General features: G+C 36.9%; 1 protein-coding gene across 1 annotated transcript; it reads right to left on the bottom strand.

Moving 5' to 3' along the window:
• Positions 1–26,779: 26,779 nt before the first annotated feature.
• On the bottom strand, positions 26,780–121,348 carry PKIA (cAMP-dependent protein kinase inhibitor alpha). The gene is made up of 4 exons (XM_021688182.1): positions 121,295–121,348; positions 96,820–96,837; positions 32,705–32,882; positions 26,780–29,625 (listed from the first exon to the last, which is right to left on the bottom strand). The coding sequence occupies exons 3-4, from the start codon at positions 32,853–32,855 to the stop codon at positions 29,546–29,548; spliced, it is 231 nt and encodes a 76-aa protein (XP_021543857.1). The 5' UTR covers positions 32,856–32,882; positions 96,820–96,837; positions 121,295–121,348; the 3' UTR covers positions 26,780–29,545.
• Positions 121,349–144,179: the final 22,831 nt, after the last annotated feature.

Below are 144,179 nucleotides of genomic sequence, written 5' to 3'. Positions count from 1 at the left end.
AGCAATATGTTAAGACATTTTTTTCCAGAAGAAATTAGATATTACAGTTGCTCTTCTCAAAGAAGCTTACAAGTTAGAACATGTATGTGTATACAAATACACAAAGGAATAAACACATGCTAACAGTGGGAAGAGGAGGGTTTGAGTAGGCTGTCTTTTTCCTAATATGCTTTAGACTGTCAAAGCAAGATATACTTACTACAAAAATATGAATTGTTCATGAGTAAGTAATAGATCATAAACTAGATATCATGTTAGTTTCCTATTACCAAAATTCCTGGTGTTCTATGGCGTGTTTAAGTGTTCTCCCTGCATTTCTTGTTGTAGGGCCTGTAATGGAAACTCAGTGGGGGAACTGAGTTGAAGAAACAATTGGTAACAGTTGCTGCTAAATATAAACCTGATGCTTATGCAGCCATCATACCAAGGATAGGGGTAGCAGTTTAATTCCTTTCTGTGCAGCGTGTACAAAAATATTTCTAACAGAATGGGGCACCTGGGTGTCTCAAGTCAGTTAAGGTTAAGGTTCTGACTCTTGATTTCAGCTCAGGTCATGATCTCAGGATCCTGGGACCGAGCCCTGCATGGAGCTGCACGCTCACTGCAAAGTCTGCTTGAGATTCTCTCACCCTCTTCCCCTCCCCCATGCTTGCTCACTCTAAATAAATAAATAAATCTTAATACATATATATACATATATATATATTTCTAACAGAATGAATATGAACATAATAGACCATTCATAATTGATAGCTTTGGAAAAAAGAGATAATTCTATGCATCTTAATCCCCTCCTAGATGAAAGGGGTAAAGAGCCTTCAACATTCAAGGACCAAGTGCAGAGACCTTTAATCCATATCGGTCCCTCCCCGCTTCCTGACTCTAAATTATCCATTTTTAACACATTTATTCTCTTCAAGTTGTCCTTGATATTTCATTTTACTGTAATTCTATCTGTATAACTTTAGGGGCTGGAGAGTATACCCCATAATTTGCCTAGTGACACTCACTGGATGGCTTTTTTTATTCTCAAATTTTGTAGTCCACAAAACTTGCAAAATATTTAATCTGTGACAATTCCAGAGCAATGTGACAGGGTATGTTAAACCACAACTGAAATCAAAATAATTGCCTCAAACCTTTAATATTATTTTATCCCATATCCTCAGGATAGTAAATCTTTTGAGGCAACTGGAGATAGGAGTTTATTTCCTGGGGAAAATATTCTCTGTGGATTTGTAACAGAAGCTTTGTTACTAATTCTGATGTTATTCTCAATCATATTTTTTGTTATTTTTTTATAAAATAAATGTGGTCATTCTCAACCAAGGTTAGGAAAGAATAATAATTCTGTTATTCTTTAAATTAAACTGCTTTCTAAACAAATAGCCTATCCTAATAGGCAAACTGGGACAGAAAGAGGCCATTTGGTGGTTTGCTTAACAGACAAAGGCAACTGCAGGACAGCCAGAAGACAAATTTAAATTCTGTTAAGAATAGCAGCAAGTATTTTGGTTCTCAGCAGTATAGCACCACTTGTGGTTTCCTTGAGCACATGAAATAAGGCAGCTCAAGCCTATGGATTTTTTGGGTGAATGGAAACAACTCCCCTCTGTCCTTGTTCTTTACTGGAATGTTGACATGTGCAGTGCTTGAAAATTCAGATCATTTATGAGAATGAGCCAGAGTTTACCCTGGCACTTGAAAAGGAGAAACTATTTCAATAGTACAGCAGTGTCCATTTTTTCGTTAGCAGAACATGTATGTAATAATATTCAGAAATGCAGGATTTGCTGGTTATATTGCCTTTGGGGTAATACAAGTACAGTACGGTAGATGAAGAGATGAGAAATCTTGGTTAGCTGTTACATTTCTTAGACTTGGCAGAAGTAGTAGACAAAAACAATCATTGGAATACCACCCCTTTTACTAAAATTCTAGAACGTAAAACATTTACGAATCTTAGATTAAAATTTTTCATAAATTTCACTAGTACTCCGCAAATTTAAACCTTTCTAAGTCACTATGTATGTGGTTTGGTTTTCAAGTGCTTATGGGTTCTATTTGTGTTGGCTCCCATGAGCACAAATGCTACCCAATAAAAAATCAAGTGGAAAATGGAGGTATAATTGGCAGTTACAATAAGAATAAAAATTTGAGGGGGCACCTGGGTGGCTCAGTCGGTTAGGCGTCTGCCTTCGGCTCGGGTCATGATCCCGGGGTCCTGGGATCGAGCCCCGCATTGGGCTCTCTGCTCGGCGGGAGGCCTGCTTTTCTCTCTCCCACTCCCCCTGCTTGTATCCCCTCTCTCGCTGTCTCTCTCTCTGTCAAATAAATAAAATATTTTGAGAACTGGGGAGTGGGTTTATGTTCAGTCAAGTTAGTGTTAGGGTTAGTGGTGATCATTAAGAATTGTATATTCTATAATCAGAGTCACTCCCAAAGATAGCCAAAAGAAAGAACCAACAAACTGCATGTCCCAGGCAGGCAAAGAGCCAAACTCAGTTATGCAAATGAGAAAAGCAAGAAGACAATAGATACCTTTGGGAGAGAAAAGATCAATGGATTTGGAAAGGAAGAGACAACATGAAATTTTATTTTCCTCTTTCAACTGGCCACTACAGACAGATTTGGCAGAGCTGATTCTGGTAAGAGTGTTCGCCCTCTGCTGGTTTTGGTATTTACCAGAATTTTCCGCTGGCTCTATAAGGGAATAACAGCAGTTTACCAGAAAATCCCTCATTTTGATAACTTTGAAAGGGGCCCATATGGAGGCCCTCCTTTGAAGGTAGATATGGGGGTGTCTCTAAGGCCATTAACTTGACAGACTTTTGTTTATGGTTGTCTTTTTAGAGTGGAAAGACAGCTTAGAGAATGAGTACTTAATGGAGGAAAAAGAGAAGAGGTAGGAGTTAAATCAATTTTACAGTCTTGTTTTAGGTACCTCTTACATTTTTAATTTCTCAATAACCTTTTGTAATGACTCTTTTAATGAGAACTATTTTGGAATTTTAAAAACGTTTTGGAGATTCCTGCTTGCCCATTAAAACAGGTATCACATTCTGTTTAGTTTGGCAACTCCTGGTGTTTTTTGTTTGTTCCTTTGTTTTGTTTTGTTTTTAGAGGGGGCGGGCAGAGGGAGAGGAAGAGAGAGAATCCCAAGCAGGCCCTTCTCCCAGTGTGGAGCCCAACATGGTGCTGAATCTCACAACCCCAAGATCATGACCTGAGTCGAAATCAAGAATCGGATACACAACCGATTGAGCCACCCAGACGCACCAGGGAATTCCTGTTTTTAAATGGACTTCTTAAATTGTATCAAACTGGAACATTTTCCATAATGGACATTATATCTCTAGGCTGTAATTCCCCTGATGGCTGACAACAGTTTGGTAGAACCCTGGCTACAAATGGAGTTAACCCACATTTTTGTCCAGCCATATCTAGCCACAAATGGGGTACAACTCACATTTCTGTCTGGCCTTATTTTGGGACCCCTGACCTGACAGTTACCAAGCCAAGATCCTCAAAACACAAAACAAGCTTAAGATTTTGCTGTTTTTGCTAGATATCTGCAACTTCCTGGACATAAAATAAGCTGGTGTGCTGAAGGTGGCATATGTGACTCTTTAGAATTTAAGGATCCCATTAGCTAGGTCTTTGGGTTTTTCAGAACCAAAATAATAGCTAAAAGGGACATGCCGCTGGGTTGGGCATTGTGTGGGTTTTACAGTGTACCTCACTTCATGGAAGTTTTCTTGAGTTTGGTGGGTAACCTAGTGTCAATCTAACCTGTTCCAAGACTAACATCCTATCACAGGAGTCCTCTGGAGGTGGTGAGTGCTCTAACAGCCTTTAAATGCTCTACCCATGCCTACCAATTTTTGAGGCTTTTTGGCCTCCAAGATCCCCCTGCCCCAGCAGTAGCCTTTATTTACATAAAAACAAAACAAAGAAACATGCAACTCAGTGTATCGGCAGTAACCAGGAGATGTTACTGAGTCCTGGCCATGAGAAGACCTTGTGTGCACCATCACCAATTCCTGTGGAAACTTGCTGAGGTTTTTTACCCAGGGAATTGTGGTCTGAAAGGCTAGGAACTTGGCTCTGGGCATATCCTTCTGTCAGCTCAGTCGGGCTCCAGGCAAAACTACCAGCTCAGTTTGCTCTGGGCAGAACCACCTGCCAACTCAAGCTGACCTGCATGTAAAGGAAAGCCAATTAGATAGGGAACTCAAATTCACAAAGAGTGGAACTCAGAACCCAGAGGAGTTTACCCACAGCCCTCAGAAATGGCACGGAAGACCATGAAGTCAGGGTTCCAGGGTACCGTGTCTGTTTCTCGTTGTCCCCAAATGCTACTGGACGTTCACTTCAGATCCCATCACTGCCACCAAATCTGTTAAATAACAAAAAATCCAACTGAGTAAATTTTAAAGATCTAATTGGTTTTATTTTTTTTAAAGATTTTATTTATTTATTTGAGAGAGAGAGTGAGAGAGAGAAAGAGCACAAGACGGGGGAGCGGGAGAGGGAGAAGCAGACTCCCTGCTGAGCAGGTAGCCCTATACGGGACTCGATCCCGGGACTCTAGGATCATGACCTGAGCCGAAGGCAGTCGCTTAACCAACTGAGCCACCCAGGCACCCTCTAACTGGTTTTATTAATGAATTCATGAACCATCAGCACCTTCTCTAGCAAATAGGAGCTCCAAAGGGCTACAGAAAAGGAAGGGTTTTTAAAGGTAGAGAAGGAAGAGAAAAAAGGAAATTATTAGCAAAGAATCCATTGTTTTAGGCAAAGTTACCCTTCTAAGGGGAATGGAGAGGGTCTATCAGTAAATTTCTTGGTGCTGACCAGAAAATTCTCATGTTCACTGGTTAAAGTTTACATTTGTGGGGGATTGAAACTACCTTCAGTTTAGGTATTAAGTCTTGGTTTACTGACTTGGGGTCTTAACCTAAGAGATGCCATTTTGGGCCTGTGGTTTTCTTTTTAACAAGCTAAAACTATCTTTGCAGGCTATACCATCATATCATTAAAAACCAAGAAGTATCACGGAAAAAGTGCAGCAATTAATTCAATATATAATAATCAGTGGCCTTCATACATATAAACAAAATTTAATGAAGAAAAGATCCTATACACTATAGTAAAAACAAAAATCAACAAACCACTCCCCACCAAAAAAATCTCAAAACTTGGCATGAACCCAAAAAGAAATGCCCAGGGCGCCTGGGTGGCTCAGTTGGTTAAGCGACTGCCTTCGGCTCAGGTCATGATCCTGGAGTCCCGGGATCGAGTCCCATATCGGGCTCCTTGCTCAGCAGGGGGTCTGCTTCTCCCTCTGACCCTCCCCCCTCTCATGTGCTCTCTCTCTCTCATTCTCTCTCTCAAATAAATAAATAAAATCTTTAAAAAAAAAAAAAAAAAGAAATGCCCAAACCTACTTAGCAAAAGCTATAAACTACTCTTCAAAGACACAAAAGTAGGATTAAGTGAATGGAAAACAAATCATGTTCTTGAAGAGAAAAACTGAGTATCAAAATGATGTCAACAAGTTAATGTATTAATTTTACATGATTCCAATGAAAATACAATCAGAATTTTTTTCTGGAGCTTAAATTTTGATTGTAAAGTTAACTTGGAAAAACAAATAAGCAACAAGTAGTCAGGAAGAAAATTGGGGGAACAGGTGCAATGGTGTATATGATAGACTGCTGGCCTTAGCAGATGTTAAAGCATATTATAAGATCACTATAATTAAAAGGGTATAGGATGTGAATATAAGATGTGGTATAGGTAGACACAATGGAATACTACTCAGCCATCCAAAAGAAAAAACAATGAAATCTTGCCATTTGCACTGATGTAGATGGAACTAGAGGGTATTATGCTAAGTGAAATAAGTCAATCAGAGAAAGACAATTATCATATGATCTCACGCATATGTGGAATTTAAGAAACAAAGCAGAGGATCATAGGGGAAGAGAGAAAAAAATTAAACAAGATGAAATCAGAGAGGGAGACAAACCATAAGAGACTCTTAATCAAAGGAAACAAACTGAAAGTTGCTGGAGGGGAGGGGGTTGGCGGGGAATGAGGTAACTGGGTGATGGGCATTAAGGAGGGCACATGATGTAATGAGCACTGTGTATAATATAAGACTGATGAATCACTGACATCCACCTCTGAAAACAATAATACATTATGTGTTAATTGGATTTAAATTAAAAAATAGGTAAAAAAAATTTGCATAAAACAAGTAAAAAAAAAAATAAAAGGGTACAGGATTCTTCCTTGTATAGACATACTAAAAATAGAAGACAATATAAAATCCAGAAATAGACTCAATTGTATATGAATATTTAATATATGGTAATGGTGGCATTCCAAATGTATGAAGTATTATCTTTAAATGATAGACTTTTTAATAAGTAGTGTTGGATACCTGGGAAGCTACAAGAAAGAAGATAAAATTTGATTTGTTCTATCATGATACATTCCAAATGTGCTAGATATTTAAATATTAAAAAAGTGAAATCACAAAAGAACCATAAAAAGCATTAATTCATCTACAAATTGGGAATGGGAAAAACTCTATGACTCAACATTCAGAAGTAATAGTGAAAAGGATTGATACATTTTCCTACATAAAGTGGAAAATATCTTTGTGTGGTAAAAACACCAAAATAAAAATGTTTTAAATGACACTGGGAAAATATTATACATTAAATATGTTTAACTTAGATCATAAACAAAATATTAACACATCTAATACATAAAAAGATTCTCAAAAGAATAAAGTAAAAGACCAACAAATACTATAGAAAAATGGGCAAGGAATCTATATACTTCTATTTTTTTTAAGATTTTATTTATTTATTCATGAGAAACAGAGAGAGAGAGAGGCAGAGGGAGAAGCAGGCTCCCCACTGAGCAGGGAGCCTGATGCAGGACTCGATCCCAGGACCCCGAGATCATGACCTGAGCTGAAGGCAGACACTTAACCGACTGAGCCACCCAGGTGCCCGGAATCTATATACTTCTAAGAAGAGAAAGTACAAGTGGCATATATCACTTAATGAAACACAAATTAAATCTGTACTGGGATACCATTTCTCATCTAAAATACTCTGTTTGCAGTCTGAGGGAAAATAGGCACTCGAACATTGCTGGTGGAAATGCAAAATATTTCACTCCTATTGAGGCGAATTTGTCATTATCAGGCAACATTACATATGCATTTACATTCAGATCCAGAAATCCTATTTATAGGAATCTATCTCTAAGAGGCATTGGAAAAAAAAAACACAAAAAGATGTATCCACAGTGATATTTATTGCTGTACTATTTGTAAGAGCAAAATATAGGAAACAATGCAGATGTCCATCAATGGAGGGCTGGTTCATAAATTGAATGATTTATACAAACAAAAGGGACTCTGCAGATATAAAAAAGAAGGAAGAATATTTTTATATGCTGCTATGAAGTGATCTTCAACAAGTACTGTCAAGTGGAAAAAGCAAGGTGGAAAAAAAAAGGTGTTTAAGTGTCCAAATAAAAATATGCATTTAGGGGTGCCTGAGTGGCTCAGTGGGTTAGGCATCTGCCTTCGGCTCAGGTCATGAACCCAGGGCCCTGGGATCGAGCCCCACATCGGGCTTCTTGCTCAGCGGAGAGCCTGCTTCTCCCTCTGCCTCTGCCACTCTGCCTATTTGTGCTCTCTATCTCTCTGTCAAATAAATAAAATCTTTTAAAAAAATGCATTTATTTAGAGTAAAATTTTAAAAATACTAAAAAAAATCTATCTATCTATCTATCATCTATCTATCTATCATCTATCTATCTATCTATAGGTTACCTAAGGGAAAGAGAGAAAATTGTATGAAGGGCACAAAGTTAGAGTCTTGATTTCTTTAAATGTTCTTCTTTGTTTTAGAAACATGTAAACAAAATGAAATCAATATTAAAATTAAAACAACATAAATAAATGAACCTAACTGTGTATGTAGTTGATGACATAATTACACAGAGAGAGAAATAATTTCAAGTTATTTTATAAGACATTAACAGTACATTCATAGAGGGGCACCTGGGTGGCTCAGTTGGTTGGGCGACTGCCTTCGGCTCAGGTCATGGTCCTGGAGTCCCGGGATCGAGTCCCACATCAGGATCCCTGCTCAGCGGGGAGTCTGCTTCTTCCTCTCATGCTCTCTGTCTCACAAATAAATAAAATCTTAAAAAAACAAAACAAACAAACAAAAAAACAGTACATTCATAGAAGCAATATGCAAAGGATAAAAAGTACAATCCTACGTTTTCAATAATCATATTATGTCTGTATGATTCTGTGTGTATACATACACCTGTATATATTCTAAATATATGAATAACAAATTATTTGCTTTGACATATTATATATAAAATATCATTAAGAAAGAAAAATTTGGGGGCGCCTGGGTGGCTCAGTAGGTTAGGCGTCTGCCTTCAGCTCAGGTCATGATCCCAGGGTGCTCTCCACTCAGCAGTAAGTCCGCTTCTCCCTCTCTCTGTGTGATCTCTCTCACTTTTGCTCTCTCTCAAATAAATAAATAAAATCTTTAAAAGAAAAAAGAAAAATTTTAGTATAAAAATACAAATATCAAAGAAATTAAGTAAACACTATAATTCTAAATTTGAAATGTGAATACCAATATGAATTTATGATATACTATCTTTGTTTAGTTATTTCTTGCCTCTTTTCACTGAAACCCCTATGAAATTATGCCTAACCCAGTAGTAGTGAGCATCCCTAGCCATTTCGCACTCCGATTGTGGTCTTTAAATAGAGAAATGGCTAATTCAAGATCTATAGCACAAAAGGGGAAGCCTGCAACACCTTGTCAATGCAAAACAAAAATTTAACAAAGATGATGGAATCTTGGTAAAAAGAATTCTGAAGCCACTAAGGAAGAATAGGAAATGCACTGTGTGAAGACATATTCCAATACTTATATATTTATAATGTCATTTAATTATAAAAGGATATAGAAAAGAAAAATTTCCTGGTCACTTGTACATGGGAGACCAGCTGACATAGTTTGTTTGAAATACTCTCAGTTCAGTCTGATGTCCCATTGTAAAAATGAGGCAGAACTGTCCAGAATGTTGTCTATCTTGGTCAAAGATCATGTGATTTTGAGAAGAATATGTATTCTGTTGTTGGATGAAGTAGTCTATAGATGTCAATTACATCCAGTTGTTTGATGATGTTGTTGAGTTCCAATATGTCCTTACTGATTTTTTGACTACTGGATCTGTTCATTTCTGATAGAGGGGAGAAGTCTCAAACAATGAGAGTGGATTCACCTATTTCTCCTTTCAGTTCTGTTAGTTTTTGCCTTTCATAGTTTGATGACCTGTTGTTAGGATCATACATATTAAGAATTTTAGGTCTTCTTGGAAAATTGATCTCATTATGATTATGTAATGCCCTTCTTTATCCCTGATAACTTTCTTTGATTTGAAATCTGCTCTGTCCAAAATTAATACAAATACAGTTGACCCTTGAACAACACAGGTTTGAACTGTGCAGGTCCACTTTTATACAGATTTTTTGACAGTACAGTTTGTAAATGTATTTTCTCTTTATGGTTTTTTTAATAACATTTTCTTTCGCTTTATTGTAAGAATAAAATATATGTGTATATGTAAATATATATTTTATATCTATTATATTATTATATTATTATTATATAATATAATATATTAATTATGTATTAATATATATGATATATTATTATATATAAGTATATATATGTGTGTATATACATGTATATATATTAATATATGTGATATGTTATTATATATAAGGATATGTGTGTATATACGTGTATATAATACATATAATATATACATGTAATATATATTTATGTAATACACATAGCATACCGAATATGTTTTAATTGACTATTATGTTATTGGTAAGGCTTCCGATCAACACTAGGCTATTAGTTGTTAAGTTTTGGGGGAGTTGAAAGTTACATGTGGATATATATAAATACATATTTTATATCTATTATATATTATTATAATATAATAATATATTATATATTATATTATATTAATTATATATTAATATATGTGATATATAATTATATATAAGTATATATATGTGTGTATATACGTGTATATAATACATATAATGTATACATGTAATATATATGTATATAATACACATAGCATACTGAATATGTTTTAATTGACTGTTTATGTTATTGGTAAGGCTTCCAATCAACTAGGCTATTAGTTGTTCAGTTTTGGGGGAGTTAAAAGTTACATGTGGATTTTTGACTGTGTGGGCAGTCAGTGCCCTTAACCTCCACATTGTTCAAGGGTCAACTGTATTTCTGCTTTCTTTTGATTAGTGTTAGTATGGTATATTTTTCTCCATTCATTTACTTTTAAGCTATATATGTCTTTATATGTAATGTGGGTTTCTTATAAACAACAAATATCTGGGTCTTGATTCTTGATTTACTCTGAAAATCTCTATTATTTGGTCCATTTAGAGCATTAACATCCAAAGTGATAATTGATTTAATTGAATTAATAACTATTATTACTGTTTTCTATTTCTTGCCCTTATTCTCTGTTTCTATTTTGTCTTCCACACTTTTTCTGCCTTTTGTTGTGGTGGTTTTTTTTTTTAAAGATTTTATTTATTTGACAGAGAGAGAGACAGCGAGAGAGGGAACACCAGCAGGGGGAGCGTGAGAGGGGAAGCAGGCTTCCCGTGGAGCAGGGAACCCAATGCGGGGCTTGATCCCAGGACCCTGTGATCACGACCTGAGTTGAAGGCAGAGGCCTAACGACTGAGCCACCCAGGCGCCCCTGCCTTTTGTTGTTTTTAATTGACCTTTTCATCTGATTCCATTTACTCCTTTCTTGGCATATCAGTTTCTTCTTCATTTTTTTTTCTCTTTTTACCTTTTTTAGTGGTTGGCCTAGAGTTTGCAATATACATTTACAACTGATCCAAGTCCACTTTAAAATAACACTATGTCACTTCCTGGGGAGTGTGAGTATATTATAACAAATAATTCTAATTCCTCTTTCTTGTCCCTTGTATCATTGTTGCCAAATCAAATACATTGTTGCTATTTTTTATTTTAAACAGGATGTTATCTGTTAGATTGATTAAAAATAAGAAAAATAAGGACCCTTAGGTGGCTCAGTCCCTGGGATGGAGCTCTGCCTCAGGCTCCATGCTTGGCAGGAATCTGCTTGAGGATTCTCTCTCTCCTTCTGCCCCTCCTCCCACTTAGGTGCTCACTCTCTCTCTTTCCCTCTCTCTCTCAAATAAATAAGTCTTTAAAAAAAAAGAATAAGAAAAATAAAGTTTTTATTTTACCTTCACTTATTCCTTCTTTGATGCTCTTTCTTTCTTTGTGTAGAACCCAGTTTCTGATCTTTATCATTTTCCTTCTCTCTGAAGAACTTTTAACATTTCTTGCAAGACATGTCTATGGCAACAAATTACCCCATTTTTATTTGTGTGAGAAAGTCTTTATTTCCCTTTCCTCTTTGAAGGTTAATTTCAGTTATTTTTGTCAGGTTTCTCCTTGGTAAAGTTATTCTTTTGCTTTCCCCTTTCCATGTCATGAATAAATGAATGTTTGTCCTTGGTAGTCAAATATATTATTGCTTTTAATAAATTCATTATTTCTTCAATTTTTTTTAAAGATTTTATTTGTTTATTTGACAGAGACACAGCGAGAGAGGGAACAGAAGCAGCGGGAGTGGGAGAGGGAGAAGCAGGCTTCCTGCGGAGCAGGGAGCCTGACACGGGGCTCGATCCCAGGACCCTGGGATCATGACCTGAGCCGAAGGCAGACGCTTAACGACTGAGCCACCCAGGCGCCCCTATTTCTTCAATTATTTAAGAGGGCATTTTTCTATGATAATACAGCTCTTATATTCTCAAACAATAGTAAAAAATGTTCAGTGATTTTCTTCAGTTAACTTTATTATGTTTATTAGTTGCATTAAAATAATATATATTCAATCTTTTCCCTTCTGCAGAACAACACTAATCAAAGGAACATTGTGAGATATGTGGAATAACTCATAAATATTTTCTGTATCACTTTCCCACCTAAATCCTCATATTACAATCAAAAGTCTTCTAAGTACTTAGTCTTGAGTTAATTCATCTAACAATCTCAAAATTACAGATTTTATCAAATTAATCTTAGTCACTAAGATTGTTGAAACATGGGACTTCTTTTCAAAAATCATTCTGTATCATAAGCTTATAAGTGCTTAAGTTAAATATTTATTAGTGACATGACATATAACATATTTTACTATTATTTCTACTGAGTTAACCCTTTGGAAACTGACTCAGATTTTGATAAATCATAGTTTTAAAAATTGCCTTAGTAAATTATTATTTTGACAAAACCTGCATTTCTGATACATGGTTTTAGTAAGCAATTCTATATTCCTGTCAAAGCATGTTTGATACTTCCCAAAAGGTTTTATTCTATTGCCAAGTAAAGGTACCTAAAAAAGAAGCATATATTTCTATGGCCATATCAGATTGACACAAGAGACCTTACATCAGGAGGTGTATCAGGAGGTAACAAATATTATGAAGAATATTCTGTTTGGAATAGAGAACCCAGAAGTGGACCCTCAACTCTATGGTCAACTAATCTTCGACAAAGCAGGAAAGAATGTCCAATGGAAAAAAGACAGTCTCTTCAACAAATGGTGTTGGGAAAATTGGACAGCCACATGCAGAAGAATGAAACTGGACCATCTCCCTACACCACACACAAAAGTAGACTCAAAATGGGTGAAAGACCTAAATGTGAGACAGGAGTCCATCAAAATCCTAGAGGAGAACACAGGCAGCAACCTCTTCAGCCTCAGCCACAGCAACTTCTTCCTAGAAACATCACCAAAGGCAAGGGAAGCAAGGGCAAAAATGAACTATTGGGACTTCATCAAGATAAAAAGCTTTTGCAGAGCAAAGGAAACAGTCAACAAAACCAAAAGACAACTGACAGAATGGGAGAAGATATTTGCAAATGACATATCAGATAAAGGGCTAGTATCTAAAATCTATAAAGAACTTACCAAACTCAACACCCAAGAACAAATAATCCAATCAAGAAATGGGCAGAGGACATGAACAGACATTTTTCCAAAGAAGACATCCAAATGGCCAACAGACACATGAAAACGTGCTCAACATTACTCAGCATCAGGGAAATCCAAATCAAAACCTCAGTGAGATACCACCTCACACCAGTCAGAATGGCTAAAATTACAAGTCAGGAAACAACAGATGTTGGCGAGGATGCAGAGAAAGGGGAAACCTCCTACACTGTTGGTGGGAATGCAAGCTGGTGCAGCCACTCTGGAAAACAATATGGAGGTTCCTCAAAAAGTTGAAAATAGAGCTACCATACGACCCAGCAATTGCACTACTGGGTATTTACCCCAAAGATACAAATGTAGTGATACGAAGGGGCGCATGCACCCCAATGTTTATAGCAACAATGTCCACAATAGCCAAACTATGGAAAGAGCCCAGATGTCCATCAACAGATGAATGAATAAAGAAGATGTAGTGTATATATATATATATATATATATATATATATATATATATATATACAAGTATATATATATACTCTCAGTTTGTTTCTCAGAGTCCATAGTCTCTCATGGTTCGTCTCCCACTCCGATTCCTCCCCCCCGCCTCATTTTTCCCTTCGGGCTATCTTCTTTTTTTAAAATTTTATTATGTTATGCTAATCACCATACATTACATCATTAGTTTTTGATGTAGTGTTCCATGATTCATTGTTTGCATATAACACCCAGTGCTCCATTGAGTACGTGCCCTCTTTAATACCCATCACCAGGCTAACCCATCCCCCCAACCCCCTCCCCTCTAGAACCCTCAGTTTGTTTCTCAGAGTCCATAGTCTCTCATGGTTCATCTCCCCGTCCGATTTCCCCCCCTTCATTTTTCCCTTCCTGCTATCTTCTTTTTTTTAATATATAATGTATTATTTGTTTCAGAGGTACAGGTCTGTGATTCAACAGTCTTACACAATTCACAGCGCTCACCACAGCACATGCCCTCCCCAATGTCCATCACCCAGCCACCCCATCCCTCCCACCCCCCACCACTCCAGCAACCCTCAGTTTGTTTCCTGTGATTAAGAATTCCTCATATCAGTGAGATCATAATGATACATGTCTTTCTCTGATTGACTTATTTCACTTAGCATAATACCCTCTAGTTCCATCCACGTCGATGCAAATGGCAAGATTTTGGTTTTTTTGATGGCTGCATAATATTCCATTGTATATATATATGTATACATATATATGCACTTGTATATATATGTGTGTATATATATATATATATATATATATATATATATACTTGTATTCTTAATAAAAATAAAATAAAATAAAATTTTCAAAAAGAATATTCTGTTTGGCTAAAGGTAATAAAGGCATATTGCACTGTAACCTTAGGACCTTGAGGCTTAAGGGAAGATATTTGTAATAAACATATTAGAATTACCAGCTAAACTTTTTAATTTTATCACAACTGGTTTTAATGAGGACTCTTTGGAGTTTATGTGCATATATTTATGGCTTACAAGCCAATTGAGTCTAAAAGGGAACTGTTGGGTTCCATAGTGTCCTTGGAAAGCACTGATGTTGGCTGCTGTTTCTGCTTTTCCCCTTCTTGATACCAAGCTGACCCACCATTGCTTTCCAGAGTGAACAGCTTTCTAAAAAAAAGTTCTGAAACAAAATCGCTGTTTTAAGAGACACAGGGTATTTTTTGCTTTTAGGACTGCATATGGCCATCAGGAGGCAGATATCTATTACTTATTATTTATAGATATTTACAGAAATACAAAGTAGAAAATAGAAGTATAGAAAAATGTAGAAACATAAAAAAGTATAAAGGTATATTTTTATTTTTCACTTGAGATATGTACAAGAAAAGACTGGTTTAACTATTGCTAAATAACTTGGTTTTCCTATCTGATAGAGAAATGTGCCTTAACACAAAAATATTTATTCAAGGACCATTATAGTAAATATATGATTAACCAGAATATCTATTACATAGAATTTGCTTAGTATTAAGAGGAAATGCTTTTTATTTTAAAATTATTATTTATAGCAATAAAATTTTAAAAGTCTGCTTTTCTGATTGAGTAAATAGACTGATAAGCTTCATAACCCCTGTATATACTGGTTGAGATTATGAGGGCTTTGGGACCTTTTTTTCTTTGTTGGTCAATAAGAAAATACTTTAGTATGTATGAATAATGTGTGAGTGTTAAATCAATCATGTAATTATAACTATATGGTGGATATAGATACTTATTTAAAAATAACTTTCATGACCTATCTAACTAGTAGAAGAGAAATCTCTTAGTATAGGAAGTGGGATAGAAGAAAGTGTCTATAGATGAAAAGGGAGAATTTTCTGGACAGTGTCTCATTACCCTTCAAAGGATCTCATGAATAATGGGAAAACCTTGAGATATCCTGGACTAAAGTTAACTAGATTAAAAATGAGAAACCTTCCTTTAGTAAGCCAATCAATCTATACCTTCTGTTTTTCCTCTCTTTGGTCTCTTTGGTGTTTACCAGACTGCCTAATCTCAATTTTATCAAGGGGCACAAAGAGAATGGGCTTTTGTCTGTCCTTGAATCAGAAGCCTAAAAAGAAAACAGCTCTCAGAGGTACCAGTAAGAGATAACAGAGGAAATCAGTATCATCAAATGACTAAGCCTGTCCAGTGGTCCCCCCGTCCTGGTGCCAATCCCTCATGGCTTTGCATTTTATTTTGTTATGAGAACTTATGTCTCCTTCTACTATGTATTGACATTGTAAAAATGCAAAGGTAACAGTTGTAAGAAAAAATCAGAGATGAACTTGAATTGACCCTAAGACAGTCCTGAAGTAGTTTCCCTGTCTCTCTTTCCTCTTGATGGGAATTTTGCTCTTCACAATTTGGCTTTCCTACAATAGACTAGAGGAAATGCTCTAAGTATTTCATTGCTAGGATCCAACTAAGCCAGGCTTTACCAGTCTGTGAGCTTTACATGGCTGGAGATCATTCCTGTGGTTGTTTCCTATGGAGATTCCTAATCATTGTTTAGTTATCATCCTGAAAGTACCTGCCACATAGAAGGAACTCATTCATATTTGTTCAATAAATGAATAAGTTAAACCTCTGTGCCATTAGGTGGCACTACTCATTTAGAGGTTAAAGGGGGTGCCTGGGTGGCTCAGTTGGTTAAGCATCCGACTCTTGATTTTGGCTCAGGTCATGATCTCAGGGTCGTGAGATTGAGTCCCGCATCAGGCTCCGTGCTCAGCGCAGTCTGCTTGTCCCTCTCCCACCCCAGCTTGAGTGTGCTCTCGCTCCCTCTTTCTCTATAAGTAAATAAATAAAATCTTTAAAGAAAAAAAGAGGTAAAAGCCATTTGACTATGCTCTCTGAGTAATCTAAGACTGCATATCTCATATAACAACCCAACAACAATAACATTAATAGCTAACATCTATACTAAGTGCCCAGCACTGTTCTCAGTACTTTATGTGTATTAACTAATCTCAACCTTTTTTTTTTAGACTTTATTTATTTATTTGACAGAGAGAGAGATAGCGAGAAGGGGAACACAAGCAGGGGGAGTGGGAGAGGGAGAAGCAGGTTTCCCGCTGAGCAGGGAGCACGATGCAGGGCTCGATCCCAGGACCCTGGGATCATGACCTGAGCCAAAGGCAGATGCTTAACTGACTGAGCCACCCAGGCGCCCCTAATCTCAACCTTTAACCTTTTAACATTCTTCTTAATATTATTCACAGAGATGCTATTATTATTTCCTTTTACAGACAAGAAACTGATACCCAGCATAGTTGAGTAAATTGGGAGCAATCATACATTGAATTAGTAAGGAATCTTGATTTGGAGACAATTTTATTAAATTCAGTCTCTCCTAAATATATTTTCCAAGTGTTTCCTAAAATTATCAATCATTTGGTGTTTCAGTGAATGGACAGATGAAAAATTAAGGTGTCTCTCTGATATTTGGCAAGTTTGTGCAAAACTTGTAGTGGTGGCAGTTGGTGGCACTGGGTATCCTCTACCCTCTCTCCTAGAGTTGATAAATGGCTTAGAGGAAATCTATAGTAATAGAGGTGAAAATTGCCCTTGCTGCCAGTGTTATGCCTTTTTCCCCTTCATTTTGTCTTATGCTTCTCTTCCTCCCCAATACCTAGGGTTTATTTCCATATTTCCAGCACACTTCAGATTGATCTTAGAAGCCTCGATATGGGACTTCTTTCCTTTTTCTCTTTTTCCCATATAAAGTTAGGTAGGGCTGAGTAGAGTGCAGAAAGTGTGAGGCAGAGGGCTTAAGGGAGAAAGCTAGATTTGGGAGGATGGAGACTGGAAAGCGATTGAGTATTCTTGACGGTTGTAAGAATTATGAAGCAATAAAATGGAGGAAAGTAGTGGTATGTGAGCAGGAGGAGAGGAACATGGAAACACAGTGAAAGTGAAGAAGTTCAAATGGGAAACTCTTGGAATGAGGCAAGTGGGCCGAGAAGAATGGAGTCAAGGAAGAAGACAACTGTGTTAGGATGTTGTCAGATTGAACTATGAAGGGAGAGAACAGATGGTCATGTTTTGCTATTTTCAGCTGCAAATGCTGTCTTTGCAAGTCAGACTCATTCAAAATATTCTTGTATGGGCTGGAAGTACAGCAAGGCAGTGTTCTGAGAGCAGGGGAAAAAAAAAACAATACTGTGAAGCAATTGTAATTCTGACAAATGGCAGGCTGAATATTGCTGGATATTTAATGCTTTAAGAAGTTGTTTACTTAGGACTTACTGTAGCATGGAATTCACAGATTCAATCCACTTTTATATTTGCTCAGGTTGGCTTGAGTTAGGAAATGTTTTAATTGTGTGTGCGTGTGTGTGTTTCTGATTAAGCCCATGAGGGAACACCTGTTGCAGACACAGTTTAACTTTTCTTAGAAATGCACTTTAAATCACTTGGATCTGGGGCAGGTAAAAGACCAGCAGAGAGAAAAAAATGTTCCAAAGAATTGAATTTATAAGACCAGAGGCTCTGTGTGGTAATGAGAGGGCCTGGAGCGGAAGGTTGGGCAATTAAGTACAAAGGAAAAGGGCATTAACTTGGGACTTATATTAAAGCCTGTTCAGCAGGAAATTGAAATCTCTATTACTGGCTTCACAAAACCGTTGTCCATGTGATCTGTTGCTCATGAGGGAGGTAAAACTCGGGTGAGAAAATAGGTGGATTGTGCACGAAGGAGGGAAGAAGTCCAAATCTTTGGGATCATGCAACTAAGAAGGGCTGAATGAAGACAGAGCCAGGGGTTCAAGACTGAGTGGAGATTGGACCTGCGTGGACCAGGAGATATAGTAGTTTGAAGGACCTGTGTTTCCTTGGGTAGAGATCCTCTAGAAGACAGATGGGTTGGCATAGAGTTTATTGTTTCTGGGGCTACAAATTGACCTGAGAAACCTGAGCATAGGACCCTGCAGAAGAGCAACCTGCAGTGAGCATTAATGTATTAGGTGACAGTTTTGGGCTGAACTCCAGGGCCTGCTCTGTAAGAACAGATGGATATTCACCATTTTATCAGTCTCAGGGGATGTAGCCCTTTGCAGGGGTGGTGACTAGAAGAGAACCTGATGAGGACTTCTAGGATATTGGAATACCTAGATCTTTGATCTGGATGATGGTTACCTGCGTGTGTTCATTTTATGGAAATACATAAAACCGCACACTTATGAGCACTTTTTAATATTTATTATACTTCAACAAAGTTAAAAAATAGTTGATGCCATACCCTGCAATAAAACCAAAATCCATAGAAATGAGGCCAAGTTCTTAATATGATTAAAATTTCCCGGTGATTCTAACAGGAAGCCAAAGTTGAGAATCATTGAGAAAGAAGTAAACCGAAACATGCACACTCTACACCCCCTTGCCCCAAAAGTGAATCCCTTCTCTGCTTAATTCTTGGAAAACAGAATAAGGCATACAGTTTGTGCCCTATGATATGTGCCCTTTGGTATGGATGTACCAAATGGTAGCCAGACCATTTGAAATGTAGGTAGCCTGAATTGAGATATCAGTATAAAACAGACACTGGATTTTGAAGAATTGGTACCAAAAAGAGAATATGTTATTAATTTTTATATTGATTATATATTGTCAATCTTTTCGATATGTTGGGTTATTTACTGCTTTCTTATTTTGACGTGGCTACTAGAAAATGTAAAAATGCATGTTTGGCATGTAAAGTTGTTCTATTGGACAGCTCTGGTGTAGTTGATGGAGTGTGGGAAATTGTCATCAGAGAAGCTGAACATAGGTTTCCGTCCTGGCTTTGCAACACAAAAACTGCACAACCTTGGACAAGCCACTTAACTTCTCTGCACCTTAGGTTGGTTATTTGTAAGGAGAGAAGTATATTCATATATTAGAGTAATTGTGAGAAATAGAGGCAATTTAATCAAGTGTCCAATACATATTCAGAACCTGATAGCTATTATGTCCCTGAGAAAAGGTCACCTATTGGGGCGCCTGGGTGGCTTAGCCGTTAAGCGTCTGCCTTCGGCTCAGGTCATGGTCCCAGAGTCCTGGGATCGAGCCCCGCGTCGGGCTCCCTGCTCAGCAAGAAGCCTGCTTCTCCCTCTCCCACTCCCCCTGCTTGTGTTCCTTCTCTCGCTGTGTCTCTCTCTGTCAAATAAATAAATAAAATCTTAAAAAAAAAAAGAGAGAGAGAAAGAAAAGGTCACCTACCTATGGTGCTATATAAAAAGACCTCTTTCTTTTGTACTTATATCACATGTCAGCAGAGAAGTATGGTGCCTTTAATAAAACTGAGGAGTGTGTCAGGGCACGAGCGGAAAGCATGGATGAAGGACAGCAGCAGCTGCTTTGCCAGGCAGGATCCTGTCTGTGCCTCTTGTATGCATCTCGGCAACTTCTTGCTTTTCCTCTGACATTTGGTTTTTTCAGCCACTGGATTCTTAACCTTGGAATACATCCTACTTTCATCTCCAAGCCCTTAGCCTATCTTCAAAAACTTAACTCCCACTTTCAGAATTCTTTCGATTCTATGTTAGGCTCCTTGGCATGTATGCCCTCTGTATCTCAGATCTTTGTGCCTGAGACATGCTCTGATGCCCACACTCTTCCCTCTGAGTGACCTCATGGAGCTGGTTTGTCAGCCACACCCCAGTGTCTCACCTCAGACTTAACACATATACTGTGCTCTAGCAAACTGGGATTATTTAAAAAATATATGACCCCATGTTTTCCTACCTGTGTACCTCAGTTTATATCATTTTTTTTCTATGTAGAATGTCTAATCTCTTTTTCTTCAATGAAATAAATATTTCAGGGAATCATTCCATCACATCCTTCTCCATGATCTTTCCTGTTGAGAGACATTTCTCCCCCAGCATATGCACGGGATATTCCATGTTCATCTGTTATTGCTCATCATATTCAGACATTTATTATAAATATATATGTACTTGTCTTGCCATTACTATTAAATGAGTATACTTTAATAAACCTTAGGGTCTCATGTGGCCCTGTCTTTGCATGGAGTCACATTAAAAAAAAGTCTCTCCTAAAAACCAGAGATAATTGAAAAGTATTCTCAATCTTTACATATATCTCTTAGAAAGTCTAGTTCACAGCCTATAGAAATGCTTTTTATCCTAATTTTCTTTGACTGTTTCTTCATTGAAACCTCTTGTCAACCCTCCGGAACTTTCTTTTAGAAACCCCAGTTTCATTGCTTTTCTAATTTTCTCCCTAATTCTTAGCTTTTTATTATGCAAGTTGACTTTAATGAGTTAGCTTAAAATTTTTTTTGTCTACTTCAACCATTACTTGATTAATTTTCGGCAAAGAACAACCCTTGTATTAATTCTTCATGAAAAAAATCTTTTTCCTCTTACCACTCTAACCTGTGTCTAGATCTGTTCTTCCAATTCTGTGTTACAAAGTCCTGGGAATCAGCTGAGCAAAAAGTAAATTCTCATTACACAGTGGGATTGAAGGAAAATTCCTTATAATAAAGGGTTGGAGTGTCATTGGGAAAAGGCTGGGAATACTGACAGAAGAAACTTATGCTCGCTGTCACATATTCCAGTTTCTATTAGTCAAAGATTTTGTGTTTTTTTTTTTTAATTTTACTCCTTACTGCACCTAACACAGCAACTTAAAATTACTAAATGCCCAACAAATATTTCCTAAATAAAATTGATGATTTACTAGATTTTGCTTAAGACCATCCAGGAAGGCAGGTTCTGTTTGTTGTCACTCCCTAGCTATAGCTATTTTTACATAATTTTTTGCCCTTAAAATTCATGGTTACATATTGTTTTATGGATTTTAAAGAACATGTGGGATAAAAGAAAACTTAAAAATTCAACAAGCGAGTCATAATAGTCACACCATCCTACTCAAGGGAAATGTGTAAAATTAATCATGGTAGCCAAAGTGCAAACATGTGTTCTGTTAGGAGTAACCTACATCATTTCCTTGGCCACTCTTATTTCTTAGTTTCAGAGTCAAAAAGTACACAATGCTTCTTTAGTAGTCCTGCCAGATTGCCAGTGTTAATTTGATTACTACTATTTTTCTGTGTTTTTGAAAAGATAGAATATTCAGGAAAAAGACCTTAAGGTTTTGTACATCTATATCAGTGTCCTTTCCTTCTTGAGTGTATAGACATGTCTCTTGGTCCCTTTGTATTATTTTCTCCTTCTTTTCTGTGAATTCCTGCCATTTTGAAGTTCATCATATTCTATCAGAACTCTCATTTCTTTAGCCTATTAGAGTACATTAGATTTTATTTCTTTGAAGCATATTCTTAGAAACTTCAGTGTCCCCTTGTTTAAAGACCAAAAGTCTGCTTAGAGATCTTGCTCTCTGACTAATGTGTTGCTTAGGCTAGGAGACTATGATATAATCTCTCTCTCTCTCTCTCTCTCTCTCTCTCTCTTTTTTTTTTGTCTATTCTCAATTCTGGCAAATTGAAGGGGATTTGTACTACAGAATGCCAAATACCTTTACCAGGTCACTGTTTAGCTGGATGGCTTACTCTAATTTGTTCATTTATTTATACATTATCCTATTGGACATTTCATCTCTGTATGTCATATCAAATCTGTGTGTGTGTGTAAATGTGCAGCATACAGTTTGAGAATCAATTTTAAAAATAGTTACATTAATGGGGCACCTGGGTGGCTCAGTCGGTTAAACATCTGACTCTTGATTTTGGCTCAGGTCATGATCTATCTCAGGGTTGTGAGATGGAGCCAGCTCAGGCTCCCTGCTGGGCGTGGAACCTGCTTAAGATTCTCTCTCTCCTTCTGCCCCTCCCCATTCTCTCTTTTTAAAAAATAAAATTAAATTAAAAAATAAATAAAAATAGACTATTTCATAAACTAGAAGAAAATTAAGCTTTTACCTTCTGTAAGGCAATATTATACAGGCTTTACTATTTTCAACTATCAACTTTATCTCTGTATTGCATTTTTCCCTAATCAATCTGTGTGTAAATTTTGTTAACTACCTTGTGAGCTTCAGCAGGTCAGACATTCATTTATAAATTTATTGAATATTAATAGACAATGAGGAGACAGATGAACAAAACAGGGCTTTTTCCCTGAAAGAGCTCATATTCTAGTTGGAGAGATACACATGTAAACAAATAGCTATGATCTAACAAGATACATTTGCAGATCAAGTGTTAGGGGATCAAGGAGTATAGAATAGCTAATTACCTAGGGTGGGGCTTGGGAATGAGGATGCAAGTCAAAAAGGCTCTAAAGGGTAAAATGGGACACAATCTGAAAGGACCAATGAGAACTTGCTGTCAAGCATGAAGAACATCTTAGGAACAGGAAAACAGCTAACACAGAACAAGGAGTTATATAAAAACAAAATGTGGCACTTATACCAAAAAGTTTTTTGTCTGGCTAAATTTAAGGATTTTTTAAAATTAGGGGAGTGAAACAATCAGACTTATGTATTAGAAAGAGACATCTGGTTGAGAGAATGCCAGACAAGGCAGGTCCTGATGAGCAGATTATTGCATTATATTAGATAAGTGATGATTTAAAGGGTTGTAATGCAGACAAAAAGAAGTGGGAAGTTTCAAGAAGTAAGTAATAATTAGAATTGATGGACTGAAAAACAAATTGGAGGAACAAGAGTTAAGAGAACTGTAAGAATTTTGATTTAAGTTTGCTGAGAAACCAGTGCTTCCATTATATGAGATCTGCAGCATATGAAGAAAAGCAGTTTTGGGAATGGATTTAGTGTTGGAATGTTGAATTTTAAGATGTTTTGGGGAAATCCATATGGAGCTGTCCAATAAGTCACATGGTCAGGAATGACCTCTGGGATTCATCAGAATAAAAGTGGTGATTGATGATGTTGGCCTAGAAGAGGTCGTGTGAACACTGGGATTAGAGAAGAGTGAAGATAGAATCCCAGGGAACCACAGTATGTAGTGGGGAGGTAGAGAAGGAGGTATTTGTCAAGGAAAGTGAGGAGTTGCCAGAAAAAAGGAACAAAGGATTGAATACATACATACATACTCCTGGGGGTGGGGGATAGGGTAGGAAAGTAAAGGAAGTATCTCAAAAAAGATTCCATGGTGAACAGGATTAAATGCCATAAGATAGGCTTGTAAAACATACATAAACTATCCAATATATTTGACCACTGGAATTGATATACTCACTTAGGTCTAATTCAGAGAACTAGAGTGGTCTGGGTACAAAGAAGTTGAGTGGTTTTGCTTGTACATGGCTGCTTTGAGGGAAACTAGTTATACTGCTGGCAGTCATCCTGGAGTATAATGGAATACAGAACCCTAAAACATCACAAGCTACTCTTGCCCATCTCTGGATGTCCAGGCTCCAGGTTAGTGCCTACATATGTGCAACCATCCCTATAAAGAAATGAGCACTAGAGGACCTGGGGATGTAGCAAACGTTACGGGGAGAATGTGGTGGAAGAGAAAAGGCACATCCATATACGATGGAAGATGTGAACCTGGAGAATCTATGGGATACATAGATTCCATCCTTAATTATGCAGCTACACCCTGGCAAACTATCAATTAGAATTACAGCACCATTAAATTTTATTTTAAGAGAAGCTTGAGTCCTCTGGAACATCATCATTTTTAATTTCCACATTGACTGGGGTTTTAGTGACAATACTAGGAGTCCAGAAACTACTAAAGATGGTGGTGATGAGAAAAATTTAATTGGAAGTCAAACTGCAAAAGGATGAGAAATGAGGAGAAACATGAAAACAAAAGCAAAGATTACTACTGTGAGAAATACAAGTAGTGAAGTTAAGAGTGGAACTGAGAACTTGAGTACATTTGTAGAAAAGGGTAAAGTCAGTAAAGAAAAAAGGATAATTAACAGACCTCCTGAAAGAAAATGGTTTAAAAATGTCAAAGATGACTTGGGAGACCTGGGTGGCTCAGTCGGTTAGGCGTCTGCCTTCAGTTCAGGTCATGATCCCAGGGTCCTGGGATGGAACCTTGTGTCAGGTGCCTGTTTCTACCTCTCCCTCTGCCCCTCTCCCCTGCTCATGCACTATCTCTCTCTCTCTCAAATAAATAAATAAAATCTTTTAAAAAAATTAAAATGTCAGATGAAAACGTCCATCTTAGACAGTAGTGGGAAGCTTCTTCTATCCTTCGGGGTATGATGCAAAAAGCTGAACAGTACTCATGTCTAAAATGCAGTTGCAAACAATGAATAAGCATTGTTAGAAACTTTTTACAGTCATTGTGAAGACAAGTAGAGTGAAATCAGATGGTTTGATGGGTTTTCATTGGGCAGAGATGGCAAAAAGACAAGAAAGTGAGAAAATAAGGAGCACTGAGGAGGTTAACGGTGGATTTCAGACTGGGAGGAGAGTTGCTACAGAAACATCCATCTTGATATAAACAGAAAGTAGATGTGGTGCAAACTAGAAAGTTAACCAGTTATAGTCAGAAAGTTTTGTTGATTTTGACTTTATAGTGAGAGATGGCCAGGATCCTAAATCCCCACATTGTGGCCTAGATAGAGGCAACAAATATACAAAAAAGAAGAAACACCAGAGACAATACAAACTTGTTTTGCACTGGCTAGCATTTTGTTCCAAATCCCTGTGTAGTGTTTCATCCTTATGACCAAAAAACATGAACTTAAAGATCTACATCCTCTTTTACCCCGTCTGCTTAAGACCTTGCCTGAACTCAGGGTGTAATTCGACGCTTACTTTCTCCTGGGTTCCACCTTGGATTCTGCTTGGTCTTTCCTGCCTTTATTTGATAAAAATAATATAATGAAAAGAGAGCAACACCAAAATAAAAGAAGTTAAACTCTCTGCTTTTTTCTATCCCAAGATGTTATTCCTTAATAGAGTAAAACCATGGGTCTCTGTGAACACTCCATTTTGTTATTGACTCATTTTAAAGCTTTTTAGTGGCATAAACAGAGCTGGTGCATCTGGAAACTGCATTTTTTCTAAATCAGTGGTTCTCAGGTTGTGAGTGTGAAGGTGGGAGCAGGAAAAGATGCCAAAGTTGCACAGGGAGTGTTTTCAAGGGGCAACTGTGTTTGTGTATGTGTGTGTGAGAGCAAGAGAGAGAATGTATATGGGTGGAGGAAGGAGTGTTGTAAAATTTTCAGGGGATTCTGATAAACATTGGTCTTTCTTCTGATTGAAAATCACTGCCCTGCAGATGAGCAAGTAAGAACCATAACAGCGTAGTGTTTGTGGGGCTTACGATTAATTTAAGAGTTGACTCTGGTAGATGATGAAGTCCAGGAAGTGGGCTACTAGAGTGGAATGGAGGTGAAAATTATTGGAATAAAGGCCCCGAAAAGGTGAGGCCAGAATGCTGGTATGTCCACCACAGAATGGCTGAGGCTTTGAATTTCTCCTTTCTCACTCGAAGCACTTTCTCAAGCACCAAATACATAGTGTATGTTCAATAAATACTTTTAATAGACTGTGTACATTTCAGAAAAAATGTATTACTTTTAATATCAATTATGTGAGCATGCAACATTACTAAATACAGAAGTCATACAAGCTCACAAATAACTTCAGAGACTGCCACTCTTTAATTAAAGAACAATTTGGGGCCTATTAAGACATCATAAGTCATAGATGCTTTTCTCTTTTTACTTGATAACTATACATTGTCTTCCTATTGCTACAAGCTTTACTCAGAAGCTAAGCTACCTGGCAGTTACATTTCTTTACCCATTATTGCTTCTCTGAAGAGAAAGAGCAACATCATTCATCTTATAAAATGGTACATTTTCACTGTGTCTGAGTAAAACTCAACTGTATGGCATTTACAGTGGGCAGTTCCTTGGGATGTTGCCTCAAAATTGAAGACTGCCTGTTATATATTGGAAAAACATTTCTATGAATTATGAGAATATGTTGGCATAGGATGTTTACAATTGATAAAAGGTAAATTTGACAAGTTCATATTTATTGCAAATGAGTAAAACTGAAATTTTCATATTTCTAGTTAATTAAACAAAATGAGTAGCATGGAACATAAAAAAAATCTGAACCATGCCAAATTTATAGACTTCATGACAGAAAAATATTTGGGGGAAAGTATAACACAAAAAAAATAAATTCTAATTGAATTTCTTTTTTCTTCAAAGTGTACTTTCTATGATCTGGTCACATCTGTGTCATTACTTATCTAGGTAACCTTGAGAAAGACAATTCCCCGTTCTGAGACTCAGTTTCCCTCTATAAAATATGGAGGTTGAACCAGTTCATGTCTAAATGTTCCCTTACAGATAAAGATGCTCTATAATTGGCTTTAATTTTATGGCCATGTGCAGTAGAAAGCTCCTTGGAAACAGACAAAGATAGGTTCAAATCTTAATTTCATCATTTATTAGCTTTTTAAACTTGGAAAAGTTATACCTTATTGAGCCTTAATTTCTTAATCTGTGAAATGGGATAACACTACCTCTTTAATCAAATTCTCTGAGGAGAAACAATTAAATGGGAGAAAAAGTGCTGGGAAGTGATTAGCATAATGTCATTGGTTAGTGGGCATTCAATGCATAGTCTCAAACCTAACGCCTTAGTTTTCTACCTTTTCCTTTTGTCCTTAAAAATTCAGTTCCATGTATATTATTGACTTGCAAGTAAAAGATATTACAATACAATTTGGAAGACACTGTGAACTTTTGCTGAGCAATATTGTAGGATGTGGACATTTTGGAAAGTAGATTTTTATCTTCTAGCTTGGGAATGCCTCTGGGTTTGAATATAGCAGACAAAGTAGCAGTAAGAGGTCAAAATAATTCAAAAGCTCCATATGACTTTCCAATTTAGCACTATTATATATTCAAAGACAAGCATGACACCACATGCATTAATAATAGTATATCACATAGGAATATAAGCTCTCCACATACACTCAGCACTAGTCCTAAACTTTACAAAATCACATGTAATCAGTTTGGAATTCCACAACTTTAAGGATGGAGAGAACTTTACCTAGATTCACAAGAAAGCTATGAGGATAGTAAATGAGGATATTGAAAAAGTGATTTTATGGGTTGGATATTTTAAATGGACTACCAGAGATTGTCTAAAAAAGCCTCAGGAACCTCTCTTCCCACTTGTGAGTCTATTAATAAGTGGGTTTATTTGAATTTTAATGGGGCATTTGGGACCCTAACTGGTTAGAATGAAGTACTCTAATACTTACTATTTTCTGAGAGACTTACACTATTAATATTTTTTCTAGTAACATATGATTGAGGACCGAATGATACCCTTGCCCTTATCCTACTCATTTGGAAAGTATTGTAAGGGGGGATGAGGGAAGACTGACCTTTCTTAGGGCTGAGTTCCCAATATATCCATGGAGATTATCTGTGGAAATGCTGTTTAACCTACCTCGAATGGGACTGTATCTAAGACCTCGAGGATAATTTAAGTGGGCCCTTTATTGTAAAGGGTCTTCCTGTTATCTGCTATTTGTCCAGTAACCCATGAGCCATTGGCATATTACCGGTTCCTTATTTATTACTACTGATAAATGATTTTATAATACTGACCAGTGGGATTACACAGCTCACAGAAACTTTCCATATAAGAACCATGACGTCAAAACACAGCAGAGGCTATCAACTGTATTAATGAGGATTTTGTTAGCTTCTAATGATAATTGTTATTGTATCAGAATGCAATTCACACTAATTATTAGTAAAAGTTTACAAACATTAAAAAGTGCATAATAACATTTGTATCTGATAGGGCTGAAAAAAGACATGAAAAAACACAATGCAAGGGCTTTACTTTTGTGATTGGTGTCCACATGATTGCAAGATAATTTTTTCCATCTGTTACAGCTCCATCCAGATAAGCTGTCCTCCAAATTTAAATAGTAGCATATAGCATTGAGTAATTTGATTCCATAAGAACAAAATGTTTCCTGTTCTTAATATTATCTTATCTTTCCCACCATCCTGATTCTCCAAAATCCTCATAATTAAAAATTTTAAAAAATATATTAATTGGGGAAAGTTCTCCAATTGAAAATAAAACAAAATTTGCATATTTAATTCTGGTCTGTGCAGACAACAAACAGACTGAATTTCAAGTAAAATTCACATTAGCGGATATTTTCAAATGCCTCTATATTAAAGCAAAAAAGTCTTGATGAATTAGACTTAATTCATCAACAGTGAATCAAGGGGAAAGATTAAGTTAAAAAAAAGTGTGATCTATCCTGTGTACACCACCACACTGTGGAGAAGGAAAAAGGCAGCCCTTTTAAAAATGAGTGGTATAAAAATTCACAGTCACATACATCATTTTTGTTTCTCATAAGCGATCAAAGAAGGGGGCAGTGCTGAGCGTCTATTTTGTACAATACAAAACAGTGTAAATAACACAGCAGGAACACACAGATACATAATGCTAAAAACAGTGCTTTCTGGATGGTTCTTTTACTGGGTGAATACTTAGACCAGAGATATTTAAACTCTGGGGTTCAACCAACCCTTTGCAATTAGACACAATTAAATCCTCTGACATTGTGAGGGGCCAGATGCTACAGGAAGAATCATCTAGGTCAGTGCTACTCTCTACAAGCATTTTATCATATGGTCAAGTGAAAGGATCCATATAAAAATGACATCCAAACACAAGCCACATGATTTCAACCATTGCTAATGACAGAGGTAGAGAAAAGTCTGTCTGCAGCCACTGCCTCTGCCCCCATTTTTAACATGATAATGAGCAGATTCCTACAATGCAGCACAGCTATTTTCTTCCCCCCGTTTTCACTCTTGGAAACAAATGCATTCCAGCCAGGCCTGGAGATTTGAGACATTGTCAGATGTTGCTGAAGTTATCAAAGTGGGGTGTTAGCTTTCAGATTTTGCTGCTTCCCCCTGGGCTTCCCCACTTTGTTCTGTGGAAGTTCGTTGTGCATCTTCTTCACCTTCTGTAAGAGACAGTAAAAAAAGGATAAAGGCAAAATAAAAAACTATTGCCTATATTTACTGACTCTTGACATATAATATTGGAAATTTCAGAAATACTCAAAAAGTCTGAAATTCTCATAGAGACAAGTGTATTTTTTTGGTAATCAATTCCTCAATTAGTGTTTCAAGGGCTGGCTAATTCTGGTTCTATGAACTTGGGACAGCATGGCTCAAAACCAAAATAACAATTTTACAATGGTTAGTGATAATTTATGCTAGGAGATCTCAAGGCCAGGTCATGGCACTTATAGTTTCACAGGTTGCAGAAATCAGAAGTGATTTTAGGCAGAAATAAAAAATGGGAAGCAAGTTTACCATTTCACTCCTATCTTATTTTAAGAAATATTTAAAAATTGCATTTTATATTACTTATAGTGCTTGTTGATAATCCACCTGATTTTTTAGAGGTTTAGTTAATTTAAATTAAAAGCAACAGTAGAAGATGAAAGGACATTATGTTAGCTCATCGGTCTCTTGCCAGATAGTTATGATGGCCTCTGGTCTGCCCTTAAAGAACATATGCACAATGCTAATAAAACCACTCATAACTGCATACTCAGCAGCAATCTCAGCTTGTGACATAGCAAACACTGAAATTAAACAACGCTTTCTTCCCATATTAGGTCTCTTTATCTACAGTTCAATACTTGCAAGCTGTAGGCCAATCCTTGATTCAAAGATTCATATATCTGCATGTATTAGTTCATTATTAAGCAACTGATATGGCTTAGTGGACAAAATATTTTTGGGTGTTCAATAATGTAAACTATATTAATGTTTGCTGAGTGTTTGTTACCAAAATTCAAATGGATAGAGGTGAGTGGGCTGTTCCGTTCTTTAAATGAAAATGTTGAAAGGCAATTTCTCCTTTACTCTTAACAATTATACACAAAACATTTCACCAGATACCATACTTTAGGGAAATTAAAAGCAGTTCTACATAAATATATATATATATATATTCTGCTCCTAAAGGAGTTCTCAGGGTATGACTATACACACACACACACACACACACATATAATGCTCATAAACTATTTTCGTTATTACCGCAATGAACAACCTCCCAAGATGTGTAGATGGCCTGAATCGGAGATGTGTAGATTCGCATGCAACAAAAACTTGATAAATAAGAAAAGCTCTTGATAATCAAAAGAATGAAGTCAAATTAGGGCAGATACAAGACAGTAGAATATTTAAGGATGAAACTGACTGTTTAAAGATAAGATGAGGAATTTGACTCCCGTGAGGCTTGGGACTTTCTAGGTGTCTGGTAACAATTCTCACGGCTTAGCTTAATGCTGCAATTGCTGAGCCGTTGCTAAAGAGATGCTTGTTAACAAGTCAAGGTAAACATGGGACAGCAACATTGTTGAGTATAAACTAAAAAGAAGCTGAAACATGAGTTACAGAGGAAGTCCTTCACAATACTCAGCTATTGATATTTCATTTGTCATTATATATTTGTCAGTATTGCAGTTACTATTTTTAGTTCTTTGTACTTAGAATAATAAAAAAGTTACTATTGTTTATATTTTGCCTGGCTCTGGACTTTAGGTTTTGAAGACAAAAATTTTCAGGAGCCTGGAGAATGGCAATTAAAATGTAGAAATGTTTAGAAAAGAAGGCATCTGGTGGCATAAAGATATTTTAATTATTTTAAATTGTTTAATAATACCGTTTGTATAAAATATAAAATTATTTTCTTATATTTATTAATATAAAATATCAATTTCAATTGTTATATAATAATATAATATATTCTCTTGTATAAGATAGGTCTTGATGCTGATGAGTCTTAAGTTCAGTGAAGACAAAAAAAGAAATGGAACTGTTCTATCAATAATATTAGGGGTGTCTAAAATTAATGCAGATTATTTAAAATAGAATATTAATATATAAATAAAAATATAAATCTTATAAAAGAAATTAGCAAACTCTCAAAGACTACAGAAAAAACTTTACTTACGTCATGCCACCAAACTGCAATAATTCCCTAAACCCCTTCTGAGAGCTGCTTTGATAAGTAACTTCTGGTAATAAATAATAGGGAAACAACAAAAGCTAAAATATACACAAGTATGTATATTTCAAGGTGGCGGTGTTAAAGTTTTATTTTCAATTTGAATTTGAAAAGACCAATCTAGGACCTGCTGACCTTTAGCCACTGAATAAAGTACTATCCCTAGTACGTTAGGGTAATATTGTTAAGCTGTTTCATTAACCTATACTCTTGACTCAGTTTTCCAATAACTGGAAAGCTTTGCCATAAAAATTTTCATAGCAAAGAAGTACTGAGTGGTTACCATGAGCCAGAAACTGGAAAGTGCTTTTCATGTACACGACACTGTGGTTCCTTAATCGTGAACTCCTTTTTTTACTTTTAAAGGTTATTTTTATACCAGATTTGTTAGGGAAATACATCCAGTTTTAAATCTTGCAAAAGTATGGATGAAAGAACTATTGGGATTTATTTAAATACTCAGAAGTACTTTGATATTACAAACTTGTTTTACTTTTTCACTGGTACTTGGGTAAGAAGAGTGCAAAGCCCAATAATAACAAATTTTCCACAAAACCATTCTATCATGAAAAGAAAACTGAAAGACCTTTTTTCCTAAGACATTGATGTAACAAACTGTTTTACTTCCATTTTCAATAGAGACCTAGAGACCCTTTTCCTTCGAAATGGTTATTGAAATGTTATAGGTGGCCAATATTACTGAAGGTAGGAGCTCCAACTTTGTTAAATATTCTTTGTAGAAATTTCAGAGCTTTTATGGAGATTAGAATTTTTTAAAAACCCATGTGCTTTATTGATTGCATTAGTAAAATAAAATTAAGAATTCTGCATTTGAGTGGAAAACCCTATAAAGAGAAGTCACTGAAAATGGAGTAGTCCCTGACTTTTATCTTGCCTTAGACTGTTCTAACTCTACTAAATTACTTTCAAAGGTGGTTTTTCATGTTTTAATCCTCCTCAGTGAAATGCTACAAATAATCCCATGTTCACAGAGAGATGTGTGTCAAACAACTCACCTGTCTTGTTGATATCAAGACCTGCTAATTTCAAGGCTAATTCATTGCTGTTGCCACTTGCAGAGGAAACCAGGATATCATGTATTGCATTTCTTCTACCTGTTCTTCCTGAAGCAATGAAATCTGCATATGTAGTTTCCACATCAGTCATTGCTAACAAATATCCACATAGCAGGGACTACAAAACAAAGAAAAACTAATAGGTAAATATAATGTTGGTCAATGGTAACATTTAACAAAGACACTTGTTAAATTACTGGCCTACAATATGAATGTGAAATAATTGTCTTGCTTACGTGTTTGCAAAACAAGTAATGCTTTAATCTTTGATCAAAGGTCAGCAAATTTTTTCTGTAAAGGCCTGGCAGTAAATAAATTAGCCTTTGAGGGCTATATGGTCTCTATTCCAATTACTCAATTTTGTGGTTGTAGTGCAAAAGTAGTCCAAGTAAAATATGTTAAATAAATGTAATAAACTGTATTTGGAAAAATAATAATAGGACCAGATTTGACCTGAATACTATAATTTGTGGAAACCTGGTTAGGTCATAAAATTCTCCTTCTCTAATATCATTTTAGTCAGTCTTCAACTGCAGAGATAAGAACTTGAGAGCAGTAGCCTACCAAGGTTGGGGGTGGAATGGAAGTGGTCCATCCTAGAGATAAGCAGAATGCAAGTACATTGTCTGCAGAGTCCAAGAACAATAATGAAATTGGACCAAAATTCAGTTTGCTTTTTATTATCACCATGTACCAGCAATTCTTTTTTTAATTTAATTTAATTTATTTATTTGAGAGAGAGAGGGAGCGCACGAACATGAGTTGGAGGCAGAGGCAGAGGGAGAGGGAGAGGGAGAAGCAGACTCCCCGCTGGCAGGGACCCTGACGTAGGGGCCGATCCCAGGACCCTGAGATCATGACCTGAGCCAAAGGCAGACACTTAACCAACTGAGGCACGCAGGTGCCCCCCCAGCAATTCTAAGCAATGTCAGTGACCAAATAACTGCTCCCAGTCCAGGAGGATGGTTCCCTGTGGCCCCTTTGTTAAGTCATTGCTTGAGAGGAATAACAATCCTTCTTGACTCAATCTTTGAAATAAAATGTTCACGTTTAAAAAGGAGTCAATTAGGAGTGCCTGTGTGGCTCAGTTGGTTAAGTCAGACTCTTGATTTCAGCTTAAGTCATGATCTCAAGGTTGTGAGATCAAGCTCTGTGTTGGGCTCCATGCTGGGCATGGATCTTGCTTTAGAGTCTCTCGCTCCTCTCCCTCTGTCCCCCACCAAAGGAGCCAATGAAAGTGAGTTTTCAAAAAAATATATTTTCAAGGTAAAATATGATATATGTATTAACAAAAGACCACCAAATACAAATACTTGGTTTTTTCTATGTTTAAATTTATGTCCTTCCTGGGGCACCTGGGTGGCTTAGTCGTTAACGTCTGCCTTGGGCTCAGGTCATGATCCCAGGGTTCTGGGATTGAGCCCTGCATCAGTCTCCCTGCTCAGCAGGAAGCCTGCTTCTCCCTCTCCCACTCCCCCTGCTTGTGTTCCTTCTCTTGCTTTGTCTCTCCCTGTCAAATAAATAAATAAAATCTTAAAAAAAAATAAAATAAATTTATGTCCTTCCCTAAAAGTCAAAAGAAGGATGGTAAGATAAGAAACAATAAATTTCTGTTGCATTAATTTGTTTAAACAGAACTTTAAAATAATTTCCCTCCTATTCCTAAATATTCCAATTACATTTTATTATAGTTTAAGATTAAAAACATATCAGTAATCAAGAGAAAGGAATCTTTTCAAAGTATAAGAAATATGGGGGAAGCAAAAATGGTGGAACCCATACATCATCATGGGCATGCACACTTGCACTCTGAAATAACTTGATGCCATCTACACTGCAATTTAGGATGGCAGTCAGTAGTGCATCCTTTTAGGCTGAGTTCCCCCAATGCATATTGATGAGAGAGCTATTAATTCAATCTGGAGAAAACTTTTATATTTTCTCTTCTTTAAGAGGAAGCTGAAACAGGAATGAGGGAGGAATAGCATAATACACTTCTGAAATAGGAAATATATGTATATACATGCTTACTGTGACTATATTATGGGTAACATTGGTTTCCATTCACTCAACTATATCATTATTTTTTAAGGGATAGGATTTAATGGCTATTATTTTATTTAAAATTTCAAAATGCTCTTCAGAAGATTCTGGGTTTAGTCATGGAGTGACTTTTGGAAAATCACTTGACCTCCTGGTCTTCCATTTTCTAATAAGTAAGGGGAGAGCTGAAAGGCATGATGATTAATGGCACTTCAAGTGAAGATGTAGAAATAATGATCACTTAAAACGATCTCATTTCTAAAATTCTGAATTTGGAGATTCCTTTCATGGCCATAACCACCTATTCTTTTTTTCCCCTCTTCCTCTTAATGAATCTGTTCTTCGCACTGGTTATATTTTTAATTCCTTTAACCCTTTTTTAGCTTCCTCCAGGTTCAGTCTGGATCAATCGCCAACATTTTCATGTAACTTCTTTTTGGCATCAAGAAGGCCCTTTGACCTACTGTCACCTTGATCTTCCTAAGCCTCACCTAGGAAAACAGCATGGTGCACTTTCTCTGATCTCATTAACTGGGTAGCTGAGTGTTACCAGAAAAAGTCACAAAATTGTGCCAATTGGCTCAACTAGAAATTTTTTACTCTATTATTAGTATACACAATGAGTTGTTCAGAAATTCTTTTGTTCACCTCTAGTTGACTCTTCCTTATGCTTTTCTCTGTGGGAAGGATTCCAAATGCTTTACAGGCCACACAACCAGATACCACCTGCCTTAAGAGATGTCTTTGCATCTTCCTTCTCTGAGAAGATATAGGACATCTGCTTCAAACTCTCTTAAATTTCTTCCTCTCTCAAACACATTTCTCTGTAAAACACTATTCTCTCTTTCCTAGATGAACTAGTTTCTTTCTTTCTAAGGCATGCTATTGATTCTATTTCCTGTCGCCTCCTATAGGACCTTGCTCCATTCATTATTTGTTTTCCTCGGTAATTTGAGTCTTCTTTCTCCTCTGCATTTCTCCCATAAGCCTGTAAGCATGTTCAAGTCCTCTTACTAAAAAAAACAAAAAAACAAAACCAGAAAACAACAACAAAAAACCCAATCATTTAACCAAATATTCTTTCCTCAACCTTCATACATCTTTACACAACCATCTCTTTCCTTTATTAAATTTCTCAGAAAGGGTCAGCTACTTTTATTTTCTCACTTTCCTTGAACAAATCTTTAAAATATCTGTATTCCATTGGCTTTTATGTAGTATGTTTTATGGAGATTACATTCTTATGGATCACTAAAATGATTTGTATTAACATTAAGTTACTGCTTAATTATTACATTTCTTGTGAGTGCCCATCCTGGTTTGATCTCTCTACAATACATGCCATTGGCAATTACATTCTTCTTAAAACTCTCCCCTAGCACATACTGCAAGCTACAGAGGCAAGATTATTACAGGTAGTATTATAGATATTATAGCTATCTGTATTTGAACCTAGACTTTCCATTTAGTTGTTATGCTATATCTAGTATTTCTGTACTCATTGTTTCATCTATAAATTGTCATAAATATACTTAGTTCTCAAGGTAGCTATGAGAATTTATTTGGATTACATATCCAAAGAGCCTAATACAATGTTAAGCACATGGTAGGTGCTGATAAAAAACAAAACAAAACAAAACACCACAGCTATCACCTTACCATCCTGGTTCCACCCTATTTGACTTTTGTATTCTTCACAGATTTCTCTTCCTAGGGAACATTTTGTAGGAATTTAGGGTCAGTCCTTGACCTTTTTTTCTTCTTTCCTGTCTAACTTGAAAAACTAATCTAATCCATGGCTTCTAATTCCTCACAATGGATAATGCAAAGTATGCATCTCCTCTTTAGACTGTTTTTTTTGTTTGTTTGTTTTTTTATTTTAAAGATTTTATTTATTTATTTATTTGAGAGAGAGAGAGAAACAGCATGAGAGGGGAGAGGGTCAGAGGGAGAAGCAGGCTCCCCGCTGAGCCGGGAGCCCGATGTGGGACTCCATCCCAGGACTCCGGGACCATGACCTGAGCCGAAGGCAGTCGTTTAACCAACTGAGCCACCCAGGCGCTCCTGTTTAGACTGTTTTAACAGGCGCCTCACACACAAGGGCAACTGCTTGCTAAATAGATATCTTCATCTGGTTTTGCATAAGCATTTCAAATTCAATAAAACAAAATAAGATGACAATAAAACATAGAATAAACTGGCCTTACTAATACACTATGTTGAAGCATACTTTTGCTTATTTCTCTCACTTGATAGCCATGTCTAATCACTTGCCAGGTCATGTTGATTTTTATTTGATGTCACTCATATTTGCTCCCTGTAAAACACAGGACAAGCTCTTCCCAGGATTATTGCTGAGTTTTTCCACAATCTGGAAAGAACCCACTTTTGTTGCTTTAACTTCAATCCCTAGCTCTCATACTTGGTATGTTGCAGAATAATGCACAATATTTTTCCAGAGCTCCTCTGCTGCTTTATTGCTGAAGTCTGTGATTCTCCCTGGAATGCCTTCCTCTAACAAACTTGCTTGTTGAAATGACTTGCTTGTTGAAATGGATTTAGACCTCAGAATTCAGCCAAATGCCATCTTCTCTTTGTCTTCTTTTCCCTGTCTTTTCAGCTCCCACTTGGGCCTTGATTTGTGCCTGTTATAGGGCACTTAAATTCTAACTATCATTTTAGTACCTCTCCTTCTAGACTGAACATAAGCTCTGACAAGACAGGAACTACATTTTCATGTTTTAGTTACATACAATTCCTAGTAGAGTCCTTTGCATACCGTCAGTGCTAAATAAAAGTATGTTGAATAAAACTAAACAATGAAGAAAAAATATATTACATCCTTCATCAGTAGCCACAGAGAACTTCCCTCTTCCCTGTTTATACTAAATTACCAAATCCTAAAAATTAAGAAATTTTTACAGGTGAGGAATCTGAGGACTAGACAATTCTATGATCTGCCCATCTTCACACATTTAATTAAGTGTCTGGAATGAAGGTCTACGAAGTTTCACTTCATTTTTCTACTTTACCAGCTTGCCTGTCTGCAAGTAAGTTGTAAGTTTGAATAAAGGTTTTGACCTTGGAGTAATTCAGTGTTACTAGTTATAAAGATATTTTCATTATCTATTCTACCACCATTAACCAACACAGTATCAAATTTCTATGTTACTTTGACGATTTAGAATTGGACATGCATACCAACCTAATAAATATTATCTCATAAAAGTTAAGGAAAGGTGGAGTTACAAGAATAAGTTTATCTCACAATCACTGTTACTGTCTCTCACTCTCAGTCTCTTTATGGCTTTTTAAAACACAAGCTTTTTTTTTTTTCAAAGCACAACTGCTATCATTTCTCATCTGATAGCAATGCTATGGAGTAGGCAAAAATATCCTTCTTTTCTTTTTTTTTTTTTTAAGATTTTATTTATTTATTTGACAGAGAGAGACACAGCAAGAGAGGGAACACAAGCAGGGGTAGCGGGAGAGGGAGAAGCAGGCCTCCTGCTGAGCAGGGAGCCCTATGCGGGGCTCAATCCCAGGACCCCAGGATCATGACCCAAGCCGAAGGCAGATGCTCAACGACTGAGCCACCCAGGCGCCCCATCCTTATTTTCAGATGAAGAAAATAAATCTCAGAGATACTAAGTGACTTCTAAATAACACACAGAACTATGACTTACCCAGGTCTATGGGTTTTGCATAGAAAGCATTGTATTTTGCAAAAGAAGTTTTCCCTTTTTTGCCATTATCATTTTTATACATAGACTGTCATAATGATACATGTGACTGGGGGGGTTTAATATCTAATTCACTTTGCTTTTAATAGTTTTAAGGAGATTTGAAATATCAAGAATGAGACAGATAAAAGTGGTGACATTTTCCATGAGAAGATATGAATTAAAAGAATGTGTGCTGTGTTATGATTTGTATATCTGGGAATGTTAAAAGATCCTGGCAGTAATTGTACTTATAAAGAGGGGAGCCAACAACTTAATTTGAATTTTCACTTAGTGTTCTCTTAAGTAACAAGCACACGGAATAAGAAAGAAGGTTTTGACAGATGTAAGTGTATATTGTGTTCACCTTTAAAATATGTATATATGGTTTTCAATTGGCTTGAAAGACACTAATGGCATTTGTGAGAAGAGCTCATTCCTATAAACTTCTCTCCTTAAGTACTTATAAAACATAGTTACTAGATTGCTGTGCTAAGTACTGGGCATTCAATTATGGTCCATTATAATTATCATTATAATAATAGTTATCATAAAAGTAGTATTTCATTTTTATTACATTTTTTTCTCTGAACAATAGAGATTTTTGTTTCTAAATTTTTCACTAAAAAGAAAAATAGCTGACAAATAGCACACATGTAAACACATGAATGAGAATACAATTACATTTTTAAACAAAATATATAGATGCTATGAACTCTTTTTTTCCCCCTCACTTTCCATGATTATAGTTCTTTTAGTGAATTCCCATTAGGTGCTGAAAAAGAGTCATTTTTCATGTATGGCAGCTATGTTATTTTTTCTTTCAGTTAAACATTTAGACACAGCTCTTCAGTTTAGTGATATGACTACCAGAGACCAGAAATATCTTTGACACCAAATACACCATTGTATAATGACTTTGTAATTTTGCTTAGATATTCTGGAGATGCTATTGCCAAATGATTATGTCTAATAGATACTCACCAAAAAATGATAAAAGTTTCAAAAAAAAATCTAATGTCAGCAGCTGGTAGAGGTTTAATAGAGTAGCAATTAGCACACATTCTGGCCTTATAAAAATAATTAGAATAAAACCTATAAAATTTACCAAAAGTGGGCTCCACTAAAGTTTCTTGTTTCTGTTGCTATAATTAGAATTTTGTAGATAAAGCAAAATGGTAGTACTGTATATAAACAAGATAGAATGGTATTATTTTTTTTGTATCCAGTTATAGAAAACAACCAAATTATACTAATAGTCTGATTAGAGAGAAAGAAACACATTTTATTATTTAAGTACTGTACCATTTGAAGTTAGATTAAATTTTAAACCATAAATTTCCAAATATTGATATCTAAAAAGCCAATCAAAATTAATGACTAAGGAACAAGCTTGCTGTTTTTTTCCCCCTTTTTAAAAAAATCTCACTTTCTCACTCTTTAACAAAAGAAACAGTATATTGGTATTCTAAAAATTCTTCATTTGTATAATGGATTTCTAAACTGAGATTCATGTTGGTCTTTCCCTTGTTTATACTCATTACCTTTTTAAATATCTTATATACAAATTATTTGAGAGACTAAACCAAAAGATTTTACCCTTGTAGATTTCACAGATTTGAATAGATTGCAAGAGGCTAGGAAAAGTATGTACTTACATCTCCTATCTTAAATAAGTTGAAGCATTCCACATAGATGTGTATCTTAAAAGAAGTTGGGCGTATGAAGCTGCTAAAATGATTTTTATAGTGACATTGAGTCATGAGCCAAATGGTGACTGGATAACATGCTAATTTTACTCCTGTAAATGGGGACACATGAAATGAGACTCACAGACTTGGAAGAAAGAATGAAGAGAATGCCATCAGCAGGCACTGAAGTCTTCTCTTTAGTATGAATGGTATGATTTCTTTTAAGTTTAAAAGAGAAGGAAAATTCTTCCTGTCCTATATTACAAATGCAATTATATAACTTCTCAAAAGTGTGTTAAAAGCTTCTGAGTAGTTTACTATGTGCTTAGGGCTTGGTCTACATTAGTGTTTCTGGAGCATTTTGGTCTCAGATGTCCATTACATTCTCAAAAAGTATTGAAAACACTAGTGAGCTTTTGTTTATGTAGTTATAGCTGCTAATATTTATCATATGAGAAATTAAAACTGAAATATTTAAAAATATTTATTAATCCACTTAAAAATATAAATAATAAACCTATTACATGTTTCCATAAATAATATATTTTTAATGAAATGAAATATATTTCTAAAGCAAAAAAAAATAGTGACAAGAATGATATTGTTTTACATTTTGCAATTCTCTGGCTTAATTTTGTAAATGTCTGGCTTTATAAAAGACATCTGGTTTCTCATATCTGCTTCTGCATTCAATCTGTCTCAATATGCTGTTTTAGTTGAAGTATATGAGGAAAATCTGGACTCACACAGATTTTTTAGTTGGAAATGTCAGGAGAGTTTTAATAGCCTTTTCAGATGATTGTGGATTTTTTTTTTTTTTTTCAATGTGGAATCTACAACCATATCAATATGCTTTCCATACTGTTTTATTAAAATCTATTGTCTGTCTTGCACTTTAAATGGATCTTTTGCTTATGCATATATATATATATGCATACATATATGCATACATATGTGTGTGTGTGCGCGCGCGCGTGGGTGCGCGCGTGCGCGTGCTTAGTATCAAGCGTTGGTCATTTGGAAGATATTGCTCACGGGGTTATGCAAAAATTCCAAATGGTACTGTACTATACAATATCACATATGTTAGTAACACCACCTATCTCATCAGAAAAGTCTTTAAGGATTGGGAAACTGACAAGTTCACAGGGGCTGATAATAAGTTTTCCAAAATTGTAACTTTTGTTTGAAAGCTCAGATTTAATCATTGCCTATAGATGCGGTTGGGTTTTGCTTCCCTTGAAGTGACAAGCTCATTTTGTTCATTTTTAAGAAAATCTCTGCCAAATATCCAAGTTTGAAAAAAACCACAGTTTGCCTGTCAGTTGTTCTTTCAAGTAAAAATGGTGACTTATGAAAAAGTGGCTAGTTCAGCTCTCAACCCCGGTAGTCACCCAAGTAGTTTTACTGGAGACAACTATCCACTTTGGTACCTGGCAGAAGTGCTTCATGTGACTTCCTAGTTCATCACAAAGAGGTTAAACATATCTGTCCTCAGGGGACAAGATTTGACACAATTAACATTTGTTACTGCTTCATCAAGTGTATCTGTAGGCAAATCTAGCATTTTAAAAATATTAACTGTGAGTGTGTGATGGTGAAGAATACCAGGGTTACAGTAGTTTGGTGTAGCTGACTTGATAAGTGCTGAGGTGCTAGCAGTTTTTCCCACCAGGCTTCTGCACCATTCGTGCAAATGTCAGCCAAGTAAAAAAGGCAAATATCATCAGTATTATTATGAAAATTATTTTGAACTTGTGAACCCAATGAAAGTATCTCAGAGACTGACTGAGTTTGGGGGACCTGCAGGAGTCCAGGGACCAAATTTTGAGAATTGTTGATATCATAGTAACAGGAAACTGTCTGATCAACACTACAGACTGTAAAAGGAAACTCTTTGGTAAATAATTTAACTAAGCAAATTTTTGATTCCTAAAATATTCTGGAAATATCAGCTGCTCTATTTCCAGGCTAAGTACTATCCATCTTTTCTCTTCTTTTCCTGTTATAATTTCTTCTTGTTTATGTAATTCAAGCTTAAGAATCTAGTAGCTTATTTAAAAAAACAACCCCTTAATCTCACAAATCAGAGGGCTTCACACTAAGTGTCAAGCTCAGAGCAAAGTTCTAGAACTTGAAGCTACCTCAATTCCCTTTTTCCTTGAATTGAGCTATATTCTAGTTGCACTTTGGAGTTAATGACAGCAAAGAAGAAATAAAAACCACAACCCTGGGGCGCCTGGGTGGCTCAGTTGGTTAAGCAACTGCCTTCGGCTCAGGTCATGATCCTGGAGTCCCGGGATCGAGTCCCGCATCGGGCTCCCTGCTCGGCAGGGAGTCTGCTTCTCCCTCTGACCCTCCTCCCTCTCATGCTCTCTGTCTCCCATTCTCTCTCTCAGATAAATAAATAAAAAATCTTTAAAAAAAAAAACCCACAACCCTATTAATAGCCACAATTTAAAAAATCCTACAAAAGTTTCTTCTGTTAAGGTATAATTATAATTCCTGCACCAGGTGATGACATTGCATGCTCTAGAGTATTATTTAGTGTAACAAGAACAGGTATTGCACTTCTGAAGAGTTTGGATAGTGTCCCATCAAAAGCATTCTTTTAAAAAGCAATCTCATATACTGAGTTATATCACACAGAGAGATGGCAATTTTTATTAACTAGGTGAAGTCAAATCTTTTTTTATTCTGAATCCAGGGCATTGACCTTTCTATCACAAAAACATTGCTAGAATCAATTCTGCCGAATGTGAGAAAAAAAGTAGAATGTCTTTTTGATGTTTTTTTTTTTTTTAAGATTTTATTTATTTATTTGACAGAGAGAGACACAGCAAGAGAGGGAACACAAGCAGGGGGAGTGGGAGAGGGAGAAGCAAGCTTCCCACCGAGCAGGGAGCTCAATGCGGGGCCTGATCCCAGGACCCTAGGATCATGACCTGAGCCGAAGCAGATGCTTAATGACTGAGCCACCCAGGCGCCCCTGATGGTTTTTACAATAAGATTTTGACTAATACTATTAGACATGGTATCCCATCGGGCTTGGTCGAAGGAAGTACTTCACTTTCTCCCTGATATTCAGTGTATATTAAAAATTCTCAGGTTCAAAAAAGTTTCAATATTTGATACTAATGACTATTCTTCTCAATCTTTTCTTTATTCATCAATTCATCTCTGATCCCACTGATGTGATAATTGTGACCCTTATGTCTTCATTCAAGGTTTTATATATAGATATCTACCTAGATATATATCTCTATCAATCTATCTATCATCTATCATCTATCTATCTATCTATCATCTATCTATCATCTATCTGCATATATATTTCCTTTTTTTTGACATGGGCACATTTTCACATTGGTTTTATAAACTCATAATCTAGTCATTTGTATCATTACATAAATTCTCTGAAACTTCCTTTAGCTCAGATTCAAATCTTTTTTTCCTTTCCACAATGCTTAACAACAAATCAAAACTTTGTAATGAGAAATTCAAGCCTAAAAATGTTATAAAGCCAGAAGTACAGGCTATATTCCTTTAGGAAATAATTTCACTGTCTAATTAGGCAACAAATGACCTCAAAGCTACTCATAAATCCCTTTGCTCATTTCTAGCTGACCTCTTTACCATTTCTAACAGCAATTTCTTTATTTTTCTGTGCTCCTTCAGTCTTATTTATATTTCATATTCTTTCAAATTCTTATTCTCCACAGAAAATCTTGCCTAATGACTTTATGAAGAAGATCAAGGTCATCCTACATAATTTTCTTCAATTGCTCTTTCTTTATCCTCACATCAAAATTGTCCATCTCTTTATTCAAGAGTCCTTTTGCCCAACATTCATACCTGACTGGTGCTTTTGATTCTATCTTCTCTCCCATTATTGTTCCTTCAGTTCTGCCCTCTGCTTCTTTTTCCTATTTCTCCAATGCCTATAAAATTGCTTACATTTTCCCTGTTATAAAGTAGATTTCATCTTTTAACTCTGTGTGTTTACTTAAAGACACCTGTTTTACTTTCATTTACTCCCAAACTTATAGGAAAAGATGTAGATGGTAATTTTTCTTGCTTCCTCTATTTTTTATTTTCTTTGCAATTTGACTTACATATTTATTAATTTACCAGAACTGCTTTCTCAAAGAAAAACCATTACAGATTAATCACAAAATTCAAGGTTTTTCACAATAATCACATATATAAAATTGTATACAGCATTTTACATTGCTATTTCTCTCTTCTTAAAATGTTTGTCTCCTTTCGCTACCAAAGTTACTGCTCTTAATTTCCCCATAATCTTTCTCTTGTATTTATCCTTGCTCTTTCCTCTGCTTATCTCTTAAACAATATTTATTCTTTTTGTTGTTGTTCTTTATGTTCTGTTTGATAATCTCTTCTACCCCCATAGTCTTAACTGCCACCTGTATATAGAGGACTATCAAATTAATAATTTGGGGGCTTGATATTTTTCTGAAGTATAGGCTGAGAAAAATTTTTTTAAGAATTTATTTATTTATTTATTGCGCACATAGGCGTGAGCAGGGAGAGGGAAGGGGGGAGAGAATCTGAAGCAGACTCCTTGTTGAGCCTGTAGCCCAACGTAGGGTTGGATCTCACCACCGGGAGATCATTACCCGAGTCAGACACTTAACCCACTGAGCCACCCAGGTGCCCCTAGCTCAGAATTTTTATTGCCTACTGAATATTCCACCATGATTGTCCTCAAAAACTCAAATTTGGAAAGTTCAAAACAGAATCTCTTTGCTGTATCTCCACCTCCACCCCCAAACTATTCATTATTCTCATTATTTTAATGTATATTACTATTTCCTCAGGTACCTATGATAGAAATCTTAGAATTGTCTTCAATTACTCCATTCCAATAACCTCATTGTTTTATTTCTATCTATTCAATGTCCATTTTATTTATTTATTTATTTATTTATTTGATTTTATTATGTTATGTTAGTCACCATACAATACATCATTGGTTTTTGATGTGGTGATCCACGATCCATTGTTTTCATATAACACCCAGTGCTCCATGCAGTACGTACCCTCTTTAATACCCCTCACCGGCCTAACCCATCCCGCCACTCCCCTCCCCTCTAAATCCCCGTTTGTTTCTCAGAGTCCATAGTCTCTCATGGTTCATCTCTCCCTCCGATTTCCCCCCCCCTTTCATTTTTCCCTTTCTTCTCCTAATGTCCTCCATGCTATTCCTTATGTTCCACAAATAAGTGAAACCATATGATAATTGACTTTCTCTGCTTGACTTGTTTCACTTAGCATAATCTCCTACAGTCCCATCCATGTTGATGGAAAAGTTGGGTATTCATCCTTTCTGATGGCTGAGTAATATTCCATTGTATATATGGACCACATCTTCTTTATCCATTCATCTGTTGAAGGGCATCTCGGCTCTTTCCACAGTTTGGCTATTGCAGACATTGCTGCTATGAACATTGGGGTGCATATGGCCCTTCTTTTCACTACATCTGTGTCTTTGGGGTAAATACCCAGGAGTGCAATTGCTGGGTCACAGGGTAGCTCTATTTTTAAATTTTTGAGGAACCTCCACACTGTTTTCCAAAGTGGCTGTACCAACTTGCATTCCCACCAACAGTGTAAGAGGGTTCCCCTTTCTCCACAACCTCTCCAACATTTGTTGTTTCTTTCCCTGTCCATTTTTGCCATTCTAACTGGTGTAAGGTGGTATCTCAATATGGTTTTGATTTGGGTTTCCCTGATGGCTAATGATGATGAACATTTTTTCATGTGTCTGTTAGCCATTTGTATGTTTTCTTCAGAGAAGTGTCAATGTCCCTTTTATATTCTTCATTTCCATTTTTCCTCTGGTCACTGGTTTCATCATCTCTTTCTTGACTACTGCAGTTACATGCTAACTACTTACTTAACTAAATGTATTGTTCTCCAACTTACCCTTTACACTATCACCAGAATTAACTTTATAAAACATAAAGCACTTAAAAATCTTCAGTGGCTCCTGGAAACCCACCAAACATAGTTCAATTTTTTTTGCATGGCCTTCTAGAATTGGAAACCAACTTACTTTACTAGTATCTTTCCCTAAACTATCCCTCTCATGCATACTAAGGATCATTCATAGCTAACACTTGCAATATATGTTGTATTCAACTGGTTTTCTAATGCTGTTTTCTCATCCTAGAATGCCCTTCTCTCCCAATGACAACAAAATCCTACTCATCTCTCAAGCCGAATTTATAAACCACACCCTCTTCCCATCTCCAGATATAATGAATAACTTTATTAGAGTGTTCATTTAATTTGGCACTGTGCAAGAACTATTTTCCTCTTGTTCTTCTCTTACATTTTCCTTGAGATTTGGGTCTTTAATTTTTTAGTCCTTTACAGAGGTTGGCACAGGATTTTTTATGTTGTTTGCACATCTATAAAAAGCATTTTGTAGATTGGTTTTCAATTATCTTACTCAAACTCCTTATTGGTTAAGTAAATTTGTCAAGGTTATACCATTGTTAATACTAAAGGTAGTCTGAGAAAGTGTGTTTCCTTATTTTTATTCAGTTCTTTTCCTTTCTTGAAGACTTTTCATCAATTTAGGGAGGTAACCTATAATCATTTCCTCTAATATACTTTTTCTTCTATATATTCGTAATTATAACAGGATTTTTTTTTTAAATAACAGCAACAAAAAGCACTCTAGAATTCCTAGTAATCTATCCTATTTTCACTGTACTGAGGGCTACCTCTTTCTAGGGTGTTTTTTGTTTTTTTTAATAAACTATATATGATTAAGTAGCAAATTAATGCATGGAATGATTTGTTCTGTCCTTCTCTTATTAGAGCTTTTTACATCACTTATTTAATATTTCAAGGGGTTTATAAATCATTTATTAGCTAATCTTTGCAACATCCCTGCTGAGACAGTTAGCTGAAGAAGTACTGCTGGCTGGCAAGTGATAAGTAATATTACTTGCACTTTACAGATGAAGAAACTAAAGCAGAGAGAGGTTAATTGACTTGAACATGTCTTAACACAGTCTGTGGTAGTACTGATGTTAGAATGGGAGCCTGGGGTTATTCACATCAAAATTACAAAAGCATTAAAAGCCTGGGGCTGGTGCTGTTCTTTGTTATATAATACTTTCTAAATCCTTTGTCTTATCTTCTTTTCTGGGTCTGTATGAGTCTAAGGAGGACAGATGCTTTTAAAATCTATACCTTCTCATTGAACTAAGACTATTTTTTTCTATATCAGGTAAATATTTAGCTTTTGAAAGGATGTTAGAACACTGACACATTTCAAAATAATTCATTATTAACTTTTCCATCTTTAAAATAATAATGAATGCTCAAATCAAGCTCAGTAGTAGTGTCTGGTCTGCTCCAAGTTGTAACAATAACCATAAGAATAATGAAACAGTTATTGTTTAAGAGTGCTTTATCAATAATAACAAAATATTGACTATATGCCAGATTCCACACTAAACAGTTTATGAGAATTATATAATTTAAATTTCTCAACAATTCTATCAAATAGGTATTCTCATTATCTCACTTTTAAAGATGAAATAATAAGAATTTGGAAACATTAAGTCATGAAACTAGTAGGTGATTTAACCACTTATAAAACCAGCTGCCATTTTCCAACATTTGTTTTGGAGCATACTAAACTTCATTTTCTTTTGATTGTTTGTCAGCAATATTTCTTTTTAAGTATGTAAGAAGTTCACATACTGTTTTAAGACATTATACGGTGATATTTTATTGACATCCCTACAGTACCTAGCTTTTTAATATTACATCTGATATACAACATAATTGACACCACCATCTCTTTCCTCCTTGATTTCTGTATTTGTTCTAGAAATATGTTGCATTCCAACTCCCACAGATCTGGTCTACTCATCCAGGTGATGGTCCCCATCTTTAGATGCCTCAGTCAGGGCTGTTCAGTCTCTGACAGTAAAAGCACACTCACCAGGGACTAGGAGTTTGACAACGACTTACTAAATTAACACCTAAAAAAAAATGGTTTCAAAATATGAAAAAAAAATCTGCAAAACTGAGATAAAAACTTGTTTAATTTTTTCAAACACTAAGAGTTGTATAACTCATCAGCTGCTACGTTGCTCAACTCTCATAGAGTTATCTATAAATTACATTGACTATGTGATATGGATCCATTTTTAATACATCTGATAAGATGTCATGTAAAGCTTCCAAAAGCGCAGTTGCCTAGGACTGAGGAAGGTTTAAAAATGATCCTGCTCACAATGAACTAGAAGTAACTTCAGTAGGAGGCTGAGGCAGAGATGTTGGGCCTACAGAGTGAAAGTGCAGGCATACATTGGAGAGAGCTGTCTGGTATAGGAGGGCCAGGAATTTGTGACCTATCAAGTGGGGAACATGAAGGTAGAGCGCCCTTCAGTGAGAATCCTGGGGTTGCTTCTAGATCTCTAACTTGGATGAATGATAAGATGGCATTTTTGGTGAATGCTAAAGGAAAAGCAGCAGAAAAAAGTCTAATAAAAGGCACTTTAACATTTCACAATGTCACATTTAAGGTAAATCTGGCATTCTTTTCTTTTCTCAGTGAATGAAAATGCATTAATTGAAAACACACATTCACACACATGCTAATATCTGCTCTTCTGCAATCAAGTATTTTCTGCATAATGTCTAAATATCTATTCCAGTTGAAATAGTGCTTAAGCACTCCAATATGCCTCTTTTCAGCCAAAAAGAAAAACAGTTGCTATGATTATGTTTTCACATATTTTAACATATGTATTATCATTGCCAATTATCTGCTTTGCAGATACGAGTTTTCTATGTAATATTTAATATCCCCCTTTATTGAAAATAAGGGGCACCTCGGTGGCTCAGTTGGTTAAGTATCTGCCTCCGGCTCAGGTTCTGATCCCGGGGTCCTGGGATTGAGCCCCCTGTCAGGCTCCCTGCTCAGCAGGGAATCAGCTTCTCCCTTTCCCTCTGCCCCTGCCCCCCACCTGTGCTCTCTCTGTCTCAAATAAATAAAATCTTTTTAAAAAAATGAGAAAAAAGAAAATGTCATTGTTCAGTATTATAATGTTTTTCATGTTTATTGTAGGTCCGAATATTAGAATTACTGATTAATCTCTTTATTCGATGTTTCTTCAGCACAATGTTTAATACTCTCTTTCTCCACCATCATTATATTTTAAGATTTTCCATACATCACTTTATATGGGATTTTCAGATTTTTCAGGCTTTTTGAAGTCAGTAGGATAGGCTCCAGAGAGAAAAAGGAATGCTGAAGAATGGCAACATAAATTAAATAAATACTTTAAGAAATTAAAAATGTATTATTCTAGCCATTGAGAAATATATATGAATATTTACATAAAATATAGTAGCTATATAAATAAATTTTAAAATGAGATAATTACAAAGCAACTATATTAAAATATGAATTTTAAAATGTGGTAAAATCACTATTAATAAGAAGCTTTTTATAAGGTGAAAAGACAAATAAGTGCCTTTTTGTCTAGGAGACAAGTTGTTATTCTGAAAAACCTCAGGACATTTTGTAGATTGTCAAAATCGCTTTGCTATCAATATCGAGCATCTCTATTATCAACTCTATTATCAGTATTGGAAATTATCATTATGACACAATTTCATTACTATGAACATTTAAGAAACATTTAAGTGGTAAACATTGATTTTAATAAATAGAAAAACAACTTATATGATGAAGTTCCAATAAACTGAGAAATTAAAAGATCTCAAAATAGAGATATTTCATTGACCAAAGTATAAACTACTTGAGGGTGGAGAGTTTGTATTTTTCTTGTTTGTCCTCCAAATTTCAGAAAAGGGTTATAAGTACAGTGCAGGGTACTAAATAAATATTTAACAAATAACATTTTTTGAGTTCATTACCTTTGTGGTACAGATTAGGATTTCTTTTGTACTGACATAACCAGAAGATTTTTATTTCAGCACTATGAATTATTAATGTCTTTATTTAATTTCCATAATGTCTGTGTCAACCAAACTTATTTGAGTGATAATTAGAAGACCGCATGCTTATCCTATCTTCTAGGCTTTCGTTTTTGCATATCGCTTCATTAATTCACACTGACTTTTGGGATTTTTATAGCATAACTAAGGAGTATAAAAATACATAAAAGCATTTGCCAAAGAACTCTAAATAAAACAGGTCTCAGAAGACAAATACCATATGATTTCACTCATATGTGGAATCTGAAAAACAAAACAAATAAGCAAACAAAAAGCAGAATCAGACCTATAAATACAGAGAACAAACTGATGGTTGTGGGGGTGGGTGGGCAAAATGGGTGAAGGGGAGTGGGAGATATAGGCTTCCAGCTATAGAATGAGTAAGTCACAGGAACAAAACGCACAGCATAGGGAATATAGTCAATGATATTGTAATAGCTTTGTATGGTGACAGATGGTAGCTACATTTGTGGTGAGTAGAGCATAATCTGTACAGATACTGAATCACAATGCTGTACACCTGAAACTAATGTAACACTGTATTATCAACTATACTTAAATTAAAAAAAAACAGATCTCAGATATGAAATTAGAGCCATGCTTACTTATACTCCCATCTAAGTGCTTCAGCTGAAGCAAGACCTTCAATCCCGCTGCACGTATAAATCACCTAGGATGGCTTTTAAACTTACCAATGCCTGGCCCCACTATCATATCTAGATGACAATAATAATTTTTTGACTGAAAACTTTATTTCATTGTTTGCAAAGTCAGCACAGCAGTTGATAGGAAATGTGTTTATGTGTGTTTATGCACATACACACAATCCCTAGTGCTTTTAAAATTATGGGACAGGGTTAATCATAAATATTCAGCTAAATTCCATTTATCAGCTTATTAAAGTGCAAGAAAGCAGGGAAATAATTCAAAGACAAGTCTTTTTGTTTTTATTTAAAAAAAAAGTAGAAATCTTTAGGAAATTAATACAAAATGGTGGAACACAAAATATCTTGTTTTGTTTACTCCCTAGTCTATGGCAATGCAAACAAGAGAAGTAATCTGGAATTTAAATTAAGTCAGGCTGTATTGTATTAAGTATAGCCAGTAGCCAAACATGAACTTGCCATTAATTTTTTCCAAACAACTCACATTTTTGTTCTCTTCCTTCTCTCTCCATCTCCCTTTAAGTTATGTCAACTGTACTCTTCACCATGTTGCCCTAACACTTACCTCCTCTACTAGAATGTGTTTCTGTACTTATTACTATTCAATAATTCAACAGTAAAAAATCATAAATGCAGGCAGAGGCATTTCAAGAAGGAAAGAAAATGTCCTTACATATTTTTAACAGAAAAATAGCAGTTCAAAATAAGTTATAAAACAGCAAAAAGGGGCGCCTGGGTGGCTCAGTCGGTTAAGCGACTGCCTTCGGCTCAGGTCATGATCCTGGAGTCCCGGGATCGAGTCCCGCATCGGGCTCCCTGCTCGGCGGGGAGCCTGCTTCTCCCTCTGACCCTCCCCCCTCTCATGTGCTCTTTCTCTCTCTCTCATTCTCTCTGTCTCAAATAAATAAATAAAATCTTTTAAAAAAATAAATAAAAAAATAAAACAGCAAAAATTTTAAAATTTAGTAATAGCTAAATTTTGCAGTTAGTTATCATCCCTCTTAAAGAAGCAAGAAGGGTAAGGCATAGAAGGAATGTGTTGTTGAGGGCAATGAAAATAAGCAGGTATTACAAGCTACTCCATGCCATCCATGTTCAATGGCTTTAGGAGACAGAGGTTTGAGTGCCATCATTATTACTTGTTTTACCATTTGATGCTAGGCAAAATAGAGTTTCTTGGGCCTCAGTTTTCATGCCTTCAAAATATGGGTTCCCAAACTAAGAAAATACTTCAGAGCTTTTTTAGGCCTAAAAGTCACTGAACTTAGTGTCCATGTGCCCTTTACAAAGGCCAAGTTTTCACAAAAGATAGCATATTTCTAAAAGCTTTTAGAGAAAGAAAAAGCTATATTTAGAGAGTCTGTTCAGTGTCCACAGGTGTTCTTAAGTCTTACTACTATTTTTAGCCAGGTGTAGAACAGTAGGACAACACATTTGCTTTAACTAATAACTGCCCAGATTTCTTGGAGTTAAAGATAAGTTTTTCATTATTCCCAATGTTGACTTAGGAAATTGTTGAAAACAAGAACTGTTTTAATTTATTTACTGAATTGCCTCACTGTTATATGGCCTGACCCGAAATGTGATTTTCAAGGTTGCATTTTGGTTTGGACATGCAGTCTTTATCCTTCTCTTTCATTATAGACCTCTTACAGGATAAACATGTGCAACCATTTTGAGTTCCCGAGTGTGAATGTTCCTTACAGTTTTTTGTTTTGTTGTTTTGTTTATGAATTTCAGGCTGATTTACTCCAATTTGAATGCAGGTAGGAAGTTATAAATTTCTCAAGAACCTATTTTCATTCTTATGAATCCTGTTGATTTTATTTTAATACAAAGAAGACTTTACCAGATTCAAAGACATTTGATAGAGTTAAAAAAAAAAAACAAAACAAAAACAGCATTAGGAAAAAACCCAAAAACCTCAAATGGAAAATGATACAACTGGCAGAAGTTTATGATGTTAGTAAGAGATACCAGCACAAATAGACTGAGAAGCAGACTACCATTATAAACTTTTAACTATACTAGGCTAGGAGGAGGATTAACTATGCTAATCCAAGAGGATTACCTGAATTCGGTAGTTCTGCTTTTTGTTATATATGGTTAAAACACATCTTGCACATGTGTACCAGGAAACATTAAAATAAGTGTTCATGTAAGTGCTGTTCAAAATATGTCCACAACAACCCAAATATCATCAACAGAGTAATAAACACATTTTCTTATATTTACAGTGAAATATTATATAGTAGTAAAAATTAATGAACACTAACACAACATGGATGAACCTTAGAAACATAATGTTGAGTGAAAAAAAGCAAGCACAGAAGACTACATAAAATATGAAATCAAGGGTGCCTGGGTGGCTCAGTTGTTAAGCGTCTACCTTCGGCTCAGGTCATGATCTTGGGGTCCTGGGATGGAGCCCCGCATCGGGCTCGCTGCTCTGCGGGGAGCCTGCTTCTCCCTCCCTCACTCCCCCTGCTTGTGTTCCCTCTCTCACTGTGTCTCTCTGTCAAATAAATAAATAAAATCTTTAAAAAGTATATGAAATCAATTTTATAAAAGTCAATAATAAGCAAAATCACATATATAGTTTAAAAAAATACATAAAAATTAAGAGAATGTTGAACATAAAACCAAGGTTAGTTATTTCTTTGATGAAAGCAGGAAGGTATGATCAGAGTAGAGCACAATGATTCAGCAGTTTAGATTCTAGTTCTTAGTTCTAGTGGTGTGTTTATAGTTTATTTTATTATTATATCCCATAACCTAATATATTTGAATATATTTTGTGTGTGTATTAAGTATATATAATAGTATTTTTAAAGTTAAAATCCCCTACATACCAAAGATAACCCCTAGTCATTAATTATAGAGAAGGGAGTCCGTTTTGACACACATATATATTTACTCTTTAATCTTTTAAAGTTGAAATCATTCAACTATGAAAGTTTTCCCTCTTCATATGAAGACTTTATTTTCCATAAAGAGGCCTCCTACTTTGGGACAATTTGCTGTCTTTATTTAAGTGATAACTAGTCCTGTGGCTGCCTAGGAAATTTAAAAACAACTGATAACTACAACTTCCTGCCCCAAGAGAATTCAGAAAAAGGATGGAGTGGTGGAGGTAATCCCATACATGATTGATAAATACAAAGACAAAAATGTTACGAAGCTATTTCCCCATCTAGCAACTTAGTTTTTATTAATAAGTATACTGGAATATCAGACATTAATAAAGAACAAAATAATCAAATATGAATGGATTTCCTCTTATTTTGCAGTGAGATCCAGGGTGCTATTTTAGATTGTTACTTCATCTTCATATCTAAGAGAGAGAGAGACAGAGAAACAGAGAGACACAGACTTGTATGTGTGTGTGTGCTTGGTTTTATGGAAGCTGCATTATGCAAAAATTTACATTTCTTTCTTTTTATTTATTTATTTATTTATTTATTTATTTGAGACAGAGAGAATGAGAGAGAGAGAGCACATGAGAGGGGGGAGGGTCAGAGGGAGAAGCAGGTTCCTTGCTGAGCAGGGAGCCCGATGCAGGACTCGATCCAGGGACTCTAGGATCATGACCTGAGCCGAAGGCAGTCGCTTAACCAACTGAGCCACCCAGGTGCCCTACATTTCTTTCTTTAATTAAACTGCTTTGGTTGTCCCTTGGGAATGCAAAAGATAGCAACAGCAGATTACAGAGAAATAGCTGATGCAGTACTATGGCTATACCTGTGGAAAAGTATAAATAACTTTAGAATTTAATGATTCTGAAATTGCCCTTATGTTGTCATTATAAAAATGCTCCAAAAATCATGTTTTGCAAATAATATGGCACAGAAGTTTATCAGGGGATTTTCTATCCATATGTGAGTCATTTAATAGTATGGCTAATGTAGGTACTATGCCTAAATGTAAGGGGATGATATGTAAATGATTAAAACTTGATAGATTCTCTACAAAGCTGTAATAATCAAAACAGTATGGTACTAGCACAAAAACAGACATATAGGTCAGTGGAACAGAACAGAGAGCCCAGAAATAAACCCACACTTATTTGGTCAATTAATCTTTGACAAAGAAAGCAAGAATATGCAATGGGAAAAAGACTGTCTCTTCAATAAATGGTGCTGGGAATTGGACAGCTACACGTAGAAGAATGAAACTGGACCACTGTCTCATACCATATACAAATATAAACTCAAAATGGATTATAGACCTAAATGTGAGACCTGAAACCCTAAGAATCCTAGAAGAGAACACAAGCAGTAATTTCTCTGACAGCTGCAGCAACAGTTTTCTAGATATGTCTCCTAAGGCAAGGGAACAAAAGCAAAAATAAACTATTGGAACTACATCAAAATTAAAAGCTTTTGCACAGCAAAGGAAACCATCACCAAAACAAATAGGCAACCTATGGAATGGGAGAAGATATTTGCAAATGATATATCCAACAAGGGGTTAATATCCAAAATATATAAAGAAATTATACAACTCAATACCAAAAAAACAACAATCCAATAAAAAAAATGGGCAGAGGACTAAATAGACATTTTTTCAAAGAAGACATACAGATAGCCAACTAACACATGAAAAGATGTTCAACAATCATAATCATCAGGGAAGTGTAAATCAAAACCACAATGAGCTATCACCTTACACCTGTCAAAATAGCTAAAATCAAAGACAAGAAATCCCAAGTGTCGGTGAGGATGTGGAGAAAAATGAACCCTTGTGCACTGTTGGTGGAAATGTAAATTGGTACAGCCATTGTGGAAAACAGTATGGAGTTTCCTCAAAAAATTAAAAATACAAATACCATATGATCCAATAATTCCACTACTGGGTATTTACCCAAAGAAAACAAAAACACTAATTTGAAAAGATGTGCATCCTATGTTTACTGCATCGTTTTTTCCAATAACCAATTATGGAAACAATCTAAGTATCCATGACTAGACAAATGAATAAGAAAGATGTGGTGCACACACACAAAGGAATATTACACAATTATCAAAAAGGATGAGATCATGCCATTTGTTAACTTCTTTCATTCATTCATCCATAAGTCATTCCCCAGGGGTCTTATATTGAGTACTGAATAGGGATCAAGTGGTGTGCTAAATACTGAGTATATAACTGCAGATGAAATGGATAGGCCCTGATTTTGATGTCACTACTGCCTTTTGTCTTACCAAATAATGAGACATCTTTATTCTTTTTGCCTTAAGTTTTTATCTCAAATTTTGCTAATGAAAAATAAAATTGTTGGTGGGATTTTGACATGCATAGGTAAATAAGGTCCGCTTTCCCATGCCCCATTTTCCTCCCTTTTAACTCTCTGTGTGCACTCACTTTTTGCCAAGACCAAAAATAGATGTGCCCCAACAAGAATCAAGCTGATTTCTTCACAACACTGACTGGAGCTACTTCTCACTTAAAAGACAACTTGATGTCATCATGGCTATTAATTTTAATAAGCAACTAGAAGATCATGAAGATAACCTAGAAAATGATTTGTGTTAGGAGAAAGTAACAAAAAGATTAATCTGCTGCTCCACATGTCTAACCTCCTAGGATTAAGCCAGTCACCAAGATCACTACATGTACTAGGCAACAAAGAGCTAAAAATGGAAAAAAACATCATATTGTTATTGTATTCATTTTCCTCCAAGGTACTCGCTGATGAACACCACAACTGCCAAGGGAATTGCAAACAGCTTCCTTGTAGGTTATATAGCTATCTTTTTCCAAGTAGTTATATCCAGCCATCAGCACACTTTATTTAAGGTGGTTGAATGTGTGAGATTAAGTGTTCCTACCTGACTGGAAACCTTCTTGTCCTTAATTCATTGGCTATATTTGATTTTTTTTTTTCGTGATCACACCTTCAGACTTCTACCAGAAACTGCTCTTTTGGGAAAGCCAGGCCTTCCAGAAAGTCAAGAAACTGAAATGGAGACAGCAAGAGAAAGGGACATTGTCTATATTTATAAATCTCAATTTTAAAATTTTAAGTAAATGTCCAAACCTACGTCTCCTAAACAGTATAATAACTTAAGGGAAATCCACAGTTTATAAATTTGAATACTCACAAGTGAACGTACTATGACAAGAGTACAGGTTGCATTTTGGGCCTTCAAGCCAAGCCAAGCCAAAAAAAAGCCATTATCCTTTGTCCATTACAACACAAAAGGCAAAAAAAAGTAAGTTTTCCTATCTTTTTGTTTAAAATTTACTTCCTTTCTTCAGTCTTCATCTAGATCTTTAGTAAATTATTAATTTGACTAAACTTAATTTTTCATAAAATAAACATAGAAACTTAACAAATATATTTCACAGAGACCCTTAATATGTAATATCCATTGCACACATGCACCATGAGCTTGTCTTTTCAAGCACTGATGCACACAAAAGTGTCTGTGTCTCAGGGGAAGCACACACGTGTCTCTTTGTGATGGGGTGGTAGGGAGAGAATAGATCTGTTGACTGCTGGTCAATGATTTAGAGAAACAGATATTAAGGTAAAAGGAAAGACTGCAAGTAAAGAAATAAAAGTCCTGAAGCTGCGCTTCCAAAATAATAGCAGTTTTCTGAGTAGCTGAGGAAGCAGTCTCCTCAAATTATAGTCACACCTGTTACAGGCCATCTGCTCATAAATTCCACAGCATCATTAATGGAAAACAAATGGCACTATATTACCTTCCCTTTATCCATTGGCCATTCTCATATAAATTATTTTTCTCTTCAAAGTCATGTTCTTTCCTATATGTTTACATTAGGATCTAGGAAGAGTGACACACAATGTGCCATGCCTTGGTACTTTTACAGGGTTGGCTCTGCAAGGAGCACTGGATTATTAAGAGACTATATACATTGTTGAAATTGTTTTAGGTTGAGTTCCCTTAGAATCAGAACCTGAGAAGAGAATTTGAATGCAAACTGTTTCTCTGGGAGGTAGTCCCAGGAAACTCAGAAGTGGAGTGGAAACTGAGAATAGAGGCATGGAAGGAGGCCACTAGTGGTGCATTACTATACAGATTCCTCTGGGGAGACTACTATCAGTCCTTCGGGGGAGTTCCGTGAGACTACGGAGCATGACTCAGAGTTATCCCAATAATGGGTGAGAAACTTGAAGTACTTATCTTCCAACCCCCGTCTGTCATAGTTGAAAGCCACACCCAGATACATTAACTCTTGGACACTCCTGGCCTGCCCTAAGGTAGATAATTACAGGTAACAGCATGATTCTGTCAGTCTATACATAATGATGAGTGCTGAGGGAGATATGACAGGAGCACTGACAGCATCTGATACAGTGGGGACGGTGGGTATTAATGACTAGCTTGCAAGTCCAAGTGGAAAAAAAAAAAAGTCCTTGGGTTAATGGTTTTACTTTGAGGAATTTAAGCACTGATGTATCAGTAACAATTTCCTTTATTAAATCTTTACTAAGTCTAAGATCCTAATGAGGTGGGAAACAAAGGCAGAAGAAAAATTATTAAATTTCCTTACTACTACAGCCCATTGACAAGTCCTTGAAACAGGCAGAAAGACATTCCTCTAGGAACTCAGCTGTTGACACTTTGCTAAGGGCAAAAGACAATCCTAGCCCGCCCCCCCAAGCCCACCCCTAAGATCCTGTAAGCCTATTTTAACATATAAAAATTCTTTTGGAAACTTCCTTTATCTCTATGCCCCAAGATACATTTTGGCAATCATCCTCCAAGCATATGGCCCACCGATATACATCTGAAGAGTCTCATGACTCAGGTTTTATTAGACAGTAATAAGTGACCTTTTCCCAACAATAGCTAGACCCCTCAAGGTGCTGGAAACCTTGCCTCCAAAATTCCTTAGAGACTTAGGCTATCCCTAACCCCCTCCCAACTTGAAAGTATATAATGGGCCATTTCTCATGACCCTGGTGCAGCTCTTTCTGCCTACGGGTCCTGTCCCCGTGCTTTAATAAAATCACCTTTTTGCACCAAAGACATCTCAAGAATTCTTGGCCATCGGCTTTGAACCCTAACATTCTTTTCTGTCCTACATCACTAAGTCCCCAATCTTTTTGGGAAACTGCGTATCTTTGATAGATTTAAAAAGAAAAGTGAATGATTAAGATTTCGAGTTGACCATTCATTCATTCAACAAATATTTACTGAACACCTAAGGTATGCCATGGGTTTACTAGGCACCAGGGTTACCGTTATTAAAGCATTATCTTACTATCTGGAATTCAATGTATTGGGACATTCAGATAAGGAAATCCATAATTATAATACAAGTTATTACAGGGTTTATGGAGAGACACAGCAGGACCTTAATTCATGCTGTGGATAGTGGTATGTGAGGAGTTATCAGAGGGTTTTCGGTAGAAGGCAATACTTGTGATGGATATGTAACATGAATAAGTGAAATTTTGAAGCAAAGAAAAGAGAAATTCATGGTAGCAAGAAAAAGAATATCTAAGGATCAGACCAGAAAAAAGTTCCATACAGAATCAGTATAAAGAGTGCTCAGTGGAGTATAAGAAAAGAAGACAATAGAGAAAGTGTTAGAAGCCAGATCATGAATGGCCCATGTACATATACTAAATGCCATGGTCTGAATGTTTGTTGCTCCCCAAATTCATATGTTAAAATCCTAATTCCCAGATGTAATGGTATTCATAGGTGGGAACTTTGGGAGGTGATTAGGTCACGAGGGTGGAGACCTTTTTTTTTTTTTTTTTAAAGATTTTATTTATTTATTTGACAGAGAGACACAGTGAGAGAGGGAACACAAGCAGGGGGAGTGGGAGAGAGAGAACCAGACTCCCCGCAGAGCAGGGAGCCCGATGTGGGGCTCCATCCCAGGACCCTGGGATCATGACCTGAGCCGAAGGCAGACGCTTAACAACTGAGCCACCCAGGTGCCCGGGTGGAGACCTCTTGAATGGGATTTGTGATTTTGTAAAAGAGACCCCACGGGGCTCCCTAACACCTTCTGCCAATTGAGGATACAATGACAAATCTGTGACCCAGAAAAGGGACATCACCCAACCATGTTGGCACCTGATTGAACTTCCAGCCTCCAGAACTGTGAGAAAAATATTTGTTGTTCATGAGCCACCCAGTCTGTAGTATTTTGTGATAGCAGTACAAACAGACTGCGACAGTTAGAATGTGAGATTTTATCCTAAAATGGGAATCCACTGAAGGATTTTTTTTTTAATATTTTAAGTAATCTCTACACCCAACATGAGGCTCCAACTCACAACCCTGAGATCAAGAGTCTAATTGCTTTACCGAGTCAGCCAGTGCCCACCCCCCTGCCCCGCCCCACTGAAGGATTTTAACTGGAAAGTTAAAAGAAAAGTTGATTCCCATAACATGATCAGGTGTTTTTATAAGAAAAATCTCCTTGTTTCAGTTTTAGAAAGATCACTCTGGAGACACTGTGGCTGGATTGCTGGGGAAGGGTGATGGCATACAGAAAAATTAATTAGCAGTCCATTAATATAAGTCAAAAAAGAAAGTAAATACAAAATTTGTGAATTTGTGACTGACAGTTCTTTCAGCACTTGAAAAATGTTATGCCAGTGTTCAGGCTCCAAGTTTCAGATTAGAAATACGTTGCCATTGGAACTGTTGTTTCTCTATAAGTAATACATTGTTTCTCCTTGTCTGCTTTCAAGATTCTTTTGTCTTTATTTTTTATAAGTTTAATTATGATGTGTCTAGGCATGGGTGTCTTAGTGTTTACCCTCTTGGGATTTCTCAGGTTCTTAAATCTGCAAGTTTATGTCTTTTATTTTTTATTTTTATTTTTTTTAATTTTTATTTATTTGACAGAGAAAGAGACAGCGAGAGAGGGAACACAAGTAGGGGGAGTGCGACAGGGAGAAGGCAATACTTGCGATGGATATTAAATCCCGCTGAGCAGGGAGCCCGATGCAGGGCTCCATCCCAGGACCCTGGGATCATGACCCGAGCTGAAAGCAGATGCTTAACTACTGAGCCACCCAGGCGCCCCAAGTTTATGTCTTTTAAAAATTTGTGGACTTCTTAGTCATTATTTCTTTGACTACTCTGTCAGTCTTACTAGTGTCTTTTCATTCTGGGACTTTGGTGATATGAATGCTAGCTCCTTTGTTATTGTTCCGCAGGTTCTTGAGATAATTTTCCTTCATCACCTCCATCTTCCTGTCTATTTTTCTCTATTTTTCAGATTTGATGAATTCTATTGATCTATCCTCAAGTTCATGATTCTATGCTTTGTCATCTCCATTCTACTCTTGAGCCAGTCTAATGAAATTTTTATTGTGGTTATTGTTGTTTCAGTTCTATCATTTTCATTTGTTTTTATTTTTATAACTTGTAGTTCTTTGCTTACATTTTCTATTTCTCCCATTTATTTCAAGGAATACATAATTGCTTATTGAAGCATTTACATGATAGCTTAAAATCCTTGTTAGATAATTCCAACATCTGTTTTATCTTGATGTTGGTGCATGTTTTTGGTCTTTTCTCATTCATTTTGTGATTTCCTGGTTCTTGGGATGATGAGTAATTTTCAATTGTATTTGAATATTTTGAGTATTATATGACTGAACCCTATTTAATCTTATTATTATTGTTTTAAGCAGGAAGACCCCTATATTGTGGTGTGGCATGAGGACTGGGGATGGAAAGAAGTATATACAGCTTTCCATTGGGCCCTGATGACAATATCCTAGCAGAAGTGGGCACTGACTCACATTGTTTCACTGCAGACAGATGGGATAGAAATTCAGCTCTCCTCTTGCCCTGCTGATACCTGCCCCCAAAAGTGGGACCATTCATATCATCTTGTTGCCTATAAGTGGGACTGGAGGTTCAGCTCCCCAGCAGATTCCCTGACGTTAGGGGAGGTGGAAGTGAAGTGTTAATTTTCCTTCTTCACACCATTTCATTCCATTTCGTTGATGCTGGTTGTGGATAGAGGCTCAGCTCTCTGCTGACACCAGGGTGGGAAGAAAAGAATTGCCCACTAGCCCTGCTTTGTGCTACCTCATTCTATCTTATTGCTTCAGGATAGATACAGGTATTCAGCACCCTACTGGGTCTCACTGACACCAGGTATCAGGGGAAAGCAGAGTGCCTACTAGTTCCAATTTGCAATGTTCTGTTATTATTGATTTCAAGTAGAGGTGGAGGCTAAGCTCCCAAACTGGACCCTAAGACTGTGTAAGGGCAGTTGAGTGTTAATTAGCCCCATCTTACATCAATTTGCTGATGGATAGGTGTGGAGGCTCAGCTCACTGATGGACCACACTGAAATAACCCTGGTAGGAGAATCAGAGTGCTGCCTGCTTTTGGAGGGCAGGAGTTGGATGGTGTGGAAGATCAGTTCTTCACTTGGTCCCACTGAAACCAGGGGGTATAGGTGGTAGGTGCAATTTTTCCATTGGATTTTGGCTTGGGCACAATATGTATTGCCAAAATGGTTTTCTGTTGTTAGCAACACTTTTCCTCATACTTTGGCTGGGGAGACCGGATTTTCCTTGAAGCTTTTTTTGTCTCTTGTTCTGTTGGTGGTTATGGATTGGAGGCCCCTGCAGTGCACTCTGCAGGATAAATGAGAAGCAGTAGGAAACAGGAAGTCATCACCATATCATTCCTCAAGTCCCAAGGTTCTTAGTAAATCTGCCTTCTTATTTCCATCATTCAGTGTCTTCCTATTCTTGTTTCTTATGTTATGTTCAGGGTTTTAGTTTTAAGTGTGAGGACCTGGGAGAAATGAGCTACTCTATCTTGTTGGAAGCAGATGTCTGGAAGTCTATTGGTGTTGGAAGTGCAAATTTTCACACTTTCAGGGGAGCCTGGGTGGCTCAATTGGTTAAGTGTCCAACTCTTAATTTTGACTCAGGTCTTGATCTCAGGGATTGAGCTCTGCGTCAGGCTCCATGCTCAGCAGGGAGTCTCCTTGAGATGCTCTTTCCCTCCCCCTCTGCACCCCTACCCTGCTAACTCTATTTCTAAAAATAGATAAATCTTTTTTTTTTTAGAAGTACTGATTTTTACACTTTTAAAAGTCAAGTATTTTGTTGGATTTGAAATTAAAAAATAAGCAAGGAATGAGGCAAGAATGACTTATATGATAATAGATCAGAGTTGGAAACTTCAGTATACATTCATAATTAGATTAATATTGACACACATGGTTATATACAGAAATGTTTATAGATATGTGTATATACATGGTTAGTACAACACATATGTCTCTTTGCTCAGTCAGCTAAAAAGATCTAGAAACAATGACACCCCAGCAGCAATGAGCATAATACCTTTCACCCAGATCTTAGTGTCTAATACCATTCTCCAATAAAAGGATCTAGGAAAAATGACTGATGCTAGGGCTGAGACTGTAAATATACAAGATGAGCCTAGACTATCTTTCAGAAAAAAAGGAAATACTAAAAAATACAGACCTATATGGATCAGGACATATCAAAGTAGAAGAACCAATTGAAAGAGTTCAGATTGGTCACAATTAGAACAATTTGAGCAACAAAGTAAATAAAGTAGTATTACATTATAACCCAAAATATAAAATAAAAGTCCGTGAGTTCTTGCTGATAAAATAATTGAATAGATAATTAAATGGGGAAGAACAGACAAATCTCCAATGCTGAATTCCAAATAGCTTATATAGATACTCTACCTTAAGCATAACTCCCCATTCCTTAGTTGTGGGCCAAGCATAATGACTTTCTTCCAAAGTGTACAGTATGGAATTGGGAAAAAGAGTAACTTTATAATAGTAACTGAAAAAACCCTACCTCAGCCAGGTGATCAAGGTCACCCTCAGCAGTCATAAATCATGTTGATACCATGTACACTTGATGTGATCTGACAAAATGGCCCTTCTACTCTGCGGTCTTTACCCCCAAACACATAATCCCAATCTTATCATGAGAAATGCATCAAACAAATTCCACTAGGGGTATTGTACAAAAATCTGATTTATACCACTTAAAATTGTCAAGGTCATCAAAACCAGGAAAGTCTGAGAAACTATCAAAATCAAGAGGAGCCTAAGGAGATATGGCAACTAAATGTAATGTATTATCCTGGATAGAATCTTGGAACAGAAAAAGGACATTAGGTAAAAACTAAAGAAATCAGGGGCGCCTGGGTGGCTCAGTCGTTAAGCGTCTGCCTTTGGCTCAGGTCATGATCCCAGGGTCCTGGGATCGAGACCTGCATCGGGCTCCCTGCTCCACAGGAAGCCTGCTTCTCCCTCTCCCTCTCCCACTCCCCCTGCTTGTGTTCCCTCTCTCGCTGTGTCTCTGTCAAATAAATAAAAATAAAATCTTAAAAAAAAACAACTAAAGAAATCAGACTGAAGTACAGACTTTAGTAAATGATAATGTATTGATATTTGCTAATTAACTGTAACAAATGTAACATAATAATATAAGTTGTTAGTAATAAAGGAGAATGGGTGTAGTGTATATGGAAACACTATACTATCTTCTCAAATTTTCTGTAAAATTAAAACTGTTGTAAAAATAAGTCTATGAAAAAAGTTGTTTTCTTGTTTTATAATTATGTGACTGTATTTCTTAATAAATATGTAAATTTGCTTTACTTTCATTGATTTTGGGGTTAAAGAAAAAAAACTATCTCTGAAAGGATCTGTAATTCCAATTCAATAAGCAATGATTCTTGGTATTATCTTCTGGAAGAAGCACGGCATAAATCAAAGCAAATTGTCTTTAAATGCTGAATTCTTTTCAGTGCTTCACCTTTTATATGACTAATGTGTACCATGGGCATGATTCCACTTCAGAGGGCAGTGGAATTGCCTCTGAAGTTACAATCATAAACACTGATTGTAGGCAGTCTAAAGTACAGTGAAATATTAATGGAAGATATCATAACTTTGGTTAATGTATTTTGTTTTCAAAATGATATATTATTATTTCAGTCTATAAAGCCTTCGCTGTTATATATTTCCTACCCACCTTTTCCCAAAACAACGTAAGAAAATGATACTATCATTTGATTGTATGTTCATCAATTTAAATTGAAGTTTGTTGGCACTTGTAGCTGCCAGTGATACTGACATGGGTGGTACTTCTGTAAATCCATTCCGTGGCAAAATATGACCTTCACAAGGGAAATCTTTGACACAGTAGGTCCCTAAAAGTCATATGACATATAGTTTTGTAGCTAGATTACCAAACGTTTTACTTAGAGGCAAAATAGAATGTAGAAAAGGCCATCAGAAATGCTCCATAAATTTAGAGTACATAATGTCATTTAATATGATTGTACCTCAGCATTCTCTCTTTAATATGGCAAATCCCACATTATTTTTATTGGTGCCAAATACAAAAATCATCAAGGAATTTTATGCTTAACTTTTAAAAATAGTTAAAGTAAATTATTTAACAAGTTCTCCTTTGGGTGTGTGTGTTTTTTTAAGATTTATTTATTTATTTTAGAGAGAGAGAGTGAGCACAAGCGGGGGGGGAGGGGCAAAGGGAGAGGGGGAGACAATCCTCAAGCAGACTCCCTGCTGAGTATAGAGCCCAACGCAGGACTCGATCCCAGGACCCCGAGATCATGACCTGAGCTGAAATCAAGAGTTGGATGCTCAACCAAGCCACCCAGGTGCCCCTCTCTTTTGCATTTTTCAAAACAGAGCAGTTCTTTTTAGTCTGACCCTGGACACAAAAGTGAGTTGGCTATGTTTTTTCCCATGGATCCTTTTCTCACCTGTTCCACTGTGTCATGTGTTCTACCTTCTCAAGAAATAGCATTTAATCATTCATCCATGCACTCATCTAATCATTCAATTATTTATTAAATTAATTTTTATTGAACACCTACATAAAGCAAAAAAAAAAAAAAGGAAGAAAACTAATCTGGGTTGCATTGAAAAGTAATGAACTCAGTTAAAATCTTTGCTGATAACAAGAGTTACTCAATTCACTGGAAACTGCATTTTCATTATGGAGACTCAGGGGAAAGCAAGACCTATGTAATAAAAAAGGTAATAAAAATCAGCCATATATGCAGTGCCTGCTTTGTATCTGACTCTGTAAAAGAAACTCTAAAATGATTAGGGTTGAAAAAAAATGATTAGGGATGTTTTGAAGATTGTCTGTTATAACTGGAATCTCCATTTTACAGATAAAGGCTCACAGATTAGGTTATTCACCTAAAATGAAATGGCCCAGTAACAGCAGAATTGAATTATAACTTCAGACTTTATAATGCCAGAGCCTGTGCTCCTAAGTATAATACATGTATGTGTGTGTGTGTGTGCGTGTGTGTGTGTGTGTGTGTATGTGTGAGACAGAGAGACAGAGACAGAGACAGAGACAGAGAGAAGGAGAGACTGAGAAAGAGTTTAATAGGGAATTTCTGAGAAATGACAAGAGTACTGCCAAATATCCATCAACCAATAATTTAGGAACTCCTAACTATGCAAATAATTGTTAATCATAAGGCTGAATTAGGGATCTCTCACTTTTGAACTAAGAAATTAAAAGATTTCCAGAAGTTGAGTCCAAATTTACATTACATAAGATACTTATTACAGAGAGTCAAAGTATAATTCAGTAACTGAAGAGCTCTGAAAATACTGGAAGCATTCATATCAGTGCGGTTTCATAATGTGGATAATAGAGGATTTAAGAAATTGGCAGATGTACCTGTAGACTCATTTGTTATCATTTCTGTGAATATAAGTGAATAAAAATGAGAAAAGTGGAAATGAGTGACTAGCAATTTTAAGTAGTCTTCTTAATGTCCATACTAGGAAAAACTAAGCACACACAAAAAATGGATCTTGAAATATTTTTAAAGCACTTACAAGTGCATCAGGTCTTTTTATATCAAATACCTTGGAGATATGAACTATAAAATAAATCTAGTTTTTGATGACAGAATTGTTGACTTTTTTGAAGCTATGTAATGTAACACGCTGCGATAACCAGGAAGTCTTAAGAAAAAGGTAGAAAACCACTACTCCTCTTAAAAAGCAAAATTATAAAAAGAACCATGTTAAAAAATATTTTGAAACAAATAGAAAATTCCCATACTGTTACAGAACTTTTAAATCTTTATTTGGTTTAATTTATAATAAATATTCACATGTTTACATAGTTGTCACAAGGCAGACACAATTTTGAAATCAGTTTTCTTCATTCTTTCATTATTAAACATCCTAGTTTGCTGCATTGTCTTGTAATTATAATAACTATAATTTTCTACAAAGGAGATAAAATTAACTAAAACATTCCCCTATTGTTGACTATTAAAGATGTTTCAAATTTTGTTATTAGAAATGACACGACATGGGGCGCCTGGGTGGCTCAGTCGTTGGGCGTCTGACTTCAGTTCAGGTCATGATCCCGGGGTCCTGGGATTGAGCTCCGCATCGGGCTCCCTGCTCCTTGGGAAGCCTGCTTCTCCCTCTCCCACTCCCCCTGTTTGTGTTCCCTCTCTCACTGTCTCTCTCTCTGTCAAATAAATAAAATCTTCAAAAAAAAAGAAATGACATGACAATGAACACCTTTATTTATATAATAATTTTCTAAATACAAATTATTTTTAGAGTGTTTCCAGAATTAGAATTAATGTGTAAAACCTATAACATTTTTACCTTGCTAGACGTTACCAAATTACTTTCCAGAAGATCAAATCATATTGCTAAGAACTTTGCCAACATAAGATATTATATAAAATTTTTGATTTTGCTAAATTAATAAACCAAATCCTCATATTCCATTTCTTTGACTTTTTTGATAACTACTGAGGTTGAACATCACATATGTATTTAAAATACTATTTGTGGGCACCTGAGTGGCTCAGTCGGTAAAGCGTCTGCCTTCGGCTCAGGTAATGATCCCATGGCCCTGGGATGAGCCCTGCTCAGGCTCCCTGCTCAGCAGGGAGTCTGTTTCTCCCTCTCCCTCTGCCTCCCTCTACCTCTGCCTGCCACACCCCTGCTTGTGCTCTATCTCTCTCTGTCAAACAAATAAATAAAATCTTTAAAAAAATACCAATTATATTTTTCCTTGACTGTCATCGCTAACATTGTTGTCTCTTTATAACTTATAACCAGGTAGCTAGAGAAAAAAAATCACATGGCAGGGCAAATTGGTATTCCAATAAGCTAAAGATTACTAATTTCAAATGTTTTTTTTTTAAGATTTTATTTATTTATTTGACAGAGAGAGAGACAGTGAGAGAGGGAACACAAGCAGGGGGAGTGGGAGAGGGAGAAGCAGGCTTCCCGCGGAGCAGGGAGCCCGATGCGGGACTCGATCCCAGGACCTGGAATCATGACCTGAGCCGAAGGCAGACGCTTAACGACTGAGCCACCCAGGCGCCCCTTAATTAATAACTTGTAAAGAACCAGAAAGCAATGGAATATTTTTTACTGAATGCAATCTTCTAAGTCATATATCGGTAACTAAGTATGATTGATTCTTACTGAATGAAATTATTTCTCATTTCTCTGTTCTTTTGAAAGAGAAATATTCTTGTTCTAGTGTTTCACATTTTTTTTTCATTCATTCGCATATTTACTCATTTATTAAGCACACATTTCCTCAGCACTTTCCATGCCCCAGTCTGTTGAAAGCCTCAGAGGATTCAGTGGTTAAGGACAAAACACAAAGTCCTTGGTCTTAAGCAAATGCCCCAGAGGTGGGGGAAGCAGAGTAAATATGTAAACAAATTTCATATAGTGACTGGATAATGGGATAGAGAGGCACAGAGGAGGCATGTCTCTGATCAAAACAATAGTGGCAACATTTGAATTGAGACATTAATGATGGGAAATGGTCCAGGTAAATGAATCAGCTAGTGCAGAGCTGTGAGGCAAATGTGCCTGGAACCAGGTGAAGGTTGGGGAAAGATGTAGCAAGTGGCCAGAGCATATGGTGACCATAAGCCTCACTCAATCTTTTATATTTTAGGCTCTTCACAGTAGATAGTCTTTAGAGGTGAGGCGTAGGCCAATGATAATCATCTGATTTGTGTTTTTTAAAAGATTACCTTGACTTTGAGTCTCCTACAAAAAAAATTACTGTGCCTCTGTGAAGTGTGGATAATAAATTTTAAAAAGCCCCAATGATCTCATAAATGGTTCATTAATTGTCCTCATTAGTCTCAACTAGATTGTATTAATATAAGCTTGGTGACCCAACAGTCCTGGGGCATGTTAGATTAGGGAAACCCAACTATTTTCAAATGGTGTGATTTAAAAAATTCTCAAACTTGCTGGGGTTCAGGAATATTATTTTATTGATGGGGGCTGGATGAGAGGTTTAGAATAAGAAAAGAGCACATGATAGTTGGCTTCTTTCTGTGGGAGAAGTGATGGGGGGGGCTACTACTCTGCATTGATGCATCACTTAAATTTCAGAACTAGTTCAATCTCATAAGTATTTGCTAAAATCTATTCTATGTTAGGCACCTAGCTGAGACTGGGAATACAAAGTGAATAATAATAAGAGTAGCTATTACTAATAAGAGCTAGGCACTGTGCTAATTAATGCCTAACATGTACCATCTCATTTTATATTAATTTATGCATTAACTCTATGCAGTAGGTGCATTTATTATCCCATCTTCCAGATGAGAAATCTGGTGCTTTTAAGGTGCTTCAAGGTTAAACAGCTATTCATGGGTGTAGGCACTATTTGGACTCAGAAGATCACCAATTCTCTTAACCATGATGCTGTATTGTCTGCAAGGACCTACTAGAAAAGTTCAAAATTAGACATATATGGGTAAAACTAACCCCAACACTGCCTGGCACAAACTAGCTGCTTGACAAGATTTGTGTTTATGTAAGATTCTCTTGGAGAGAAGACTGTGAGAGAGGATCACAAAAACATGCTCTCTGTACTAAGGGGCAACAAAAGTGAGAAAGAATTAGCCTAGGGCACTGGGGTAGGCTAACAGTATGATGTTGAGGACCAAGAGGCAGTGTTTCTCTCTTTTTTTTATTCATAATTATTAAATTATATCTGCTTCACAATATCAGAAAGAAGTCACAGTGTAGTAGACAGTTTGTAGACACATCTTACCTTGAATCCTGACAGATGTATATAGTACAGTACTGGCACCTAAGTATAATTTTTAAAAAAAACTTTCATTTTTCTTTTTTTTTTTAAAGATTTATTTTATTTATTTTAGAGAGAGAGAGTGTGAGCACAAGTGGGGGGAGGCAGAGGGAGCCGGAGAATCCTCCAGCAGACTCCTGGCTGAGCAGGGAGCTGGAAGCAGGGCTTGATCCCAGGACCCAGGATGGAGGCCTGGGCGGAAATCAAGAGTTGGCTGCTTAACTGACTGAGCCACCCAGGCGCTCCAAAAAAAAAAAAAACCTTTCATTTTTTTCTTTAGCCTTAAAGCAAAATAGTTTTCTGATATGTATAATTTAGGAAAATCTTCAGAGAAAATATTTAAAGCATACTATCTGAGAGGAAAGTGATTTTCAAAAGATCTTTCAGTAGAAGCAACTCCAAACCCACCGATCATTTAGTGATATATCATCCCTCATGTTGTTTCTTTTTCTTTTTTTTTTTTTTAGAAACATATCTTTACTTAGTGTCTGTTTCTCCCGTTAGGACTTCATCTTTATTTTTTTTAAGATTTTATTTATTTATTTGACAGAGAGACACAGCGAGAGAGGGAACACAAGCAGGGGGAGTGGGAGAGGGAGAAGCAGGCTCCCCGCTGAGCAGAGAGCCCATGTGGGAACTGGATCCCAGGACCCTGGGAGCATGACCCAAGCCAAAGGCAGAAGGCAGACGCTTACCCGACTGAGTCACCCAGGTGCCCCCCTCGTGTTGTTTCTTTATGCATTTTTCTGGAAGAAGGCTCATCAGAGTTCATTAATTCTCAGTGATAAAGATCCACACTGAGGGCAGAAAAGAGCTTTGCTTTGGAATTAGATCACTTTAGGTTTTCCTACTTACTAGAATTAGGTAACACTCTTAATCTTTCTGAGCCTGTTTCCGGTCTGCAAACAGGGATAACACTATTACAGAGGGATGCGTTTAAATTAAATGATGCACATAACCTTCCAGATTATAAGAACATGCCTAATAAATGTTAAGTGATGTGCAAATATTCTGCTTCCTTGAAATGTATGAAACCTGTTTTCATGCTCTTCACACTATTTCTTAGCTAATGGTCTAAATATCAAGGTAATGTTTAGTTAAAAGTGATTTTTGTTCTGCCACTGTCCATTTCTATTTCCAACATATTCTCCTTGATGAATCAAATCTCCATATCAGTAATACTTATCACATAAGCTATTACTGTTCATATTTTAAGATATTTCAATGTGAGATAAGTTATTACTCAAAGGGATGGCTAAGCTGGCTTTGCCAAGAATTCAATGAGATATTAATACATCTTATTCAGAACTAACTTTCAAAGAAGAGGAGAGCAATGATTCAAGATGTGAAGAGAAAAAACATTTTTTTTTTTTTTACGAAATGTTATTTTTCTTTTGCTTTGGTGGAGAAAAAAGTTTATAGGTAACATAATATAGTTATATTTATAATATAGTTATATATAATATAGTCAATTTATAGCTTATAGTCTAACATTTTGTGGTTGGTTTAAAAGAAAGTGTCAAATTTACAATAATAAATCAGTCTTCTTTAATCAGTAATGCAGATTTACAAATATTCTTTTCTGAGAGTAACAAAAGGAAGCACTGTTTTTCCTTCAAGTCCACAGACTCTGTTAGTTGTAAACACTAGTAACTCTCAAATGCAAACAGAATCAGTATTCCACATGTGGCAATCAGGAAACAACCTGTGTACCAACTATCTTAACAAAAGGCATGCAAACACACTAAATGAGTAGTGAAAGTCAAAATGATGCCAAACGTGTATGAAAACAGAGCATACAGAATTGTAAATTATTTGGGGAGATTAATTATAATATTCCTTCAGAAAGATTTGTGTGAGTTATTATTTAAACACGGAACATAGGGGCAGGCGCATGGGTGGCTCAGTCAGTTAAGCGATGGGCTCTTGATTTCGGCTCAGGACATGATCTCAGGATCGTGGGACCGAGCCCCACGTCGGGCTCAGCACTAGACATGGAGCCTGCTTAAGATTCTCTCTCTCTCCCTCTGGCTCTCCCCACTCCCTCTCTAGTAAAGAAACAAACAAACAAATAAATAAATGGAGATCACAGTCAGATGATCTAGGTTATCAAGCTGATACTATAATACTACCAAAAATTTGCATGTGATAATATGTTATAGGAATAAATAAAATTTTATAGGAAGAACTAATTAAATGAATTAGAAATTTCATTTTATACTCTGACATAAATATATATATATCAAGTTGGGTTTTCTTGACTAGATGAACAATAACTATAGATAAAAGGAAATTGTGTTTGTTGTTGCTGTTCTTTTTCCAGAGTGTAAAACACTTTTTCTTTCCTTTCCTTCTTTCCTTCCTTAAATTCAATTAATTAACATATAATGTATTATTAGTTTCAGAGGTAAAGTTCATTGATTCATCAGTCTTATATAATATCCAGTGCTCATTACATCCTGTGCCCTCCTTAATGTCCATCACCCAGTTACCCTATTCCCCCACCCCCTCGCCTTCAGCAACCCTCTGTTTCCGATGGTTAAGAGTCTCTTATGTTTGTCTCCCTCTCTGATTTAGTCTTGTTTTATTTTTCCCTCTGTCCCCCTATAACCATCTGTTTTGTTTCTTAAATTCCACATATGAGTGAGATCATATGTTAATTCTTTCTCTGATTGACTTATTTTGCTTAGCATAATACCCTCTAGTTCCATCCATGTCATTGCAAATGGCAAGATTTCACTTTTTTTGGATGGCTGAGTAGTATACCATTGTACATATATACCACATCTCCTTTTTTTAAAGATTTTATTTATTTATTTGACAGAGAGAGAGAGAGAGCACGCACAAGCAGGAGGAGTGGGAGAGGGAAAAGCAGGGTCCCTGCTGAGCAAAGAGCCCAATGCAGGGCTAGATCTCAGGACCCTAAGATCATGATCTGAGATTATGCTTAACTGACTGAGCTACCCAGGCGCCTCTATATACCACATCTTCTTTATCCATTCACCTGTCAAGGGTGCTCTGGGCTCTTTCCATAGTTTGGCTATTGTGGACATTGCTGCTATAAACATTGGGGTGCAGGTGTCCCTTCAGATCACTACATTTGCATCTTTGGGGTAAATAGCTAGTAGTGCAATTGTTGGGTCATAGCGTGGCTCTATTTCCACGGAGTGTAAAACACTTTAAAAAGGAGAGTGGGGATATGAAGATGTATTTATGGACTTGGGAAGATAGCTCCATGGACTCTACCTCTGTAATATAAACATTTATTCTAGATCTCAAAGAGAATTTGGATCAGTTATTTCAACACACCCACAAAACAGTCATGTTCAAACACGAAGAGATGAAGAGATACCAGTTTATATTTTTTTCAAACTGCAAGAAGAAACCTCCTTTCAGTTTTCATCAGAACCCCAGTTTTCCCGTTACTAGGGTCCACAGTTCTTAAGCAAAACAGTACAGCACTTACATTAGTGCTTTCTCCTGCTATGAATAGCTTCCCAGTCTTCTCATCAGTGCTCATCCCTTCTCTTAATATGTTGGTCAAAATTCAGCCATCAACCCAGGAAATTTGTTCCCAGTTTCACTGCTGGTACCTGATCATGTTATTTCAATCACTTTAGCATGTTTATACTACCTACTTCAGCGGGTAGGTAATATATGTGATATGTGAGATTTAAATAAAAGAATGCCCATAAAGTACTTAATGCTCAGCTTCAAGCACAATATGAATATTCAGTAGCTGCTGGCTAGCATTATTATTATAGCATTTACATTAAAACTAATCTGTACTAGTTGCTTTTTGATCCCCCAAATGGGGTAAAGGAAATAAATGGACATGTATTGATTATCTACAGTGAGAGGCAGTGCAGGGTATATAGAATTAGTGGTTCTCAAGTTGAAATTGACCTGGATTTCAATTCCTTCTCTGTCACTTATTTAGACTTCTCTACGCCTCAGTTAAATGGAGATAATAGATATTTCAGGGACATTGTAAGAATTAAAAATAATTGTAGGGCTCAGTCAGTAGAGCATGTAACTCTTGATCTTGGGGTTCTGAGTTCAAGCCCCACGTTGGGTGTAGAGATTACTTAAAAATAAAATCTTAAAATAATAATTATTATAATAGTGTTTGGATCCAGAAGAAGTATTCATTACCTCATTTAATGTAAATTATTAGATAATATTTTGATTGAGTTTTGAGAATCTGATAACAGCTCTGTATCCCTTCCCTTAAATATAAACAAATAAATAATTCTTCACATCATTTTGCATGTAATTCCAAGGCTTTGTTAATATAAAAACCAATCAAAACCTTTAGTTGGCACAAACAACTCAGAAAAACTGTTACGGGGAAAGAACTATAGTTGTTCTTAAAACAGAGACTATCATCCTGGAGAAAGACAAGCAACATTTAAATGTCAAAATTTGGGTCAAAACTCTGAGCTTGCAGAATGGTATCTCCACCAGGTCATGATTTGACCAGGATTGAAATTCCTGCCCTGACTGTCCTCAACCCAGGCTTGAAAACCTGGCAGATAATCAAGTGCAACCTGTAGCTGAACAGCCTCAGTCACTTGTCTATAAAATGGATACATTAATACTATTCTGACAATAGCATTATGAAGATTAAGTAAGAAAGCACAAGTAAGCTCTCCTAGCACCTGTGGGCCAAGAAATAAACGTTCCAGCTTTCATTTTTCTTTTTCCTTCTTGCTTTACTCCTTTCCTTCCTTGCCCTGAGTTCTCATTTTGTTTCATGTTCCACAATGGTGAAGTCATCATAATGCTTTTACTCCAATAATGTCATATAATTTCTAGCATAATAAACAAAGAAAGCATAAGAAACGTGATTGAGGTAAATAGTACCATTACTACTTCATTTTATTAACCTCATTTGTCTAGAAATACTAGTTGTTCATCATCCATGGGCACAAACTGGATGTGTATCAAATATAATAAAGCTCTGGAAAATTATCTCCAGTGCCATTTGGGGTTCCATTTATATACTATATAGCTTTCTTAAAACTAAACTATCATTTCTAATCCTCTTGTTTTTATACCCTAAAACATGGCTTCCAATTAATGGTTATATTGGCATTACATTCATTCCTCTTTGCTTTTTCTCTGATTATAACAGGTACTGCTGGACAAGTTAATGACATGGGGTTTCTGAATACAAGGAAGGTCAAAGAGGAAAACAGAATGAGTGAGGTAAGATATTCACATATAGAACTAGTGGAGCTTTAGCAATAACAAAACCAGTGAAATTACAGATAATTAATCAGGAGTCAGGAAAACTTTGTGATGTGTTGCCATTAATTGGACAACTAGAGTTAACAGTCTCACAAACATTAAAGAGCAAAGAGTGGAAAATCTGTCTTTCCTGTCAGCTTCTTTTGCTTGTTATCAGAGCAATTATCTCCTAGTTTGTAAAACAGTAACAATTTATGTTCGAGGGGCGCCTGGGTGGCTCAGTCCCATTAAGCATCTGCCTTCAGCTCAGGTCATGATCCCAGGGTCATGGGATCGAGCCCCAACCCCCAGCCCCCACCCCAGCATTGGGCTCCTTGCTCAGTGGGAAGCCTGCTTCTCCCTCTCCCACTCCCCCTGCTTATGTTCCCTCTCTCGCTGTGTCTCTCTCTGTCAAATAAATAAAATCTTTTAAAAAATTAAAAAATAACAACAATAACAAAAAACAATTTATCGTTCGATTTAAATGTTATCAGTGTAAGATATGGAGATATATGAAACCTATAATACTTTATTCATAAATTTAGTATTACAGCATCATATATTCCACAGTAAAAATGATTTAGGAGAAATGTAGAATTCATGCAAAGGACAATAATTTTTAAACTTAAGAAAAATTTTTAAAAGATCACTGACTATGTCTTGGCATACTTTCCTTTGCAGAATATGTTAGAGCCAGCACTTTTTTTTTATTAAGAGCTCCTGTACTATAGAGAAAGCCTCTATTCATATTCATAATCATCAGGCAAATCAAGGAGCTGATTTGCTTAGAATTAGTAACTCCTTTTTTCTTCACTTCCTTTATTTTTTTTAAAGATTTTATTTATTTATTTGTTTGACAGAGAGAGAGACAGTGAGAGAAGGAACACAAGCAGGGGGAGTGGGAGAGGGATTTGCAGGCTTCCTTCCTGCTGAGCGGGGAGACCGATGCGGGGCTCGATCCCAGGACCCTGGGATCATGACCCGAGGTGAGGTGAAGGCCGATGCTTAACAACTGAGCCACCCAGGCTCTTAACGAAGAAAGGAACATCTGACAAGAAAAAATAAAATCCTTCTTTTGTTAAAAAAGATGGAATGTTAGAAAATTAATTTATTTTTCACAAATAATGACCACTACTAAATATTGACCCATGTATATTAAACAGTCTTCTTTTGCTATCCGATTCTAAATATGAAATGCATCCATGTTCAGTAATCATTTCAAAGCAAATGTGTTTTGGGTTTTTTTTTTTTTTTTTGTTTATGAAAAAACAAAAATGGTTCTTAAGTTAATTTTTTTTTATTTTAATTACTGCTAAATATAAAATAAAATTTAGAGGTCTTTTCACTTTTTCATTTTAACGTTGTAAGGAGACAAAGAAAACTGTGCTTTCTATCATATTATAGTTTTGCTCAACCCCTGATGCCAAAATCCTTGACAGGTAGTATTATCTATCTGTGTCCTTTCAGAACCTCCTTACATACCAGTCCCATTAAAAAAAAAAAAAATCAATAGCCTTAGGAGACCTTTCAAGGAAGTCATTGCTATTGATTCATTTCTCAAATACGATCCAATTTAGCAATAAAATGTGTCGAACTTTATAGCTTCTTCTCAGTGCATTAACTTTGGATGTCTTTTCCTAGATGACAGAGATAGCTTCTATACAAACACACATGGATAGGGGCGCCTGGGTGGCTCAGTCGTTGGGCATCTGCCTTCGGCTCAGGTCATGATCCCAGGGTCCTAGGATCGAGCCCCACATCAGGCTCCCTGCTCAGCAGGAAGCCTGCTTCTCCCTCTCCCCCTGCTTGTGTTCCCTCTCTCTCTGTGTCGCTCTCTGTCAAATAAATAAATAAAATCTTAAAAAAAAAAAAAAAGAAACACACATGGATACACACATCTGTATTTCCATCTGTAATTCCACACTGAATTTTCCTTGCCATTCACCAACACCAAGGCCAGTTTATCAAACTCCTTTTCCCTGCTAGCTAGTTTATGTTCAGGAAACAGGGAGCAATTTTTGTGTACTCTTTAAGTTAATCTACATCTTATTTATGAACTACGAAGAAATTATTTTTATTTACTGGCGTCTTGATCCTTATACAATTACTTCTAATTATATATGGCTTGCAGGACTAGCTTTATGATTGGAGATATACAAGAAAGATCCAATGCCTAAAAATGCTTAACAGATGCTTGACAGTCAATGCGCACCCCTTTACCACCACACTTCATCCCTTTAGCTTAAATCTTCCTTCTCCATTGAAATTCAAATACCCATTGTACCTTAAGATCTTAGTCATTTTTTCCTTAGCCAGAATGATCCAAAAGCAAATTTTGATGATGTGTAGGAGGGAAGAGAACTCGAGGGCATAAGGTTTCTGCAGAGGGTATTAGGTAACAGAGGGGACAGAATGGTAGACTCACAGGGGAAAGACTCAGAAAGTGGAGCTTGATGAAACTTAAGCAAACACTGTAGTTTTGCCTCAGGTCTATTCTCATTAGTTAGACAAGGAGGGTTTGAAGGGGACTACTACTCCTGCATAAGAGTTTGCTTGAAAAGCAATGCTTATAAAATGCTGTGTGCCCCTGTATATTACAGAATGTATAATATAATTCAAACTGCAAGAAACAGGCACATTCCCACATGGCCTTGGCCATGCACCATTTTGTAGCCTGCCTACTTTGAGCATCAGAAAGTGCCTTGTAGAAATCTGGTTGATCTTATTTTAAACTTCTCACTTCCCAAAAGACACAGCACAAAAAGACTGTAAAATTATTCATTGACAAGAACCAAATGTTTACTACTGTAATATATTGTGTACAATTTATTGACTGTTTCTCCTACATATATATTTATGTAGTCCATAATCTAAAATTTTCAATAGGTATAACTACAATATGATTCTGGTGTCAACCATAAAATCCTCTCTTACAAAGCTGGTGAAATTCTTTGCTACAAAAAATACGTCTCTATCTTATATTATTGTTTCTGTATTGGTGGTATCCATATTTCCCAGTAGGTTACTTTTCAACCTAGTAAACTTCTTCCAAGTCACTTCCTTGAATCATGGATGGAATACAAATTGCAGAGAATTCTCCATTTTTGTTTATAATTTTACAAATTTCAACTGAAGGTGCAAAGTCTTCATTGATGATTTCTGTAGCTTTCTCTCCTCCTAAACTTGTCAATATTAAGTTTCCGGATTTAAATATGTGATACTTTTCTAATGTGTTCTCTGTTATAAGTTCTCTATTCCTTTAGAACTAATAGTAGAAGTGGTATTTTCATGGGAAGAAAAGAGTAGCATCTCTACTACTTTGCTTTCAATAGTTTGGGACTACATCCTCAGTTGCATAATAGAAAACCTGCCCTGGCATCAACTGGTGGGATTAAAAACCACTGTTTCACTTCCTTGTAATTAAAATATTTACATCAACTTCTCTTTGTTTTGAAAATGGCACATAGGACCCAGTGTGGGTGTGGCCCATGAATCTTCTGTGACTCATATCTTAGACTTGTTGCTTCCAACTTCTTTATAAATAAATTTACCAATTACTGGGGGCCAGGTTTGGTTACTGCTGTTGGTTCTCAACAGTTTAATATTATGAAGCATCTCTTGAAATTATTTCTTTGCTATGTCTGTAAAGGAACTCTCCCATATCCGCCCCCCTACCCCCGCAACTCTTGTATTCTGCTGCCTATTTAAACTTAGTATCTGTATGTAAATAGTCCACCGCGTTTCTTTTGTTGATGCACTGGCTATTTTCCAAGATTTTGTTGTTGACCTTGTCTGACTGTTTAAGGATGACCTTTTGGTGATGTTATAAAACTTCTTAAGAAAAGTAGACAGATATGCTCATCTAGCCCTCTTCTAAAAACTGAAAAAAAGCCAGTTGTTTTAAAACAGAATGGCTTGGTATAGAGGGCTGCGGCATATTTCACCTGCACCTGCATGTTTTAAGCTTCCAGAACTAAAAATTAGCTCTGCAACATATAATCACACACAAAGAAAAAGCAAAAAGGAAATCAGTAATGAAAATTTTCTGCTAGATATGTGAACAGTATTGATGGATAGGCCTGCTACTTTTAATATTCTCATAGAGACCAATTAACCAAATTCAATAAAACAACCACTTCTTCCATGAGAAGAATTAATGGACACGGACATCAGGAGTATTAGACCTGGCAAGAATTTTGGAGGTCTCCTTTTATAGAGGAGGAAGATGAGGTCTAGAATGGTTAAGTGACTTGTTGAAAGCAAGGACAGGACTAGGATCAGAGTTGGGATTTTCTGCCTCCCCATTCAGGAGACCTGAGCTTATTCTTTGACTGAATTTGCTGAGTGTTTATGCACTTACATCAAGAAAGCCCACGTATACCAGATTTGTTTTCATTGTTATTAGCAGAAGCAAGTCAGTAATTTTACAGGTAGTATAGTATAAAATTAGCCCAGTCAGTCAAACTAGTCAAAAATTAGTCAATTTAATATTCCAAAAGAGACAGTGCTTTGTAGGTTCTTTTTTAAAAAACTGAAAATGAGAATTAGATAATGTATGTTTGCATATGTGTGTATGTTCAAATTTAAAAGATAAGAATATAATTTTTGAGTTTTTTATTGTCTAGTTATATATGATGACAAAAAAATAGAACACTTGTAGTTTAATCAAATATACTTGGAGTGTTTACTTATTTTTGAAGCACCTTTATATATCTCTATAGTTTTAATGATAATTAATGGGACAGCATTAAAATATTATGTATTTTCAAGCTAACCCTGATAAAAAATATTTTTTAAGTATCCTAAATTATGTGAAGACTAGAAGTGCTATTGCTGTATCTACTCTACAGAAAGTAGTTGATGTTTAGCCTTGAAATAATGCTGCACCAATATCAGGAAACAATTCTTAGATTAAAAAACTCATTCTCCGGAGCCATGACGTATTATCTTTTCACAAAAATTTAGTTCAAAGAATTTGCCTTTTTAAGGTTTCAATCACTTTTCAACATTGTTTCCATGCATTTTCTTGTTAAGGTTGCCTGATCCTGTTGCTAAGCAACCTTGCATTCTTATTGGGGCATGATGATGTAGTAATAATTATTTTAAATATATCCATTTGTATATAGTTTATTTAAGAATATCCTGATACTTTTGTCTAAGAGGCTTTTGTGTAAGAGGCTGTGTAAGAGGATTCTTCATTGCAATTCAAAGTTCTATAGGAATATAAGTGATAGAATAGCGTTTTCCAGAAGACTTGGAAGAATGCCAACAGTACACTGGAAAAGCACTAGATCTTACTTCCTACCAGTATGCTTTTTTCTAGAAAAGGGTAAAATCAGTGAGATGACAAGTTAAGGGATTCACCAAAGGATTTCAAAGAAACAAAAAGAAGATGTTCCTTTTACTGAGTAGCTTAAATTATTGTTTTCCTTCTTACCCCAAATTCCGAATAAAAACTGTAAATCCATATTATTTTGAAAAATAAGTTCCATATAAGCCTGACATGGGTATAATTGAATTTGATCAGACTTTCAGATCAAACTGAATTGTTAATTAAATTCCCTTCGTCTGTTTGCTTTTGTCCCAGACCTCCCTCTTCAGTTCAGTAATATCCAGATGGGACTGGCATCAGTAGCCTTACTATTTCCTGCCTGATATGTAGGGAGATATAAGGGGACTACCAGCACATCTCTAGCACATAGTGAGATTTAATATATAGCATTCCCAATGTGTATCTGAAAAAAACAAAAAAGGTTGTTCCTTTAAACAATCTTTTTCAGTAATAATAGAATCAAAGAAACAAAGATATTCTGTTACTGAAGAATCATGGAGAACGTCCTAAGTACAAGAGAAGAACTCCAGTAATGCCAACCCAATAATGCAGAGCTGATAGAGCTGCCAAGAGACAGTCTCCTGTAGTGAAACCACCTTCGCAAGTTCGGAAGGTACCCCAAACATCATTTGTTTTCTTTATAACCTTCCCTGTCTCTAGCATTTAATGATACATCTAATACTGTATTAATTCTATTTCTATTTTGGGGATGATCCCTTCTTAAGGATATGATCTAATATACAAAGTTTAGAGTATTGATTATTTGCCCCTTCTTCTAAAACTTTAAACTATTACAATTTAAGTTTATAATTATATGGCCACTCTAGATGTCAGTCTCCTTACTTATAAAGTGGGGCTTGCAATGCTTTCCTTTCCTTTCAAAGGATTAAATCTGATATGCTAGGGGCGCCTGGGTGGCTCAGTCGTTAAGTGTCTGCCTTCGGCTCAGTCATGATCCCGGAGTCCTGGGATGGAGCCCCGCATCGGCCTCCTTGCTCATCGGGAAGTCTGCTCTCCCTCTCCCACTCCCCCTGCTTGTGTTCCCTCTCTTGCTGTCTCTGTCAGGTGAATGGATAAAATCTTAAAAAAAAAAAAAAATCTGGTATGCTAGCATGGTATCTACCATATAGAGAACATTCAATGTGAACTCCCTTTCCTATTATTATCTTCACTGTGTGTGGCCCACTTCTAGTTTTCTAAGATTTATTGGAAGAGTTCATACCTTCTAGGAATACATGGTCTCTGATCATATTCCCTTACCAAACTAAAGGCTCTTAATTCTTTTATAATTCCCACATTCTTATTTTCCAGCTCAGCTACCTTTTCCTGAAATTTTCAGATTTTGGTTTAATTTAGCAGGTGTCAACTGAGGTACTATAAAGTGGGGGGCATTACAATAGGTCCTGAGATTACAAATGTAAACAGGATCCCTGTCCTCTGAAGTTTGTAGTCTAGTGTCAACAGTAATAAAGAGATAAAAAATTGCAATTAGACCTGATAAATTCTGATATTGGCCAGACTGTGCCCCTGTGAGAACACATAAGTGAACCATCTAAATCAGATTAGGGAGAATGGGAGATTAACAGAGCTTCCTCTTCTTACAGGCTTTTGTCTAGAGTTGGCAAACAGATCTGTATCTGCGTTCCAGGTTTAGGTTGACCAACCAACCAGCCTTACGTTCCTCTCAGCACGACTAACTTTAGGCAGTTTTCTTCCCGACTACAGGCCCCTACCTCTCCTTACTTCAAGCATTTGCATTAGAAAACTTGCAACTGGAAATTCTTTCTCTGTCCCTTTGAGATGTAAATCTCTTCCAACCTCTTGATAGTTTTACAACCAAGGAGTATCTTTCTCAGTGACCTGGGAGCCAAGTGTTTGAAACATAAACAAGAAAGATAGCACCCCCATTCTCTGTGGGATGGTAAGAGTCTACCTCAATAAGTGCCAGTTAGAAAACACAGATGGCGTATTTGCCACTGACCAATCTCCCTGCTTGGTGTCTTCCAGTACTAGTCCACTAGTTCGCCCCAGCACTGAAAAACTCTCCTGCCTTTTGTTTCAGCAGCGTTGAGTCCAATATCTCCCCTATTGCAGTAGTCTTGAATAAATTTTCCCTTGCCTGTTTAATTCTGCCCCTTGATAGGATGCATCTAGGTTTTGTACAAGGAGGAAAAGCTGATTTTTACCCAGTAATCTACTTACTGATGTCTAGCACTTAGTCAATCTTTGTAATTGCTGATTAAAATAAGCCCATCATGTCAATCAATGTCTAGAGGGCTCTAAACTCTCGCCAGTAATAAATGAAGCCCCAGAGGTCACTACCTTCTACTGTAACCAGAATTATTTTCCCAAAAATTATTTCTTTACACCTATGCACAAGATGTGCCTTTGCTTCAAAGAGACTGTGAGTAAGCTAAAATATTCACACTTCCTAGTAGCTGTATACTCATTCTTTTGGTATTTCAATGACTCAAAGGATCGGAATCATGAGCAAACTTGGGAGCGATTCATCATTCACCATCAATAAATTACTCAGCAAGGACTCTACCTGCTGTACTCTCCATGAAACTCACTATAGGATCAACTGAGGCACTGACCTCTCATACATGACTGAGAGAGTTTCAGATAATTGATGGTTTTAGCCAAAGTTTTGAATTTTAAAATGGATGGAAATTTCTAAATCAATCATAATAATTATAAATCATCTTCAACAAAGACTGCATAATTAAATTTTCTAACAATTGCTGTAGAAATTAAGCTTAAATTTAAATTTAATTTTAAAGTAAATAAAAATATTTACTGCATTTTGATACCTTTTTATCATTATAAAATTTATAAAAACCAAAATTTTTTCCTAATGTGCACATTGCTATACCAGCTTTTTCTCTTTCCAAAAAAAATGTTACAAATTCAGTTTAAGGGCATACCATACAACATACGGTACCTTAGAATTAAAGAAATATGGGAGAATGATTCTGATTACCTCCCCATGCTACGTGAAAATTAATTACTCCAAACTTTCTTGAACAGTTTTTTTTTTTTTTTTAAGATTTATTTATTTATTTGAGAGAGAGTGTGTGTGTGAGCAGGGGGAGGGGCAGAGGAAGAGGGAGAGATAGTCCCAAGTGGACTCTGCACTAAGCACAGAGCCTGACTCAGGGCTCAGGTCCCATGACTCTGAGATCACAACCTGAGCTGAAACCAAGAGTCAGTCACTTAACTGATTGAGCCAGCCAGGGGCCCCTCTTGGACAGTTTTTTTAAAAGATGCCAGTGTGGGGCGCCTGGGTGGTTTCAGTCGTTCGTTAAGCATCTGCCTTCAGCTCAGGTCATGATCCCAGGGTCCTGGGATCAAGCCACAAATTGGGCTCTCTGCTCCGCAGGAAGCCTGCTTCTCCCTCTCCCGCTCTCCCTGCTTGTGTTCCCTCTCTCTCTGTGTCTCTCTCTGTCAAATAAATAAATAAAATCTTAAAAAAAAAAAGATGCCAGTCATCTAACTCACACAAACACCCCTAAACATGTATCTTTCTTGTTGGGGAAAAGGCTTGGTGTAAATAAGTGGTAATTAAAGTTAGTGTGTTAATTTATGTTGTTATAATTTACAATACAGTAGAAATGTAGTTTTAATATAAAGATGTATATATTTTTCAAATATATGGGACTTTTACTACATTAATAAGTTGAGTATATCTTATAATCATACCTTTGCTTTTATAATATGTTGTGATGCAGAATCTTCGGTGGGAAACATATCCCGTGAATTATAATAGTACCATTAGTGGAAAATACAATATTATTTTAATATATAATAGCATGAAACTAGGACAGATTTTCAGCAAAAGAAGGGAGTTGCATATATTTGGCCTTTATTGTCAGGCCTATTTCTCCTTGGTAATTGCCCAGTCTTTATGTACACGTTACAGTGCAGTTCTCTTACGGAAACCCAGCATTCTTTGCTCTGTAATCTTTTCTACCTACAAAATACTTGGCAAACATAGCTATTAGCTCGATGTGAAGTGGTTGTATATATCAAAATTTCTTCACAAGCTCACTTAACCAAGGTACCAAATAATTTATCCAGAATCCAAATCAAATCAGTTGGAGAGCTAAGTGTACAAAAAAATCCCGTAACACCCTAGACTCCAATGAGGTGCAGTTTTTATTAATTTTATATCACTTAGCAAGCTCAGGTTGTGTCTTTATTTTTTTTTTAATTTTTAATTTATTTGAGATAGAGAGAAAGAGATAGCATGAGCTGGAGGGAGAGAGAGAGGGAGAAAGAATCTCAAGCAGACTCCACGCTGAGGGCAGAGCCCAAAATGGAGCGCAATCCCAAAACTGGGAGATCATGACCTGAGCCGACACTGAGAGTTGGCCATTTACCCACTGAGCCACCCAGGTGCCTCCAGATTGGGTCTTTACGTTGAGTTTCTTTAACTAACAAATGCTTAAGAACATACTTTAAATGCCATTACACCACGAGACCAGGATAGGAAATGCATTAGGAATATAGCCAAAGGGAAAAAAAAATCACTCACATATGCCCTGTTTTCTGCTGAAGGGAGAATCTCGGCTCCATAACAAGGTTATTAATATGTTACATATTTCTGATAGAAAGTTCTTATCTTTTGAGAAGGAGCATTAAACATATTTATGCAGTTTAATCCTTCTTGAGATACACCTTTAGAAATAATACTTTGTTACTTTGTTATAATTGTTTGAGAAACTTCAGCTATTTCATAGCTATTGCTCTCAGTATTCAGGTAAGATATTTATGAAAACATTTTATTAATAATTTTATGAAGATATTTAACAACAATTTAGTATTAGAATTTTAGAAAAGAAAATAGGCCAATAAAGGTGGTTTTATTCTCTTGGTTTAAACTATAGAAATGAAAATTCTGAAGTTAAGTAAATTGGACAAAGTATGTTGCTGTTTAGGAAGTTAAAGAAACTAAATTAAGACATCCCCCGTTCTTTATCACATTTTATAAATCTATTCAGATTAATCTGGAAAACTTCATCAGGAGGTTTACTAATATTTGAAGGTAGACATTTTTTTTATTGTCTGGCTGATTTTTAAAAGAGTGACTAGAGCAAGATTATATAAATCAAATTGGCGCAAACAACATCCTGGCTAGTCCACGTCAGTCACTTTCCTCAATTTCAAGGTTATTAATTACTCAACTTATCTTCTGACTTTAATTTTAGAAAGCCTCAAATTAGCAGCAAGTTTTATCTGAGTTAAAGCAGTAGGGGTTCTACGGAATGATTTGTTAGGTAAATTTCTCCTCAATCGAAATGTAGATGATTAAGATACATATTAATTTACTATAGAGAAGTCACATATTTTTCAGTGAATAAAGTCTTCCCTTCTCTGTTCCCGATGGCCATTTGTGTGCAAAACTTAACAATATTGGTTCAGCTCCTTTTTTTTTTTTTCTGATTATAAACATCAGTATGAGTGGTGATTAGCTGCATGACTAACTGGACAGGAAGCTCCTCAAACATTTTTTAACTCACTAGCAATCTTTTTTATCAAGCAGCAGCTCACTAAGTAAGTGCTGAATGAATGAGTGGACAGATCCCATTCATACACTATCATAATAACTAACTACTTCTTTAAAAATCTGAGGTTTAATTTTGTGGTCAAGTACTGAAAAATGGAAATAGAAGTCAGTACTTCCATTTATTTATAACACGACCTCTCTCTTCACTAGATGGTTAAAAAGGTTAGTTTTACCGGTGGCCTCAGAAAACATACTAAATGCGTTAGAAGAACCGAGATATTTATGACATATATTTAATTGGTTTGGGAATGGAGTGAACAGGTATTAGTTCTAAAGACAATCTGGTGCTGGTTTCAGTGATGCAGCCTAAACTGCACATGTTTCAAACTCAGCCCCACACCTTGTTAATTTTGGCTCACTTAATAATGCTTCCTGATGCTGCCACACAGGCCCTTATTTTGAAATAATAGGTGATTTAACTATGTATATGTGGGGTTTTTTTTTAATGTTACATAGAAAGCTAGACTCAACATTTTATATGTGGTATGAGAAATATGAAACTTGGGGTAAATTGTTATTTATGATAAACCCAGATTTACATAAGTTTACATCAACTGAAAAAAATGCTAATTAATATTATGCTCTTTAATGTAATTACTGACAATCTCTTCCTCCTTAACTATATGGCCCTATATCCAGGGTACTTATTTGTGCAAGATGCCAAAGTTATCACCACTGGAGTATGCCATCAGAAAGACAGATGTTCCGAGTGAAGTCAAGTAACCTCATGGTTTTAGCATGATCAAAAAATTAGTAGTTTTAGTACATTAGTTGCTATACAAAGCCATGGATTTCATTAGCTATTCAGGAATCCTTCAAAACACCACATGGCCAGTAGGCTGGGCCAGCTTTTGCAAACTACAGCAAACCAGTCTTCATAAAATAATCTAAGGGGCATTCTTGATCTAAACCCAAACAGAATGGGATTAAATATATAAATCCTTTCAGGAAGCTTGTACGTGGAAAAGATTTGTCACTTAGGATGGCCAATTCAGCTGAACAAGTGAGGCAATGAGACTGATAGAATACACCCTTTCCAAGGAAAAAGTTATAACAATTTCTATTGATGGTGACAGTATTTCCATAGGCCTCTGTTTCCAGGAGGTTATATACAGTATCACAGAAGAACACTGAAAACACATAATTGAGTCTTTGTAAAGAATCAAAAAAATACATCAAATTTCTCTTGACAAGAAGAACGAAGCTTTTTAATTAAGAATAACCATTATTATCATTACAGAATTATATTAGTATTAATATTTTATTATAAAATAAATTATATTCAGGGAAGACAGATTGGCATCACATCAGCATTACATCACTAAAACGTAATCAGTACACAAAATGTGCTAAGCCTAAACTAAGGATTCTCACTTTTGATCTTAAGATTACGGCAGTTTGGGGTGCTGGGGTGGCTTAGTCGTTAAGCGTCTGCCTTCAGCTCAGGTCATGATCCCGAGGTCCTGGGATCGAGCCCCACATCGGGCTCCCTGCTCCTCGGGAAGCTTCTCCCTCTCCCACTCCCCCTGCTTGTGTTCCCTCTCTTGCTGTCTCTTTCTGTCAAATAAATAAATAAATTTTTTTTAAAAAGGTTATGGCAGTTTATCACAATTTTTCAGTAAAACTCATTCTCATATTTATTGTATCTCACTCTATCAGAACTATTTCAAAAGGGATCTTGTTAGTCATCTCCATAAAGAAAAAATCCAAGTCATGTCTTTTCTATGAAATCTTTGGAAGTTGCTATGACAATGGTATTTTAGCTTAGCTCACAATTCATGTTCTTTAGTTCTTACCCAAAGTAACCTGGTTCTGCTTGCTAGGTATCATCTTCTAAAATTCCAAAAGATAGTCCCGAAAGTTTGCTCCAGAGATTGGGATTGGGAAACAACAGAATTATTAAATGCTGAACTTTAGGGGTGCCTGGGTGGCTCAGTTGGTTAAGCATCTGCCTTCAGCTCAGGTCATGATCCCAGGGTCCTGGGATTGAGACCCACATCGGGCTCCCTGCTCAGCAGGGAGCTGCTTCTCCCTCTCCATCCGCCCCCTGCTTCTGTTCTCTCTCTCTCTCTCTCACTGTCAAATAAATAAATAAAATCTTAAAAAAAATAAAATAAAAAATTTTTAAAAAATTGCTGAACTTCAAAAAAATCATTTCTACATATAAACTACCAAAACTGAAACAGGAAGAAATAGAAGACCTAAACAGACTGATAACCAGCAAAGAAACTGAATCAGTAATCAAAAATCTCCCAAGAAACAAGAATCCAGGGCTGGATGGCTTCTCAGGGGAATTCTACCAAACATTTAAAAAAGAATTAATACCTATTCTTCTGAAACTGTTCCAAAAGATAGAAATGGGAGGAAAACTTCCAAACTCATTCTATGAGGCCAGCATTACCTTGTCCCAAAGCCAGACAAAGACCCCACTACAGACCAATATCCCTGATGAACATGCATGCAAAAATTCTCACCAAAATATTAGCTAACAGGATCCAACTATACATTAAAAGGATTATTCACCATGACCAGTGGGATTTATTCCTGGGTTGCAGGGGTGGTTCAACATCTGCAAATCAATCACTGTGATGCACCACATTAATAAAGAAAAGATAAGAACCATGATTCTCTCAATAGATGGAGAAAAAGCATCTGGACAAAATAAAGCATCCTTTACTGATTAAAAAAAAAAACACAAACAAAAACAAAACCTTGGGGTGCTTGGGTGGCTCAGTCGGTTGGGCAGCTGCCTTTGGCTTGGGTCATGATCCTGGGGTCCTGGGATCGAGCCTTGCATCTGGCTCCCTGCTCGACGGAGAGCCTGCTTCTCCCTCTCCCTCTGCCTGCCACTCTGCCTACTTGTGCTCTCTCTCTGTGTCAAATAAATAAATAAATAAATAAAAATTAAAAAAAAACAAAACAAAACTCCACAATATAGGGATAGAGGGAATGTTGAGGTATCTCAACATTAGAAAAGCCATATATGAAAGACTCACAACAAATATCATCATCAAAGGGGAAAAGCTCTCAGCTTTCTCAGCTCTTAGCTGAGACCTTTTCCCCTATGGTAGGGAACACGACAGGGATGTCCATTCTCACCACTGTTGTTCAACATAGTACTGGAAGTCCTAGCCTCGGCAATCACACAACAAAAAGAATTAAAAGGCATCCAAATCAGCAAAGAAGTCAAACTTTCACTCTTCGCAGACGACATGATACTCTATGTAGAAAACCCGAAAGACTCCACCAAAAAATTGCTAGAACTGATAAAGTAATTCAGCAAAGTTGGAAGGATATAAAAACCAATGTACAGAAGCTTGTTGCATTTCTATACAGTAACAATGAAGCAGCAGAAAGAGAAATCAAGGAATTGATCCCATTTACAGTTGCACCCAAAACCATAAGATACCTAGGAATAAATCTAACCGAAGAGGCAAAGAATCTGTACTCAGAAAACTATAGAATACTCAGGAAGAAATTGAGGAAGACATAAAGAAATGGAAAAACATTCCATGCCCATGGACTGGAAGAACAAACACTGTTAAAATGTCTATGCTACCCAAAGCAATTGACACATTCAATGCAATCTCTATCAAACTACTGACAGCATTTTTCAAAGCTAGAACAAACAATTCTAAAGTTTGTATGGAACCAGAAAAGCCCCTGAATAGCCAAAGTAATGTTGAAAAAGAAAACAAAAGGGGCTCCTTGGTGTCTTAGTCAGGTAAGCGTCTGCCTTCGGCTCAGGTCATGATCTCAGGGTCCTGGGATCAAGCCCCGCTTGGGGCTCCCTGCTCAGCTGGGAGTCTGCTTCTCCCTCTCCCTTTGCCCCTCCCCACCCCCGTTCATGCGCTGGTGTCCCCCCCCTTCAAATAAAGAAATAAAATCTTAAAAAAAAAGGAAAAAAACCAAAGCTGGAGGCATCAAAATTTCAGATTTCAAGCTGTATTACAAGGCTGTAATCATCAAGACAGTATGGTACTGGCACAAAAACAGACACATAGAGCACCTGGGTGGCTCAGTTGGTTGGGCGACTGCCTTCGGCTCAGGTCATGATCCTGGAGTCCCAGGATCGAGTTCCATGTCGGGCTCCATGCATGGAGTCAGCTTCTCCCTCTGACCCTTCCCCTCTTGTGCTCTCTCTCTCACTCTTTCTCTCTCTCAAATAAATAAATAAAATCTTAAAAACAAACAAACAAATATACAGATCAATGGAACAGAATAGAGAACCCAGAAATGGACCCTCAACTCTATGGTCAACTAATGTCCAACAAAGCAGGAAAGAATATCCAATGGAAAAAAAACAGTCTCTTCAACAAATGGTGTTGGGAAAATTGTACAGCCACATGCAGAAGAATGAAACTGGACCACTTCCTTACACCATACACAAAGATAAACTCAAAATGGATGAAAGACCTAAATATGAGGCAGGTATTCATCAAAATCCTAGAGGAAAACACAGGCAGCAACCTCTTTGACCTTGGCCTCAGCAACTTCTTGCTTAGACACATCTCCAGAGGCAAGGGAAACAAAAGCAAAAATGAACTATTGGGACTTCATCAGGATAAATAGCTTTTGCACAGCAAAGGAAACAATCAACAAAACTAAAAGGCAACCTATGGAATGGGAGAAGATATTCACAAATGATATATCAGATAAAAGGCTAATATCCAAAAATCTATAAAGAACTTATCAAACTCAACACCCAAAAAACAAAGAATCCAGTCAAGAAATGGGCAGAAGACATGAACAGACATTTCTCTAAAGACATCCAAATGGCTACCAGACACATGAAAAAATGCTCAATATCATTCAGCATCAGGGAAATACAAATCAAAACCACAAAGAGATACCACCTCACACCAGTAAGAATGGCCAAAATTAACAACTAAGGAAACGACAGATGTTGGCGAGGATGTGGAGAAAGGAGAACCATCTTACACTGTTGGTGGGGAACTCAAACTGGTGCAGCCACTCTGGAAAATACTATGGGGGTTCCTCAAAAAGTTAAAAATAGAACTACCCTACAACCCAGCAATTGCACTACTAGGGATTTATCCAAAGGATACAAACATAGTGATTCGAACAGGCACATGCACCCCAATATTTATAGCAGCAATGTCCACAATAGCCAAACTAAGGAAAAAGCCCAGATGTCCATTGACAGATTAATGGATAGAGAAGATGTAGTGTGTATACACACACACACACACACACACACACACACACACACACAATGGACTATTACTCAGGCATCAAAAAGAATGAAATCTTGCCATTTGCAATGACATGGATGGAACTAGAGTGTATTATGCTAGGTGAAATAAGTAAGTAAGAGAAAGACAAATACCATATGACTTCACTCATATGTGGAATTTAAGAAACAAAACAGATAAACATATGGGGAAGGGAAGGAAAAATAAAATAAGATAAAAATGGAGAGGGGAGGCAAACCATGTGTTTGTTCTTAACTAAGAGTAGTTCTTAACTACAGAAAACAAACTGAGGGTTGCTGGTGCGGAGGAGGGTGGGGGGATGGGGTAATTGGGTGATGGGCACTAAGGAGGGCATTTGATGTAACAAGCAGTGGGTGTTATATACAATTAATGAATCAATAAATTCTACCCCTGAAACTAATAATATATGTTAACTAAATTAAATTTAAATGAAAAATTTTTAAAAATCATTTCTATTTTGGGCACCCTAGTTTAGCTATCTTCGTTTTGCATAGTCCCTTTTTTTTAAACAAGGATACACATTTTTACATGGTCACAATTATAACAAACATACAGTCTTCCTTTATCCCTTCCACTATTTTCAATAGTGAAAGTATTTTCCATATATATGGTTTGGGGGATTATTTTAATATTAAAGAATATATGACATTTAGTGGCTATAATCTACATTTAATTTAATAAGTTCCCTATTAGTAGCTATTTAATTTGTGATCACACCCCCCTTTTTACAGATAAATTCACAAGTAATATTATTATGAATATGCATTTTTCTCCTAGGGAATTATTTCTTTAGTACAATTTAATAAGAGTGAGACAAGGGTTATGATTTGTTTGGCTTGCATTTATAGTATTTATAAAAATATAAAATTGAATGTGTTTAGATGAGGCATATATGGTATCCTGTTTCCACTGCCTTCCCTTAGGCCAGACTGCACATATACATTACTTGGGTGACCCTTGAAAGCATTCAAATTTTTGACTCCTGGAGTAGGGGGTCAAAGGTATAAGTATTTTTATAACTTTCAATAACTATTATCATTTAACTCCTCAAAACCAATTGTACCTATTTTTTGTTTTATTTTGTTTTATTTTTTTAAGTAAACTGTATGCTGAATGTGGGGCTTGAACTCAACCCTGAGATCAAGAGTTGCAGGCTCTACCAACTGAGCCAGACACGTACCCCCAATTATACCTATATTTCAATATCGCCAACTTTCATCCATTTGAATGCTTTCTACACGCTAGATGCTGTGTAGGCATTGGGTACACAATGATGAAATAAGACAATGAACAGGGAGTTACAATAAGGTGTGATATAATAGATGTTGGAATAGGGTGCGAGGGGAACTCATCGTGAGAAGGGTAGAAACCAGCCTTCCCCAAATAGAGTCATTATTGGGAAAGGGATAGCAGGCAGATGAAATATAGAGGAAGGAGAATTCCATGCAAAGAGAGTACTACATAAAATGGCAAAGAGAGTACTACATAAAATGGCCTAGAAAATATAAAGCAAAGCATTTCTTAAGTATTATGAGAATGTAGAAAGTGAGGTTAGTGTTGAAAGACATGAATATATATATGTATACGTATATACATATATATATTATACATATACGTATATATACATATATAAATATGTATATACATATATATATTTACCTAAAAATGGTGTCATTTAATATTTTTTGTCTAATGTATTAACACATTATAATGATGTTTTTAATATGCACTGCATCTGAGAACATCAAATTCCTGGCATAATGAAAAGTGGCACAAAGATTAGGAAACTCACTAGCGCTTGAAAGAAGACAGGCTTGTGTGGTTTGACAGCAGCATCAGCCTATGTGTAGAAGAGGAGTTGATGGAACTGTAGCAATAGGTGGGCACAGTTGAAGTATCTGAAGTACCAGGCTAAGGAGTGTATTTTGGATTTCTCAACGGTCAATGAAATGACAGCGAGATGTCAGAGGAAACAAAATCCTAATGAAAGTTAACACTGGCTCTCTTAATTAAGCTAAATTCAGAATATTCTGGTTTTAGCACTGGAAAACAATCTCCAGGTCATTGAAGGAGGAAAACCACATCCATTAAGAGATTCTCTCATTCTGATTATCACTGGCATCCCCCATGCCAGCCTCTAGGCCTAAACTGTAACACTTCTGTGAAGGTATAGACAAAATAAAAACATCTTGTTTTGTTTCACTTTAGTGCAAATGATAATAGAAGAAACATCAAAAGAATTTATGAAATGATAAGAGAGAATAACTGGGAAACAGGGAGTGTGAGAAATATATAAAGAGTCTGGTTTACAAAGAACTAGTTTATTCTTTATAAATAATTGATAGCCTAGAGTCCATGGAACTTTACACTGGACTCCAAGCATCTGTTAACCTATGAAATAATATGTAAGACATTGTGTGCATTTGTATAGTCTATGTATAAAGGATGGAAAAGGACCTTTACAAATAGAAAAGAAATTCTTGCCGTTGTTTATTATGCAAGCCAAAAGCAGATGGGGCAATTTGGCAGAAACAATACTATAAGGGATATAAACAATTTGGTCCAAGTACACAGCTCTCAGGTTTGTGTTGAAAGAGTTGTGCTACATTATTTAAAAGTAAATTTAGAATGTCTGGAACAAGAGTTCTTTCCCCAGTGTTCAAGACACAGAGGGTTTCTGACAATCTCTTTGAAATCACACTGAAAATTCTGTGCACATGTATATGTGTATATACATTTTCTGAAAAGTCATTAAAAGGTTCAAAAGCCCTTCGATGGCACTTTCTCATTCCATTTCTGTGCTGGGTTTCCCATTTCTGAAGGTAGAAATTCCAGCTTCTGAGACCTAAATCAGCAGGTGGTGAGAGACCCCTCTCCAACATTCTGCATCTTTGAAGTGTCCTTAAGCAAAGCAAGTAGCCATCTAATTATGCACATCATTACTGTATTTTAGAAGATTAACAGATGGGGAAGAAATGGTGAGTAAGTAGACAAGAGACTATTATAAGGGCCAAGGTGAAAAGTAACAGAATTTAAATGATGATGGTATGAGTGGGGATACAAAAGTAAGGATGGGAAGGAGAGATAACTTGGTATTTGGTACTGTTAAAAAAGAACACCCCCCAAATCGAGTCACTTGGGCTAAGCCCTCTGTCAGTAAACCTAGACTTAATATCTACCTAACCTAACTGCAGTTTCAACCTCTCCTAGAAATATAATCTTAACCAGTCAGTCTGAAATTTCCTCATCAGCACTAGTGAGGTAATCCACCCTGCCTTCCCCCAAAGGAATGTGACCTTGCCTGAAATAATCCTTTCTTTTGTTTATGATTTCCCTGTTCTACCCCTTTCTGCCTTTAAAAAATCTTTCCTTTCCAGCAACTCTTGGAGTTCCCTTCTATTTGCTAGTTGGGATGCTGCCTGATTCATGGCTTGTTGAATAAAGCCAATTAGATCTTCAAATTTCCTCAGTTCTATTTTGTTTTTTAACAGCACATACAACAACATTTTTTTAAACCTAGGTTGTCATTCAGTGTTTGGAAAGCAAATTGTTGTTTTAAAATTGTCATTAACTGGGAAAAGAATGAAACAAGAGACTCAGTACCTGGTGTATAATAGGAAGATAATACATTTTGGAAAAAGGCAGGCTACAAATTTTAATATTAGCCATATATTAATTGCAGAACAGATAGGAGTTGGACTTTTATATTACTAATGTTTATAATATTTGAACTTCCAGTTAGCTCAAGTTCATTAGACCCCTGATTATTGTTGCACTGGAGTCCTAGAAGTTTGAATTTTGAGATACAGATGAAAAATAAGGTCATGGCATAGATAAAGAGATGATGAAACTATAAAAATGATAAGGAGCTTGGCGAACCATAGTTGACCTCAGTCAGGAAGGTGTAAGTGGGCACTGTTTCTGGAGGATACAGCAGTGACTTGAAGAGAGAGAGGGCCAGCATTACTTCCTAATATTAAATTCAAATTAGGGGAGGACAGAGAAGGTAGAATAATAATCAGAAAGTGACATAAATGTAAGGAGCAGATTGGCTTTCTTGTACTAGAGAAAGAGAAAGCTAAATTTCTGTTGGAAATGGTAGGGGAATCATTTGAAAAATCCAAATTTCGGGGCACCTGGGTGGCTCAGTTGTTAAGCATCTGCCTTTGGCTCGGGTCATGATCCCAGGGTCCTGGGATCAAGTCCCGCATCAGGCTCCCTGCTCCGTGGGAAGCCTGCTTCTCCCTCTCCCTTTCCCCCTGCTTGTGTTCCCTCCCTCGCTGTCTCTCTCTCTGTCAAATAAATAAATAAAATCTTCAAAAAAAAGAAAAAAGAAGAAAAATCTAAATTTCAATTGAACTGAGGAGGTCAGAAAATATTAAGAATAAAGAAAATTTAGTCTATTCATGAGGAACATGGAAGTTAGAGTTAGTAAAAACCAGTGTTAAAACATGTCTTTGCCACTCATCATTTGAATAATTCTGGACTAACCAGGAAAAAATATGAACTATATTTCACATTAAGTTAATGTTGAGGAAAGTGATATATATTTATGTAAAGTATAATACAGTTGTTAATTTGCAATACCAACTTTTGTTCAATAATGTGAACAAAAAGTTCACATTAAAATATATAGAGAAAATTACAAAATCATCTACCCATTTAAAAGAAAGCAGCATTAGCCTTTTCTTAAAAAGTCCTGAAAGTTAAAGACAAAAAGCATGAAATGTAAATTATTCACTGAAGTTTCTGAGGTAATTAGAAAGTCTGAAACAAAAGGAGATCATGTTTGGGGCACCTGGCTGGCTCAGTAGGTAGAGCATGTGACTCGATCTTGAGGTCATGGGTTCAAGCCCCATGTTGGGCATAGAGCTTACTTAAAAAAAAAAAAAAAAGAGTGATTATATTTAACAAGGATATGTTACTGTTTGATGCAATGGTTAAAGAAATAGAAAAGTTCAGTGGGACTACTCTTCCCTCGAACTTTCCCCTCTGGCAGGCAGCTGTTGTACAAAGGGAGCCAGTATCTGCCCCTCACCTCCTTGAATAGGGGTTAACTTCTTCCAGGAGGCTTACAATTCATGGTTAAGAGCCTGGGGTTGAACCCTTTGTGCCTGACTCCTAGACCTGCCCACTTGCTAACTATACTTTTGACAAAGTACTTCCCTTCTCTAAGTCTCTTTATTTTTATTTGTAAAGTGTGGGCAATACTTATGAATTGAATACTGAAAAAATTACTTACTATGTATTTAAGTTCTCAATAAATGGTGACTAAGAGGGGCGCCTGAGTGGCTCAGTGGCTAAGCGTCTGCCTTCGGCTCAGATCATGATCTCGGGTCCTGGGATCGAGCCCCACATCGGGCACCCTGCTCCGCGGGAAGCCTGCTTCTCCCTCTCCCGCTCCCCTGCTTGTGTTGTTACCTCTGCCGCTGTCTCTCTCTGTCAAATAAATAAATAAATAAATCTTTTAAAAAAGTGGTGACTAAGAATGGTGACTATTTGTCATCAGTAGGAATTTGGAAAGTTAGATGGAGATAGTAGATGGATTCATCAGGGAAATGCAAGAATGTTGAGGTTAGGCTGAATTGGGTTAGAACGAACCGTTTCAATGGGGCGCTTGGGTGGCTCAGTCGTTAAGCGTCTGCCTTCAGCTCAGGTCATGATCCCGGGGTCCTGGGATCAAGATCCGCATCGGGCTCCCTGCCCCGCGGGAAGCCTGCTTCTCCCTCTCCCGCTCCCCCTGCTTGTGTTCCCTCTCTCGCTGTGTCTCTCCCTCTCAAATAAATAAATAAAATCTTTAAAAAAAAAAAAAGAACGAACCCTTTCAAGAAAGGTAACAACTGAAAGGTGTCCTCCTTCCCCTTTAGTTGCCAGAAAAAAGAGGTGAGGTTAATAGGAAAGAGAACAGGTTGAAAACTTCTAAATGCTTTATTTCTTTTCTTTAAATTTAATATAATTTTAATTCTTTTAGGAAGGGCAGAGCCCCTCCAATTTGCCACAGGCCTCTTCTCTCTTACCTGTGCCCTGGCCCAATTTGCTTGGCCCTATGGGCATCTGAGTAAAGGAAGCATGTTTGAAGTGTTTTACACACAAAAACAGAAGAAGCTATTAAATACTACCATCCAAAAGAGATGTAGATATATATTTATGTGTGTCTGTGGGTCTATTTGTTCAATATCTCTCTTAACAAGAGATTTGAAGAGAGACTTCTCATCCTCTCTGACACTTGTTTGGGCCAGGGACAGCAGCAGGGGTAGCAGAGAAATCTCAGACTGAAAGACAACCTACCAATACTGACAGGGACCTACATTCCTATTTCTTACTTTTTCCTACCATTAGAGCTCTCAAAGAAATGATTTATACCCTTTCATTGCCTTTTTCAGTCATTCCTTCCATGTATCTCCCACAATCAGGTTTACATTTTTTACTTCATTTTCTTCTGTGGTGGTATAATTATAAAAATGAAGTGAACTTGGTTCATTCTTCTCTCTTCTTGACCCCAGTGAACTATGAAACCAGTAAATATTTTTTCCTCTTTCTCTTATCCAGCAATCCACCCTGTAGGATATGAAATCCTACAATGTGTAAGACAAAATTGTTCTCTTACAATATATTGAATTCTGTATATATAAATCTTCACATTCATTATAGATATATATAATATTCATTTGTTATTCATTATCTATTTATTATATTCATTTACATATATAAAATAAATGTGGATATTAATTTTATCCCTAAAAATTTACAGCTTCCAGGTAACAAATATTTTTGGTTTTGTGAGCTATCTAGGTCTCTATCAAATACTCTGCTTTTTTTTTTTTCTTTTTCTTTTTTTACAATGGTCTAAAAAAGTAACAACCATTCTTAGCTCAAGCATGGATTTGGCCTGGAGGCCATAGCTTATTTACTGCTGCTTTAAAATAACTAGTTCAAGGAATACACAACAACACTAAGTAGTCAGTTACTCATGTTGGATATTGCACATTTTAATGCAGGTGAGAAACAATAAGTACTACAGTGAGAACATACTTACCAGTTCCCAAGAAATACAAGAACCAAGGTAAATTGAGTCCAATTATTTATGAATAAACCAGGCAAGTTCTTATCTCCTGGTTCATGCCTCTGAGTCTCCCTTTTCTTGTTTTATACAAACTGTCATTCCTGACAGTGATTCCTTGCTTACATTGACGTAGAGTTCTCATTTTTACATTAGCTCTAGCCTTCTGAGAAAGGGATTGCTGTACTTTATTTTCTCAGTCTCTTATCATATACAGCCTTTCTTCTTTGATATAGCAAAAATGTTATTGTTGAGAAAACTATTTGCTTTGCCTGTTAGTTGATCTCATCAACCTTTTCCTGTGCATTTTCTATACTATGTTAAATCAACTTAAATTACTCACAGTTGATTTCCAGGCCTACCAATAGACCACTTATGCCTTTCAATACTCACTTACCTTATTTCCCTGCACTTTTTTTTTTTTTTTGGTCTATCATTTTTGCTTCAGATTTCCTGTATTTAAGTGTCTTGTTAATATTATGCATAAGACACTCATAGATACAGAAGAAACAGATGTAACGCCTTTCTGCCAAGCAAACACTCTCATTCACAAAGCACAGTTGTTTCTTCTCAATTGTGTGCGCGATCTGTCTGCTGGGATGGGTGATTACTATCTTCAAACATATAAGACTAAGTTACATACCAGCTGAACATCTCCAAATTCTGCCTGTCTCCCAGGCTATAAACTTTAGAACAAGCTTTGATCCTTAAGCATCTGTTACGGTCTGAATGTCTGTGTATCTACGAAATTTGTATGTTGAAATCCTGAAGTCCAATGTGATAGCATTAGTAGATGGGGCTTTCAGAAGTTGCCGAAGTCATGAGGGTGGAACCATCATGAATGGGATTAGTGCCTTATAAGAGAGGCTCCAAAGAGATCCTTTGCCCCTGCTACCATATGAGGACATAGGGAGAAGGTGCCAGCTTACGAACTCCAAAGAAGACCCTTAACAGAAGGTGACCATGCTGGCACCTTGATCCTGGACTTCCCAACCTCCAGAACTGTGAGCAATAAATTTCTGTTGTTTAGAAACTACTCGGTTGGTGGTATTTTGTTGAAGCAGCAAAATCAGACTGAGACAGAATCTTTCTCCCCCTAGGGGAATAGTTTCTAAACCAATTACATAGTAAAATTAATGTAGTACCTCAGCACACACCAAGTGATGCCTGATGAGGTAAAGTCCAGAAACAGGTTTTCTGCAGAATTTTATCATGATCTACTACCACATACCTGAGAGATACACTTTCATTAGTATTAGAAGCTTCATATGGCCGTGGTTTTCTTCATGGCAGTGTGGACACCAGCACCTTACTACCTCAATCTAAATGAGCTTGGATGCCTCTCTCCTTGTCCTTGTTTGGGAATTACTCTAGTTTTGAGACTTGGACTTAGTTGATCTTCAGACTGGTTCTTGTCATAAGTATCTATTCTCTTGACTTTCAGGAACATTACTTATTACTCTTATATCCCAGGGCAATTTTATAAGGTGTAAAGCAACAAGGAGTATCTTAACATGATGAGAGGGGAAAAAAAAAAAAGGGAGGATTGTTGTTCATTTATTCAACATTTATGAGTAGTTGCCATGTGCCAGGCATTCAGGCATTATGCTTTTGATGCTAGAAATAGTGAACAGACCCTGTTTTCAAGTGGTTCATAGTGAAGTTGGCATGACTTTCAACTAGACAGACAATATAATGTGTAGGTTAAGTGCCAGGATAAGGGTTAGGGTCAGAAGGGGGACACAGAGAAAGAACAAGTTTATCATGAAATACTTTTGGAGAACAGGACATCTGATGCGTTTTTTAAAGAAAACATAGGAGTGTGAAAAACAACAAAAATGTTCAGAAATGAACATTCAAGGCAGAGGCAGTAGCATGCATAATGAGCAACCGTGCTTCTGAAGAACTGCCAAGGGTTAAGTAAAACTGAAGTATAAGAGCCATTTGAGTAAGTAGCACAAGAGATGCCAAAATTTGTGGTGAATAATCTACTGTAAGAATATATTACTTTTCAGGGCACCTGGCTGGCTTAGTCGGTAGAGCATCCGACTCTTGATCTCAGGGTTGTGAGTTTGAGCCCTACGTTGGGTGTAGAGATCACTCAGATAAATAAAGCTTAAAAAAAAAAAAAGGATATGTCACCTTTTTTTCTTTCATTCTAGAAATATTTACTGAGTGGCTCTTATATGCAAGTGATTGTTGTAGGTTCTGCAATGAAAAACCAAGACCCTACCATCATGGAATTTGCATTCTAGCTGTGAAGGAGACAATAAATATACCAGTACTAAAATATATTGTCTGTCAGATGGAAACAATGTAAGGAGAAAAATATATCAGGGATGGGATAAGATCATGTGTGTGTTAATGTGTGCAAGGGTAAATGTTGCACTTGCATGTTCATGTGCAAAAGTTGTTTTTTATAGGATAATCAAGCCCTCACTAATGAGGTGGCATTTGAGCAGACTTGAGGGTATTTTGATCCTATTATTATACCCTCTATTATAAAATTCTAGTTGTATGCATATGAATTTTCTAGAACATTCCCAGCAGATAAAATTGTAAATGCAAGAGATGGGCGAATGCTGTGTTTCGAAAGCACAGCAAGGAGGTTGGTGTTCCTGGTGTGGAAACCTTAAAAAGAATAGTGGATAAAGTGGAGAGGCCGTGGCGGTAGAAGGGGTACAGATTAGATGGGGCTTTTTAGACAGTCTCTTTAAGTACTTGCACCCTCGTAGCTCTCCCTTCTTAGGGAGAGAAAAGGAAATGTCTAGCTCCAGGCAGTAAAGAACAGGTATTTGGTATTTGTAACTAAATACTTAAGCTTAAAAGCCTAAAATCTTCATGGAGAGAGAGATTTTGCTAAAATTTTATAGTTTTTTTTTAAAACCACATCAGAGTAATAGATGAATAAATCCAAAGAATTTTCAATGTAGGGAAAGTACCATCAGGATTTGTGTGTTTTGTTTTGCTTTGTCTTATTTTTTAATAACAGAGAAAAGAAATTACCATCACTACTTTGAATCTGAGAAAAACTGGAGCAAAGAGAGGCTAAATGGCTTATTAAACTGTAAACCTTGGCTTAAGACTGGAAGAGTAGGAGTGTTGTACAGGCTGCCCTAGGCCAATCACCCACTCAGAGGAGGGCCATTTACTTTCAATTGGCTCCCCAGGGCAGGAGCAATTATCTTCCCAACAACTTGGACAGTTCTGTAAACAAGACAGAGGCTGGTTTCAGAGGTCTCATTCCTCTTCCCGAATCTCCAAACCCTTTTAACTTGAGCAGTGGTTCATCAAATGTATACCAGCAAAAAGTATTTCTTAGGACCTTGTTAGAAACGCAAATTACCAGGTGGAGCCCCCCAGATCATTGTTTTGACAAGCCTAAGAGAGCCAGAAAGAAAAGGTGGGGGGGGGGGGCAGGGAGGAGGAGGTGGGAATGCCCAGGAAATTGTGCTGGAAAGTGAATCCAAATAGCTTTTTATTTTGGGTTTTTACCATGATAATTTACAAATGATTATAAACAACGACAAACTGAAACATGTAGTTACTTTAAGGTCTCTTTAGCAGAAATCAATCTTATATTGTGGCAGTTCTCCTATACTCTGGTCTATTACTTGATAGGTCATTTCCTCACAGGGATGACTAACAGCAATTCAACAGAAAATGCTCTTTATATTTAAACAGCACTTTCTGTTCCAAGATGTCAAAATGCTTGACAAGTAGTGAAATGTAGCTCACTAATTTTCTCAACCCCATGGCAGTAAATAGTCAACATCTACCATCATCGCTGTTTACTGGTGATTTCTTGGCAAGGAAGGTTAAAATACCTTGGCTGTCTGTTGGAAGTCAATGGCTGGAGAAAATATCGTTCATTTTGGATACCATAGGGCAGTAGTTGATGGATTACTCACTGAGTTCTATTATTACATCCCAAGGATAGATAACTACTCATCAAGGAGAAAGCCCAAAGAACATTCTTGTACTTTAATTAAACCTGTTTTTTGAAAAATCACATAATGATGGTATGAATGCTACTCAAATCCCTGTTACTTTTGGTTGCCTAGAATTGATGCCACTTGAAGAATAAGAAGCAAAGGCTCATTACATTGGGGAATTCTTGAGAACCACAACTGCTTTAGTCATCCTTGACTCCCCAGTTCCCAGTACAGTATTTGGAATAGTATGTGTGATCAGTAACTATTTTTTTGAATGTATGGTGCATAAATAAGTCAAGATACTTTTAGAGTCGGAAGCCACCTGTCAGGAGAAAAAGTAGTTTAAAAACTACTAAATTCTCGGGGCGCCTGGGTGGCTCAGTCGTTAAGCGTCTGCCTTCGGCTCAGGTCATGATCCCAGGGTCCTGGGATCGAGCCCCGCATCGGGCTCCCTGCTCGGCGGGAGGCCTGCTTCTCCCTCTCCCACTCCCCCTGCCTGTGGTCCCTCTCTCACTGTCTCTCTCTCTGTCAAATAAATAAAATCTTAAAAAAAAAAAAAAAAGAAAAAAGATAAAAAAAAACTACTAAATTCTCAAAACCTAGTGTGAGATGAACGCTGATAAAAACTTGACTATGCACTCTCACTGCATATGATTCTGTGACACTAACAGCTACTAACTGATGTGGGAAACAAAGGCAGAAGAAAAATTATTAAATTTCCTTGCTACCTACAGCCCATCAACAAGTCCTTGAAACAGGCAGAATGACATTCCTCTAGAAACTCAGCTGTCTCGATGTTGACACTTTGCTAAGGGCAAAAGGCAATCCCAGCCCGATGCCTCCCCCCAAGATCCGGTAAGCCTACTTTAACATATAAAAATTCTTTTGGAAACTTCCCTTATCTCTATGCCCCAAGATACATGTTGGCAATCATCCCCCAAGCATATGACCCACCGATATACATCTGAAGAGTCTCGTGACTGAGTTTTTACTAAACAGTAATAAATGACCTTTCCTAACAATAGCTATTCCCCTCAGGATCCTGGAAACCTTGTTTCCAATACAGCCGAGAGATTTAACACTATCCCTAACCCCTCCCAACTTGAAAATATATAATGGGGCCACTCCTCATGACCCCAGTGCAGCTCTTTCTACCCACGGGTCCTGTCCCCGTGCTTTAATAAAACCACCTTTTGCACTAAAGACTTCTCAAGAATTCTTTCTTGGCCATTGGCTTAGAACCCTAATGTCTTTTCCTACATCACCAACCAATCAAAAAAAGTTTCAGAATTCAAATTTGGGTATGTTTTCAAGATGAAGATTCCTCTTACCTACCATTTCTTATAATAAAATTTGGAAGCCTAGAATCAACAGACAATACACTGGTTTGTGACTTAAAATTGGAAAGTTTTATCCCATTTTGGAGGCGTGAAATAAAACTGATGCACAAATATTAGAACTTTCATTAATGAAAAAACCTAATTTCCAAAGTACTGAAGGTTGATTTCTCAAAATATTAAAATGACCATAGGTCATAAGCCAAGGCACCCTATTTTTTTAAAAAAATAAGGGACTATAGGGGCACCTGGCTGGCTCCATTGGTGGAATATGTGACTCTTGATCTCCAGATCGTGGTTCAGGCCCCACGTTGGGTGTAGAGATTGCTTAAAAAAAAAAAAAAAAAAAGAGACTGGAAAGTTGCATAATTACTGTTAATGATTTGTTGACTTTGAAAAAATTGTTTGTTTTAAGTAACACAAAGTTCAACTAGACTGACTATATATCACTAATCTTAAACTTCCTGTGTTAGATTTTTCTATCCCCAAAAAGCCAACCATGCATATTAAAGCTGAGATTTGTTTTTTTGCATATGATTTCTGTACCCCTTTCCTGTTTGAATTTTACCCTTTTTTTTTTTTTTAAGATTTCATTTATTTATTTGACAGAGAGAGAGAACACCAGGAGGGGGAGGGGAAGAGAAGCAGGCTTCCCCTAAGCAGGGAGCCCGATGCCCAGCTAGATCCCAGGACCCTGGGATCATGACCTAAGCCCAAGGCAGACGCTTAAGGACTGAGCCACCCAGGCGCCCCTGAATTTTACCCTTTCTTAACAATCTTGCTGAAAATCAGTGTGGTTTATAACCAACCACTCTGTTTAGCACTCTATCACCAGTACCTAGGTAGTGGCTAGTACATAACAATGTATGTACAATGTAACAATAATACAGTTTCTAAATTACTTTGATGAAAATATACTTACCTGGCTTTAAGTACTTGAAGACAGAAATAGTTTCTAACTGCACAACAACATATGAATAATCCAGAGTAAATGTTAACTATAAATATAAATTATCTATTAAGATACAGAACACATCTGGGGCGCCTGGGTGGCTCAGTCATTAGGCGTCTGCCTTCGGTTCGGGTCATGGTCCCAGGGCCCTAGGATTGAGCCCCGCATCGGGCTCCCTACTCTGCGGGAAGCCTGCTTCTCCCTCTCCCACTCCCCCTGCTTGTGTTCCCTCTCTTGCTAAGTCTCTCTCTGTCAAATAAATAAATAAAATCTTTAAAAAAAAAAAGGAAGATACAGAACACATTTGGGATTACTTCCTGATAATCTTGAATTCAGAGCTATGGTAAAGACTTACTTGAGGCATGTTACCATTTTCTGAGTACATACTGAAGGAAGAAGCTGACAAGAGAATATGTAAGATTTTCCAGGCTCAAATAGAGCTTGACTCAATTGCATGGATACAGCCTATAAAAGACAGAAGGGTCATTGTCTGCTAGATTAAGAACCCGCGGCTGCAAGGCATGCAAGAGGGAGGAGACTGAGATCTAGGTTTCAAGGATCCTTACCCCACTTATCTGCTCTCATAGGATCAAATTATAGGCAAGTAAGAATGTGAGAACCATTGCTGTGTACCTTTAGAGTAACAGTAAAATGTGGCTCAATGAACAGCCCATTAAATCTGACTAATCAGAATAATTCCTCCTTTCTTGATGGAATAATTCTGGTGGAAATGAACAGAGGTAAGCTTGGGATGGGAAGGAGGTGCTTTCCTTCTGTTACAGATTCTAAACTTTCTTTAATTTTCCTATGATTTAAGCCTAACTTATAATCTTACTAAAATTTACGGGCTTTTTAAAAATTAAAATTAAATAAGCTGAGTGCTGAGGGTGAAAAAAACCCTGATAATAATTTTAAGATAGATTTATTGCTGTGAAAATTACCAGAATTGTTTTTGTTCCAAATATGAGACTGCCATAACATTTCAATTATGATTATTAGTAAACAGAAATTCACTGGCTGTCTCCATCTGATAATATTATCAGAGACTTCATTTGAGAAAATTTAAAATTATTTATTGTATTGAAAATGCTACAAGACCCTAACTGAACTTCATTATGTAGCACACAGTTATCAACAAACCTGCAGAATTTTTTTTTTTAAAGATTTTATTTATTTATTTGACAGAGAGAGAGATAGCGAGAGCAGGAACACAAGCAGGGGGAGTGGGAGAGGGAGAAGCAGGCTTCCTGCCGAGCAGGGAGCCCAATGCAGGGCTCGATCCCAGGACTCTGGGATCATGACCTGAGCTGGAGGCAGGTGCTTAATGACTGAGCCACCCAGGCACCCCAACAAACCGGCAGAATTTTGACATCTCTCCTGCCTTCAGCTCTTCCTCCTTTACCTCCTCCCCTCCCTTTCTTTCCATAAGCAAGTAAATGGGCATATAACAAATAGTAGGGATCAAAACCCTTATATTTATTATAGGGGTTGGGAATGTGGACTCTCGCAATAACAGGTTTTAGATACTTTAAACTGGTTTTAAATAGTTTATCTGTACCTTACTAGTTCTGTGACCATGGCTAACTTAATCATTTTGTGTATCTGTTTGCCTGTCTGTAAAATAGGTAATAATAGTGTCTACCTCTTAGGATTGTTGTGAGGGGGAACAGTTAGCACAGAGTAAGCAAAATAAGTATTATTTTTCACTTCTCTGAATATGGAAAACATTTAGTATTTGGATCCATAGTCTCAAAATCTAATACTCACTGATGTGAATGGCTGATTAGTTAAATGGAGGGGGAAAAATGCTATAGTAACTATTCCTTTAGTTTCTCAATTTTATTTTTTTTAACTGAAAACCAGAATCACTATTTCCTGGCTTCACCTGTTATTGATAAACAGTTCAAAACCATAATGTTGTTTCTGAGAAGACACTGAATATTTGAAATGAAGGGAACTAAGAAATAGAAGAAAATAAACTTTTTGATTTTACTAACCCCCCCAAGTGAAATTAATGGTGATATATGTGAAAACTACAGAAAAGTCATACAAAAAGAACCTCAGAATAGTTGAAATTCAAATGACAGCAAATGACTAATTCTTAAATCAAGAACCCTTCACTAAAATTAAAAACATAAATGCTTTCTTTTTCTTGCTTTCTTGTAGGAGGTGAAAGAGTACTCGGTAGGTGTCAGACTATTTTAAAAAGCAGATTGTAGTGGTGATATTTCAGAAGCACAAAAATACTGAGGCAGATCTTATAAATGACTTGTTTAAAATAATTTTATACTTAATAGAAACGTAGTAGAAATGCAATAAAAGTGTCCAATGTAGTTACAGAAGAGAATTTTCTGTGAATTTTAGTTATTAACTTTTAAAATGATAGATTATATGGCCAAGTGCTCCAAGTAGGTTGCAAATTATACAAATAATGTTCTAGTTTGAAGCAAAATTACTACTTAACTTTCACCTAGTAAGTGTGTGTGTAAATAAAATGATACAATCTCATGAATGTTAGCATTGTGTCAATGAAACTAGATTTGTATATTATTTAACCCAGATAAGCCATCAGCATCATCCATGTTTATTAAACAATGCCATCCTTTAAGTAGAAGGCATGGTTCTCCAGAAAAGAAGTTGATAATGACCAACACAAACTGGAATATGGTGAAAACAGACAATATAGTTTGTTGGTTTGTTTGTTTTTAAATTAAACCTAGAAGCTTATTTAACCTGACCACCTCTTTGAGTTGATGAAAGTAATCCATGCAGATTTTCCTGGTTCAGCCTCCAGTGAGGTCTACAGGCAAATTTATAAGTAGGAACAGATCTAAGCCTATTTCCATTTTCCTGCTTACCCTTATACATGTCCAGTTCTTGTAGTATCTAGGAAAGCACTAGATTGACCACGGCATGAAGCAAGTCTGAATTCTGGTACTTAATAACTCTGTGTACTGCTTAAGTGGGCAAACTGCTAAACTTCATGAACTTCTGTTTTTCTCCTTTGCAAAAGGAAGATAATTGTTGCTCTACCAACTTTGGAGAGTTAGAATAATCCAATGAGAGAATGGATATAAAAATGCTTTGAAAGTATATAGTACTTTAAAAAAATTTAATTTGTCACTGTTATTTCAGGATGAGGGAAAACTTCCCTTCTTCTAATGTGAACTTTCAGAAATCTATATAAAAATTGAACATTTCAGCAACACTCAGCAATGTTTAGATGTTACAAAACACATCCAAACTAGCAAATTTCTTCTTAAACAGTTAAGTAATACATACACATTGTAATGAGTTTGGAAATACCAAGAGATTGGTATTGAGAAGAAGTAAAGGTCACCCTGACTTTCTATTAAGTTAATTATTGATAATTGATTTTTTAAACTTTCTTTTTCCTCTATGTATGTGATATTCAAAACCAATATGCTTTATTTATTACCTAACATTCTTATCTTCTCTTAACATTTCTCAAAAAGGAAATTTTAGTTAGTTTCTATACTGTTTCCTACTTTAAGGATCTTAAAATAATTAACAGTGAAGGTTATGTGTGAGCTATTATGTGGATGAATGAAATAAAGTTCAGCATAGATAACCTAAATAAATACATTAGAAGTTCATGTTTTCAAGTATATCCCTGTTTTTGTGTTTGAATATTTCAAATGTTTCACAGATTTTCTAATATTTATACTTAATTAGACCATGTAAATTTTTATTTAGTATTTTTAAATGATAAATGTTAAACAGACTGCTCCACTTGAAGCTGACAAAAAAGCACTAGAAAGCTTCCTTCTCCTTAAGTGAGGTGGTAGATATAAAAACACTATAGAAATACAGATTATAGGGCGCTTGGGTGGTTCAGTTGGTTAAGTGTCTGCCTGCGGCTCCTATCATGATCCCAGGGGCCTGGGGCCTAGTCCCAATTCAGGCTTCCTGCTCAGCAGGAACCTGCTTCTCTGTGCCTCCCCCAGCTCATGCTCTCTCTCTCTCTCTTTCTCTCTGCCACTCACTCTCTCTCTCAAATAAATAGATAAAATCTTAGTTTAAAAAAAAAGGAAATACAGATTACACTTGAGTTTAAATAAAAATCTGAATAAATACTATAGAACTGTTGCTTACTCAATATTCTATTAATGACTTGTAAAAGGTATATGGAGAATGATTAACCATTAATAGTCACCTGCCATTTATTAAGATCACATTTGTGTGATATAATGAATCGGCAAACTTGGAATATCAGGTATATCTTATTATTGAAGGTTGCCTGCCAAGTGGCAAGTCATTTCATAGGCTATGCTCTAAAATATATCATTTTACTGATATCCAAGAGACATTCCAGTATGTAATTAATAAGGCAGAAACTTTAAGCCAGGGTTATTTTTGTCTTGGTAATGCGTTTATTTGAGACAGCAGTTATTAGAAACCAGAAAAATAACACCAATAACCTTCAAATTAATTTTGACTCTGAAGTTACAGAAATTTCAACAGAAGTTAGCATATTTATATACTGAATTAAAATTCCTAAACTTGGGCGCCTAGGTGGCTCAGTTGGTTAAGCGACTGCCTTTGGCTCAGGTCATGATCCTGGAGTCCCGGGATCGAGTCCCACATCGGGCTCCCTGCTCAGCAGGGAGTCTGCTTCTCCCTCTGACCCTCCCCCCTCTCATGCTCTCTCTATCTCATTCTTTCTCTCAAATAAATAAATAAAATCTTTAAAAAAATAAAAATAAAAGTAAAATAAAATAAAATAAAATTCCTAAACTTGTGGGGTGCCTGGGTGACTCAGTTGGTTAAGCATCTGACTCTTGCTTTCAGCTCAGGTCATGATCTTGGTCAGCGCATGAGATCAAGCCCTGTGTCAGGCTCCATGCTCAGCAGGGAGTCTGCTTGAGGATTCTCTCTCTTACTCCCTCTATCCCTAACCAACCTCCCCCGCGCCCACATGCATGCACTCTCTGTCTCTCAAATAAGTAAATAAATTTTTAAAAATGTAAAATTATGTGCTTTTTAAGCCCCCAAATTCATCATACTAAAGCATGTGTGTGTATTAACAACGCAGTTTTTATAGGTGGTGTTTCTACTCAAGTTTTCACGTTAACTGAGGCTTGATGTTTTTATTTCAGTTTAAAGGTATTGCTATTGATCAAATCTAATCAGTAGCACCTAGTAATGAACAAGACCCTGAATATTAAAATGCTTATATGTTCTCTCTAAATTCTTTGAGCTTCAGTAAAATAGAAAGATATCATATACCAAGAAGAGTCCTTGGCATATGACATACAGTGGAGTTATAAGTTAATTTTCCTTTTGGACAATTTAATGATATGAACAACGAGAAACTTCTTCAGTTGTTATACATAAAAATACATATTTGTATTTGGGTAGAAGGCAGATAATTAGCTGGCTCTTCAAAGACTTTTGTTAGTGGAAGTGAATGTTAACAACTCTTTATAAATTAAAGTTGTTCTCTCCCAGGAACTTCCACACTGTATTACCAAAAAAAAAAAAAAAGTCTACTGTTGCTTTTTAAGTAAGGAAGCCTCTCCACTTTATCTGTCACTTGCTTCTGACATCAACACCCTTATTTACAACCTTAGTATCATTTCTGATAATGAATAAGTGACAATAGTGATTAGACATATGGTAAAATTCAGAAAAAAATAAGATTCAGAATTAATAGCCAACTGACTTTTCCTAGGTCATTCAATCAACTACTTGCAGAGTTAAGAATAGAAGTTAAGTGTAATTCCCACAACTACTGCCAGATCAGAGCCCGACAACTTTGTGTTGGCTTCAACCTCTCCCACGAGTGGAGTTACCTGCACAGAGACATCTTCCCATAGGCTCAGGGTCATTTCAAGGTTTAGTTTAACTAACATGGGAGAAGTAGGAAAAGAGTTCATAAACATTTGGGAAAAGTTGTGGTAATGAGGTCTGGTTGTAAATGGCGCATGAGAATAAAAAGGACAAAAATGGGAAATATTTATTAACCTTTACAGTGTTTCACATACTGCACTAAGTTCTCTTTTATGTTCTCTTCTTTAATCTTCATAACAACTCTATTTTCCTGTTTTAAATACCAAGAAACCATTCACAGAGGTTAAGTAACTTACTCTAAGTCACATAGCTAGTAAATCGTGGAGGTGGGATTCAAATGAGTTGGGATTCAAAGCTCAAATTCACTTCTTAAAATATATGGTTAAAAAATAATAATAATAAAATATATGATTTAGACAGAAGTGGTAGCCCAAACACCCCCAAATAAGCAAACAAACAAAGGGAGGGAAAGTTCTAGTGATCAGCATACTTTGAAGATGATGTTTAGAGCTTTCTTTTTTTTTTTTAAAGATTTCTATTTATTTATTTGAGAGAGAGCATGAGCACGAGCAGGGGTAGGGGCAGAGGCAGAGGGAGAAGCAGGCCAACACGGTACTCCATCCCAGGACCCTGCGACCATGACCTGAGCCGAAGGCAGATGCTTAACCAGATGAGCCACCCAGGTTCCCCATGTTTAGAGCTTTTTGATTTGTTCTGAAAGTGATCAAAAGCTGCCTGAGAGCTCTGAGTAAAATTAACAAATTGTACAAAAAACATTAATTTTATATTCAAACATTGTGAGATCGACTCGATTCCTTTGCTTTCATAACACTGTACTGCCATGTTATTTCATTTTCCTTTTTCTTTATTAAGGGGAAATTCAAACATTTAAGTTTTTGGACTAAACAAGTTAGTGTTTTTTTTAAAAAAATGACAACCAAGATGCCAACCTTCCACCACTTATTCAATGAACTGTTTAGTGTCAGATCATTTTAGTGTCAGATTTAATGATTGTGGTGAAATAGTGTCTTCACAAAGCCCCATTGAAGATGTTACAGGACCACTATCTCAAACCTGCATACAGGTGGAAAATGCTTTCAATCAACTGAAATTTTGCTTTCTCCATGACAGTGTTCTTTACGATAAATGAGATTGAAAAAAGCATGGAGATAAGAGAACCACTGACTAACAGTTTATTATTAAAATCTCCTATCTTGCACTATGAAGTTTCTAAAAGTCCAAATCCACTGTAGTTGAAGAAAGAAGGGTAATGTCACATTCTTCTGTCCTGGGTAAATGGTCTGTGCTTGGCTGAGTATCTTAAACTGCTTACTAGATATATCTCAAGCTTTAATATGCATCATTTCTGGGGTGCCTGGGTGGCTCAGTCCTTAAGTGTCTGCCTTCAGCTCAGGTCATGATCCCAGGGTCCTGGGATCGAGCCCTGCATCGGGCTCCCTGCTCAGCGGGGAGCCTGCTTCTCCCTCTCCCACTCCCCCTGCTTGTTTTCCCTCTCTCACTGTCTCTCTCTGTCAAATGGATGAATAAAATCTTAAAAAAAAAAAAAATGCATCATTTCTAATTCCCACCTACCAAAAACTCAGAGGGAATAGAGTTTAGCAAGAAGCGGGGCGGGGGGGGGGGGAATTCCATCCATAACTCATCCCCACCAGACCTATAAAAATAATCACAATGAACATGTGTAGAATGCCAATTGCTTTGTGTTGGGGGGCAGCTTTCAAAACTAAATGGTATTGATTTATTTTGTTGTTCAGCAAATATCTTATAAATGCCTATAAAGCCAAATATGAAACTAATCATTTGACTTGCAGAAATTTTTATGCTCTTGATATTTTAGTTTTAAAATAACTGTGTACATTTACTGAGTGTTTACCATAGTATGTGATACTACTAAGCTCTCTAGAAACCTGAACACTTATAAAATATACCAAATACTACTGTTTCATGCTTTGCTTTGCAATCCTAGGTTGTTCTCTAAGATGGAGATGATGTAACAAATGAAATTTAGATTTGTCTTCTACAGGAGCACCAGCCATGTCTTGACTAACTTTTATCAATGAAGATTCTCAGGTTATTAAAAGACTCAAATCATTAGACAATCCTAATAAATATGGATGCGTCACAATAGCTAAGAATGTCAGCCCTGTTGCATTTCAGCTTGATCCACTGCAGGAAGGCACAAATTACTTGAAGGCAGTTTCCCCGAAAATAAGTCACTTCCTTAAGATGAGAGATTAATTTGGATGAACAATGATTCGTCACAATTTATTTTGGAGGGTAGTAGTTAAAAAAATGTGAATGCCCTCTTTTCAGAATGAAGCCTTCTAAAAGTGCATTGTTCTCCAGTGAGCTTATCTCATAAATAAACCCCATATGTGTAATTAGGCTTTTCTAAAATTTTCATATGTTACTGTATAGAACAAATTTTAAAATCTTTTAAAATTTTTACAATATTTAAAATTTGATAGTCTTTGGGGTGCCTGGGTGGCTCAGTCGGTTAAGTATCTGCCTTTGGCTCAGGTCATGATCCCAGGGTCCTAGATGAGCCCCACATTGGGCTCCCTACTCAACAGGGAGTCTGCTGCTCTCTCTCTCTGCCTCTCCTGCTACCTCTCCCCCGGCTCATGCTCTCCCCCTCTCTCTCTCTTTGTCAAATAAATTAACAAAATCTTAAAAATATTTTGACCATCTTTAAATTTGTACTTGGACTTGGTGAGTCTGACAAATTACTCTCAGTGATTCCATTGGGTATCCACAAATTCATATTCAGCATTATTTTTTGCAAGTCCTAGCAGGATTAAGTTTTGTGAATGGATAGAGTGTCTTAACACCTGGGTTGTTTTTCACTACATTTCAATTATCAGAGAACCTGAGTGTGAAAAAGCATGGAGAGGAGTGTTAGAAATGGCATTAAAGATTACTGACTTCTCGGTTTATGCAGTCAGATTCTGCAGTATACAACAGAAGGAACAAAGTAGGTTGTACTGCTCCTATGATTGCAATGACCAAAAAATCCAACATTTCTACCCTCAGTCTCATCAACATGGCAGTGCATTGATTAAGATGTGGGTTTCTTGTTGCTTATTTAGGCAAAGGTCAGAATGCTTATTTGTTTCATGCCTGCTTTTAAAAGAAGGTTTGATCAGACAGCAATAAAGACAAAAGTAAATAATAGAGAAATGCTTGTTAATAGGTTCTCCATCCCAATCAACCAAAGAAAAGGCATACCTTAAAATACTATTTGAAATGTCTAGGGTGTGTCTATCTATGTTCTTGCAACCTTTCAGTTTTAAGTAGCTTTTCAAAAATATGTTATAAACATGTTGTTTCATCCTTGACATTGTAGCATGTTAATGTCTAATTCGGGTAAAACATGATGCAATCCACAGCAAGCTCTTTGTTTCCCCCCTCTTGGACAATGCGAATCAAGACAATCTTCTGAGAAGGGTAGTGAAAAGTTTTGCTAATTCTGTTTTACTTCATATGTACCAATATTCTGTAGTTTAGCTTAAATACAACACTCCTATCAGGATAAATTAAAAAGGATACACTAAAGAGAAACTAAAGAAAAAAACCCTCAAGATAAAAGATTTACTATAATATAGGTACATAAATTTGAACTAAAAAACAGACCAAATTTTAGATTAGGTTGGATTCAAATGACCCATTGCTGGAGCTTAAAACACACACACACACACACACACACACACACTCACACACACCTAGCTGTAAATGTTTCTAGTTTTCTACACTGTTGTTATAAGACTTGAATGACATCTGTGATGTACTCTGTAATATCTTTGAAATGATAAAATGTGTTGAGGGACTTGAAATCTGTCAAGACTTGTGTATAATATTTTTCCTCCATGAACTAGAAATGAAAAAAGTGTGAATATTTCCTTGCTCAAATGATGATAAATGGATTCCCTTATATTACTTGCATTCATTTTTAAGATAGTTTTAAATGGCTACAGAAAATACATAAATACTCTGTGTTGAAGTTTATAATTTTTATAGTCAACGTACTTTTTCAAATTATAAACGTTCCTGCATTGTCTCTGACCCAACAATGCCACTCCAAGAATTTTTCCATCGAAAGTTAAAGCACCAGTCCATGGTCTTGGCACCATCAACAACAACAAAATAAAAACAAACAAAAGTAAAAGCACCAACATATGAAGATGTGTAACTTTGTGTCCATTACCACATACCTTGAAATCATAAAACAATTTGGAACTTAATATTTATCAATGGGTTTTCATTTAATAAGATTATGGCACATTCTTTGTACATATTAGGCATCTACTAAAGGTGATATGGTAGTGTTTTGTGCTAGATATCATTAATATAATAGGCAATGTACTGAAAATGTTTTGCAACTAAAAAACACTGTAGGTGTGTGTGTGTGTGCATATACACACACATATATATATTATTCAGCCTTAAAAAGTAATGCAATTTGACACATGCTGCAACATGGATAAACTTTGAAAACATTATGCTAAGCAACAGAAACCAGACATGAAAGGATAAATATTATATGATTCCACTATATGAGGTGGCTAGAATAGGCAAATCCTTAGACACAGAAAGTAGAATAGACTTTACCAGAGGCTGAGAGGAGGGGAGATGAGGGGTAACTGTTTAATGGGTACAAAGATTCTGTTTGGGATGATGAGAAAGTTCTGAAAATGGAGAGTGGTGATAGCTGCTCAACACTGTGAATGTACTTAATATCAATGAATTGCATACTTAAAAAAATGCTTAAAACAGCTAATTTTGTTATTTCTATTTTACCACAATAAAAAACAAAAATCCACTATAAAATAAAGTATAAATTTACCTTGCATTAGGCACATTATAAAGTTTCCATAAAATTGCCCTTATTTAGGGCACCTGGGTGGCTCAGTTGGTTAAGCATCTGCCTTCAATACAGGTCATGATCCCAGGGTCCTGGGATCCAGCTCCCACATCAGGCTCCCTACTGAGTCAGGAGCCTACTTCTCCCTCTGCCTCTGCTGCTCCCCCCAACTTGTGCTCTCTCTCTCTATGAAATAAATAAAATTTTAAAAATTGCCCTTATTTTAGGAGCTTATACAGGTATTATCATATTTTGGGAAGTGTAAGGAAAGCAAAAGCTTAAGTTGGCCTCTTGAGTTTTCTTTCTCTCCATCTCTGTTTTTTTCTAGATCAATGTTGTCACACTTCTTTTTGAATACTAGCATCAGCAACCCATGCTAGCTAGTACTGGTCTCTTCAGGTATCAGTTAAGAATTTTTAATGCACTTTCATGCTGGCAATTGTTTTATAACCTAGGAGGGATGAATGTAACTTTTCACTCCTCCCTTAACTTGGCAAAAGCAAATACATTACTGCAGACAGCATTCCCAGAAAGAAACAGTAACTTTGAGGCAGACATACGTCCATCCTAAGAAAACTGATTATGTTTCAAAGTAGCCTTTGAAACAGCTCAACCGCTGGCAATGTTCTTCTAGATATCTGGCACTAAGGTACTCTAAGTCTAGAACTGTTTCTTTTTTTGTAAAAAATGGTTTTGATTGGAAAACCCTAAATAAGTCATTTGGAATGTGTAACATTCAGAACTCCCCCTGGGATTCCTTTTCCATGAATCAGGGTTCTTTGAATCACTTTTCTCACTGGCACCTGTTTCTGAATCATCTTAGCTGTCTTTGTGCCAGTGATAATGAAGAGCTCTCATTTTAGGTTCTAAAGCAGGGAGAACAATAGAAGGAGAACGTCATTTCAAGTACCAAAAATGTCTGGGCTAATACTGTCAAAGTGAGCCCAGAGTAGATGTTCTGAAACCATTTGCGAAGGAGTGCTTTAGTGGGTCCTTAAACACCTGCAATTGTATGCAAAATGCTATGTGTATTTGTGTGTGCGTGTGTATACTTGGGGAGTGGATGCACAGCCTTTGTTGAATTATCAAAGGGGACGTTAAGACCCAAAAGTTCAAGAAACACTAGAAAGATTAATTATAAAACAATTTTTAAACTACTCTGACAGGTCTGACCTTGCATTTTTATAATGCTTCCCTTCACTCTTAACACTTCAAAGAGTGGCATGGTAACATGGAATGTCTGCTAAACATTTAGGTGATATCTTTGAGTCTCAGTTTCCTCAAAGTAAAAGCATTGAGTAGAAGGCTGCAATTTGATACCGCAGAGGAAAGTACCTGGCAGAGTGCCTTGAAACTAGACAAGTACTTATATATGTAAGGCACCTTCTCCTGCTTATTCTTTTTCAGTAGAATGCAAGCATGTTGAAAGCAGATACAATATCTTCTTTGAAGTTTTGTTTTGGGGGCACCTGGGTGGCTCAGTTGTTAAGCATCTGCCTTCGGCTCAGGTCATAATTCCAGGGTCCTGGGATGGAGTCCTGCATCAGGCTCCCTGCCTGGCAGGGAGCCTGCTTCTCCCTCTCCCACTCCCCCTGCTGTGTGTGCTCTTGCATGTTCTCACTCTCTCTCTGTCAAATAAATAAAATCTTAAGAAAAAAAGTTTTGTTTTGTTAAGCTTAGCATACTTTTAATATGTATGAGCTAATATACACTTAATGACGTAAGCTCTCAGTAACTTTTGTTGAATTATTTGAATGGGCTTTCACTGTATTTATTATTATATAAATATTTTAAAAAACTAAACAGTACGTGCACACATTTTGGGAGCTGAACTTGACTAATGGTGAAGAGTAGATAGAGATATACCCCTGAAATAATAACCAGTTTCTTCACTAAAATCAAATTGCTGAATGTCTACTATGCATATACAAAAGGTTCCTGACTTATGATGGTTCAATGTATGATTTTCAACTTCATGATTGTGCAAAAGAGATACGCATTCAGTAGAAACCACAATTCAATTTTTGAATTTGGATTTTTTCCCAGGCTAGCAAGCAGTACAATAATATGTCATGATGCTGGGCAGTGGCCGTGAGCCACAGGTTCCAGTTAGCCATGCGGTCATGAGGGTAAACAACTGATACATTTAACAACCACTCTGTACCTACATAATGATCCTGTTTTTCACCTTCAGTATAGTATTCTATAAATTACATGAGATGTTCAACACTTATTATAAAATAGGCTATGTGTTAGATGATTTTGCCCATCTGCTGGCCAATATAAGAGTTCTGAGCTCGTTTAGGGTAGGCTAGGCTAAGCTATGGTGTTTGGTGGGTTAGGTGTATTAAATGCATTTGACTTACAGTATTTCCAACTTATGATGGGTCTATTGGGATGTAAGCCCACTGTAAGTCAAGGAAGAACTGTATGTAGCTAGGCACTATACTATGAGTTGCAGGTAATAAAAGGTTGTCAGTCACAAACTGTGCTCTCCAAAGCTATTTTAGGAGAACAAGGCATTGGTTCACACTAAAGAATAGACCAAGATAGAAAGTGCAATAGGAATTTAGACAGGGGAAAAAACTCATCTGATACGAGCATGGTGGGTATGGGGAAAGCTTCATGGAAGAGGAAGTGTCTGATGTGAGCAAGGTTTCAACACATACAGGGTGAGGGAAAGGAACAGATGAGGACATATAGGCATGACATCATGGGGCACAAAGTGGAAATAAAAACCACTTGGTTTAGGCTGGTAGCTTAAGGGGATTAGTGAGAAACTAGATAAAGAGATATCTCAGTGCCTGATGCATATTACTTATTAATAATACTTTTAAACATGAATATTTAATTTAAAAAGAACATGGATGAGAACTTAAAAATAAAGACGTAATGAAAAAGGTGAAATATTACATAAATTTGGCAGTTAGGAGGGCACTGACAACTTTGAAAATAGCACTTTTTCTACTTATTCTCAGTGGAGACACTGGGTGAATAGAAATACACTTCTTTAGCTTTATTATTTCTACTTTTTTTTTTCTTTTCCATGTTTCAAAATCTCAAAATAAGTCTATTTCAGTTGTAGCTAATGGCAGTAAGACAGCACGAGAAAATGCCTTTTGTTATGAGAGGTCAACTTTGATGCCTAAATTTGTACTAAGTTACTGATAACACTGACCACCCACCATACTAAATGGTTTTTTTTTTTTATGTGATTAGAAAGCAATAGATTGACTTCATTCTATCTTGTCAAACCTACAAAAATGCCTGCAGTTCATTCAGCATCTACTAGTGCACATCCCCTTTTTTCATTCCTCCTCCATCTCTTGAACACCAGGCAATTAATTTTTCCTTTCCCTGGGAAACATTTAAAGAAAAGGAAATAAAGTCATAAATCAATTTCAGTCATGAAATCATGAAGTCATACACATATTTCTTCTTAGGGCTCTGAATTTTGACACTTTTCTCAGAAAAGTTGTTTTATTTAAACATAACAAAGTCCAAATTCAGAAATCCTTTACATTTATTTATCTTCCTCAGTTGTACTGAAATGAAAAATTAAATTTTCTAACTTATTTTCTCTCTTCCCAAAAAGGCTCCTCCAATGCAGGTCCATACCTTAGTGAATTCATCTCCCCTATAAAATCACTGGCAGGTATGACGCCAGCTTAGGCAGTACTAGTCCCCTAATTCTGACCCATTTCTTTCCAAAGAATTCAGTTTCTTCAAGAAACCAAGTAATAGACACTTTCAATTTCTAACTATTATTAGGATATTCTCATGCACTAATAGTCAACATAAAGAAACCTCAAATTACAGAAATTATTATTGTACCTAAGATCAATTATAGTAATCTGTACTTCATAATTTCTTAAAAATGAATTATTATATTAACATTTATTATCACTTATTATTCAGAATAATTATTTATATAGTTAAATATTTTAAGATTAGTAAAGGTGGTAGAATGAAGGGTTTTGTTGTTCTTGCTCTTTGTTCCCTTTTGTATTTGGTGTGCCTGATTCAAAATTATAGAATCTTGAAATTTTAATATTTCAAACCCAAACCAACTCAACACATAATAACAAGAACATGCCAAAAAAAAAAAAAAAATCAGTGCTGAGGTTTTCATGATCCAGGGGAAGAGTTCCTGGAGTGGGCCACTTGGAGTGGGATTTGCCCACCCCCTCCACTCCCTCTGCCACATATACTAAAGGTAGAGACAAAGAAACCAACTCAAATCCTTCTAAAGTGTATTTTATAAAAAGATTTTGTATTCAGAAAAGCAATAATGGCATTTAATAGAATTAACATGATTTTTCAAAACTAATATCTTTGTCTAAAAGCAATATTTTAAAAGGAAGGTAACCAGAGATACATTTTTAGCTATAAACCTTGCCTCTCTTTTTCATTGATCTCTTTCAATTTGCTAAAATAAAATTACATGGCTATGGGTCAGACTGTCTCATTTCAAATGTAAAGATAACAGATCCCCCCCCGTTAAATAGAGTATTGGCGCACAGACACCCCAGTCTGGCTTATTGCAAATGTTCTCTGTTGGTGAAGTGGCACATTTACAATCCCCATCACAGCCATCTTACCCATTTCAAAGCATATTATTCAAAAGTACATCATCCCTAGGTGGCAACAGGAATAAGGCACTTGAGCTCAGTAGCAAGAGGTTTGTGGGGGAGATCTTAGAACAAGTGGTCAGAACCCCTAAATGTCAAGATTGACTTGAGGATGCTCAAATAACCTGAAGCTTAGATTGGCCAGCTCCAGTGGCTTTCTGAATGCCTGTGGGGAAAGCCTCTCTGGAAACTCTTTTGAGGTTATTGGGGAATCCTAGGACAAACACACTGCTTGCTTTTCGGGGAGGACCTACCCCAAATCCTATCAAGGTAGGTGTCTCACAACCCAGCGGGACTAAAAAAAGCTTCAAGAGAAACTAGATAGACACATTCACATTTGTACTTCCATCTATGCCTATGCACAGGCAGCAAAATATAAGCATGGTCCTCTTTCTGACACCCCAACAGATTCCGCTGTCCTCGAAATCCTCTTGTAGCCGCAGTGACTACGGCGAAGGGAGTTATCGGGAACCATGTTGGTACTAGGCTAAAAGAAGGATTTTTCGTGCCATGTTTGGGGGAAGGACACAGGTAACAGTAGACAGAGAGAATACTAAAACTGGTGTAGTAGGGCAATGCCCTTTGTAGGTCCTTGACAAAAATCAGTCATGGAGCAGAGGTTGTGAATAGAAGCTGACAAGAGCTGGCCTGTGAATGGACCCGGCATCCCAGGGAAATCAATGAAGTAATTGACGAGAGAAGATGGTAAACGAAGGGAGAAGGTGGAAACAAGTGCTGCTCAACCCAAGCTGAACTCCAGGAGATAAGAGAAGTTTCTCTTCTAATCTGAGACTCTTTCTAAAGGTTCAGTATTGAAGTAGGTGTTTGACATTGAAATGGGCACAGACCTATTCTGATAACTAGGAAGGGAGAGGACAGAGGAAGGTAGGAAAGATTTCTGATTACTTCCCCAAGCTGCCTCCAAAGACCTGCTGCTCCAAAACCACAAAATAACCAAGTGAAGGTCGAAGCAGAAAGATAAAAGTGCAACTCCAGTTATTTCACATTTTTAATCTTCTTCAATGTCTAAGCGAGTCTGCCATTGAAACGGTCGACTATCTTTAAGAGTATAGAGGGTGACCGCCTTCTTTGTTTGCCCAGTAACACCGCTCCTCCAATCTCAAGCACTTGGCTGATTAACATTTCAATTCCAGTTGTTGCTCCTTTTCCCATTGCAGAATGCAGCAAGGATATTTCCCTTCTCTGTGGATTGCAAACCCCATTATTACCCGAGCGGAAAGAACTGAGCGGCGTGGCGGAGGCTAATAATAGTCGGGCTGCTTACCTTGTCGGGATGGAGTCAGCGCAAGTCCCAGCGCCCGCTGCCCCGGGGCCGCAGTGCCGCCGCGCGGGGCCGAGTGCGTGGTCAGCTCCGCCGGCCCCCACCCCACCTGCCGGCTGCAGCAGCTGCTCCCGCCGCCGCGCTCCGGCTGCATGAAGTCATCCCCCGCCCCGGGCCGGATCACCACATTCCGTGCCAGTCGCGGGGGGAGAGGGACCTCTCCCGGCAGCGGGTAAGGGCTCCTGGAAACTGTGCCCGACGACCGCTACCCCTCCGGGTTTTAGGTTTCTTTTCTATTAATGCTTTTACGCAGGAAGCGCTGCCGGGTTGTGAACCGAGAGAGAAGGGCCAAAGAAACTTTCTCTGCATAGCGCCTTTCCTCCGAGAGCTCCCCTGTCACGCCCGCTGCATGGACAGCTCCATTCGACTGTGTGGGTTTCCCACCCTCTTCATTTTCCTTATCGGTATTGTTCATTTCGCTGAATGTGAGACCGGGATTGTCTTTTTAAGATAAACATTCAAACACTCCGGAAATGTTTTAAATCGGCAATCGATCTTTCGAAGCCCCTTGTAGCACGCCTCACTTTCCCCTAACGCACACACACAAGTACGCACAGGCACACACACCGCCAAACCACTCACAAGCATGAAAGCTGGGACCTCTCACCCTCTTGCCTACGTAATAGAACGGGAAACTCCCAAAGGAGTGGAGAAGTAGGACGGACCAAAGAAAGCACTCGAGGAAACAGAGAGGGCTGGCCCCAGGATTTTGTTGCTGTTTAGTGGTGCATTTAGTGGACAGATGTTGCCTCTAACACCTTCCCCCCACCCCCACCCCTCAATTGGGCTGGCTGCTCTGGTGACAGCTATAACATTTGGAAGCCAAGAAGCAGAATCCACATTAACAGATGGCCGTATCTTTTTTTTCCCCCCGAAGGATTTATCAGAATTGGCCTTAGGAATAATGTAAGCAAATACACATATAAGCCCCTTCTTAACCTCTTTAAATTGGCGCCAGCTATTAACCTCTCTCTCTCTCTTTCTCTCTCCTTCTTTCTCTCTCACCTTCCCTCCCTTCCTTTCTTTCTGCCAACCAGCTCAGCAGTTTGGGGATTTAAGGGAAGAAAGAGCCAAGGATTTGCTCTCTTTATGGTGGAGCCAGCGCTTCTTTCTCCCATTGTTAAGCCATTTCCAAGTAGAGAGGTTCTTTGACAGAGTTCAGTGTGAGTGGAGTTTCCTCATTTAACTTACTTTTGGAATTCCCCTCACTAGGTCCAAGCCAGCTTTCTCTTGTGGATTTGGACAGCAGCATAAGCAGTGCATTGCACAAGGCCAGGGAAGCACATTTGATACATGAAGAGTTCCCATCTCTCTGTTTAGCAGCTCCAAAATTGGGAGGTAGTGTATGTAGCAACAGAATTCCAACAAAAATCATGAAGAATTCTTGGCCCTAGAATGAATGCTTTTTGGAAGCTGCAGCAACCTAATTCATGCCTCTGAGCCTCAATTTCATAAAATTAAGCCGTTAATATCACTGTAGATTGGGAGGTTCTTAATCTGTATCAAAGGGTATGTAGAATCTGGATGGGAGTATTCCGTCTTTAGTTTTACTAACCTATAACTGAAATTTAGCACTTAGCCTTTCCTTTAAATATAAATGCAGACAATGAACCACAATAATATTAGGAGTACCTGTGCCTTTTTCATCAACAGAAGAACAGATAATTTCTTATTTCAGTTTTTATAGATATCTCAAAATCACTACTCTGATGTAACAATAAAATCATCATCACCTTTTTTTTGTTTTATTTAATAGATTATATATTCTTTATTTTTTTAGATTTTTTTTTTATTTGAGACAGAGAGAATGAGAGAGAGAGAGAGAGCACATGAGAGGGGGGGGAGGGTCAGAGGGAGAAGCAGACTCCCTGCCAAGCAGGGAGCCCGATGCGGGACTCGATCCAGGGACTCCGGGATCATGACCTGAGCCGAAGGCAGTTGCCTAACGAACTGAGCCACCCAGGTGTCCTTTTTCTTTTTTTAATTATGTTATGTTAATTACCATACATTACATCATTAGGTTTTGATGTAGTGTCCATGAGTCATTGTTTGTGTATAACACCCAGTGCTCCATGCAGAAAGTGCCCTCTTTAAATCCCATCACCAGGCTAACCCATCCCCCCACCCCCCTCCCCTCTAGAACCCTCAGTTTGTTTCTCAGAGTCCATAGTCTCTCATGGCTGGTCTCCCCCTCCGATTTTCTTTTCTTTCTTTTTTTTTTTTTTAAAGATTTTATTTATTTATTTGAGAGAGAGAGAATGAGAGAGAGCACATGAGAGTGGGGAGGGTCAGAGGGAGAAGCAGACTCCCTGCCGAGCAGGGAGCCCGATGCGGGACTCGATCCAGGGACTCCAGGATCATGACCTGAGCCTAAGGCAGTCACCCAACCAACTGAGCCACCCAGGCCCCCATAGATTATATATTCTTAGAATGGTTTTAGATATACAGAAAAATTAAGGAGATAGTATAGGGTTCCTATATATTCCACTCCCAGTTTCCTCTGTTATTAACATCTTACATTAGTATAGTACCTTTGTTACAATTAATGAACCAACAATGCTACATTAATATTAACCAAAGTCTGTACAATTTCCTTGGGTTTTACCTAATGTCTTCAATTATTTTCCCAGCTCCCATCCAGGACACCACATTACCTATGGTTATCATGTCCCCTTAGGCTCCTCTGAGCTGTGATAGTTTCCGAGATTTTTCTTGTTTTTGATGACCTTGACAGTTTTGAGGAGTACAGGTCAAGTATTTTTTTTTTTTAAGATTTTATTTATTTATTTGACAGACAGAGACACAGCAAGAGAGGGAACACAAGCAGGGGGAGTGGGAGAGGGAGAAGCAGGCTTCCTGGGGAGCGGGGAGCCCGATGCAGGGCTCCATCCCAGGACCCTGGGATCATGACCTGAGCTGAAGGCAGATGCTTAACGACTGAGCCACCCAGCGTCAAGTATTTTGTAGCATGCCTCACTATTGCAATCTGTCTGATGCTTCTCTCATGATAAGACTGGGGTTATGGTTTATTGGGAGGACAACCACACGATAAAGTGCCATTTTCATAACATCACATCAGGAGTATATACTATCAATATGATTTTCAACTGTTGATGTTGACCTTGATCACCTGACTGGGGTAGTATCTCAGATTTCTCCAGTGTAAAGTTACTCCTCCATCCTTTCCATACTGTACTTGTTGGAAGGAAGTCACTATGTGAAGCTCACGCCTAAGGAGTGGAGAGTTATGCTCCACCTTCTTGAGGGCAGAGTATGCACATAAAGTATTTGGAATCCTTCTGCGCAGGAGATTGTCTTTTCTCCCCTAAATATTAATTTATGCAATTATTTATTTATAGCAGTATAGACTCATGCATATTTACTTTATACTTTGAGTTATAATCCAATACCACTTTATTTTGTTGTTCAAGTTGTTCTAGCTTTAGCCATTCCGAGTTCCTTGTGTTGGCTCCTATGCAGCTTTGACATACTCCCTTTGATGTGTGTGGTGTGTGTTATTACTTTGTTACTTTCTGGCATTACAAGATGCTCCAGGCCCATCTTGTATTTTCCTACCCCCGTCCTAGAATCAGCCATTTCTCCAAGAAGCCCTGATTCCTTTTATTGGAGGATGATTAATAGCAAGATCTGGGCTTTAGGTGTGGTGGTTGCTATGGGGGGTACCATTTGTTTAGGCTCTCTGAGACAGCAAAGAAATACATATTTTTATTAACCCATGTATGTGTACATATCCATAAATATTTCTATATGTAACTATCAGTACTTATACTGAGCTAAATATGAGTTCATACTAATGTCTTCAAGTCTAATCCATTAACACATAGATCATTTTAGCTTCCTCCCCTTGCTTATCCATGAATTCCTACAATAATAGTAAGAATGTGGCTCCAACAATCTTTCATCCATTTACTTAATTGTTCCTTTCCAGTGCACATGTATGTATAGCAATATAATAATTAACCCATTAGCTCAATATCACTATTTTTTAAGTATAGTAGTTAATAGAATAACTGTTACATCTTGTTATTTAGTGAACTTAAATGCCTGTACATTTCTATATCACAAGTTTTATTTCTTAAATATTTTAATAACTGCATTTAAGAATTGGCAATTAGTGTCCTTTTAAATTATGTATATTTTATGAATTTAAAAGTTATTTTTTCCTTCCTTTTTTTTTTTAAAGATGCATTTATTCATTTTAGAGGAAGAGAGAGAGAGCGAGAGAGCAGGGAGAGGGGCAAAAGGAGAGGGAGAGAATCCCAAGCAGACTCCCCACTGAGCACAGAGCCCTACTCGGGGCTCCATCCCAGGACCCTGAGATCACCAATGGAACTGAAATCAAGAGTCGGAGGCTCAATCAACTGAGCCGCCCAGGCTCCCCAAAAGTGTTATTTTAAGAAAAGTTAAAGAAACTGCTCCAGATTGTTAAAGGGAACCGTGGTAAGAAGAAGGTTAGGATCCCAACCACAGAAGATTTTTTTTTAGGATACTCTGAAATGACATGGATTGCCCAGTGCAGGCATTAGAGGGAGTCCATGCTTGCTAAGTGCTACCCTTGGCCACTTGGGCAGGCTCCCATCTTCTTTGAAAGTTCTAAATACCTTGGAAGAGAGAATATGCTGAATCTTGTAGTTAATAATTATAATTTAGGGGCCTGGGTGGCTCAGTCAGTTAAGTGTCTGACCTTGGCTCAGGTTATGATCTCAGGGTCCTGGGATCGAGCCCCACGTGGGGCTCCAAACTCAGCACAGAGTCTGCTTGTCCCTCTGCCCCCTCCCCCCACTTGTGCGCATGCATTCTCTCTCCCTCTCTCTCAAATAAATAAAAATCTTTAAAAAAGTAATTTATAATTTAGTTGCAGGATTTGCTAGGTATCAGGTGCTAGAGGTAAAAGTCTGTGTAATGTTAAGGAGAAGAAGGATGGGAAGATGAAGGGAACCAGAAGACTGAGAGGACTCTGAATTTCAGGGGTTTTGTAGTTGAACAGATCTGGGCTTGGATCCTCTCATTCAGTCTGACTTTGTCTTATTTTTGAAATAAGAAGAGCAATGGCTATTACATAGGCTTGTCCTTAGATGTTTGGTCTTTTCCTTCAATTTGTCTGAAACAGTGGAGATTAAATGTGGTGACTTAGGACAGTCCTAGAACATAGTCTGTTGTCCTTCCCAGTATAGTTTCCATTCTATGAAGCCAGACTAACTGGAGATATAGACAGTGTCTCATGATAATTTAGGCTCCTTCATCCATCAAAATACTCTTGTCAGGTGCTTTTTACTCATGGTAGAGAATCAGTATTGATGGTGCTAGGGAAAAGACAAAAATTAAAGATGTAAAATGGCAGAAATTAACTGTTCGGATACTATACCAAGGCAAGAGGCATAACGGAACTAGAAAGAAAAAGAATAATAAATGAGAAATATTTTATGTCAACACATAGAGCTTGAATCAGTCTTCTTGGAACTTGACATACACCAGTATGCCAGATAACTTCATTAGTGGAGGCTAGAGTAAGATCATTTTTTTTTTACCCCATGACTTTTCATTGCATGGTCTTTTAAAAAAAAAATCATCTTTTGCTCATGACTCTGAGGTCTGCAATTCTTCCTTTCTGATATTCTGGAGTTAGGGATCAAATGGCCTAAGGATATCATGAGTCTCAGCAAGAGACAATGTGAAACCAGAGGCAGAGGCCCTATGTGCCTAAAGCTGTCAGCAGTGGAACCAGTCCTTTGGGTTAGGGAGTCCTTCCAGAAGGAGCTCATTTAAATGCAACTACGCTGTCAAGGAGTGGTAACCAAGTATAGAGTATCTCATTAGCAGCCATTAACAATTTAGCAGAGATTAGCTTCTCAGATTTATTATGGAGAGGAGTTGTCAGGGTGATTTGGCTCCAGCGTCTGTCACCCACTGACTTGCCAGGTCTCCTGCTCTCATCACTCCATAGGAGTCTGCTTAAAGCTGGGAATTTGGTTTACTAGGAAAGAATTGGGCACTTAGTACGTGACAGTCAATATTGTCTTACATAATTTTGATTTATAAGAAAGGGTAGGAGGAGAATTTTTGTAACAATAGTACCTGTGTGTGCATGTGCGTGTGTGCATGTGCGTGTGTTTGGTGGCTGCTCCGCTTGGGTTGACTAATTATACTCCACAGAAATCTTAAAATTTTATGCCAAATATCTCTTTCAATGAGGTCAGAAAATATATAAAACATGTACAAATGCAATTCAGGGGTAGCAAAGTTATAGTTATAATAAAAGTTGCATTCAAATAATTATAGATAGTGTAAGATTTCCTGCATTAATATGAATACACTGATACAAGAGTACTAGATAACAATCATTCATATGAAGATTGGTATTAGATAATGAATAGTATCAGCAGATATAACTGAAAGAAGGGAAGTGACTTCAAACAGAACAGAAATTGTTTCTTTAGACATTGCTATGAATTCACCTTGTTTTTACTGGTAAGGAGTCGACATATAATACCAGATCAATATAATACAGGAAGTATTCTGTAATATTTAATTGTGAAATGTATATTAGCTTACGTGAAATGCTTAGTAAACGGCATATGATATATTCAACAGCGTGGTGTAGGTAATTCTCAAATAAACCTTTTTTTTAAAATCATTATAAAGTCATGAAGTATAAAACAATCTACTTAGGTAGTACTCTTTAAATTCTTTTTTAATTTCAGGTCTTTTAAAGAATCTGACCAAACCAATAAATCCCTGCTGAAGAAAGTACTCTTTAATGAAAACTTTTCTGTTTAATGAATGGATTATTAAATAGTATTTATAAAGAATTGTTTCTATAATTCTTCATTTTTTTTTCATGAAAAAGGAATATCCGATTCCTCAAATCCAATTTAGGCTAATAAAAAAGGAAATTTAAATTTGATTTAAACATAAGTTTCAGTGAATGTTTGGTCAGCAGGAAGTTGTGGTTTATTCAGCAGATATTGATGGAATGTCCAATATGAGCTGCTGTTTTAAGAACTGGAGTTACAAAAGTGAACAAATGGATCTCTTCCTTATGGGTCTTACGTTCCAGTGGAAGAAGACCATAAGCAGATGAATATAGCTTTTTAGTTTTGGGAAAAGCCATGAAGGAGCCGTGTAATGATGCAAGGGTGGGGCAATATAGGGTTGTCCATTGATATTTGAGCAGAGATTTGGAAGAAGTGTGGGAACAAACCATATGAATACAGTTGATCCTAGAACAACATGGGTTTGAGCTGCATGGGTTCACTTATAGGTGTATGTTTTATAGTACAGTACTGTAAGTGTATTTCTCATTATTTTCTTAATTTTCTGATTTTATTTATTTGACAGAGAGACACAGCGAGAGAGGGAACACAAGCAGGGGGAGTGGGAGAAGGAGAAGCAGACTTCCTGCAGATCAGGGAGCCCAATGTGGGGCTCGATCTCAGGACCCTGGGATCATGACCCGAGCTGAAGGCAGACGCCCAAAGACTGAGCCACCCAGGTGCCCTGATTTTCTTAATTTTCTTAACATTTTTCTCTAGCTTACTTTGTAAGAATAAACTATATAATACATATAACATACAAAATATGTGTTAATCAATTGTTTATGTTATCAATAAGGCTTCCAGTCAGCAGTAAGCTCTTAGCGGTTAAGTTTTGGGGGAACCAAAAGTTACACATGGATTTTTGAATGCGCAGGGTGTTGGCATCTCTAACTCCCACATTGTTCAAGGGTCAACTGTACATTGGAAACGAGGTTTGGCATATGTAGGGAGATGGGCTTATACTTTATGTGTTCCAGACTAGACGGCTAGTTTGTTTATAGGGAATTGCTCAACAGGGAAAATTGTTAGAAGATGAGGTTAGAAAGGTAGGTGAGTGAAAAATCATTTAGAAACTTTTGAGCAGTGGTCAAGAGAGAGCTTTAAGGGATTAGAAGTTTGTTTGGGGATCCACTAAATTTGTGATGCCTATCAGATCTTAGTGGAGATGGGAAGTAGGCAATGGGTATACGCGTCTGAAACTCAGGGAGAGAGATGACATGGCTGTAGTAGAAAATTTGTGAATCATCATAGTATTTAAAGTCTTTAGACTAGATGAAATTACTTTGCAAGTAAGTGTAGGCAGAGAATACTTGATGTTGGAGGAATGAGCAATGGGACACTCCAGTATCTAGAAGATCCAGTAAAGGGTAAAAGAAGTCAGCAGAGATAAGAATTGTTCCAGAAGTCCAGCGGAGGGGTATTAGAAGGAAGAGGGAGTGATTATTAGTCATATTGCTGCTAGTAGATTAAGATGAGAACTGATAGGGGCACCTGGGTGGCTCAGTCGTTAAGCGTCTGCCTTCGGCTCAGGTCATGATCCCAGAGTCCTGGGATCGAGCCCCACATCAGGCTCACTGCTCAGCCTGAAGCCTGCTTCTCCTCCACTCCCCCTGCTTGTGTTCCCTCTCTCGCTGTGTCTCTCTCTGTCAAATAAATACATAAATAAATAAATAAAAGATGAGAACTGATAATTTAGTATAGTATTTGGAACATAGAGATAACTAATAACCTTGATAAGAATAGTTCTTGTATAATGGAGAGAACAAAAATCAGCAAATGGGAGAAAAGTAGTGGAAAAGTTAAGTAGAGCTATCTTTTTTTTAAAATTTTTTTATTCTTATGTTAATCCCCATACATTACATCATTAGTTTTAGATGTAGTGTTCCATGATTCATTGCTTGTGCATAACACCCAGTGCTCCATGTATCTTTTTTGACTAGTTTGCTATAAAAAGAAGCAGAGCCATGGGGCAGTAATTAGGGTGTGATATGTGAGCAAAGACAGTATTTTTTTTCCTTTACGATGGGAAGTATTACATCTTTGTATGCTGATGGGAACATCTAGTAGAGAGAGGATAATTGCCGATATGGGAGAGAGGAGACACAGTAGAAGAGAAATCCTTAATTAGGTAAGAGGAGAGGAATCCAGTATAGAATGGAGGGTTTGACCTGAGATCAGTGGACAAATATTTCTTCCACCAAAGGAGGGAAGGCAGAGTGTGTGGTTTCTGATAGCCCCAAGTAGGTTGGTAGATTTGATATTTGGAGGTTATGGAGATTCTATTCAGATTCCACCTGTATTCTTAGTGAAATAAAAGCATCTGAGAATTTAGAAAGAGGAATAGGTGTTGGAGATGTAAGAAGAGAGAAGTTGTGAAACTGTCACCTAGGAAAGAGGGAAAGGAAATTGATTAGTCAGTTTTCTGTAAGTATTAAGAGTTCACATAGGGTTAGTGATTATGAATTAAATGAGACCAATTAGCAATTGTCATTTTTCTCCAGCCATATTTACCTGCTTGGTGTAGGTGCTGAACTAACATAAGTTTATATTTTGCAAGGGTTGACATTTTGGACAGCTAATACAACAGAGAGAGAGGGCCAAGGGACTTCAGAGGCTACAGGAAGGAGTGATTCTAGTGATGGACCATAGACTCTAACTGGGTTAAGTAGGGAACTGAGGAATTAGACCTTGAACACTATGCTTGATTTTAACTGTATATTGGATTGCAAGAGCTGAAATTCTGACTGATAGTGGTATGTTAAGAGCAAACACAGCTAGAGCTCCCATAGTTCACTGTCACACAGGAATACACAGTGTGTGCTTCAGCTTCATTCCTGACTGTAATTTCTTGACTCTTACATCAATGACATCATCTAAAGTGAGGTATGGGGGCGCCTGGGTGGCTCAGTCGTTAAGTGTCTGCCTTCGGCTCAGGTCATGATCCCGGGGTCCTGTGATCGAGCCCCGCATCGGGCTCCCTGCTCCGCGGGAAGCCTGCTACCCCCTCCTCACTCCCCCTGCTTGTGTTCCCTCTCTCGCTGTGTCTCTCTCTGTCAAATAAATAAATAAAATCTTAAAAAAAAAAACAATTTTAAAATTTAAAAAGTTTTGTAAAATACATTTCTGAAGGACTTATGAAAAATGCATACCTCACTTCATTTTTTGTTAAAGATTTTATTTATTTATTTGGCAGGGAGAGACACAGCGAGAGAGGGAACACAAGCAGGGGGAGTGGGAGAGAGAGAAGCAGGCTTCCCGCGGAGCAGGGAGCCCGATGCGGGGCTCGATCCCAGGACCCCGGGATCATGACCTGAGCCGAAGGCAGACGCTTAGACTGAGCCACCCAGAAGCCGCAAATTTTAAAATTGTTATATAGAAATAAGTATAGCAGAGCTTGCAGTGTTTTCAAGTGCTCCTGGCTCTGACTTTCAGATGTACTTCCTCTAGTATCAGAAATAAGAATAAAAAGTAGAAATTAAACAAACATTTTCTCTTCAAAGAGATATGTAGCCCTGGTTTTTTGTTTTTTGTTTCCTAATCTGGGCCAAACTCATTACTGACTTCACTTTCATTTATTTTTCCTCCAATGTAAGCAGTTTATTACTGCTAATTTCCCCCTCCCTGTGTATATGAGGCATGTTTGCCCCCTCGTGGATGATTCTGTAACTGTCACCAGGAATTTTTCTTGTTTTTAGTGGGGGAAAAAAAAGACCGAAAGTGCAAATATTGTGGTCGATGGGAATTATTTTTAAAGAAATGTCAAAAGATTGACAAAGAGATTGAAATCACTAGATATTTAATCCTCTTCTATTAGTTTCAAAATTTGGGATTATGTTAAGGACCACACTTGGGGTGCATGGATAGCTCAGTTAGTTAAGCAGCTGACTCTTGGTTTTTGCTCAGGTCATGATCTCAGGGTTGTGGGATGGAGCCCTGAATGGAGCCCCCAGCGGGCTCTGAGCTCAGTGGGGAGTCTGCTGGAGATTCTCTCTCTCCCTCTCCCTCTTCCTCTTCCTCTGCCCCTCCCCCCTGCTCACCCATGCTCTCTCTCATATAAATAAATCTTTAAATTAAAAAAAAAAAGGACTACACTTAACTGAATCTGTAAGATGATAGTCAAAGAAGTTAAAATTTTGACATTCTTTTTAAATATGAGAAAGCAGAATTATTGACAAAAGCTAGTCTCACCCTTATTTAAATATTAAAATCCTAATGTTTGTAACTTAACTGAGAAGGATGAGATGGCTTTTCTTAAAGATTATGTAAACATAAGTAGAGGAAAGCCTGCCATTGATTAATCTTCACTTACTACATATGAAAGTATACAAGGTATGAGAAAGTCCATTCTTAAGACTGTGTGCACATCAATGAGTCTAACTTTTCCTTAAGAGTTCTCAGGAACATACTAGAAAAAGTAACTTCAATGTACTTAACTAAGAATTTATAATATAACTCCTAGAGAGCAAAGAGTATCTTCTAACACACATTTCTTCTTTTATTCATGATTTCATTCATAAAACAAACAAACAAACAAGAAGAAAACTATTGAAAAGTTACTATGTGCTTGGCACTGTTTTAGGTTCTGGGGATAAGACTTAGTTTCTCTCCTTAAAAGAGTTGCCATCTGATGCAGAGACAAAAATTGCAGCAAAGTGTTATACATTTCACTGCAGAAGTTTTGTGCATGGTATAAATGCAAACAACATATTCTAAAGGAGTAGCTCACAGAAGTTTCATGGAAGAGAGGGCCTGAGCCGTCTTGGGAGGTTTTTAAACAGATGAAGAGTGGGAGCTGGGGGGCAGGGAGCAAAGGCAGTCTAGTCTTAGTAAATGTATATGGACATGATCTAGTGGCTTATTTTCCCATGCTTACAGGCCTAATAAGGACACCTGCAAGTAGCTCCATCCTCCTCCTCCTCCTTCTCATCATCATGTTAATAGTTAATGAGTATTTATTGTCAGGTAGTCAAATAAACTTTATATATAGCACCTACATATAGCTGGTTTTCTACCATCCACTTATGTGTTCAATATTGCTATTATCGTTTTACACAATAAACATGAAGGCTTAGAGAAGTAATTTCCTCAAATCTAAGTATGTGCACTTTCAACTGCATTCACTGAATCTCTGTGCTTAACTGGCTAAGCATGATTTGCTTATACTTAAAATCTCAAATATTGGTTGGTAAGTATAATAATCTCATAAAAGGGGCACCTGGGTGGCTCAGTCAGTTAGGCATCTGCCTTTGGCTCAAGTCATGATCCCAGGGTCCTGGGATCGAGCCCCGCATCGGGCTCCCTGCTCAGCGGGGAGCCTGCTTCTCCCTCCACCCCTCTTCCTGCTTGTGCACACACTCTCTCTCTGTGTCTCAAATAAATAAATAAAATATTAAAAAAATTATCTTATAAAAGGTAAAGTGAAGCAATATATTTTAATGTTTATGGTGCAGTTTGGTGAATGCACTTAAGTGCCAAAAATGAATAATGAAAATGAGAAGTACACAAAAAATAGATCATAAAAATTCCTATGTCTATTGGGAACAGATAATGCTCTTAAATGTTTAAGTTAGTACCTAACAGGATTCCACATCCATGTCATTGTTAAGCAGCATCAGATGTGCACTGATGCATGGAAAGACAATTCACATTGCCGGCCCATTATAGATAAGTACCTATTAAATGGGTCTCTAAAAATTAAATAATTTATAATCTCTCATTGTACTTATCAGTTGGTATATATGAATCATGTTAGGCGAATAATTGTTGATTGGAAGTTTTACGTTTGAATTTTTTACATGTAACAGTAAACACTTTCAGCCTTGAAATACAGCTTCAACAAATGGGTTATTATGCTGGAGAAAGTGATCAATGCAGTCAAGTGTCTGGAATCCACGGTGAGAAGTAATTGAAGGACTAGGAATACGAAATGAGACAAGACCAGGAGGCAAAGGTCATGGCTCTAATCTACTATTGGAGTTTGTCCTGTGAAAAGGAATAGTCTTTTCTACCCTGAAGATCCATTAGCCAGGTTTAGGTTGATAAAAGGATGAACTATTTAACAAGTAGAACTTTTCAACATTAGAAGAGACTGCATTTTAAAATAATGAACTTCCTGTCACTGAAGTATTTTCACAGAGATAGAAGCCAAGAAGCTGGAAAAGGAAGAGTTTTTACAATGAGAAAATTCTTGGATTCTATGGTTCACCATAGAATTGTTAGAGCTCCAAACATTCCACTCATTGTGGCACTTAAGTGTATGATGTTGTGTATGATGTTTTAAGTGGCCATTCAAAGTTGATGGTTTCCTGTGCCACACCTTATGAAAGTTAGCCTTGGTTCTGTGTAAATCTTATCTTCCTCACTGAATTAGCATTATCCCTAAACAAGGAGATATATTTCGTAAGGAAATGTAAAAGAAGAAAAACTAAGTTTTTACAAAATTCTGTTATCAAATTTAGTTTACTAAAAAACTTCAGGGGCGCCTGGGTGGCTCAGTCGGTTAAGCGTCTGCCTTCAGCTCAGGTCATGATCTCAGGGTCCTGGGGTCGAGCCCTGCATCGGGCTCCCTGCTCAATGGGGAGTCTGCTTCTCCCTCTCACTCTCCCTCTGTGCTCTCTCTCTCTCAAATAAATAAATAAAATCTTTAAAAACAAAAAACAAAAAACTTCAAACATAGCAGCATGAGTTCCCATGTGCCCTTTACCCAGCATCCCTACATGTTTATCCCTAAGTTTATATTATCATAGCACAATTATCAAAACCAGAAAGTTTACATTGATACAATACTATCAACTAATTTTTAGACTATTATTCAAATATTGTCTATTGTCCTGTGGTCATGTTCAAATCCAGGATCCCTTATTGCATTTATTTGCCATATCTTCTCATTCTTCTTCAATCTAAGATAGTTCCTGTGTTTCTTTATCTTTATGACTTTGAACTAATGGAGAATCCTAGCCAGTTATTTTGTAGAATGTTTCTCAATTTGGATTTGTTTGATAATTTCTCGTGGTTAGACTGATGTTATGCATTTCCTGACAAGAACACCACAAGATGATGTTATGTCCTTATGTCCACCATAGGAAGAGGTTCAAGAAATCATATGTCTCACTACTGGTAATGCTAACTTTGATGCCTTGGTTATAATGATAGCTGCAAAGTTACTGTTTTTCCCTTTGTAATTATTTGAGTTTGCTCAAATATTCTGCTTCTTGTTTTATTGCCCCACACTAATTTTGACATCCATCAATAATCCCTGGCTCCAGCAATTACTGTGATGTTTGACAAATTATCATTTTCTGTTCCCATCATTTCTTCTACATTTACTAACTATAATTTGACTGAAAGGAAGAGTTATTCCTTCTCCTTCATTTATGTATTTATTCAGTTATTTATTTATTTATATATGTCAGTATGAACTTGTCGATATTTATTTTATTCTATGGGTTAAAATCCATTGCTACCATTCATTATTTTGTTTCTCAAATTGTTCCAGATTTGGTGATTGGTACCCCCATCACGCTGTCTCCCATGTTTTTTCCACATAGCTATATGAGTTGTAGCTTACTTTCTAGCACTACAAAATATTTCAGACCTTCCTTTTACTTTTCCCTGTCCCAGCCTTGAATCAGTCATCTCTCCATAGAGTTCTTTTTTTTTTTTTTTTAAGATTTTATTTTATTTGACAGAGAGAACACACATACACAAGCAGGGGGAGTGGGAGGGGGAGAAACAGGCTTCCCATGGAGCAGGGAGCCTGTTGTGGGGCTCGATCCCAGGACCCTGGGATCATGACCTGGACCGTAGGCAGATGCTCAACTACTGAGCCACCCAGGCACCCCTCTCCATAGAGTTCTTGTTCCTTGTATTAAATAATGGTATTTAGAAATCAGCATCTTGGTATGAGTTATATTCATTGCTACCCAAACTACCCTATTGCCCTTTGAGCAGACAGACCTAAAAACATATATATGAATACATACATACGCATATACAAATATATGTTTATTTTTATATTTATCTATCTGGGTGTGTATACACATGCACACACACACACAAAGTTCAAACTGATACATGAATTCAAACTAATACCTCGATTCCGATCCAACACTATAGGGCTTATTCCAGCCTCTTACCATTTCTTTATTTGTAACTCCTTTGTTTAACAACTAAAAACCCAATTCTCATTATCCACAATCTATTTTTTGCTCTGTTCATAAAATGCACATAAAATGTTTAAAAATCATTAACCTATACCCCTGTTAAAAATAAATCTACTAACAAGTTTAATATTTGTGTATAGTTAGTTCTTTCTGTTTTTAGCTTGCAGTATATATTGTGTATGTTTAATTATAGTATATTAAAGTACTGTTTTCCAAAGTTACTTAGGTTAGTTCTTTCCTGCCGCCTAGGTTAGTTCTTTCCTGCCGCCTTCAGTGTGATTTTGTTATTCATTTGTAATAAAGTTAGGTTTATTTGTTACTAATTATGTTCCAGTTTGGGATACTTTCAAATCCTGCTTGATTTTAATTATTTATTTACTTGGGTACGTGAAAAATGTTCACGGTTTTAATTGAAACTATACAAAAATATATGCTCACTGTCATCTCCTTCTCATCCCTTCTATCCCATTCCCATTCTTCTTGACTTTCAGCCCAATTCCCAGCTGCTTCCTATAGATAGTCAATCACACTAGATTCTGGTTTATCCTTCCTGTATTTCTTTTTGCACAGATGAGTAGATATATGTGCATTTTGTTACAGTCCCTTCTTTCTTACATGAAAAGTGGCATACTATAGGTACTCTTTTGAACTTTGCCTTTCATGTATGTTGGAAATCACCCTATATCAGTTGATAGAGATCTTCTTCATTTTTTCTCACTTTGATAGCTGCTCAATATCCACAGAGTGAAAAAAATCCAGTACTTTGTGCTCAACTCAGACCTAATGAACCAGAATTTCTAGCAGAAAAACTGATAATCCATATATGTAATAAGTTCTCTAGGTAATTCTTTTCACTGGGTAAATTTGAGAAACACTAGTTGACATCTCTACAATTAAGATGTCTAAAATGAAAACTTCAGTTAATTATTCCTTCTTCCAAACTGCTTCATCTTGCAAATTTTTTCTTCCTCAGTAAATGGTGCCATGATTCAAACATTCAAATATTAACTCAAAGCAAAAACCTGGGAATAATCCCTTATTCCTTACTTTTCTTCAATTTTTGCATAGACTTCATCAGTAAGTGCTCTGGAATCTATCTCCAAATATATGTGTATATATTTCTCTTCATATTCATTGCCAATCACCACCATCTTAGTCTAAGCCACTATCATTTCTCCCTTATTCTACTTGAACAGTCTAGTATTCCATGTGAATCTGATCATTTCCACTATCTTCTCAAAACCATTAATGGTTTTCACTTGCATCTAAAATAAAATAAAAATCATTAGCCTTGTAGATTCTGGCCTTTATCAATCTGATCAACTGTGTCTTATGTTGATCTCCTTCACACTGGTATCAATCATTTACAGGATGGGATTTTTCATGTAGGGCTTTTGAGTAGGTAGTTTCTTTTTATGTTGTTCTTATTCTTCCTCTTTATCTGCTTTTTTTTTTTAATCCTCTTGTTTCAGTTTTAATGTCACCTCCTCCTTAAGACCTTTTCTGGAACCTTTTCTAAAACAAGTCACTCTCCTCTCCCTTCAGCCAGTCTTTATCTAATCACTTTTTTTTTCCTTCTGAGCAACACCTGTAAATAAAGAAATGTAGATAGATGGACAGATACTTTTTTTTTGGTATCAGAATTTAGCAAAAGTTTTAAAGAATGGAATCAGTGAGAGCATTATATGGAAAGTTTTCTGAACTCTTCACTAACTTGAGGGAAAAATACTAGAACAAATATTTTGTTTACATTACATTAAGATGAGCTCAAGCTCCTTTTGCCAGGTTACCATATACACCAATATTCTCTTCTTGTGGAAACCCTCTCCCATAAATGATCCTAAAACTCTGGGTTTTATGCAGCTCAAGGAGGTAACAGTCCCCATCTATCTAATTGTGACAAGCATGGACTTGTTCCTTTCTGTTACTGATTCTTGATGCCACATGGTAGCTATAGACACTTGTCTTACCTATCAGTTGTATGATGCTGGTCCACTCTTGATCCAGAGCCTTGTGCACCACATGGAGCTTCCAGGGTGTTGCTAGTCCCTTATTGATTGACCAAGATTCATTGGATTCCCAGCCTTGCAATTTTTAGTCTTGATTTCTTCATTTATAAATTATTCATATTCAGGGTTAATGAAAAAAAAATCATGTAAGTACTGCATTGGGCGCTTAAAAAAGCCACCAGTTAACATTAGTTGGTATTATATTTACATTTTCCCTACATATTGGCATATTTTGTTGATTTTCTCACTATAAAGTGCAAAAGTACATTTTACCCTAAAGATGAGTTTTAATGTTAATAAGGCAATTTAAAATACGTATGAAAATTATTTCACTTTAATTGCCTAACACTTTAAGTGCCTTATATCCACCTATTAGTAAAGATGTCAAATGAGTCACCAAAACATTTTCGTTTATTTTCTGTCATTGAACCTTAAGTCCTAAGAAGGCTTTTTGATGTAGTGAGGGATCAAAATTTTATACTATTTAAGAACTAATGTCATAGCTGTCCTATTTTATAATCAAAGATGAATTGTTTTCATTTACCTCCTAATGTACAATTTTTGAATGGCCTGGAATGAGACAAATTATCCTTCGGGCTGAAAAAAAGGATAAAGAGGCTCAATGCTGATGAAAGGAGGAAGCCAAAGAAGAATAGGGAAAGCAGGATTAGTTCCTCTTTCAAAAGAGGGGCAAAATACTAGAACTTTCCATAGGGAAACTGAAGCACACCTTTCTTTCTGAGATTTGAAAGGAAGAGATGCCCTACATTTAAGTATCTAGAGTATATCTTTCATTTAAAAATGAAGCTAGCTAATCATCTATCAAGGAAGAAGAGAGTAAAATAGCCTGTGAACAAGTTCTTTTTGTGGTATTAAATGAAACTAATTATAATGAATCTCACATATCTAACGAGTTTTAGAATTCCCATTGGAAAAACTGTTCTGCTCTTTATAAAGAAGAGTAGAGTCCAATTGCATATAGTAGGACAGCTCTACTCACTGCCTAAATCACACTTATTTAAAGCTCCTGTCAAAGTCTGTTATAATTTTTTATTATATATGTAATTATATAAATGTAATTATATAAATATATATAATGCCAACAAGAAATCTTAGCTACAGTTCTTTGATTAGTCTCCTTGTAGTTACATATTTCCCTTTCCTTTCCAAATACTGAGTGGTGATAGTTATTTTTAATTGAAGTGAAAAAATTGATTGTGACTATTACAATACCTTGAGGTACTTAGAGGAATTAGAAAATCAGAATTTAGGATCATGATTGCTCATTGACTTTCTTCATAAAGTCACTAGCATTACTTATTACTAAAACTCTTATTGTCTGAGTACTGACTGGGTTCCTGTGACATTAAAATAGATTATATTAATGATTTTATAATTGTAAGAATTAGAAGTTGATGCTTTTTTTCCCATTATTGGCAAACATTTATTTAAAAAAATTCTAGTAAAAATAGTGTTATTTTAAATATATGGAACTTTTAAAATTATTTTTTGAGTAAATAATGCCATTAGTTTAGAGGAGTGACCTATTTTTTTATAATCCTGTTAGTTAGTGCTGTTTGTTCCAAATCATCCCCATTATGCTAAAGAGCAAGGACTCATTTTTCTATTTTTACGGAGACTGTGTGGAAAGTTTCCGAGGGATTGATGGACATTCTCTGAAAAACAAGGAGCCTCGGGACCTACTTTCATAGGAAGCATTTCCCATCATTGTCACTCATGGTCATCTTGCTGCTAAACCCAACAGTCAGTGTTCAGAACTCATTTTACAAACTGTTATGAGCATGTGACACAGTCAATCTCTCCCACCTTGAACCATGAACTACCTATGACTTCAGTGCCACCACCCTCTCTTAGTTTTCCTCCAACCTCACTAATCATTTCTTCTGGACCTTCTGTGTTGGGCATTCCTCCTCTTCCAGACATTAGGCCTCTTCTTTTTATCCAGAGGTCCTGCTCGATGTAGCCCATGCAGTCTCCTGGAGAGTCAGAGAGATGTGCTATACTGAGGGGAAATTTTGGGGGAAACTAATGTTTCCTGTATTTTGAAGGGCAGCCATGGGCTGACCTAACCTACGTTTCCTATATGGAAGGAGAAGCCCAGAATGCTGTCATATTGCTGTTTCTTGCTACTTTCGGTATATTTTTTCAGAAGAGAGGTGAACTCAAGCTAGAGTTAGCCAACCTGCAAATGGAGATGAAAGGGAATATTACTATTTGCCTGTAGCCTGTAATCTAAACTGATTGAGAGTATGGTAAGTTAGGACCATGCAGTATAGAAAAATCCAACTGTTTCTCTACCTGAAATGGAAGTGGTTACAAGGCATGGATGCAATCTCCTCAAAAGGAGATTTGACTGTGGCCTCAAGTCTTTTGTAAGCATCTTCCTTTGAAAGTTAAGGCAAGACAGTGGGAACCAGTCCAGCAGCAGAGATCAGATTAAGGATAGTACATTTCTACCTGTATAGTCACGGCTTGTGCACTGCCTCACTTTCTCTCCCCTTCGCCTCTGGTTCCAGCCACAGCTATTGTAAAAAATCCCATGTAGGTATTAATTCTCTTTGCCTGACAGTACTCTATCTCAGAGCATGTACTAGGTATTTCTCTTTTCCTGTTCTAGGGCTTTTCTACCTCTTTGGCACGGGACACAGTGGCACCCCCCCAGTACTCAAAACTCAGGGAAATTGGGGTGATCCTCACCTAATAGGGATGTGAGCCAGTGACTGAATGCTTCTTTATGTTTCCTCAGCCAGAAAATTTTGAGAATCATTTCCTGAGTCTGTTTAGAAAGTCACGCATAAAACCAGTCATGTGCCATGCCCCTACTGAAACCACTTTCTTTCCTTCCCTATTCAATTTCCAGAACCTCCTGCCTGCTCTCTGCCAACACACTCCCAAATAAACTACTTGCACACAAGAGAAGTCTTGGCTCTGTGTTAGATATGAGAGAGACCTTGGCTAAAACACCACCTAAACCCATACTTGAATAGGGCCTTCAGAGAGTTAAGTTCCGATAGAGTGGAATGAGCACAACACAGAGGTCAGTTGATGCAATACCAGAGCCTTGAAAAGTTGTGGCTAGATGAGAATTTTGCTGTGGTAACCCACACATGGGGATGGCTGGGAACAAACCTCAATTCTACCAAGTTTTTGAGGGGCTTGTGTTGCAAAGGACCCACAAACCCAACTTGAAATGTTTGGTCCCTAACTTGCATCAGCAGGAAATGGCCTGTAAAAGTCTCTAACGAAACCATTCTCCTTAAAGTCCATGTCAAATATGACTATGAAGGGCCATGGACGAAGAATTCTTTGCAGAGAACAAAACCAGCAGCTACCAAGTTGGCTAATGAAGGAATTTATTTTACCTATGGAAAAAAACATGTTTGCTATTGCTGCCCAGCAGGATGTAAAAATTGCTATGGAACTTTTCCAAGCACTTATTGTATATTATTTAATTTGGAAGCAGATAACTTTAGTTTATAGATTACTTGTCATTGAGGAGCTACATTTGCAGTTTGTGGAGAGGACTGAATTACTAAGAGATCCTGGATTTCTTGCTGAATTCACTAATGTGGTGGGGCTTGGTGCTTGTCTCTCTGGAAGACAGTGAAAGAAGACAGTTCCTTTTTTTTTTTTTTTTGTAGAAAGAAGGATGCATATTGATATTTGAATGGACAAATGGGCAGATTGGCTGAGACTTACAGATTTCAGACGATAACTATTTTCTTCTTATACCTTAATAGAATTCCTAATCTTTACCCAGATTCAGAAATACTCAGAATAAAGATATTTTCTATTGCCAGTCCTCTTAGTTAGATGTGTCCCTGTGCCTATGATCTGGCCAACAGTGCATAAGCAGAAGTGATTCGTGCAAGTTCTCTCATGTCTTTTAAGTGAAGACCCTTTTCTTTCCTCTCTACTTCCTTCATCCTGGTGTGATATGGATATGAAGGAGGGAGGGTCATCTTGGATTACGAGGAAGAGAGCACATCCTAAGCATAGTGGAGTAAAAAGCTGAATGAGACTCTGTTTTGTACCACACCAGAGCCCCTGTACTGGTCTCAACCTGTCTATATCTAAATGCTTAAATGAGAGACAAAACAAGTCTATCTTTAGAAACATTATGTTTGGTCTGCTAACACAGCTTAAGACTTAAGTGTGATGTGAAGGGCTATATGGTGTGGGTTTTCTGGGGAAAAGAGCTTCACTCCTAAGAGAAAGCTTTTTTTTCTTTTTTTTTTTTTCCTTTTTTCCCTGTGAACATTGCCATACCTATATTGGTGCCTGGTGCTGTGTCATCTTGCTCCTGCCTAAGGATGTAGTCATCACTGAAGTTGGCTCTATCAGTCAGAGGCCAGTCAGGAAAATGGAACTAGGTGCTCAAACAGAGGAGGGTTTAATGCAGGAAATTAATTATAAAGCCATCAAAAGGGCGGGAGTGGCGAAGAAAGAAGGCGCAAGGCAGGAGGAACAAAGGGAAGAGAAGAATGCTGCTCTCACCCTTGGGCTGAAGTCCTTGTCTGTTTGCTGAAGGCAGTACTAGAGCCACTGAGCAGTAACAGAAGGGCTTGTACTACTGACCATGCTGCATAAAGCCTGAAATTTTCTGCATTGGGCTGCTCTCTTCCAACACCGCTCACTGATACTGCTGCATCAAAAAGCAGCACCAGAAGAAAAAAATAGTTTCTTTCTCTTCCCATTTTGCAATCTCCCACCAGAGTTTCCACTGACATGGGTACCTTGGAAATGTCTTTGGAGGCGTCTAGCCCCTTGTGACATAGAGGAGAGTACGGAGGTGGGAATGCAGCTGACAGTCATCAGACAATAACTAGTGGAGTGATGAAATGGAAAGAACTGCTTTCTTTGATCACATTGTTAACCCAGCATGTCAATCGAATCAGAAGTCTGCATTTTTCTGGATTTCCTCTTAAGTAAAATAAATAATTTCCTTATGACTTAAGATAGTTTGAATTGAGGTTTTTATAATTTGTGGCTAAAGCTCTACTAAATTTCATATATATATAGAAATACATTAAAATATATGAGGTTATGTTGCCGTCAGAGTTTTTCTAATAGTTTTCAGCTGATATTATGCATTTTCCATACCATTAAAATTATTTATACTGTTTTGTTATATTTTAAAGAGTTTTTTTTTAAGATTTTATTTTTTTGAGAGAGAGTGAGAGTGAGAGAGCACAAGCAGGTGGGGCAACAGATGGAAAGGGAGACGCAGGCTCCTCCCTAAGCAGGGAGCCCCATATGAGGCTCAATCCCAGGACCCGGGGATCATGACCTGAGCCGAAGGCAGACGCTTAACGACTGAGCCACCCAGGGGCCCAACAATTTCATATTGAATGTATTTCTTCAGTGTTTCACAGTGTTTTTAACAGGACTTTACACATAATAAGCACTCTACAAACACCTATTAATTAATAAATATATGAATGGATGGTAAAAAGAATGAATGACTATGAATACATGACAGAAAGGGCTCTCTATTTAAAACTTTTGAGTCATACTCTGTCCTCATTAATGGAATGAAAACATAAACTCCCATTAGTTGGCTATTACCAGTCAGGGGTTTGATATACATTACATATTTTAATCACCAATCTTTTAAGGTTGGGATGCTTATAACCACTGTATGGATGATGAAAATGAAGTTAAGACAAGTTGATTGTTCTGACAAAGGGATGTTTAGCAACCTGACCTGATGGATTCAAATGCATGTTTATTCAATTTCCGATCATTAATTTTTTCTTTGGTATTGGGCAGAGTGTACATGATTATATTTGTGCAATGT

This window comes from Neomonachus schauinslandi, chromosome 4 (assembly GCF_002201575.2).
Source record: "Neomonachus schauinslandi chromosome 4, ASM220157v2, whole genome shotgun sequence".
In the NCBI taxonomy this organism is placed as follows: Eukaryota; Metazoa; Chordata; class Mammalia; order Carnivora; family Phocidae; genus Neomonachus; species Neomonachus schauinslandi.
Note: the sequence above shows the minus strand (reverse complement) of the source record. Positions and strands in the feature narration are given on the sequence as shown.

Excerpts from the sequence above, each read along its gene's own strand:
- PKIA (XM_021688182.1), bottom strand. The coding sequence starts at position 32,855 with ATGACTGATGTGGAAACTACATATGCAGATTTCATTGCTTCAGGAAGA. Across the intron at positions 29,626-32,704 it reads TCTTGATATCAACAAGACAG|AAGGTGAAGAAGATGCACAA; the intron begins GTGAGTTGTTTG and ends TGTCTCTTACAG.